At 38.0% G+C, this 144,179-nt stretch overlaps 1 protein-coding gene and 1 long non-coding RNA gene across 3 annotated transcripts; one reads left to right on the forward strand and one right to left on the reverse strand.

The window, feature by feature from the left end:
• Positions 1–27,841: 27,841 nt before the first annotated feature.
• Positions 27,842–62,155, reverse strand: CAND1 (cullin associated and neddylation dissociated 1). Of its 2 annotated transcripts, none has more exons than XM_061416564.1 (15): positions 61,726–62,155; positions 52,871–53,014; positions 45,467–45,621; positions 43,118–43,241; positions 41,889–42,145; positions 41,703–41,808; positions 40,462–40,607; positions 37,605–37,897; positions 35,881–36,022; positions 34,048–35,541; positions 33,058–33,153; positions 30,558–30,727; positions 30,317–30,481; positions 29,139–29,246; positions 27,842–28,404 (listed from the first exon to the last, which is right to left on the reverse strand). In XM_061416564.1, the coding sequence occupies exons 1-15, from the start codon at positions 61,791–61,793 to the stop codon at positions 28,180–28,182; spliced, it is 3,693 nt and encodes a 1,230-aa protein (XP_061272548.1). In that variant the 5' UTR covers positions 61,794–62,155; the 3' UTR covers positions 27,842–28,179. The 2 variants fall into 2 exon arrangements, with proteins under 2 accessions (XP_061272548.1, XP_061272549.1); XM_061416565.1 differs by lacking the exon at positions 61,726–62,155 and adding an exon at positions 61,435–61,596.
• Positions 62,156–62,235: 80 nt separating this feature from the next.
• LOC133247581 (uncharacterized) lies at positions 62,236–75,229 on the forward strand. Its single transcript, XR_009736436.1, has 2 exons — positions 62,236–62,399; positions 74,464–75,229. It is a non-coding gene; the product is annotated as an uncharacterized LOC133247581 (long non-coding RNA).
• Positions 75,230–144,179: the final 68,950 nt, after the last annotated feature.

Here is a 144,179-nt window from a genome sequence, read left to right on the forward strand (position 1 = left end):
ATTTAAGAAACATGAAACTACATTACAACAAAATCACATGAACCTGCAGCACGGATGGTGAGCAGCCAAAACTGTATATAGTCATCCCTTCGTCTGTGGGTAGATTGGTACCAGGAGCCCCGTGGATAAGAGTCCCTTACAGTAAGCCCTTGTATCAGGAGTTTCCACATCCTCAGATACAGAGGGCCAACTGTATGTTAATACGAGATGCCTAAGATATTCTAACTACTTTTTTCCTGTTTATCATATAAAGCTGCTTAATTCCTTACTATCTCAAACAGAAACCTCTGACATCTAATCTCTGTCCTTTCTTTAAAAAAAAATTTTTAATTGAGATATAGTTGATGTACAGTATTATATAGGTTTTAGGTATACAACATACTGGTTTCTCCTCTTTTTAGGCCTGGTTTTGACTGATTTTTATAGGGTGGTCTATATTTCCTATTTCCATTTTTGCTCTTACCACATTTACCATTTACACCCACATTTTAACTAAAATTATGCACCGTCTCTCCAAAGCCTTTAGAAATGTGGTTGTGAGGTGGAGTGGGGAACATTCTATAGTAATATGATTAGATCTCAGCCTTTTTGTGAGTCTGTATCTGCCTCTGGATTGTGAACCTCGCATGTGTTTCTCAGTTTTTTCTCAGGTGGGACAGGATGGATAGATTGGGCTGACCTTAGGCATCTCCCTTCTTCCATGTGGAAGGCTAGAGCCTGCTAGAATTGAGTATATCCCTTCCCCCAGCTCATTTAGGCTCTGATAAGAATACCCCAGCAGGTTAGGCTCTGGATAACTAGTTTCCCCTGAAGACAGGGCTTCTGAAGAACTGAGTGCTCTGGTGTATTTCAAAATGGCTCCATTCCCCTCGCCTTGCTGGAAGGTCTACAGAGATTCTTTCTTCTCCAACATCTATTGTGAGACCCTGGTGGAGCACTGCAAAAGTGGGAGCCACCTCTATGCCCAAGTCCTCTAGGCATTTTTAACTCTCAGGCTTGTCCACACTGAGTCTCTGTCAATTACAGGTCAGGCGTTTCTTCCCCACCCTTGGTTCCTGCAGTGATTTCCACTCCTCTCTGCTCCGGTAAGTCAGGACTCCCCATATCCACCTGTCTCTATAATCTTCGGGGCAGTGGCTTGCCCAGTGTCCTTGCCTCTCTTCCAGAAAAGTTATTGATTCTTCAGTCTGTTTAGTTTTTACTTCAGGGCCTTGTCGATTTTCACTGAGTCCATTAAATTGATCCTGTCTGGTTCCCCTTCCCCTCATTCCTCATCCTGTAATTTAGCTTTCTCTTTTATTCCTCTATATCCCTGCATATGCTATTTTCACTTTACATTACTTCCATTTTCCACATGAAAAATACTGTTGTTTAAATTAAGATTCTTTTGGATACAAGCAGGAGGAAAAAACCACTAAAGCCGACTTAAGTGTATGAAGAGAATGGAGCTGAATTTCCAGGGTAAGCTGGCTTCAGGAACAACTGGATTCATGGCCCAGAACTTGTCACTGAGACTTTGATTTCTTTCATCTCTCTGCTTACCCCTGCTTTTTAATATGCGTTGACCTAATTTTCAGTGTCATTGCCCTGCCAAAGTGGCTGTGGTAATTCCCACCTCATATTCTTGAGGTTTGAGTCCAGCTAGGATGAGAGAATATCTCCTCCTAGACATCTAAGCAGTTCTGATTGACTTAAGTCACATGGCCAGCCCTGACCCAATTGCTGTGCCCAGAGAAGCAGAAAGCATTTATTGGCTTAGATCTTGGTTACCTATATGCCTATCCCACTGTTCCCCCAGGACACAAGAACCAAGAATAGCAGAGAGACATCCCCTGATGAAAATACCAGGGACTATTACCCTAAGTAAGGCAAATAGCTACTGGATGACTGAAACACATTTATCCACTACATTATTTTTTTTTTTTAAGATAAAGTTTAAGCATCCCCATGAGACTGAGATCTCTGAGGTCAGGGACTATATCTATTTTATTTTTGTACCTTAATGCCTTAAATGTATTGAGCACTCAAAAAGCATGTGCTGAATGAAGAATACGCATATAGGAAAACAGTAAAGACAGCAACTAACTGCTAAGGGGAGTTGGGGAAAGTTTCCAAGAGGACGTGGCACCTCAAACAGGTGTGATGATGAACGTGAGTCCACCAGGAGCAGGGTAAATTGCAAGAAGGGCACCCAGAAGAAGTAATAGTCCATGAAAACACCTAGACCAGCATGGAACATTCAAGACTAAATCATCTAGATTTGGAGAAGTAGGAGATAGAACAGGACAAGGAGATGCAGGTAGCTTATTAAAGACAGAAAAAGAAAGAAAGAAAGAAAACCTAAAGATTTGTATTTATCTCTAGGCAGTGGAGAATCCATGGGCAAACTCCAGGAGATGGTGAGGGACCGAGAGGCCTGGTGTGCTGCAGTCCAGAGGGTCACAAAGAGTCAGACCTGATTTGGCAACTGAACAACAGCAACAAAAGTGGAGAATCACTGCATGCCTTTGAAAGAGGGATTAATATAATTGAGTATTCTTACTTTAGAAAGACAACATTGATTTCTTTCCTCTCCCAGTCTGTCCTGCCCACTGCTGTGAGAGTCAAGAAACCAATTAGAAGATTGATACCTAATCAGTCCAGGGTTTCCCAGGTGGCTCTGTGATAAAGAATTCACCTGCCAATGCAGGAGACACAGGAGACATGTGTTCGATCCCTGGGTCGGGAAGAACCCCTGGAGGGAGGGCATAGCAACCTACTCCAATACTGTTGCCTGGGAAAGCCCACGGACAGAGGAGCCTGGCGGACTACAGTCCATGGGGTTGCAAAGACTTGGAGGACATGACTGAGCGACTGAGCACACACACAGCTAATTAGTCCAGAGAATAAAAGGGAAATCAAGAAGTATTTCTAGGAATTAAAATTAAGAAGTGATAGTGATCACATATGCTTAGAGATGGACACATAAGAGAATGTAGGAGATTTCAGATCGTCTGACAAGGCAGATGGCAATACCAGTAAAAAGGATAAGGAACAGAGGAAAAGGAAGTCAAGCTGAAATATGCCTCTTTTTCCTACTTCTTGCTTTGCTCTCTATGCTTTGCTTTTTCAATCCAAGGAAACATTTAACCTGTACTATGTGTAACATGTTTGGGCTTCCTGGTGGCTCAGATGGTAAAGAAACTTCCTGCAGTGTGGGAGACTTGGGTTCGATTCCTGGGTTGGAAAGATCCCTTGGAGAAGGGACTGGCAACTCACTCCAGTATTCTTGCCTGGAAAACCCATGGACAGAGGGGCCTGGGAGGCTACAGTCCATGGGGTCACAAAGAGTCAGACACGACTGAGCAGCTAACACACACACACGTGTGCAACACGGTTATGTAAGATTGTTGACGAAGGCAGTGTGTGGGGTCCACTGCTCGCCACTCAAAAGCCAGTAAACAGACCAGGCTGGTGGAAAAGAAAGTTTGCTTTATTTCAGATGCCGGCAACTGGGGAGGGAGAGGGTGGCGGACATCTGTCCAAAGGCCAACTCCCCAACCCTGACAGACAAGGGGTGAGAGTTTTTACAGACAGAGTTGGGGTGGGGCGGCTACACGCAGAAACAACACAGTCATCTCCAACAGTCATCTTCAAATTGGTCATCAGCGGTCTGATCAGCATCATCTTCGTTGTTTTAGGTACAGTTAATCTTCAGTTCCAGGGTTATTTTTTCCCATTTCTTTGTGATCAGTTTTTTGCAATTGTGGCCGCTCATGTCCTGGGTACAGCCTGGTCATCATATAGTTAATTTCTCCACCTGCTGTTTTGGTATCTATAAGACAACTCACAAGATATGGCTCAGAATATTATCTATCTTGAGAAAGAACTAAAGGTCCTTGACTATGCTTAATGACTACATTATTATTGTTTAATCTCCTTTGACTGTTCCTTTGTTTCTGTATTTCTCATTTCTATGATTAAATTTATGCTTTGGCTAGAGTTTTCGACAGACAATATGCAGGCAGAGGACACGGTGGGGACGCAAGGACCACAGAGTCCTGCTCTATTTCAAGATCTCCTTCAAACTGATGACTCTCTTGCCAAGGCTCCAAGGATAAATATGGGATGAGTTTTCTAGAAATCTGTAAAGGGTTCTGTTATAAATTCACCAGCATAGAGGTATGATTTTCCCCAGGAGAGCATGATTAAAAATAGGAAGTTTGAGAAACCTAACCATAAGACCAAGTCATTGCAATGGAGGAGGTAAGGGAAGGCAGCCAGGATGGGTTCTAAACCTGAATTAGCTGACAATAACTACCTTTTGTTAGAGTGTTTTTTTGCAGGATTCTCATCCGATAGGGAAGCTGGGTGCTCTATTGATGGGAGGGACTTGATTTGATTTTTATTGAGGGATAGTTGATTTACAATGTATTTGTCCCAGATGTACAATGTGGTGAGTCAACATTTTTATATTATTTTCTATCTAAAATCATTATAAAATATTGATTATATTCCCTGTACAGTATATCTTTGCAGCTTACTTTATGCATAGTAGTTTGTACTTAATCCGTTGCTCCTATCCTCCCTTTCCCTCTTCCCACTGGCAACCACTAGTTTGTTCTCTGGCAACCACTAATTTTTGAGTCTGTTTCTGCTTTGTTATATTTATTTATTCATTCATTTTATCTTTTAGATTCCACATGTAAGTGATAACATGAAGTACTTGTCTTCCTCTGTCTTATTTCACTAAGTATTACACCCTCTCTGTTCATCCATATTGTTGCAAATGGCAAGATTTTGTTCTTTTTATTAATGACTGAGTAGTATTTCATTATATGTGTATGTGTATATATCTGTATGTGTTATATACACCACGTCTTTCTCCATTCTTCTGTTAATGGTCACTTAGGTTGCTTCCATATCTTGGCTGTTGTAAATAGTGCTGCTAAGAATGTTTGGGTGCATATATCTTTCCTAATTAGTGTTTTTGTTTTCTTCAAATATATATTCAGAGATGGAATTACTGGGTCAGATGGTAGTTCTATTTAGTGTTTTGAGGAACCTCTTTACTGTTTTCCACAATGGCTACACCAACTTACATCCTCACCAGCAGTGTACAAGGGTTCCCTTTTTTCTACATCCTCACCAACATTTGTCATTTTTTGGTCTTTTTAATGATAAGTATTCTGACAGATTGGAGAAGGAAATGGCAACCCACTCCAGTATTCTTGCCTGGAGAATCCCAGGGATGGGGGAACCTGGTGGGCTGCCATCTATGGGGTCTCAGAGTTAGACACGACTGAAGCGACTTAGCAGGAGCAGCAGCAGCAGCATTCTGACAGATGTGAGGTGATATCTCATTGTGGTTTTATTTACATTTCTCTGGCTAGTAATATTGAATATCTTTTCAAGTGCCTGATGGCTCTGTATGCCTTCTTTGGAAAAAAAAAATCTATTCAAGGGTTCTGCCCATTTTTTAATTGGGCTGGGCTTTTTTTTTTATATATATATTGAGTTGAGCTGTTTGATATTTTATGAGATGTTTGATATTGTATAAGCTGTTTATATATTTTGAATATTAACTCTTTATCAATTGTTTGCAATTATTTTCTCCCATTCAGTAGGTTCTTCTTGCTTTGTTGACAGATTCCTTTGTGCAAAAGCTTTTAAGTCTAATTAGACCCCATTTGTTTATAAAAGTAAAAACTTTTATTTCCTTTGCCTTAGGAGACTCCCAAAGATATTGCTGGGCTTCCCTGGTGGCTAGGCAATAAAGAATCTGCCTGCCAGTGCAGGAGACGCTGGTTTGATCCCTGCATTAGGAAGATCCCCTGGAGAAGGAAACGGCATCCACTCCAGTATTCTTGCCTGGAGAATTCCACGGACAGAGAAGGGGGTCACAGAGAGTTGGACACAACTTAGCGAGTCAACAACAACAACAAAGATATTGCTACAATTTGTATCCAAGGTGGTCTTTAGGCATGTTATCACCTTACCTGATGTGGGCGGGATCTGGTGAAAGCCACGGAGGCTGGTAGACATTTTGTTAAATGTCTGGAGGAGGAGTTGGTTGCTGTTTTGCTGTGAACGAGGACGCTAGTGGTGGCCTGTGTTCTCGCGCTCCAGGCCACAGGCCTGGCCCTGGCGGCAGGCCCATAGTGGAGAAGAGCCCGAGCCTTGTCTTCCTTCCCTGCCCCCACCAGCTCCCCTGGGAGAGGCAGAGCTGGGCAGGAGTGCAGACAGGCTCTTCGGGTGTCTGGATGGAGGTCATGGCTCAGTGTGGTTCCAGGGAAACAGCCCTTGTCTGCCGTATTGAGGAGTAAGGAGACAGAGTAAACCCCACTCGAAGGATGGCAGCGGCGTGGAAACTGTGTTCCACTGGTTTCTTCTAGGACTGTTATGGCTTTTAGTGTTACACTGGTCTTTAATCCATTTTGAGTTTAAATTTATAAATGGGATGAGAAAATGTTCTAGCCTCAATCTTTTACATCTAGATGTTCATGGCAACTTTTGATTAAAGTTGATCATTTTCAAATGCCATTTAAATGCTTTAATGAAATAAATAACACAGGATATTGTCCTCCTCCACACAGTTTCGTTTCAGTTAGATTTTTTTTTAGCCCTATACTTTGGTGACCTGATGCAAAGAGCTGACTCATTGGAAAAGACCCAGATGTTGGAAAAGATTGAGAACAGGCGGCAAAGGGGACGACAGAGGATGAGATGGTTGGATGGCATCACCGACTCGATGGACATGAGTTTGAGCAAGCTCCAGGAGTTGGTGATGATCAGGGAAGCCTGGGGTGCTGCAGTCCATGGGGTTGCAAAGAATTGGACACAACTGAGTGGCTGACTAATCTTGTGGAGTCGTGGAATTTTAAATATAAGCAACGTTGTGACTCGTTTTTTTTCTTATAAGTCATTTTTTATAGCCTAGTATCATTTGCCTGGAAAATTCCAAGGGCTACAATCCATGGGGTTGCAAAGAGTTGGACATGACTGAGTGACTTCACTTTCACTTTTGTATCATTTCCTTAAAGGAAAAATTAACCTCAGTAAGTCAAAACTGTATAGAGATCTATAAAAGAATTTTAAGAAGTCTACATTCTGAAACAGCCTTAAGATTCCTTAGATTTTGAAACATTATACCAATATCATAAGATTATCGTATTCTAGAATTCCTTTATGTAGAAAATACTTCATTTAACTTTTAAATATCACATATTAAATAATGTTCTTTCTCCATTTTCATTACTATGTTAACCATACTAATTCCAAGAGTTAATATCACATTAGTGACATAAACTATTTCCAACGTTTACTTCTAGAGAAAACTCCTTTCTATCGCCATTGATTACTTCATTTCCTTCATAATTAGAATTGTTTATTATTCTCATATTCCTATACCTAAAGCTGTTATTGCAGTCATGAAAATACAGTGCTGACACACCTGGCAGTTTTGCCACACCTAAATCAAAGTAGTCCATCAAAAACAAATTTGAGTCTTCAAAAATAATAATAGGCAACACAGGCACAGCTGACTTTTAACTGCATCCATTTACCCAATCCTGACTACAGGAGACTTTTATTTTCCTTAAGTCTCTGTTGTTTGGATTTTTGTTTTGCAATATCTGTCATTGCCATTGTAAAGTATATTTTAAGTCTGTTAAAACTGAGTTAACTGCCAAGGATGTCACAACTCTTCCCCAAAACCCAATTTTAAAGGTGTTTTCAAATCTTAACTATTAAGCAGGTTTATAGCTTAGAGAAACAAGGTATCTGTTAGAAATCTGAGGATTGCCTGTGCCATCCAGACTTGAGAATAATATGCTTGAGAATATTATGCTCCAGAGATCCAGTTCCCAACTTCTCACCCTCCGGGTGTAGGAGGGTCAGCAGTAGTATAATCATGACTCCTAGGACCTAGAGTCCATCATCATTATTTTCAGATCAAAAATAGAATGTTTCATTAAGCGGTGACTCATTAGTAAAAATGCACAATAATAAGTTTAAAAGATAATTAAGGTAATTTTCAAAAGAAATAAAGTTCAGGATAAAGAATGGGTACATAATTTTCTTTGAATGATGGATAACAGTGCAATAACCACCTGGTTACATAGCTCTCCTGAAATATGGTTCCCTGGTGAGGCAGAGCAGAGTGTTTAAGTGCTGGCAGGCAGATGGAGCATAGGAAGGAAAGAGTTCAAAAAAGAACAGGGAAACTTCAGAGACCATCTGACCTATACTGATCCTGATTCAAATCCTAGAGATGGTCACTGATGAGGAGTTAAGGCTGAATATCTTATACTTATCAGGGGACATTTTAAAGTGGTCAAAACAAACCAAAAAGGAAAGAAAAGAACATCTCGTTTAGAAGTAACTAAACAAATCAGACTTCCCTGGTGGCTCAGATGGTAAAGCATCTGTCTACAATGCGGGAGACCTGGGTTTGATCTCTGGGTCGGGAAGATTCCCTAGAGAAGGAAATGGCAACCCACTCCAGTACTCTTGCCTAGAAAATCCCATGGACGGAGGAGCCTGGTGCAGGCTACTGCCCATGGGGTCACAAAGAGTCGGACACGACTGAGCAACTTCTTTCACTTTCACACAAACCACAGTTAACCCATCTCTCCCACTCCTCAAACTCTGGCAACCATGAATCTGTTTTCTGTATCTATGTGCCTGGTTTATCTAACTTCAGATTTCACATGTGAGACTGTATACAGAACTTTTTTTTCTCAGTCTATTGCAGTTCTCATAATGCCCTCGAGGTCTGTCCATGTTGTTGCAAATGGCAAGATTTTATTCTTTCAGTAGGTGAATAATATTTCCATGTGTGTATTTCAAAATTTCTTTTACATTCACCCATCAACGGACAATTAAATTGTTTCCATATCTTGCCTGTTGTAAGTAATGCTGCATTCAACATGGAATTCAATATATTTTGCTTAGTGTTTTCATTTAATTCTGATAAATACCCAGAAATAATATTGCTGGATCATATGGTAGTTCAATTTTTAATTTTGTGAGAAAACTCCATATGGCTTTCCAGGGTGGCTGTAACAATTCACATTCCTACCAACGGTGCACAGGGATTCCCTTTTCTCTATATCCTTGCCAATACTTGCTATTTCTTAACTTTTTGATAATCGCCATTCTAACAGGTGAGATCTCATTGTAGTTTCGATATGCATTTCCCTGATGATTAGTGATGCTGAACATCTTTTCATTTGCCTATAGTCCATCTGTATATCTTCTATGAAGAAAATGTCTATTCACATCTTCTGCCTATTTTTTAATTGTTTGGCTTTTTTTTTACTATTGATTTACAATTCTTTATACATTTTGGATATTAACCCCTTGTCAGAAATAGGATTTACAAATATTTCCTCCCATTCTATTGGTTATCTTCTCATTTTGTTGATGGATTCTTGGCTGTGAAGGCTTTTCATTTGATGTGATGCCACTTGTTCAAATTTGTTTTTTCTTTTGTTGCCTTTCCTTTGCATATTTTAGGCTCAAAAAATCATCATGAAGACCTATATCAAAGAGCTTACCGCCTATGTTTTGTTTTAGAAGTTTTATAATTTCAGGTCTTAAAATCAAAACTTTAATCCATTTTGAGTTAATTTTGGATACAGTATAAAATAGTGGTCCAGTTTCATTCCTTTGCATCAGTTCAGTTCAGTCGCTCAGTCATGTCTGACTCTTTGCAACCCCATGAACTGCAGCACGCCAGGCCTCCCTGTCCCTCACCAATTCCCGGAGTCCACCCAAACCCATGTCCATTGAGTCTGTGATGCCATCCAACCATCTCATCCTCTATCATCCCCTTCTCCTCCTGCCCCCAATCCCTCTCAGCATCAGGGTCTTTTCCAATGAGTCAGCTCTTTGCATCAGGTGGCCAAAGTATTGGAGTTTCAGCCTCAGCATCAGTCCTTCCAATGAACACTAAGGACTGATCTCCTTCAGTTGGACTGGTTGAATCTCCTTGCAGTCCAAGGGACTCTCAAGAGTCTTCTCCAACACCACAGTTCAAAAGCATCAATTCTTCGGTGCTCAGCCTTCTTCACAGTCCAACTCTCACATCCATACATGACCACAGGAAAAACCATAGCCTTGACTAGACGAACCTTTGTTGGCAAAGTAACGTCTCTGCTTTTGAATATGCTATCTAGGTTGGTCATAACTTTCCTTCCAAGGAGTAAGTGTCTTTTAATTTCATGGCTGCAGTCACCATCTGTAGTGATTTTGGAGCCCAGAAAAATAAAGTCTGACACTGTTTCCACTGTTTCCCCATCTATTTCCCATGAAGTGATGGGACCGGATGCCATGATCTTCATTTTCTGAATGTTGAGCTTTAAGCCAACTTTTTCACTCTCCACTTTCACTTTCATCAAGAGGCTTTTGAGTTCCTCTTCACTTTCTGCCATAAGGGTGGTGTCATCTGCATATCTGAAGTTATTGATATTTCTCCCGGCAATTTTGATTCCAGCTTGTGTTTCTTCCAGTCCAGCGTTTCTCATGATGTACTCTGCATATAAGTTAAATAAGCAGGGTGATAATATACAGCCTTGACGTACTCCTTTTCCTATTTGGAACCAGTCTGTTGTTCCATGTCAAGTTTGAACTGTTGCTTCCTGACCTGCATACAGATTTCTCAAGAGGTAGATCAGGTGGTCTGGTATTCCCATCTCTTTCAGAATTTTCCACAGTTTATTGTGATCCACACAGTCAAAGGCTTTGGCATAGTCAATAAAGCAGAAATAGATGCCTTTCTGGAACTCTCTTGCTTTTTCCATGATCCAGCGGATGTTGGCAATTTGGTCTCTGGTTCCTCTGCCTTTTCTAAAACCAGCTTGAACATCAGGAAGTTCACGGTTCACATATTGCTGAAGCCTGGCTTGGAGAATTTTGAGCATTACTTTACTAGCGTGTGAGATGAGTGCAATTGTGCGGTAGTTTGAGCATTCTTTGGCATTGCCTTTCTTTGGGATTGGAATGAAAACTGACCTTTTCCAGTCCCGTGGCCACTGCTGAGTTTTCCAAATTTGCTGGCATATTGAGTGCAGCACTTTCACAGCATCATCTTTCAGGATTTGGAATAGCTCAACTGGAATTCCATCACCTCCACTAGCTTTGTTCGTAGTGATGCTTTCTTAGGCCCACTTGACTTCACATTCCAGGATGTCTGGCTCTAGGCCAGTGATCACACCATTGTGATTATCTGGGTCGTGACGATCTTTTTTGTACAGTTCTTCTTGGCCTATAATTTTCTTGTGGTATCCTTGTCTGGTTCTAAATTCAGGGTATTGCTGGCCTCATAAAATAAGTTTGGAAGAGTTCTTTTTTTTTTTTTTTGGAATGGTCTGAATGAATTTGTGTTAATTCTTTCAATGTTTGCTAGAATTTATGGAATTTACCAGGGAAGCTATCTGGTCCTGGACTTGTGTTTGTTGGTAGGTTTTTGATTACTGATTCAATCTCCTTACTCTCAGTTGGTTCACATTTCTTATTTCATTATAATTCAGTCATTAGACATTGTATGTTTCTAGGAATTTATCTGTCTCTCCTTGGTTGTCCAATTTATCAGGATATAATTGCTTAGTCTCCTATGATCCTTTGTATTTCTGTGTTCTCCATTATAAAATCTCTTTCCATTCTGATTTTGAGTTCTTTTTTTCTTGGCTAATCTAGCTAAAATTTGTCCATTTATTTTTCTATTTTTAAAGAAACAGCTCTTAGTTTCTTTGATCCTTTCTATTGTCTTTTTAGTCTCTATTTCATTTAATTCTGCTCTAATTTTTATTTCCTTCCTTCTAACTATGTGCTTCATTTGTTATTCTTTGTCTAGTATTTTGAGGTGTTAAGCTAGGTTGTTTGAGACTTGTTTCTTGAGGTAGATATTTATTGCTATGAACTTCTTTCTTAGAACTGCTTTTACTGTATCCCATTAGTTTTGGTATGTTTTAGTTCCAGTTTCATTTGCCTTAAGATATTTTTTAAAAATTTCTTATTTCTTCTTTGACCCATTGGTTATTCAGGAATGTTCAGTTTAACCCCTATTTATTTGTCAATTTTCTTTTCTTTGTATAACTTCTACTTTAATACTATTGTGGTTGAAAAAGACGTCTGATATTATTTCAATCTTCTTAAATTTATTTAGATTTTTTTGTGGCCTAAAGTGAAAGTGAAGTCGCTCAGTCATGTCCAACTCTTTACAACCCCATGGACTATAGCCTACCAGGCTCCTCTGTCCATGGGACTTTCCAGGCAAGAACACTGGAGTGGGTTGCCATTTCCTTCTCCAGGAGACCTTCCCAACCCAGGGACTGAACACGGGTCTACCACATTGTAGGCAGATGCTTTATAAAGTCTGAGCTACCAGGGACCTAACATGATCTACCTTGGAAAATGTTCCACATGTACTTGAGAAAAATGTCTATTGTGCTGCTTTGGGATAGGATGTTCTATGTATGTCAAGTTCATCTGGTCTAACATGTAATTTCAAGCTGATGTTTCTTTTGATGTATCTGGATGATATATCCATTGATATAAATGGAATATTAAGGTCCCCTACTATTACTGTATTGTCTTTTTATCTTTTTAGGCCTGTTAATATTTACTTCATATATTTAGGTGCTTCTAGGTTGGGCACATAAATATTCCAAATTTATATCCTCTTGTTGAATTGATGCTTTATCATATGTCATGCCCTTCTTTGTCTCTTGTTAGAGTCTCTGTTTTAAAGTCTATTTTGTCTGATATAAGCAACCCTAACCTCAGCTTTCTTTCCGTTTTCATTGGCATTGAACATCTTTTTCCAACCCTTCACTTTCAGTCTATGTCCTTATATCTGAAGTGAGTCTATTGGCAGCATGTAGACAGGTTTAAAAAATCCATTCAACTGCTTTATCTTTTAAAAAGATTTTTATTTATTTGGCTGCACTGAGGTTTAGTTGCAGCATGTGGGATCTAGTTCTCTGACCAGGGATCAAACCTAGGCCCCTTACATTGAGAGTGTGGAGTCTCAGTCACTGAACCACCTGGAAAGTTCCTGCTTTATCTTTTGATGGAAGAATTTAGTTCACTTATATTTAATTATTGGTGGCATGTGCTTATTCCCATTTTGTTAACTGTTTTCTGGGTGTTTTGTAATTTCTGTTCCTTTGTTCTTCCACTCTATTTTTTTGTATAATAGTTTGGTGACTTTCTTTAGTGGTAAACTTAAATTCCTTTCTTTCTCTTTTGTATATCTGCCATAGGTTTTGCTTTGTGATTACCATGAAGCTTATACATAACCTGTATTTTAAAGTCTTTGTCTTTTCTTTCTTAGATAAGAAAGTCTTACCTAAGTTGATAAGTTTGAATGCATTCTAAAGCTCAAAAATTTTGCTCCCCCTCCACATTTTGTTTTCAGTGTTATACTTTCCATCCTTTTATCTTGTGTATTCCGATTTTGATTTTACTACTTTTATCTGTCAAACTTTATACTAGCTCTATAAGTGATTCATCCACTAATTTTATATTTACTTTTATCAGTGAAATTTACTCTCATGTATTTTCCTGTCAGTAATTAGTAGTGCCCTTCTTTTCAGCATAAAGTCCCTTTTAACATTTATGATAAGGCTGGTTTAGTGGTGAGTTCCTTTGCTTTGTCTGAAAAACTCCACTTCTGAATTATAGCTTTGTGGGGTTGCCTATAAGGTTGTTTTTAAGCATTTTTAATATCATGTCAATCCCTTTTGGCCTGCAAATTTTCTGGTGAAAAATCTGCTGACTGTTGTGAAGGATTCCTTGTATGTAACAAATTGTTTTTCCTTTTAAGTTTAATATATTATCCTTGTCTTTAACTTTTGACATTTTAATTATAATGTGTCTTGATGTGGGTTTCTTTGGATTCTTATTTGGAACTTTCTGGGCTCCTTGGATCTAGATGTCTGTATCCTTCCCCCAAGTCAGGGAAGCTTTCAGTCATTATTTTTTCAAATAAGTCATCTGTCCTCTTCTCTCTCTTCTCATTCTGGGTCCCTGTATAATATAAGTCATTGGTCTGCTTGATGTTGTCCCATAACTTCCTTAAGCTATCTTCACTTTATTCTTTTTTTCCTTTTGCTACTCTGATTAGGTGAGCTCCATGCTGTGTTTTCAAGTTGACTAATCCCTTCTTCTGCTTCAGCTAGTCTGTATTGAATTCCTCTAACATATTTTTCAGTAGTTATTGTATCCTTCAGCTCTATTACTTGATACTTATCTTTTGTTGAATTTCTTACTGTGTTCATCCATTTTTCTCTCAAGTTCAGTGAGCATTCTCATGATCATTTCTTTGAACTGTTCAAGTAAATTACTTGTGTTTCATAAATTTTTCCCAAAGTTTTTGTTATTTAGAACATATTCTTTTATATCTTCATTTTTCTTGAGTCTGTGTTGGTTTCTATGTATTAGATGAAGCAGTTCTCTCTCCCAGTCCTGAAGGAGTGGTCAAGTGTATTAGATGAACTTATCATTCAATCTTGAGAGTCCCTTGGACTGCAAGGAGATCCAACCAGTCCATTCTGAAGGAGATCAGCCCTGGGATTTCTTTGGAAGGAATGATGCTAAAGCTGAAACTCCAGTACTTTGGCCACCTCATGCGAAGGGTTGACTCATTGGAAAAGACTCTGATGCTGGGAGGGATTGGGGGCAAGAGGAGAAGGGGACGACAGAGGATGAGATGGCTGGATGGCATCACTGACTCGATGGATTTGAGTCTCAGTGAACTCCAGGAGTTGGTGATGGACAGGGAGGCCTGGCGTGCTGTGATTCATGGGGTCGCAAAGAGTCGGACACAACTGAGTGACTGATCTGATCATTCAATCTTGCCTTAGCTCTTGGTTGTCTCTAGAACCTTTGTGAGTGTCCAAATAGTCTTATTTTATTTTTAATCACTCACACTTACTGTGGATGGGCTAAAAGGGTGGAGTTCTGGCTCAGCAACTACATGTACGCTAATTGGAGGCCAGACACTTGGGCTGCAGCTTTAAAGCATGCAAATAAATACAATCCTGTGGAACCATAAATGTAGCCCTCCTGGCCACAAGGCCAGGTGATTCAGAGGTGTGCCCTGGGCTACAGTCACATAATTTGGAGCCCCGGGTGAGTAGATAAGCTTCTCTCTGAGAGATACTGGTCAGCTGTAGCAAGGCAGAGGGAGAGTGCAAAGGTGGCATCCTTAAGTTCCCTGAGAGCATCTCTGTAGACCTCCTCGATGTGTGTCAAACCTGAAGCCTGTCTCTTAGGCCAAAACTCTAGGACGAGCAAACGGCCTCTTTCACAGAAACACTAGGGCTATGTTTCAGTCCGCCATCTGTGCAATGCTCGGCTGAGCACTCTGACTGAACAGTCCCAGGAGACCCAGGAATATAAGCCCCCCTGTCCACCAGATCCACGTGTTCAAAGTCTGGCTCCTGGGCATACAAACCAGGCACACCTGCCATAAAATCCAGGACATCAGACATGTGTAAGAGCTCCCTTCCCGGAGGTACTTCTGCTCTGGAGCTGGGCAGAGGGAGAATACAAAGATAGTGCTCACCTTCCCAGGTCTCCACAACGGTTTGCTTTCAGCCCTGTAATGTGCGTCCATCTAACTAGAAGCCTGCCCCTAAGGCTGCAATGATGATGCGCCTCCTGCAGACTAAGCTCCTGGATTCTTGGCCTCTTGGTAGCTTTTACAGAACTTTGTGTTGGTTACACTCCTATGAGACCTACAAGCATAAGCCCTGCTGGCCACCAGAACCTGGCCACATAGAAATGTCCCCTGGCAGCAGCTGCACAAAGCAGAGCACCAGATAAGGGCCTAAGCTGCTCTCTGGGAGCTGAAGCAAGGCCAAGAGCACAAAGATTGGGTCTACCAGCCTCTGTTCCCCAAGAGCACCTCCGTGGCCTCTGAGTGTTAGCCTAGAAGCCTGCTCCTTTGGCCTCTTTCTCAGAAAGGCAGGGTGTTCTTCAGTCTGAGTGTCTTGGGGATGGTAGTCTGCCAAGAACTGTCTCTGACTGTCACAGTCCCCTGGGAATCAGGAATACAAGCCCCACCCTGGCCTCTATAGTCAGGTGATCAGAGTGTCCTTTGAGTTCCAGCCACAGGAAACTGGGGCATCAGAGGTGTATAAAGGCTCCCTTCTGGGAGATACTGGTGTCACGGAGTGGGCTAGACAGAGGAGGTGAGGACGGCACCCACTGAGGAAAAAGAAAGAAAAGAATTGGCACCTGCCAGGGCCTTTGTCCCTATAAAGTGTCCCTGTAGGTCCCTGCCTCGCTGGTGGTTGCTGCAAGATTAGCTGGCAGTTCTCTGTCACATAAAGCCTGGGCACTCTCAAACTGCTTTTCCGCCGGGCCCTGGGGTGAGTGATTCTGTGCACAACAGCCCTTTGTGTCTCGTGCAGCCTCACTGGTTTTCACAACCAGGTATTTGGGAGGCTTGTAACAGGTCCAAGCCTTCAAAGTTGGGGTGCCTGATGTGGGCTGCCTCAGTGAGGAGCTCCAGGTTTGAGATTTCTCCAAGGATGGATTGATGGTGAAACCATGTCTCAGCCTTTCCTACCCCCCTTAGTGTGGCCCTTTTCTCATTTGCCATGTGAAGCTGTTCCACTAGCTTTCAGGTCTCTTTCAGAGGAAATGGTTCCATATGTAGCTGCAGACTTGGCAGGTCAGCGGGAAGAGCTGAGTCCAGGATCTTCCTGTGTTGGCCTCTTGGACTGTCCTCCTGTATCTAATTCATATCCTTATCTTTTTTCTTAATCTCCAAATATACAATAATGTTGGCAGTCCAGCACTGACTTTAAATCAAATTAGCTAATGTTTCACCATTTAGGATACTATTCATTGGTTTTTGCTAACCAGTCTTCCAGAGAAGGCAATGGCAACCCACTCCAGTACTCTTGCCTGGAAAATCCTATGAACAGAGGAGTCTGGTAGGCTGCAGTCCATGGGGTTGCTAAGTTGGACACGACTTAGTGACTTCACTTTCACTTTTCGTTTTCATACATTGGAGAAGGAGATGGCAACCCGTTCCAGTGTTCCTGCCTGGAGGATCCCAGGGACAGGGGAGCCTGGTGGGCTGCCGTCTATGGGGTCGCACAGAGTCGGACACGACTGAAGTGACTTAGCAACAACAACCAGTCTTCAGTTTAAGTTTAGGAAGCCCAGGTGGCACAGTGGTAAAGAATCTGCTGACAATCTGCTCTCCTGAGTGAACCCAGGAGACATGGGTTCACTCCCTCAGTCGGGAAGATCCCCTGGAGTAGGAAATGGCAACCCACTCCAGTATTCTTGCCTGGGAAATCCCATGGACAGAAGGGCCTGGTGGGCTACAGTCCTTGGGCTTACAAAGAATCAGACACAACCGAGCACACACAACAATAATGTGATAGTTTAGGGACTTGCCTGGTGGTTCGGTGGTTAAGAGTCTACCTTCCAATGCAGGAGTTCAGTTCAGTTTAGTTGCGTCCGAATCTCTGCAACACCATGGACTGCAGCACGCCAGGCCTCCCTGTCCATCACCAACTCCCGGAGTTTACTCAAACTCATGTCCATTGAGCTGGTGATGCCATCCAACCATCTCATCCTCTGTCGTCCCCTTTTCCTCCTGCCCCCAATCCCTCCCAGCATCAGGGTCTTTTTAAATGAGTCAGTTCTCCACATCAGGTGGCCAAAGTGCAGGAGACTTGGGTATTATCCCTGGTTGGGAACTGAGATTCCACATGCCACAGGGCAACTGAGCCCATGTGCTCTAGAGCTCACGCTCTGCACACTGCAACTAAAGAAGCCTGCCACGAGCAGCTCATTCACAACTAGAGAGACCCAGTGCAGCCAAAAAATAAAATTAGTTTATGCTGATAGTTTCTAATACTGAGGCATCCTAATATCTTCAAAAGTGGCTAAAAAGTTTCTCTCAATGTATATTTTATAACTTCCCTCTCCCTCTTTAGAAAAAGCCCAATCAATCATCAAAAATAGCATAAGAAAAATCAGAGTGGACTATTAAGCTCCTATAGTCAGTCATTCATGATTTAACATACTTATCCATATACATTTGAGTGCTTACTGTGTTTCATCTTCTTTATATATGTTAACCTTCTTAACAATTCTTTGTGGCTGGTACATATCCATTTTACAGATGGGAGAACAAATATATTAACAAGTTACCCAAAGTCCCACAACTAAGGGATGGGATGGTCAGATGTGAACCCAAGTTGAGAGCCTAAGCTCTTTAACATCTATTTTTAAATGTTTCTCATTAAAATATTAGAGAAGATAAAAAAAATAACAGAAGCTCCAAGATGGCAGACCAACTTAATGTGCTATTTATTGTCTCCAAATTCTACTGAAATGACAGTAAACATCTGTGAATGAAAATAAATCCAAAATAATATATAGAGAAGGGAAGGCCCACGTAGCTCAAAAATTCCGACAAATTCCTAGAAGACAAGAAGCAAGGAGGCATTAGAGAAGTTACAAACCAGAAAAGCAGGGATCCTTTCCATCCAGTCAAGCTCTAGAAAGGACTCAAACCTGTGAGACATTGGGTACAGAGAGGGACAAGGTTGTTGGCGGTACTGTTTTACATAAAGGGCTGTCTGTGAACAGTTAGCCCACTCAGCTCTTCCCACCCGTCCTCCCCCACTCAGCAATGTTTGCACAATGTTAAAAGAGAGATGCTTTCTAAAGAAACTGGGACTATATTACATGGAAAAAGGGGGAACAGGCTCTATAAAGTTGGGAGTTGGCCCCTTGATTATGTCCTTGTCAACTGGCATCATGGGAGGCTTCCGGAGTCCTTGACTCAGCCTACAGGATAGCAGTCGACTTCATAAAGGAAGGGCTTCCCTGGTGGCTCAGTGGTAAAGAATTAACCTGCTAATGCAGGAGACACAGGTTCAATCCCTGGTCTGGGAAGAATCCCTGGAGAAGGAAATGGCAACCCACTCCAGTATTCTTGCCTGGGAAATCCCACGGACAGAGAGGTCTGGCAGGCTACAGTCCATGGGATCACAGAGCTGGACACAACTTAGTGACTGACAACACACAAAATGAAAAGCAAGATATCCAGGCAAAAGGTATAGCTTGAGCAAAGGTATAAAGGTTAGGAGCAGCATGGTGGCTGAGAGAAATATTTCACCCTTGCCTGAGGATAAATGTCAATCTTAGGTGTGACAGATGCTGAGGCTAAAGGGGCTGACAGTAGCCAGATCTAGAACTTGTACCTGCCCTACAGGCAAAAAGGAGTCATTGAAGGATATAGCGCAAGACTATGAATGGTCAGGACCATGGTCTTGGCAGCTGAGCGGCCTTGGGAATGAATGCTCTCTGGGTATCCTAAGGCAGTGGGTCCCAAAGTGTGGTCTGAGAAGGCAATCAGGACTGCAAATGTAAAGGACAAAAAATAAAAAAGAAAATTATTGGGCCCCACTCCAACCTATGGAACCAGACTCTCTGGAGGGCCCAGCAATCCATTTTAACAAGTCCTCGTGGTTACTGTGATGCACACTCACTTGAAAACTCTTCCAAAGTAAAATACCTCTTATTTCAAGACATTCCATCTCTTCCAAGAACCCATCCTGCCCCATGTAGAATGGATCGCATCCTCCATTGTTACCCACTCTGTCCCCTGAATATAATTCTTATACAGTAGAATTCTGTGGTGTTTATCACGTCAGTTTTTTCCTGGTAACCAGCACTTCTTTACGTCAAATATGTTCTCTCCCCAGCCTTTACAGGCCTGGCAGGACCTAGCTAAGTACTTAAGAAATTAGTTTCCTGAGTGAACCAAAATACCAATTAAGAAACGTCTGCAGTCATCCAATCAACAGATGAGGAAATGAGGTCTTGAACACACAGTACTGGGGATGGACCTGAGAAATATTTAGCAAATCAAATTAGCAGAAGTTAGTAAGAGTTAACAATTATACAACACTAGGTACCAGTCAGTTTTAAGTACTTTACAAGTATTCCTATTTAAACCAATAAGGTAGCTACTTTTAGATGAAGAAATTGAGGCTAAGTAATTTACCAAAGTCAAATAGCTACCATTGAGCCAAGATTAAAAGCCAGATGTCTGGCAGCAGGCATCTTTATATTCCTTGTTATTTATCACTTTTTGCCTCCAAACTTGTGTTAAGATTTCCAGCTTGAGTGGTTGGATAAATGGGTTGCCAACAGCAAAGAGAGAAAGACAAGGAAACCAGGGGAAGGTGCAGAGTTCAGCTTTAGCTATCCTGTGTTTGACATACCTTTATGGGGTGTCCAATAAGTGATATAAGTCTGAAATACAGGACTAAGGTTTACAGATTTAGAAATCAACATGTAAACCATGAGAAATGGATGAGATGATCCAGGCAGGATTATATATAATGAGAAGACGTGAACTGAAGGGCCTAGTGAATAATATTTTAGCAAAACTAAGATACAGTGGCCTCGTAGGTATTAGGAAGCCTCCAGAAGAGAGTAACATCCTAGAAGCCAAGGCAACAGGTAGTCAGTCTCACGGAGGGAGTGATCAACAAGACTGGTATCAATTCGAGTTCAGGTAAGAAAAAGACTGAAGGCCATTCTGGCATTTAAGACTTCACTGTAATTGGTTTGTAATGATCACCTATAGAGGGATGAGAGCCAGATTAAAGTGAAAACACAAAAAATCAGGAAAACATATCTAGTTCTCTACAGAGATGGTATCTTGTAGAAGATACAATAAAAAAACATTTAAGTCTTTTTAAATGAGATTTCAGGGTATTTTTGAGGGTCCAGCAGATGGAACTAGTGTTCGTGGTACTGAAGATAAAGGAAGAGGAGGAGACTGATTTAACCAAAACCTGGGACAGGTTGGGGGCTTCCCTTGTGGCTCATCTGGCAAAAAACACGCCTGCAACGCAGGAGACCTGGGTTTCATCCCCAGGTTGGGAAGATCACCTGGAAAAAGAAAAGGCTACCCTCTCCAGTATTCTAGCCTGGAGAATTTCATGGACTGTATAGTCCATGGGGTCGCAAACAGTCAGACACAACTGAGTGACTTTCACTTACTTTCTTTCTTCTAGGACAGGCCGGAGGAAGGTAGGCTCTGGGAGAAACACTGGACTTGAGCAAAGGACAACCAACTCAACCTCTGAGATGAGGATGTAAAGATGGGAATGGATATGAGATTCTTAGGTTGGAAGGACTAGAAAATGGCCTTAATTTTATTGACAAAATGATGTTAATGGTAATCCACTGGGTATGGAGACAGGGTTACATGTAATAAAGATATAAGGAATGGGAGAGGGGGCATCCATAGATGCAATAGAAGGACAAGAATTTTATGAATAAATCATTTACAAAACCCAGGAGATCCTGAGTAGGTAAACAAAAGGCTAAAAGAAACAGAAAATGGTGGGAAATATAGATCACAGGCTTCTGAGGTCAAAAGTCAATTTAGAGCAAGTGAAGGTAGACCTTGATGAACAGGAGATTGCAGTTAGAGTTAGACCGAGTTTAAGTTCAAACAGCTCTGGATGAAAATATCTAAGCTTGTAGCCTTCAGAGTGGTAGCAGAGATAAAGGTTGATCAAAACCAAAAACAATATTGAATGGTACCTACATAATTTCAGAAAACATAAAAATTGCTGGCACTTTTAGGAGACTGCTGTTTTTGTATACAACTTGAAACGTGAAGATTAAAAAAAAAAATGCTTGAGGTAGATGATCCATTTCCTATGAGCCTGGGAGCCACAGCCGGTAACAAAAGTTGTCACTCTGGAAGGTGTGAAGATGGTTGTAGAAGATATGGAAAAGATGGAGAGGACCCAGTGAGTGGAGGAAGTGCTTAGAAGCAACTGAGTGGCGGGGTGATTGAAAAAAACTTGTAAGAACAGGTAGGAACGTCTAATTGTGAGTTGTTTACCATGACCTAACTCTTCTGCCCACATTTTGCCTGTCAAGAGGGCCCTCCACAGCTCAACAGAGCTGACTGTTCTCACCAATGCCTCATGAACAAGTATTTAGCCGCTAGATATGACCTTATGACTTCTGGCCCACAGGAAAGCATTAGGTGACAGAAATGACTCACTTCTCACTTTGCCTCTGCCACAGCAACTCACATTCCCAGTGGCAGCCTGGTTATCCAGGGTCCCCGTGAGGTGCTAACGCTGTGCTATCCACAATACTATGCAGAATAATAATGTATTCTAAACCACCTATTTTGGGGACTGTTTGTATTGCAGCATAATATAACTAACTGTGCTTATTCCCAGCAACCAATAAATTGTTGTCCTGTCAATTTTATTTCAAACACCCTGAGTGCCTCTCCAAATTTATACTGGTTCAGCACAACATTCTCTTTCATACAGTTTATTCTATTAATGTCTTAATTCATCAACAAATGTCTTACGTTCCTTCCAATCCATTCTCTAAAGTGCACCTAAGTATTTCTAGGTTTGCCATCAACTCACCCCTGAAATTAAATCCAAAATGTTTACAAAGCCCTCTATAAAATCTGCCCATCCTAGCTTCTAACTCATATTTCACACTACAGCCATATTCAGCTTCTAAAACCCCTTGTCTCTATGCTTTTGCTAATTCTGTTCTCACTACATGGAGTACATGACTTCCTTGGCTTGGGTTTGTCCTCAACCCCAGACCAGGAAGCTGTGCCACAAATCATACACATACATGTGTTTTCCCCGTGCTGTCTCCAGTGGCAAGCACATAGTACTAAAGAGTATTAGTACCAAGGCAAAGGAGGGGAAAAGGGCATGATAGGAAGTTTTACATAAATCTTGAACACTGTGAGCAGGGGCTATAGGAGTACAGACCAGCAGTGGGGCATCTCATCTGGGTACATACATGGTCCTCTGCGAATGCAACTGATGCTGAAACAAATTTCTATATCTTTTAAATGTAGGTTTTAAAGACTGAATTTTCAAGGTTCCAAAAAGAGCATTCTGAACTTACTAAATCTGTTGACCAATCAGCCTCATGAATACTTCAAAAAACATCATGTAAAAGGAAATTAACTTTTATTTTTGTTTATGCCAATTCTGCTAAGAGGGACTAAAATGGTTCAGAAATTTGACTCACTCAATGATCTTGTTTCAAAGAATAAGCATTCTGATTTGTGATAGTTTTTCTGCCACTTGCCTCCCACCAACCAGTCTTTATTCACAAGTATTTTATTGTCTGCAAACATCAACTAATCCTAGAAAAGTAACAAAAATGTGCTAGTCAGGTTTACTTTTAAAGTTCAAATACATAATTTTGAAATTATACTCCCCCAAAACCACTATTTGGCATGTCTTTAAATATTACAGCTAAGCAGGAAATAACCTGTACTGGAAAGCAAGTCTTTGTTCATTGTATTTACTTTCTTGAACTAAATTGTTCTCTTGAAGAGAATATAAATGAGTAATTTTGAAACTCCACCTTTTAAGAACCCAAGTAAAGTGTACTTCTTGCCCTTTGATATAGTACACCAACTGCAAAGCACTCACTGCCTCACATCACCTGGTACAGTAGAAGCCCCTTTTATACTCTTATTTCTTTCAGCTGAGGAAGCACTTTACAGCCAGGAAAAAAAAAAAAAAAGCCAGTATATTAAGTGGTTTAATAAAGACCATCCATTTAAATCAGAGGAGGTAGTAATATAGAATAGACACATTTTCACTAGATCATGATAGTTCTAATTAATTTGGTAGAAGAAAATAGATTAAAAACAGTACAGTGTACTTAAATTTAGTTAGGAAGATGAACTGATACCAAGAATGAAAACTTCTGCGTGTACAGAATCTCGGTTGGTTATAGCTCACAAGAAAAAGCTCTCTATAATAGTGGTTCTTAACTGGGGCAATTTTGCATTCTCCCCCTCTTTCCTTACTCCCCTGGGGACATTTGGCAATATCTGCAGACAATTTTGGTTGTCACAACTGAGGGTTGGTTGTTGATGGTACTACAGGTATCTAAGTGGGTAGAGCTCAGGGATGTTATTATTTTACAATGCACAGGGCAGCCCCCATGACACAGAATTATTCAGTCCAAAATGTCAGTGCTAGGCTGAGAAATCCTGATCTTAAAAGAACATGCATTTTTCTACTGAAGTCTAAACTGATTTCTAGAATAAGAAACTAGGAGTTTATTTCTAGACCTTTTAGGAATGCCTAGTTTAGTTCACGGATGGTAAGGATTCCAAGCAAAGTACACATTTGGTTTCTTAACAATAATGCATTAGGGTTATAGTAAGATACCATCACACACATTTAGCTGCCCTGACCTAAGTAAGCAGTTGGTTTTATATTAAAAGTGAAATGTCTATGAAACAAGTAAAAAAGCTTTTCACAGTAACAGGATTACTACAGGCTATTAAATCATGAGGTCATCATGGTATCATACATTAACCAGTTCCATAATATAATTCTTCAGAATTTCGCTGTGAGAGAGCATTCTAGAATAAAATCAATGTGCATCAACCACTAAGTTACTGATAATGGTTAAATACACTAATTCCAACACATCCTAATTTAGAAAGAAATTTCAGATGGCCTTTTCTCATCTAATACTTTAGTGAAACAATTCAATTTGCCAAAGTAATCACTAATAATCATTTAAGATCAGAACTAAAAAATACAAAGAGGTCAGGGTATCCACATTTCCTCCACTAAAAAGCATTCTGACACATTAACATTACAAAGTCTAACAAAGTAAAATTATCTGCAATACTCCCATTAGTTTTAATTGAAGTTGATTTTTGTGAAAAACAAATTCCATTTTCAATTAAGAGCTAACTTTGAAAGTTACAAACAGCAAAAACATATTGCTGATAACTCTTGCCTAAATTACAGGTGTTCACAAAATCTTATTTTTCTAGTATTAATAGGAAAATCAGAAACTTACTGTACTATAAAGGGAAAAGAAGTAATTTCAGTGTGCATATTTCTTAAGAAAATGACCACATATGGTCAACTTTTGCAAGCTTGCCACGTGATTATTTCCGATGTGTTCCATTTTGTAGCCAAAGGTATCAGGAGTTTTACTTAACTAGAAAAAAAAAAATCCATTAAAACCAGAATATCCTCTTCCCAAATAGTAAAATGGAACTGTTATTACCACTGTCCATTTTCCATTTCACAAAGGATTAGTTAAAATTTCAAAAACATGTGTGACTCTGGAGTAGCAGTAATTTAAAAATTAGGATTTAATTTAAGAGCTAGAATCAACATCTCCTGAAATTTTAAAGCTCTTTAATATAAAAATATTTACTAAGTATACTATATCTAGAGACTGGCAGTTAATTTTTACAACTTAAGTTTTTGGTAGAAGTTTTTACCTCGGCAGAAAATGTTACTTCAACTTTTAAAAAATTGTCACGCATTACTATATTACTTTGTCATGTGGTTAAATACACCTTAAAAGGATTATTAACTAGTTAACTGAATTTCCTGACTGAGGACCTTGTGTATTTCATTAAACTTCAATCATGCCTATCTATATAATCATATTCATGTATCTGAAATTGAGTTAGATATAAAAGGTATCAGAATATGCCTTTAAAACCGGTTAGATACGCCCATATTATTTATCATTTACCCAACAGAAGTGCAAAAACAAAAAAGTGGCCTGGTTATATAAAAATTATGTAAATATCAAACACTTGTTGAAGTCTCTATACTCCAAATTTGTGAGGAATTCCAAATGGTTAAGCAGCTTTAGATATCACTAATTAATATATGACCACATTTTAAAAATTATCATGCAGTGCTATTGACTTTAAATTTTTAGGTTAGGCTTTGCCATACCAAATTTCCTTTCTGCCTTAGTCTCATAACGTAACAAACAACTTAAAAACAACCCATATTGAGCTGTCTTTAAAAAGAACTTGGTTAAATCTAAACAATTTAAATGTCCTCATCAGTGAACAGCTGTTTTTTTCTCCTGAGGAACCATCATGTGCAGAACCGCTAAGCAGAACTTCCTAATAATTATTAGAAGACCAGTGAGCAGTGTGAGTGACAGACTGTGACTGAAGCTCACACCTTCCATCCCAGTACCAGGACGTCACCACCAGAAAGATGAACCTGATCAGTATGACTCCGCATTTAAAACTTGAGTATTCTTCTTTTACTAACTGTTATATATGTGAATATATACATTGTAATATATATATATATCATATATATAAACACAAATCATATCGACTACTAGAAAAGAGCAGAACCTCTTTAAAAGATAGAATTTCAGCTATATTAAAAAATTAGCCATTTTGCGAGACTCAAAAAACAAAAAACTACAAGCATTTTAGAAGTTAAAAAAACTGAAGGTGAAATCCAATATGTGAAAAGAGTTTGGATTTAACTTCAATTAACTAAGACATTCATACAACATGTCAGTCTCCTACTCGGTCCTAGAGCCTATAGTATTGTAATTTATTGTGAAACCGTGAAACCAAATACTTAAAATATATCCACAACATCTGTACCACGGTAATGCATAGTACATAATATACTAACAGCTTGAAATAAATTTCTATTACAGTTTTTTGCAAATTATAGTATGATTATCACCTGCCACACACTCTGAAACAGCACCAACTTCATGTAACGTTTCATGTCCACATACTAATCAAAATCCTTACTGGTAATGAAGTCTTATGCACGATCATCTGAATACCTAAAGTTAGGCTGTTCGTCTAATAACCACAGTATGTTATAATTAAAATCACCTCATATTTGCATGTTAAAGCAGGTAAGTCAAACAGCAGGAAAAATATTTCTAATTCACAGTTTCAAAAATAAAGGGTGCAGTTTTCAAATATGTGAATGCTTAAAACTCGTCACTCAATTTAACAACTGCCTCCTTCAATACATGTAAACTATGTTTGCACAGCATTAGGAGATGTCTTTTATTTCAGAAGTTAGTTCTTACTGTTACAGGAGCACCACAAATTTGAAGGAATAGGCTACAGTGTGAAAGGAGCTCACTGAAGGATATGTTAAATAAAATTTTAACTACAATATAAGGTACTGCAAAGCTTTGCTTCCCCCCAAGCACAGACCCTTTCATCAGGAGTAGTCAACACTTACCAAATACAATATGTAAATTAGCTCTAGAAGAAAGAGGGAAAAAAATCTAACTCAACTAAAAGAAAATACTATTATTAGCTAACAAACCTGGGATAGCCAGCTTCAGAAGTTTCCAAAAAATAAAATTCACAAGCACACAGTTATTAGAATCACTCGATATGGAATGTAGAGGTCCAAAGGAAATCAAAGAAAAATCTGACTAAGAATTTCTAGGGGGAAACACACGCACACAAATGGGTAACCGAGAAAAACTGAGTACTTAAATATTCAAATTTTAAATGTCTAAGAAAATTTATAATAGAAAAAGTGGCAAATTGTTATTTGGACTTGATTTGCTGAAAACACCTGCAAATTCACACTGGCATTAAGAAAACCAAAGTTTCAAAAATTTACTCCCCTCTCTCTCCAGATATGTGTTTTCTGTGCAAAAATAAATATCTGAAAATTGCACTAATACAATAATACTTATTTTAACTTTTGTATTATGAATAATCTGCACATGCTGCTTTACAGACAATACATATTTGCAAACTTGCTCATGCAAAATTAGTGTGCGCAACAGGGATATTGTTAATCCCCATACTTAAAAAATGATACCCTATTGTCTCTCTTAAACCGCCAACCCCTCTGAAATGTAACAAGTCTTACACAGATAATTCTTGTCTGCCAGCTAAAAATCAATTTATGTTGCTGAAACAAAGTTACACAAGAAAAAGAAACATGGTTTTTGTCTTGCAGAATTTTTGATTTTTAAATAAGAGAAAATTTATAAAAGAAAGAAATTCATGGTCACAAAATTTTAACATTTTAATCCTAAACATTACAGGGTAAATATACTGGACCCTATCTCCATCAATCCTAACGTTTAGTTGTCATTTTAAACGTTGCTCTAACCACTAAAACATCAGTGGTTTTACAACCTCTGGATTATGGAAATACATATTTCTGAAATAAATGCTACAAAAACAACAATGGAAGAAAGTCAAACTGTCTCCATGAAGGGGAAAAAAAGTGGAACATTTTGAAGCTTTTAAATACTTCTCTTTTCATGTCTTACGATTAACCTGTCAAATCAGTGCATCATATGGTCAATGTAATGGTCCCCAGGTTGAACAAATATCTAACTAGTGTCCATTGATTCCAAGTTAGTAGATGATGAATCTTTTTGGATACTTTCAAAGATGGCTGCCAGCTCAGGGTTAGAACTGATCTGTGACTGGAATTCACTCATCAGCGGACTCTTCTCTGCTTCTGGAATGGTTAGCAGTGCTGCCACTGCTCTCATGGCAGATCGCTTTAGTTCATCTTGCTTTTCAAACTCCTGCTTTACTGAGTTTGCTTTTACCTGGAACATTGAGTAAATTTATATTACATGCTATAAAAGGCAGCTCTTATACCAACAAAATCTAAGCACATAAAAATAAAGCAAAGCAACTCTTGCATAGATCCAAAAGGCACATTATTCTTCAAGCAGGGGTGTTTTGAAACTTTTTTAGCAATCACTGTCTCCTTTTAAGGGAGTATTTTATACAAAGCCCATTATAAAAACCAGAGTGGGATCTGCTTAGCAAGTCCTACTTTGTCCTCCATCAAACTACTGTTTGATGTTACCATATTTGTTCATTATTCTTCAAACATGTCATGTACTGAAATCTCTGTGCCTTAATTCATATAATCATTTTTGTATGAAAAGTCTTGCTTCACTTTCTGAACCTAAAAATAATCCTGATTTTTTTCAAGGTCCATTTTAAATACTGTCTTGTGCATATATGAAGCCTTCTATGACTCCCACACCCATTCGCCTCCTCCAACAGAATTCAACATTTCCTCCTCTTTTGTGGACCTATCACTTTAATCATATCAGTACTTTAAAAATGTGTCACACTGTTAGAACAAACTTTTAAGAATAGCATTTAACAGTGATAAGCTTTCTAAAACATCCACATTTAATACATTAATTTTTGAAGCCAACTGCTACCCAGGGTGCCAGCACAGTTAAATTTGGAAAACCACAGTACAGAATCAACTGAGAATCCTGAACATACCAAGTCTGGCCTAAATCAACATCATCAGTATTACCTTAGTTGTGCACGTGGCACGCAACGGCTCAACAAGTCGGTCCAACCTCTGCAGTACCGCGCTTGGACAAAGGGTAGAGAGTCTCACCAACATTAAAAATGTTAGCATCTATTATGAATAAAAAAGACAAAATTTAGATTCTGAATTTATTTTCTAAAGACAAATCCCAAATTCTGACAAAGTTTTTAAAAGAAAATGACTAGCCTGTGCCACAAAGTTTCATTTTTATGTAGTCTGCCATTTGGAATCACACAGAATTCAAATCTAAGAAATTTTAGCTGCAAGTTCTAAAGTTATCTATCATATGGTCCAAAAATACAGAACTAGAAAAGTGATTCTCAATCTTGACTGCACATGAGTTAGAGCTGGGGAGCTTTCCAATTTTTTTTTTACTTCACTCATTGGGATAGGGTCATAAACTAACTGTTTTTCAAAAAGTTCATGTGCACCAAATGGAAAAAAATCAGTGAATGAGAAAATAACTAGAAGAAAAGCTTTATAACAAGTTTCTACTATCTTAGATTTTTCTAAAGAACAAACAAAAAAAAACCCCCATAAGCCTGCTTATTCAGATTAATCCATTAAAGTCCAATAACCCATAGTCTTTTATCTTAAGACTATAAATTGTAGAAGGATCCTATTCTTTCAGGGCTCTTTTCATTGAATTCTGGGAGAATCAGGTTATTCCATATTACATTATGGAAACATCAAAGTAAGAGTTCTGATAGTATGGCTGAATTACTGCTCAACTACCACTTTTGCCCTGCTTGACCAAAGGCCCTGAGTAGACGATTTTTCAAATCATCGTTTTATAGTTCACATTTTAAATAGGAAGATAAAAAGCAGCTATGAGCAAAGTTCATGCTCTACGCCTAAGAGGCGGTATAATTTCTCTGTGGTTGCATCTACAGATAGCTTTGTGTATAACATCCTTTAACAACACTCTGAATCTGACTTGCTCCGCTAATGACAAGGTTTCTGGATGTTCCTATATGTCAACTGATGTTATTACACTGCACTGCTACTTTGTTTGCATATTAGAGAGTTTCTAACACACTAAAATCATGACAAGTAAACTAATCGTTCTCATTGAATAACAAGAGTAAATTACAAAGGTGAAAGTCACTAGCAAAAAGTATTCTTCTAAAACATTTTATCAACAGGCACAAACATCTCACCTTAATGTCATAATGGTCCTTCAAACCGTCTTCAACATGATTAAGAAATTCAAAGATATCAAGTCTGTCCAGACAACTATCTAGAAGCGTGTACATACACTCAAAAGCTGCCTTTCTAATATCCAGGCCGTCATCAACTGTATGCTTAAATGGACCCATTTCTACCTGTTGAAATACAAAGATATGTAAATATTCTACAAAGTAAAAGACAAGCTTAGGTAAACAATGTAATCTAACGTACCTCTCTTATAAGCTCCTTTCTAACTTTTGTTTCATTATAAAGATGTGGAAGAACAGTATCCAAAAGATCCCTTATTAATGATGGCTTATTATGTGCTGCTGAGTTGAATGTGACCAAAGCTACTCTTCTTACATTTAAATCTGGGTCTTCTAATGTTTTTAGGAAATCACCTGAAGAAATCAAAGAGAAGCAACATAGTTATATGGCAAGTTTAAAATTAAATATGCATTATACTGTTATTTTACTAGTGTTGGTATTATCGCCATTTCTTGAACGTGGATCATGAAATATGATGAAATACTAAGTGAACTACATAATTTCTTTTGGCAACAGTTATACCATCATGTCTGAATATGAGTGTATTTAACTGATAAACCTATTCTCAGCACCTTTAAACACAGGAGTGAGGGCCCCCAAAGCTCCCAATTACTTTTATAGATAGTTGATAAAAAGGTGGGTGGCAAAGAGAAGTGATGGAGTCAGCAACCACAAGAACTAGTAATGTGAATGACTCTCCTTAAAGTTCAAAATTAGTACTCACACTAAAAAAACCACCAACAGAAGTGGAAGTTTTTTCATTCAAAAAGTACTTGTTGAGCATTTATCGCATGAGGCATTGGGGATACAGCTGTGGGAAAGTCAAATTTATGCTCATATGAAGTTTACATTATATGTATGCTATAGTTTACATTCCAAAGGTGAAATCTTAAAACCTGAGTTCAAAAGATAAACAAGGGTGGGGACAGAGCCACAGCTAAAATATTGTTAACAAGTAAACAATTTATCAGATGACAGAGAAATGTGCCTCCAAAAACTTGTTTTTATCTTTAACAAGAAATGTATAAATTGACAAGAGGTCTAAGAGTAGAAAAGAAGGAAACTGAAGCCTAACATAAGACAAAAAGCTAGACAAAGTGCCCAGCCACTCTAAACACAGATATAAGTCTGACTGTTCTTGCACATGGGGGAAAGAATATCTTTGGAGTCACACAGATGGTGATCCAAACTGCTTCACTTGTCAACTCTAAGACTGACTTCTAGCAATTTATTATAGGCAAGAGCCTCAGTTTCCCAGTTAATAAAATGAGAATTATAAACTTTTAGGGCCACGGAACAGAATAAATAGCATGCACATTACTGAACACAGTGTCTGGTACATGTATTCATTCATAGCTATTCATCAATATGTAATCTCAACCCTATGATAAGTAATCTTTTAGAATACATGGTGGGGAAAAGGTGCCAGAAGACTTAAATGTATCACAACAGCAATCTGCTAAAATGGGAGATGAAAAAAATGCTTCAAACATCACAGATTGGTAACCTCAAGACTGACCACCCAGGAAAGTTCTGACTACAAAAAAGGTTAAGAGATAGCTTGTGTTCAAGAAGAATTTAAAGCTCCTCACCTCTGTCTGTCTAGAATTACTATGATGGTAAACTTGCTTTTAAGTAAAGCTCCTAAAGTACTGCTATCATTATGGACAAATGGTGACACAATCTAGGATCAGTGGTCCCCAACAACTTGGTCTAGGAATTTCAATTTTAAACAACCAGAATGATCATCATCTAACTGAGTAACCACTCCAGTGATGCACACTTGCTGACTGTTGTCAACCTAAAAAGATGTCTCTAGAGATCTGGCACAGGTCTCTTCCCTTGTTGTATCTTGTACAATGCCAAAAATGAGAGTAAACAAAGAAAAAAGAGGGGAGAACAAAGGCAAGAATCTTCTGACAGAGACTTCCTATGAATTATCTCTACGTCTCAGCATTGTCATCCATTTATCCTCTATGTCCCTCCTACTCTGAACTAGTAATCCCTTTGTGTAGTTCTTTTAGACTGTTTTTGCCCCTTCTGGCCCACTGCAGAATGGCATGAAGCTGTTAAGTTTCTATGCATACCCCTCTATCCTTTCTGCTGATATCCCCATTCTTTTGTCAAGAAAACCCCAAGAGTTTAGTTACTAAAGACTCTAGGGAAACTGATGATGAAAACAACTTAGGAAGTTATAAAATCATGAAAAATAATAAAGAGATGACCTTTTTCTTTCTTGTGTATCTCCTCTTAGGCTGACAGGGATAAATACCTCAAGAATTATCTTTTTTAATCTTAAATTTCCACCTTAAATTTAGAAGCCTCCACAGAGCCCCTTGGGAGCTAGAGGGATATAAATAACAGAAAATTCAGCCTTCACAACTCAAATGAGATTCATTTACAACTGGGAAGAACTTCAGACTGTCAGATCATATAATATTACCCTTTACCCATTAGTTTACTTTAGGTCATTCCCCAAACACTATTATCAAATGTGTAGTTGACTTTAAAGACATCCTAGCATACTTAGCTAATTTCAATTATTTGCAAAATTATGTTTTTAATGAAACAATTACCAGACCCTTAAAATAGTTCCTTGGAGATATATTTAGCTATTGAAATGATTCAGGTTTTGACAATTAACTACTATTTAGGCAGTATTTTTATCTTCATTTGCACTTACCTATGCAGTTCTTTAATAGTGGATCAATAGGTTGTGGATGATCAGAAATAGTAAACTTCACAGCTGTAACCACTGAGCTTCGGGCATATGATGAACCTAATTAAAAATAAATTCTAAGTCTACGGTATTTAAATCCGCTAAAATCCATGGACATCTTTATCATTTTCAAACCACTTCAAGTAACATCAGTGTCTGTAATTCCTTAAAATTCTCTTTGATCAAGAAGGGTATTTCTTCTTTCCCTCAGGATACCAATGGAGCAAAGTTTATTCATTTTGTGAAATATAATCTCGCTAGATCTCAAAACGAACAATTTCATCCAAGGAGGAGGCAGCCTGAGAAACCAGGAGTGAAGGATCTACCCCTCCTAAAAGGGAACTGGTTTAACCACATCAACAGATAAGATTATCAAATTTATTAAAAATGGAAGCAATTTCTAAGAATGAATGCCCATTTTTACCTTCTCCTTGGATAATAAGGGTTGACACTGGTAAATCTGAAAACTGTTCCCAGAATTTTTCATTTGAACTTAGTTCACCAATTTTAGTACTGTAAGCATGGTTCTCTGGCTTTATTAATTCAAGACCAAAGAGTAACATTAAAATATACTGAACACTAGAAATGACACCAGATTTATTTAATCATTATCTAACTACACTCTTAATTCTTTTAAACAACAAAATGTCATTTGAACATGGCTCCATATTATAAGTTCTACATGTAACAAGATATAGCATTAGCCATCTTTCCAGGCAACCAAATACTAATAACAATTTGGGGGGGGGAGGGGAGGGAGGCTCAACAGGGAGGGGAGGGAGGCTCAACAGGGAGGGGATATATATATATATATATATATGTGTGTGTGTGTATATATGACTAATTCATGTTGTTGTACAGCAGAAATCAACACAATACTGTAAACCCATTTTTCTCCAGTCAAAAAATTTTAAAAATAAAAATTTTCTTAAATAAGAAAATCTAGGTACCCACCTGATATTAAATACCCCTTAAGCCGTGGAAGGAGAGTTTCTGGATCAATTAGAGTGAGTTTGCCTAGACATTCAGCAACAACATTTCTGGTTCCTTCTTCTGCACACTCACAGTGCTTTAGCAATAAGGCCCAGATGTTTTCAACATACGGTTTAAGGCCCACCACTGATGCAGAGCTAATAATTTCCTTCAAGGAATGAAGCAGTAGATACTGCCTTTTGGGTTGACTGGTTATTTCTTGTAAGACAAACGGAAGGTATTCAGGAAGGTTGCCCACACTTATGCTGCCTAATGCATAGGATGCAGCTGATTTGACTTCTTCACTAGGAGATGAGAAAGCTTCTAATATGACAGACTTCAGTTCCAGCTGCCCACTTAAGTCAATATGATGCCCAACTTCTCCAAGAGACAGTAGAGCTAAGAGACGAATTGAATCTGTAGACCTTGAGTTCTTCACATCTTGAATAAACTGACCTACTACAGCTGGTCCTTCTTTAGGGCATGCTCGAGTAAGAGCAGCTACACATTTGGCAATGGAATAATAAGACTGCTTATGAGTAAGAGCTGTGCTCTGAGAATAAACTGGGCCAGTGAGCATGCGCAACAAATCCATATATCCTAGATTATTTGTTCCAGTAACAACCAGAGCTTGGAAAAAGTCTAGCATAGCACTAAGTGCTCCCCCTTGCAATAAAGGTGATCTAACAAGTCCAATAAGTTCATTGAGAATGGATCCACTTATCTTCGAAAGGGAGGAGGGATACACTTTTGCTAGTGTGGTTAGAAAACTGATAGCCATCTGTGAAACATGCATATCACTTTCGCTGATAAGAGGTGGGAGCTCATCTAGAACTGCATCAATCATGGCAGCAGTCAAGCTGTCACTATAGTTTTTAATTAGAATATCTAAAGCAGAAAGGGTACCCAGTTTCAAAGCTCTCTGGTTTTTCCTGAGAAACGAGGCAAGGATAGGAACCCCTTCTCCCAGGACAGGCCTCAAATCTATCTTCAAAGGGGACCCAGCAATCAGTGTCAAAGCCTTCACTGTAGTTAACCGTGTAATCTCATTCTTCAGTCTCTCCAAGAAAATCTGAAGTGTATTGGGCAAGTCAGAGCCCAAATTGTCTCCAAGGTTGCAAATAATTTGTCCCATACAGGAAATAGCCCTTTCCTTGACTTCCTGATCAATGTCAGCTGCTTTTAACCTCTTAATGGTACAGGTAAATAGATCTTTGATGTAAGGAGTCGCATCAAACGAGGAAGGCTGATCTAAAGGACGAATTACTTTGACAAGTTGTTGAGTAACAAGAAGAGCTTCAGATGTAATCTTGTAAAATGGGTCTCCAACACAAGCCACCACTGGGGGGACCAAAGCTTGAACGTGAGGATGGAAGACTTGAGGAGAGTGGTTACAGAGGATTACATATAGACAGGACAAAGCATCGATCTTCAAATTTGATGAGCTTGATTTATCATTCAGTGAGAAAATGATTCCTAAAAACCCAACCAAAAAAGAAAAATCCAATATTTTTATGCATGACAACTTTATGAAAGCAAAAATATAAAACTAATCCCTAAAAGACTGCTAAAGCTTCCACTTTATATTATCTCTAAAGTAATAGAAATTCCACAAGCTGTGATAAATATTAAAGTAAAATATTTTAGGGTTTGGTTTTAAACTTTTTACTTTTAACTTTAGATATTCAATGTTCCTATAAAGTTAGTTCCATGTACAAATTAAGTTGTCACAAGTCATTCTTTTCAAGGAAACAATTATTTAAGCTTATCTAAGTCTTAATAAATCCCAAAAGTGATTTACTATTTCTTGCATACCTGGTACAAGTACAGGAATGTGTTGTGTTAGGGCCCCGGGTAATACATTTACCAGTTCAGTTAACATGTTAAAACAACACTGTCGGGTCTTCACACTTTTCTCTTTCATCTGTTTGTGCAGAGCTTTAACAATGTTTGGAACCTGTAATTATCAAGTGCTCATTAGCTGGTTCAGTTATTGGTACTTCCTCAGTTCACTTAACACAAATTACAAGGGATGCGGACGAATGGAAGAATTTTTCTGGTCAAATTCCTAATTCTGCTAACTGCTAACAATTTGTTCGATACAAACTTTGTTGCCATCTACTATGCATGTTCTCTTGTAACTATATTTGCTTGATACTGATAAACAGAGAAAAGCTATCATTAGCTTTCTACAGAACAACAGAATAGTCTTCCTTGATTAATTTTACTTATGAAATGCACCAGACTAAATAGAAATCTAAATAATAATTTTCAACCAAAACTTTAGGAACATAATTTATAAACTTAAATAGCACATATAAGCAATTACAGGAAAAAAGACAAATTACAGAAAAGAAACCATTAAATGGGTCTTTGTCTTTGCTTTTCGTTGGCTCTTACAATGAAATCAACCTCACTTCAAATGTAGTTACAAGCAGCAGGAATAGGAGTCAAAGACATCACTTCTATACTTTCTAATGTTAGTGAAACCTAAATAGGGTATTTGCTAAAAAGTCTTCAGGAGAGCAGGATACAGACACATACCATATTGAACAATGATGTGAGAACTAGAGGCAAAAGAAAACACCTATCTAATTAATTCATCATAGCACCATCATAATTTTTTGTGATTTTTATCTGCTTTCCATATAGTCAATTACTTATGTCTTGGATACACTTTCTTTTTCTTCTACAATTAATCATCAGTGTTCACCTTTTAAGTTCACCACAATCTATTAAAATTTTTACTACTTAAAACAAGATAGCTATGACACGTACATCCCTTGTCCTAGTTTAGTTGTTTAGTTTCTCTCAAGATCTCTTCTGTAATCCATAAAAATGGACATATATGTACCCCATGGGGATGCTTTAGAGATTACATATAAGATAGGAAAATGCCTAGTGTGTACTAAATATTCAGTAAATGGGGACTATACAGACCTAATATTTAGATCCTAAAGAAGATGTCCTAAAGTGAAAAAATATGTATTTTATCAATAATAGGTGGCATATAAAATCAATAATAATATCAATAATAATACATGGCATATAAAGCCTGTGTGGCAGGCTTCACCGTGTGTTTAAACAGAGCATATCATTTCCATCTTGGGTAGACAGTTTTAAGTAAACCATTATTACAAATGAGAAAACTGAGACTTAATAAAATGTTTAAATAACTTGTCCAAGACCACATACACAAACACACACAGAGTCCTAATTTCTCTAAATTAGAAGAGAAAGCTATGAACACAATTAGTCCAATTCTACTGCCCTAAGATTTCTCCATTAATACATCAAAGATAAACGATATTTTATTGAATCTTAAAGCTAATACTGTTCAGCCAAGAAAAATCAAGAAAACTTCAATCAGAATAAATTATAAGTAAGTAATGTTATATGAGGATCCATAAACTATTATACAAACATATCCCAGAAATGTTTCTCTAAAGCTGTTCTGGAACTCCTATTTTCATACAAAAACACCATTTTAAAACATCACATTTACTAGCAGGACTTTCAAAACCACACTTTAAACTGACCTGACTCTGAAGCATTGTTAAAGGTGTTTCTCCCTGTTCCATTGCGTCAGGGTCACACAGCCAACTTTGCACAGGACGAGTTTGCTTCAAAAGAGAAAGGTATGCATGAAATACATCTGCTTTTACATTCTCTTCACGCTCTTTAAATCTGGATATCAGTGCAGGAGAGACGGTCTTGTAGAATTCTGGAAGCATTTCATGCCTTGTGCTAACTACAGCATCCAAGCACTTAGCAGCTGCACGTCTCACTTTCCAACTCATGTCATCATCGTCACTGTATTCATCATCACTCCCTAAAGAGAAGTTTTAATGTTAACAGACTATTAATCATAAGAAAAGTTTAATACAGAAAATAAATTGATACTCATAACTAAGATAATTTTCCAACTTTTAAGATACACAGCCAGAGACAGATTTAAAAAGAACTCGTTCATAAACCAGAAGCAGTTTACTTAAAAAATCTACAAATAAACCTCTAAAGAAAAATGATCTGATTGTGTTTTTAACTTAACATTTTCTCGTTGATGGATAATGAGCTGTTTATTAACTATCATTTATTAACACATTAAACATCTTCAGATTACAAATATGTATAAATGTCCCAGCCTTTTAAATAATATGAATAGAAGTTCAATTCAAAAGATTCACTTGACACTACAGGAAAACCAAACAACTGGGGAGTTCATAAGATAAACCATAAAAATAATGGTCACCAATGGCATATCACACTGTGAAACTAATTTTTCAGGGGTAAAAAAGAATCCTGACATTAGCTTTCTTTGTGGCTACATGGCTTTCCATTAAATTTGTTGATGGGCTATTAGGAACAAATATGCATATTCTCAACTTATTAAAATATTATCTTAATATAGCTTAAAGAACCTATACTTTCTCAGTTACAACAATAAAATTCTGTCCACAGAATAGAGCACTAGCTTCTCCAAATTCCTGCTAAACATTAAAACAATATTCTAAGCTTAAGTATTAACAACTCCATCTCACTTATACCAAATACTGCTAAATCAAGGCATTTGATTTGAAGAAAAATTACACGGCACTATCAAGTAGACTATTTAAAGCAAGTAAGTAAAAATTTTTAGAGAATGTAAACATTTCCAATGGCAACCCAACTATGGGAATAACTTTATAGAAATATACTTTATTGAAAAAGTTATAAAAATTAAATAGCCTAATAACTAAAATTATGGTTATATAAGTTACAGTAACACTATGATAAAAATATATTAGGTATCAGAAAATATTAGGTGTAATGAAGAAAGAATGCTAAAAAGGGAAATAGGAGTATGCGGTATGGGAAAGTCCTGAGATGGGAGACTGGATGAGGGAGGTATGTAAAAGAAGTAATCAGGTATAACCCCAAAGTTTTTGGCCTGAGAAACTAAGAATAGAGGTGCTATTCTGAGATGGAGAAGTCTAAAGAAGAAACAGGTTAATAACCAGTCAGTGGAGGAAGGCTGGGAAGAAGATATTCTGGACATCTAGGCAGTGTATCAATTAAGCAGTTTTGCATATATGAACCTAGAATTAACAGGAAAGATCTGGGATAAAGTTTGGGTTTTCAGCATACTGATATTAAAGCCAAAAGACTAGATGAGATCAACAAGATTATAAGAACATAACAGAGAAGTCAAGAACTAAGCCCAGAAATACTCCACAGTTTAGTGATCAGGGTGATGAAGAGGAATCAGCATAGGGAAAGAGAAGGAGTAATCACAAAGACAGGACTAAAACCAGGAGAATCTGATATCGTGGCAGTTAAATAAAGAAGTGCTGCTGAAAACTGAGGAACAAGCTAAGTCAAACATCTGAGGTCACTAGCAATCACTGCAAAACTGGATTCAAAACAAAAGGGGGAAAAAGGAGTTGGAGAGCATTTATTCTTTTGAGGAGTTCTGTTATAGTGCAGAGAAACTGAGCAGTATCTGTTGAAAGTCTAAAATGAGACTAAGAGAGAGTTTTTGTATCTTTTTTTTTTCAAATGGATGAAATTACAGACTTTAGAGCAAAGGCATTACCTAAAATCATTCAAAGAATCAAACTTAAAAAGTATAATTAACAGGAAATCCACCAACACATAAACCCAATAACTTATTTAAACATTGCTATTATGATTCTTTTAATAGAACAGAGACAACTACACATGAGCAACCCTGTGCCTTTGATGTGTTACTCCTTTCCACAGTAAATACCACAAATCTCAGCACAATGACATCAATCTCAGGAACCTCAGAAATACTTGGATTAATCATGAAAGTTAAGTAGAGCCTCAAATAATACTTAAAATTTCTCATTAAAAGTAACTATGCATCAGATCAGATCAGATCAGTCGCTCAGTTGTGTCCGGCTCTTTGCGACCCCATGAATCGCAGCACACCAGGCCTCCCTGTCCAACACCAACTCCCGGATGCATAAAACAAACCAAACTGCTAGGAATATGTTATAGATATCTATAGGTACAATTTATTCATTTCCCTCCTTACAAAAACACTGTGTAATCACTGATAAGTGCTTGCCAAGAGAAAAACACTAACATTTTTTTTAGCTTATTTAAAAAAATTAAATTGGGACAGAGTAATTTTGTTATCTACTTTTCATTCAACTTATTAACCGCTTTAACAAACGTTTACCTAGAACATGATTTTGAAAATGTTGCATACAGTTCAATAGCTGGACGCCCCGTAATTAAATCAACTTGCTCTTGTTGAATACTGTGGTTATTTCCACTTTCACTATTATAAGCAAGCAAACAAACAGTACATTCTGGGGCTAAGAATCATCTCCATCTATAATTAGTTCTTTCATGAAAATATAACAAATCCTACTTAATTTGAAATACCTTGGTCGTCATCATCACCACCGTCTGCATCCATGGCATTTTCATCTTCATCTTCATCATCATAATTATAATTAGGATCATAAGTAAGATACTTAAGACATATATTTATAATGGTAGAAACATGGGGATACACTTCCTTAGGACATCTGTAGAAAAAACAAAAGCTACCTTGAATAATTGTACTTATTTTCTTGATTCAGTATCTGTCAACTTTATTAGCAGATTGTCTTCCCTTTAACGTTTTAAAACATTTACTTTTCAAATTACTCTTTTTTAATCAATTTTAAGATGAACTCTTCCCTCCTACCACCACCACCACCACTTAACACCTTTGAAGTCAGGATGATTTTTACAATAAATGATATGACATGGTTAGTGTGGGGTCATACAAAGAGAGATCTGCACACAGTCTATCTTTTCAACATACAGCTATAACACAAAGGCCAAATAAATGCATTCTTCAGTAACTAGCATTACTGGTAAAAATGGCAGGGTACATTAATTTAGGTTTGGTCTTATAACTTTAATGTTCAGAAGACAGAACGTACAGTAAATGCCCAAGAATAAGTATTTCTCAATTAAAGGTATAGAAATGAACCCCACAATTTTTAGCAATTTTATATGACTATAAAGCTACTTATCGAAAACCATGAGTGAAAACTGCTTACTATTACTACAAACAGCCAACAGTCAAGTCACAAAACACTGTGTTACAATGCTGTCAATTCTAGCCAGGAGTGTGGGGGGCGGGGACGGGGGGGACAATCTCGCTACTTAGCCAGTATGATCTTCTCACACATAAATGCAGTTATTATTAGAACCAAGGTTTTCAAACTGAGAATCACTGCCCTAGCAAATATAACAGATCTCAAAAATTGTTAAAGAGATACAAAATTCACTAGTATATATTTCTGACCAGATCATTAATTTGTTCTGGTAAACCACATTAAGACAACTGGAAGACAATTATATATACTTTTCCCAAGTTCTTTAAGTTCTAACAGTAAGGAGGAAACATTTCAAAATAAATGTGATGACTGTATTTTAAAATAAAGATGATACTCACTTCAAATACTGTATTGTTATCACTTATTATTTAAAACTTAATTAAAACATCTGAAATCCAAAATTCAATCCAGCTGTGAGTAAAATAATCCATTTTTCCTCACCCACCAAATCTAGATCTTATTATTCTATTCTTAAGAAAAAATATTTGAAAAATAGATATCTTTAAAACTTGCCTTCTCACAAATGATTCAAAGGCTTGAATGCAGTACTCTCTTAATTCATCGTCATCTACATTACAAAATTTTACCACCAAAGGAATTATCTTCTCAAGGTATTCACCTAAGAAAAGCATATTGGTTCTTATAAATATTCATTAATATGTTTTAAAGAAAATTTTTAATTATATAAATATTTCTTACCTATTCTATGACCAGCTTGCCTACTAATAGCAGCAATACATTGTATGTAGGTTCTTGTTGTTGACATGGAATCATTTTTGGACAACTCTGACAACAGATGTTCAATAAGATCGACAAAAACTATATTTCCACAGCTCATAACCAGATGGCCAAGAGCAATAATGGTTCTTTTCCTCACTGCAAGTCTAGGGCTGGTCAACTGGGGGAGCAGACAGGTCAGAATTGAAGGATGGAAATTAACAAGAAGTCCTCCTTGCCTTAAAACAAAATGAGAAGAAAACAAATAAATTCAAAATGTCCAAGAACTATTACAATTTCTGCCTTCTGACCATCTCTCGATTACTTCTTCTCCCTATTGTCTTTTCTCTACAAATCTATACACTCAGTTTCAACCCACTTTGTTGGTTCAACTCCTCTCTCTCAAATCATTTCACATGTGCAGTTCAATGACTCAACAGCAGTCAAATATCTGTGTCCGGTGCAGTGCTAGTGATAAAGTCACACAGAGGACAAAAGGTCTAACTGAATTTTCACTACATATCAAATTAATAAGATTCCAATCAATCAGAATGATCTCCAACTACCTTCTATTCATTCTATATTCTGGAATACTAGAATATAATGTTTCCCAACTCAAGACTACTCATATATTCTGATATATTTTATCCTTAAGCACATATATCTGTGCTCTAACCACTTTGCAAAACTAAATCCAGATGTGGTTTCCATAACAAACTTTCATGGCTCCTTCCATTTTAAATGTCAAAATACACCATACTCTGCGTTAATATTTAGTCCAGCTCTGCCTTACATTACAGCCATTTGTCTTATCTCCTATAGTGAAGTATAAGCTTTTTGTGTGCTAGGATAGCTCTTCACTTTTACTGTGTATTTGTACCATATGAAGGCACTTGATTACTTTCAAGTTCAAGTGAATTAGCCACAAATGATAACTATATTCAAGAAAATAAAGGGTAAAACAAAATATAAAAACTGTGCTGAAATATTTAAATTACAAATTTTATTATTTTTCAAGCTACAAGAAATATGCTTGCTATGTAATATTACGTGAGTATAATTAGCTTTTTTCTTCCCTCACCCCTAACCACACATTTATAAAACAATTTAAATATGAATAATTTGACCAAGTTTTATTATATTTATCAGAAAGAGTTCTTAATAAATGCAAATATCTGTATATAAGTAATAGAAACCACAGTCACGTTTACCTGCTTAACATATCAGCCATAATATCCAAGGCTTCTAGCTGAACAGAGACATCTTCCTGCTTTGCTATTGCACTGGTAAGACGCCCAGTAATCTTTTTACATACATTAGCAGCTAATGCAGACCCTGTATGAAAAAGGAACCATAACTTCAAGGCGAGTATGTTGAATTCCACCTTAAATTCATTCTAGTTATTAAATATTCAGCAATTCTAAACTTGATTTAAAAACTGACTCAAGAGATCCATGTCAGAAAAATGTTTCAAAATAGGCTGTTTTTCAATAAAATAAGTTATTAGACATAAACAAGAATTAGAGATAACTGCAGAAGAGTGCATGAAACAGGGAAAACAATATTGATTCAGTAAACTCACACTGCACAACTATTTCTGTGCACCAGTGGGAATGCTGGCTATGGAGCTATTAGCAGCTATAATGTTTACAACTCTAAACTGGAAAGCACATAACATTTTTCTCTACTTGAGTCATCTTTAGTAGTAACCTAATGAGATCCTTTCCAATCTAAGTAGAAATGTTGTTCCAGGAGACTCATCAAAAAGGTTATTAATATTTTAAAGTAGATCTATATTGTTACTGACCAGAGAGAGGAAAAAAAGGAAAAAGAAACTGTGAAAGTAAAAATCTGCATGGTTAACAGAATTCCTGTTAGAGCCAGAAATCGGCTAAAAACAAACATGTTTTAATGAGGGGAAAAAATGAGGAAAATTATCAATATAGCTAATAAAAGGATGCTTGCTCCTTGGAAGAAGTTATGACTAACCTGGAAGAAGTTATGACTAACCTAGACAGCATATTAAAAAGCAGAGACATTACTTTGCCAACAAAGGTCCATCTAGTCAAATCTTTGGTTTTTCCAGTGATCATGTATGGATGTGAGAGTTGGTAGTATGAAGAAAGCTGACTGCCAAAGAAGTGATGCTTTTAAACTGTGGGGTTGGAGAAGACTCCAGAGTCCTTTGGACAGCAAGGAGATCCAACCAGTCAATCTTAAAGGAAATCAGTCCTGAATATTCACTAGAAGGACTGATGCTGAAGCTGAAACTCCAGTACTTTGGCCACCTGATGCAAAGAACTGACTCACTGGAAAGACCCTGATGCTGGGAAAGACTGAAGGCAGGAAGAGAAGGGGACGACAACAGAGGATGAGATGGTTGGATGGCACATCACCAAATCGATGGACATGAGTCAGCAAGCTTCAGGAGTTGGTGATGGACAGGAAGCCTGGCATGCTGCAGTCCATGAGATCACAAAGAGTCGGACTTGACTGAGCAACTGAACTGAATACAACTATAAATGACATACTCAAGAGTTGGTGAAATGTTTTTGAAGTAACTAATTCAGTAAGGGTAAAGTAACAATGACATGATACAGTGAGGAAAAAAAAGCCCATCAACTCTGGGTTAGAAAATAATGTGTATGAATCTTCTTCACCCAACAAGCTAATCAAAACTTTGGATGAACTGACCTAATCTCTCTGAATTTCAATTCTCTTATCAACAATCTACAGTATTAAGACCTCCCACAGGATTAACGTTTGGACAAAGTGAAATAGTATACATGCATCATCTAGCATGATAGTTAGCACAGTAATTAATAAATATTAAGTAAATGAATGAAAACTACATACTAAGACTACATTTTTACCAATACACATATTTCCATGAAAGAGTAATTGCACTCCATTTGCAGATGAGACAGTAACTTTAGACTGTTAATTTAAGCCAATAGCTTAGTAGTCAAGACCAATTCTAAAACTTACATAAAAATTTCTGTTGGAGATCAAAAGCTAATTACTTGACAAATTCATTAACTGTAACTGTTTTAAACTTTTTAAAATTGTAAGTAGTTATAAAAGGCTCAGCCTGAATTAAAGATACTAGTAAACTGAAATCTTTCATAGCTATCTTAATAGTGTTAAGTTTTACACCATAAATTCTAATGCAAAGCAAAATTAATACTGAAAATGGAAAGCTAATCAAAATAACTCATGGTTTTGGGTATCTTTTCTCCCATTGCATACACTGGTTTGACTCTTTTCTGCAAGTCACTGTACATGCAATGATATAAAATCAAGTTCCAACACCAAAAATTTTCAGAACTGGCATTCCAAAAATACTTAAATTCAATCAAAATAACTGAATTTATTTTTAAGCAAAAATAAGACTCTATAGACTTTTTTCCCCTCACTGTTCAAAGGGATATTTACAAAGATCTTTCAGGGGTAAATACATCTCTCTCTCTCTCTCTCTGTGACCAGGAGGAAAAAAAAATTAAAGGAGAAACACTTCCATTTATAAAAGGGAAACAGAAGGAAAAAACACTCTTGCTTACCACTGGAAGCTGGAGGAAGTTCTCCAATTACTGTTTTGAGGCCAATACTCGAAATATCTCGAAGTTGTTCTTTATCAGAAAGCATGTTAGTGCAGAGGGTATCTACAATTGTCTCTACTTGGTACTCTTTCACTTTACTCACTAAAGGGCCAAGACTGAAACACAAAAAGAAAAAAAAAAAAAAAAATTAACCTAGATTAAAAAAAAAAACACAGAAAGAGAGATAAGTAGTATACAAATAAGAGTATAAAAAATTCTTGGTTAATAAGCTTCTGGCAGTTTCTAATTTCTTCCCATTTATTTTCTTCATAGTATCATGAAACTCAAGATGCTTTCACCTGACCCCCACCCTTGGCAAACCCTTCAAATACACATCTTGTAATAAAAAAGCTAATTAGGAGTCTGTTCCTAACAAGAATCCCATGATTTACCAGCAATAGAAATTCTATCCAACATATCACATTTGCCAACTGTGATCCTTTCTTCCTACCATCTAACACCAACTTCATTCAATTCATAAGCCCAAGAATTTATATTTCTCTTATTTTCTTGTTTTAAGCATCAAGTAATCAGTTGCAGAAACCAAACAAGTCAGAACCTCTCCATGCTTCCAAAGCATCTTGAATATGCCTTTCATATTAGTATCTCATACTGCTATTATTTTAGCACTGCATGTAAGTCCACTGGTTGAGGATAAAGGCAAGCTCTCCTCCTATGTCCTTCCTACAGAATTTAGTACATAGATACCTGGGGCATGACTATCCATTGAAGAGCCACTGTACTCAAGACTGTACTGAATAACAAAAGTACGGCCCTGATCTTCAAAAATTTACCATCTGGTTGGTGAGGTAAGGAACTCACATAACTATTTTAGAAATTAACTGAAGGCATTCACTACTCTGCGCAACAGAAAGAAAAAAAAAGATAACTTTTAAATGCAATGTTAGTATTTATTTACAGACAGGAGACTGCACTTCAGAGACAAATTTTAGGTACTTGCATTTACGGGATATAGTTAGAAAAAAGAGCATTTCAAATGGAAGGATCAGATGCTAGAATGAATACAATACACACTAAAGAGATGAGAAGTCAAAAGAATTGCCTGACTTAGTCATTACTCATATTAGTTTTAAACTTTCAGGGTTACTTTTCAGGGACCCCAACTCAAACTTTCAGAATTGTTGCTATAAAATATTGCCCCCAAAAAGGTAAAAAACAAAACAGAACAAAACCAACAGGGACTTCTCTTTTGGTCCAATGGTTAAGTTAAGACTCTGCCTGCCAATGCAGGGGATGTGGGTTCAATCCCTGCTCCAAGAAGATTCCACATGCCATGGGGCAACTAAGCCCATGCGCCACAACTCCTGAGCCTGAGCTCTGCAACAAGAGAACCCACCCTCAATGAGAAACCTGTGTACCACAACTAGAGTAGCCCCTACTTATTAGCACAACTAGAGAAAGCCCTCTCACAGCAATGAAGGCCCAGAGCAGCCAAAAAATAAAAATGAATTTGCAAAACTAAGTAAAAACCAACAACAAAAGAAACAAATAGAAAAAAGGCAAAATGGCATACTGAAAGCATCCTACATCAATATTTACAATAAACAATGAACTAAAAAACAATACCATCAAAGGGAAGAAATTATGAAACTGAATAGGAAAAAAAGCAAGACTTAACCATCTGCTGTCTACAAGACACATAATTTAAAAATAAAAACAGATTAAAAGCTGAAAGTAAGAGAAAAAAGATGCACTATGCAAATACTAGTTAAAAAAAAAACTGGGGCAGCTATATTAACATAAGAAAAAATATATTCCAAGATACAGTATATTTAAAAAGAAATATTTTTACTCATAAAAACATCAAACATCAGGAAGACATAATTATAAATATGTATGCCTCTAATCATACAGCTTTAAAATACATGAAGCAAAAATTGCCATTATTAAAGAGAAAAACAGATAAACAGACAATGATAGTTGAAAATTTTAACACTCCTTCTCTCAGTATTTAATATCAAGGAAAAAAAATCACAAAGGATATATAAATCAGAACAACACTACCAGCTACCTTGACCTGACATTTATAATATATCACATCCAACTTCTGTAGAAAACACTTTCAAATATACACAGGGAGCATCCACCACAGTGAAAGCCACTCAGTCACGTCCAACTCTTTGCGACCTGATGGACTATACAGTTCATGGAATTCTCCAGGCCAGAATACTGGAGTGCGTAGCCTATCCCTTCTCCAGGGGATCTTCCAACCCAGGAATCGAACTAGGGTCTCCTGCTTTGCAAGCAGATTCTTAACCAACTGAGCTATCATATGCTGAATCATAAAACCAATCTCAGTGAGTAGACAGAACAATACAAACCAAAACAAACAAAATAAACCTCTCTGAAATCTTAAAGAGTATGATTCTCTGATCATATGCAATTAAGTCAGAAACCATTAAAAATAAACATCCAGAAAACCTCTAAATATTTGAAAATTGCTTCTAAATAACTGGTAAATCAAATAATCATCACAATGGAGATTAAAAATGCTTCAAACTGAATGATATAAAAAATTAATCACACACTACTTAGAGAAAATATACCTTTAAATGTTTAAGAATTAGGAAAGGAAAAAATGAGAGGAAAGAAAAATAGTTAAAAAAAAAAAAAAAGCAATCAGTAAAATAAGGCAACACACAATAGGGAAAATGAACAAACCTTAAAGTCAGTTCTTTGATAAGATTAGTAAATATGGTAAATCCTTGATTAAATGAATTGAGGGGAAAATAGAGAAAACAAATTACCAAAATTAGGATTAAAAGAGGTGGATATTCACTGATAACAATTGTTAAGGTAGAATATCCCAAGGAATGAACAGAAAGTACTGTAATAATTATGAGATACTGCAGTTAATGGTTAAAAGATCTAGTTATTATTGTAATTGTTGATCCTCTTCAAATATTTCTATAGCTTCAACACAATTTCAATCAAAATTTGAGCAAGCTTATTTTTAACACAGAACCTGAGAAACTGATTCTAAAATTTACATGAAATACAAAGAACTTAAAATACTCTTGAGAAAAGAAAAATGAGGCTAGAAAACTTACATGACCTTACTTCAGACTTCTACAGATCTGTACCAGCGTTTCTCAACCAAGGGAGATTTTTGCCCTTCAACAAAAATTTGGCATGTCTGGAGACATTTTTGGTTGCTCCTACTGAGGCATGAAGGAATACTACTGGCAAAAATAGTGGGTAAAAGCTGAGAGACTGCTAAATATCCAACAATACATGGAATGTACAAGATAGTTCCCCATAACAAAGAATTATCTGGTCCCAAAACTCAAGAGCACCAAGCCTGAAAAAGCCTGAGCTATGCTAATAAAACAATATGGCATTGACATTAGAATAGACAAATAGACCAGTGGAACATAACAGAGTCTGGAAATAGACCTAACACTTTTATAGTCAATTGACTTTTGATGGAGATGCCAAAACTGACAGTACAGAAAGGAAGATGCTTTCAATAAATGGCGCTTCAACAACTGGATATCCATATGCAAAAAAAGAAATAACCTCAATTTCTACTTCATAAAAATTAATTCAAGATAGATCACAGAACTAAAAAGCTGAAACTATAAAGCTTTTAGAAAACAAGGACAATCTTTGCAACATAATATAAACAGATTTCTAAGAACACAGAAAGCAATAACCATAAAAGCTGAAACTAATTTATAAATTAAGTCAAACTAAATTTTAAAGTAAATTAAAAATTTAAGGTCAAATTGGGAGAAAATACTTATAAAACATATATGTGCAAAAGGACATATACCCAGAATATATGAACTACAATTCAGTAATAAAAAGACAACCTCAATTTTAAAAACTGGGGAAAGTCCACAAAAAAGTAAATGGCAATAAACAAACAAAACAGCATTAAACATCAGTAGTCATTCAGAGAAATGGAAATTAAAACTACACCTATACACCAATTAGAAGAGATAAATTAAAAAGCAACATAACCAGGACTTCCTGGCAATCCAGCAGTTAGGACTCCATGTTTCCACTGCAGGGGGCACAGGTTTGATCCATGGTAGGGAAACCATCTGCAATGTTGAGAGTCGTAGCCAAAAAAAAAAAAGTAACACAACCAACCGTTGATGATAATGCGGAACAACTGTACTTTCATGTAAAATGGCACAAATACTTTGGAAAACAATTATCAGTTTCTTAAAAATCCAAATGTTCATGCATGCTAAGTCGCTTCAGTCATGTTCAACTCTTTGCAAGCCAACAGACTATAGCCTGTCAGGCACCACTATCCATGGGATTCTCCAGGCAAGAATACTGGAGTGGGCTGCCATTTCCTCCCAGGCAGGGATTGAACCTGAGTCTCCTATGTCTCCTGCATTGGCAGGCAGGTTCTTTACCACTAGTGCCACCAAATAGACAACAGCAATTTCATTCTTCCTAAGAAATAAAGAAAGACACATGTCCTAAGATTCTTACAAGAATGTTCATTCTACCTTTATGCACAATAGCCAAACCCTAAAAAGATATCAATGAACTACTAGTCAGCAGCAAAAAGTCACAAAACACTAATATATCCAAAATAAAACCAACTTAAGGTGAACAATGTTGACCTCTAGTAAGAAGTTGTGAGGTAAGGATACAATTTTATGTTTTCCAAATGGTAATCCAGTTTAAAAGAAAAAAAAGTTCAACTTTTCTCATGATGCCACCAACTGCATCACGTAGTTTCCATCCTATTTTCCACTACTGTTCTATTAATGCGTCACTACCTCACTGCTTTCATTAGATAAACATAACGCTATGTTTTCATATCAAGCAGGGTTAACCAATACATCTCCAAGTCCAGTGATTTTTCAGGGCTTTTGTGGTCTAACAAGCAAATATCCTGCCCCTCTTTGCAAAATGCCCTTTAGAATCAACCCCAGCTTGTGGGAAAAACTTGATTTTTCGAGTTAAGTTAGCATTAAAATAACCCAGAACTAACAACTCTGTTGAGTTATTCTATCCAGGGACCTGAGATGTCTTGCCATTTGTTCACAAGTACATTTTTGCTATTGGTCAAGAGTATTGTCAAGTTTTTCTCCTATAAAAGTTTTTTAACAAATAAAATTATATGCTTACTTTAAACCACACAATATCCTCACCCAAAGTCACCACTGTAACATCTGTTACATTTATTGCTAGGCATTTTGTCTTTCTGTTGCTGTAAGAAACGGACATTTGCTTCCATATCTTCTGTTTTATTTGCTTATATGAAGGCTGATTTTTGTTCATTAATTTTACAGCACACTCCTTCACTGAATTTTTTATTCTCTTTTCTTGATTGACTTGTTTTTGGCTATGACCTTTTAAAATTCTTTTATGTCTTAATTTCCTCCCCCTTGTCTTACAGTAGCTAATGCCTTCAAAAGAAATCTAATGAAGATAGAGAAACACTCGTGTTCCTGCCTTTAGTGTGAAAGTATCTGGTAATTTAGTGGCTTTTGGGTTGAGGTATAAATGTGTTTGTGCACTTTTTAAAAAAGGACCTATGGATTTTCTGTTATTAAATGCTTTACTTGAAACGAGTGATGAATTCACGTCAATGATATAAAGCATCTCTGACCTGTTCTTCACTCTGACATTAAATATGATGCCAGTTTTCAGAAAGTACTTCATTCCTCTAATTATATTAAGCAGTCTAGGTGTTGGATTTTATTTTTTTCTTTTAAACGAAGAACAAAAGTTGAATCTCATCAGTACCTTGACAACTAACCAGCTAGTTTTTTCCCCTCATCTATTAACATGATGAAATAAAAATATTAATAAAGCCCATAATATTAAATTGTCCTTATATTCAGGATGAAATCCACTTGGTCATGGTAAACTGCACTTAATATACTACCGATTTTATTTTGAACATTTAAATGAAACTGATGTGTAATCTTCTTTTAGTGTTATATTTAGTCAGAATTTGTTATCAGTATTTTGTTTAAAAGGTTTTAATACTTTATGTTGTAAATAATTCTAGAACTATCTATACTGGAATTATCTGTTGTTTGAAGTTTCAAAGAGTGTGTGAGAAGATTTTTGGGCAGGGGTTTCTTTTGGGTGATGAGTTCTTTGACAGATTTTTCAATTTCTTGATAAAGCTACTTAGTGATTTATCTATTAGGACTTTCCCTCCTCCTAGAATCAGTTCTTGAGTTTTATCTCCTAATATATTACCTTTGTTTCTATCTTCTTTCTTATATTATTAAATATATGTCATTTCCCTCCACCTGTTAAATTTTATGTATAAGAGATCATCAAAAGCTCAGGTTTCTAACAAGATTCATACTCCAGTGAATAAAGATCTGTGTACCTCTCAATCTGGGACAAAACCTACTTTTTATTATCATTTTTAAAGGCTAGTTAATTGCTCAGCACATATGTTAGACAAAATTTTGTTAATAAGCACATACCAAAATAAAAGATGAAAATAACTACTAAAGTAAAACTAGACTCATTGGCTCTATCCTGCAACTTATTTTTTTTTTTGAAGACCCATTTTATTTTAAACCTGCAAATGCCCCAAGTTAAAGAAAGTTGTATTACATGTCTAGAAAAATCTATGCTGACCAATGATTTCTCACACTTTGCCTGTTTTTACAGATGTGTAAATCCTTAGCCTTAAATAAATTTAAAGCCTTTATAAGAATATTCAAAAGTAATAATGAGAATGCTCTATTTAAATTAATACCACATATTATATGTCATACAAAATGAGATTAAATTCTATAATTTAACTTTATAGGAAGCCAAAGTTATTGTACTTACCAATAACTTACTATGTAAGTTTTTAAGGATCTCTAATATTTGATATGCATAAATTTAAAAGGTGCATTAATACAATTTACCAAGAACTCAAATTCTCTACCCAGTTGTCAATATCACACCTAAAAGATGCTCTCAATGCACCACTCTCCAAAGTAATGGGAATTCTTTTAACTGTTGTATCATCAGTGTTAAGTGAACTATAGTTTTAACTGCTGCTATCCTTTACTAAGTCTTATTATTTTTTACTTCCCTTATCATTGGTTCTTAAACTCCACACTGCCTTGGAATATACAGTAAGTAGGCCTTTTAACCCAGCTAAAAAATCTGGCCAAATAAGTAAGAGAACCAGTCTTTCTAAAGTTTCATAAGATATAAATACCATTGTTCTAGCCAATATAGAAACTACATATAAGGATGTGTCTACGTACCAAGTACAAATGCTAAGTCAAGATACCCACAAAGTCTAAAACACTCCACAAAGACTTAGAACAAAACTAAGAAAATTTACCAGTTACCATATTGAACTTTTTAAAAGCTGAGGTGGTAGGAATCAAGTAAAACACAACTTACCATTTGACAGCTAAATTCTGTACCTCTCCATTTTTATCTTCCAGTAACTTCAAAATCATTTTCACTACTTTTCTTTCACTATCATCATCCAACTTGATGGAATCTTTCTGCAGTTCTGTCATCAAATCATTTGTAGCCATAAACCTAATAAAAGATTAAAATTTGTCAGTAAGTAAAATTTTTAAGCATTAATAAAAATCACTGTTTTCAAATCTAATGCTATCACTCATATCTAAGTCCTGATGTACTCTTTTAAATAAGGTATCATTGGCTTTATTTTCCTCAGGTTAGCCTTGATTTCAAATTTACTGACAGGACCTTCAATGAATAATAAAGCTGACCCTTGAGCAACGTGGGCATTAAAGGTGCCAAGCCTCCCCATGCCCCACCCCCTCCTCCACATCTCATCAAAAATCCATGTATAACTTTACAGTCAACATCCACAACTGCACAGTTCTCCATCTGCAGATTCAACCAATCGCAGATCATGTAGTATATATGGTATGCATTTAATGAAAAATGTTCCCATGTTAAGTGGACCCGTGAAGTTCAAACCCATAGTTATGGGGTCAACTATAATTGCATCAAGGCTTTTAGGGGAAGAAAAGTGCCTCTCTACTTCTACTTTGCGTGTGATTTGAATTTTATCTAGGAAGTCTTTAACATTAAGAATACCTTCCTGTGCAATACTTTAGTGTCAGACTGGGCGGCTCATATTACAAACCACTGGGAAAATTACAAAATGCACTCTCACCTCCATCCCAACTCCCACCACCAGAATCAAGTGTATTTTCAAAAGGATGTTTTGAAGCAGAAAGCTGTTCCACCAGACTTCTAGCCCCCTTTCCTTAAGGACCACTGCCAAAGGACAAAGTTTTAAACTACACACCAGCATAATTCTTATCAAGTCTTGTTAAACTGCTTAAAAAGAAAAGCATATGGTCAAATTGGGATAACACAGGTAAATTAATCCTGTGCCTTTTAAAATTAACACTGTTCTCCTAATTGGAAGCCTCTTCCCATTGTACATGATGAAAAAAATGAATTTAAAATCATGTAACAGTCCGGAAAGTTAAAAAGAAAAAAACAACTGAATAGAACCATGCACGCACTTCTACACGCAAAGCACGAAAAGCATCTTCACCAATTATTTTACTTAGATAAAAGCCATTAGACAGGCATATCAGTTAGGAACCTCTAAGAATCTCTGAAATGTTAATCATACAGTTGAAGAGAAAACACAGTGATCATCAATTTAAATTTAAAAAAGCATATCATCCCAATAAAAAGTTATTTTATAGTTCTGAAGAAACTACAGGTACAAAGATCCCTTCCTTTATTTACCATTTATTTATTCACTGCCTGTTATGTTACAAAGGCTGGATTATGAGCAAAGGACCCTCAGAGAACTTATACTCTAATAAAGAAATTTATTGATTTCAAAAATCTATAATTAACAGTTAAACATTTTTAAAAGCTCAAGTGAGCATCAGCAAAATTAGCAATAGATAATATTTTTAAAAATCAGAAAACTAGATTGCGATAGTAAGAATTACGTTTTAATTGTGACCCTAAAACCAGAAAGTTCCCTCTGTTAATGTGTTAAAAAGTTTGCACTATAAATCTGAAAAAGAAGTAGTTTGACCAGTTTGAAAGCTGTCCATGGCAGACTGAGAAGCCAATTTGTAAAATGTCTCTTACGCATTTATTGCTTTAGCTATGGCACGAAGGGCTGAAATGATAAACTTAGATCCAGTCCCTTCCTTTGAACTTTTCATCTCACATGGCAGACAAACAGGTAACTTGGACAAATCTCACACAAACTTTTAAAAATACTCAAGGGTGTGAGGCAATGACCACACCAAAGAATTGACAGTTTGGATTTCAAAGGTTTAAGAGGGGTTTCCATGGAGAAAGCTGGTTTGGGATTTTTAAATCTGTGTGCATGGTGGTGGTGCTGGGGAGGAGCATAGCACCCCAGAGTGAGAAGCAATTCAGTGTGTCTGAGACACAGGGAAACCTAATGGGAAGATGGAAATCCAGGCTGAGGTGAAGATGGGACAGGCTGTACATACTCATTCACTATGTCCTGAGAACCTTCTGTCAGGTACTATGCTAGGTGCTATGGAGACAAGGGCTAGCAAAAGCAAACACAGGTGCTTCCTGCTACCTTGAAGTTAACGTAACAATCGAATGGAGGCATAATAATTTTTTTTAAACTACATATATGAGTACTTACATCATATGTAGTTATGAACTGAGATAAATGCTATGAAGGAAAGGAACATGATACAAAGACAATGGGCTAACAAAATAACATGAGCTAGACTGGAAAGAAAGTTGTGTATCAGAAAAGACTAAGGTCCTAAACACGAATAGGAACTGTGTATGGGGAGTGGGGAGGTTATAACCAAGTAAGCAAGGGCCAAAAGATCAGAGAAGTCTGAAGACCTTACCAAGATTTTAGTCTTTATTGTAAAAGTGATGGGAAGCTACTGAAAAGCATTTGAGGTAGAAATGAAGAGTAAGTGGAATGATCAGATTAACATTTTCCAAGTATTACTCTAGTTACACTGTGGAAAATAGTTTGAAGAGAATCAAACTTCATTTAGCAGACCGAATGGAGAACAGTAAGGAAAGCTACTGCAGCGGTCTAGGTGAGAAATGATGGTAACTAGAATTAGAGTTATGACAGTCAATGGAGATGGAAAAATGGACATACAGCCAATTCTCATTAGCAAAGTAAAATGTGTTGTAACCCCCAAATCAATTCTCCAATGCTTTCATGTCATTTGCAGACATGTGAAGAACCACGAAACATTTGAAGCACCCGAAGTACGCATCCGCACACACTCTCAGCTGACACTGTCCAAGGTAATGGTCTGCCTTACTTCGCCTCTCATATGTAAACAAGCATCCTCCTCTCAGTCTATCTGGTGCCATTTTTTTTTTTTTTTTTTTTTGCATGTCTGTGCTTTTTGTTGGTAATTTTGCTGTTTAGAATGACCCCTCCAGGTGCAGTGCTGAAGCGCTATCTACTGTCCCTGATAGCACACAAGAGGGTCATGATGTGTCTTTCAGAAGAAATACATATTAGACATGTAACTACTGTAGAACAACAAACAACCCTATTTGAGACTTACAAGATTAAAAATTAACAGGCTTTTGAAATGGATTAGATATGGGAGTAGTAAAGCATGAGTTAAGTACAAAGAAATAGGAGGGAAAACACAGGATTCTGGTGTTACAGTGGGTATGTATCCTGTCCAGTCTTAATGTTACTGAATAACCACTGTCACACATTAGATGGTTCAATCACTCATCTTACATCAGAGGGAGAGAGAATTAACAAGCCTAGTTCCACTACAGACTACACTCAATGGCCACTCCTCTGATCCTAATCAACAAAATCCCAGCAAAAGTATAGCCGTCACCATCATGAATTACTGCCCTGAAGACCAACTTCATCTGCTCTTGGCCAAAAAAATGAAGATTTGGGGGGAGGGGAGAGATGCTGAGAAAGGGGGCCCAGTAGCCTCTACAGTCCAGGAACTGTTCTGAGGTTCATACCTAAACTTCAATTACAATATCCAAATGAATAATCCAAACAGATCAACAGATCTTATCTTACAGTGAAAGGATATTGTTTTCCTATATATAATCACACAGAACATCCATTTCAGGTAAGTTCACTTAGCAACACAAAACACCAAACATCCTCCTAACTAAAAGAGTGACTGCAACTTCTGCTTTACAATAGCTGTTCCCTTGCTTTACCATGCCTCCTTATAACATTTATTAAGATGTCAAGTGATCGAATTGCCCCTTTCTGACAACATCCACTCTAAAGCAAACAAACCCCTGCCTCCTTAGACCTTCCCAAAATTATCCAAATAGGTACTAACAACCTCTTACTGAGACAAATGGTAACAAACCCAACCTGTGGGAGGGACACCTATACATATGAAAATTTCAAGAAGGAAAAAATGGTAAACAGTGTTTACATACAAAATAAAAGAGCAAAGAAACCACCCACTAAGTTACCTGGAGACTTAGCGATTTGAGGGAGAGTAATTTCAGTCAGCTTAGGTGGGCAACCTCTCATGAGTTTATCTCATCTATGGGAATTAGTGCTGAAGGCAATGATCAGCTGTGATATTTAGGAAGAAAATTCTAATGGAAGAACTACCAACATACTGCATTAAAGAGGCCTGAGATAAGGAGACTAATTTGAGAAATACTCATCAGGGAACTAAAGTAAAGAAGAAAGGGTGATATCAAGGGTTCCAACTGGGACATTTGGTGGATGGTAACATTAACAAGAAAAAATAAGTTTTAAGGTGGGAGAGGAGGAAGTTGTTAACAAGCAGACTTCTATGGGAGTCCCAGGTGGATTAACCTACAGGCAGTGGCATCTCATTTACTCAAATATTTTGGTGCTACCATCATTAGAAACTGTGCCAAGGCTCTGCACAAAAAGTTATAAGCTAGACAGTCAGAGACTGCAACTTAACACACTTGGCTTATTCTACTGAACTGAAAGTTCCCGGAGGAGTAAACTTATTCACCGTAAATAAATCCAATGCGGAGAGGCAGAAATAATGGTAGAAAGATACACTGTGAAAACCACAGTGAGTGGTTTTCACAACACTTCTAATACACAAACACAATTTTAAATTTTACCCTTGCTTCCAACAAAGATTTAAAGGCTATTGGCAAACTGCATTTCCCAATGAACAAATTACCTTTCAAAGATTTCATACACACCCCACCGCTATCTCACTTTTTCTCATTTCTTCTCTTAGTCATGAATCAACTTGGGACAGTCTTAGTATTGTTCATGTAAATAAAACTACTTTTTAGCCATCTTTCTTCTTCCCAGTGTCCTCAATGAGGTCCCTTTCTCCTCTTTTTCAGTGGTGAGACCTAACTATTGCTGATTATGAGTGTTAGCAGTACCTGCATCCACACCTCCCTCCAAATCACATTAAGTGAAATCACGTAAATCACTGCCATCAACAGGCAAAGTACTTAGAAAATGCTCAGAAGTCACCTTCTTAAATCTACAAATCTATTTCTTCTGATCAAATCTACTTTTCTTCAAACACAAGCAGAAGAGCCTCTCCTGTTATAACAGCTGTCATTCAGTTGCTCAGTTATGTTTGATCTTTGTGACATCATGGACTGCAGCACACCAGGCTTCCCTGTCCTTTACTATCTCCTGGAGTTTGCTCAAACTTATGTCCACTGAGTCAGTCATGCTATCCAACCATCTCATCCTTTGCTGCCCCGTTCTCCTCCTGCCCTCAATCTTCCCCTAACACATTACTGTAAATGCCCACACAGTACTTTCAGCTATTATAGGACCTGTAAGGTCCCTTTCAACTCTGAAAGCTGATGATTCCATAACAGGCCTAATATTTTTATTAGCATCTTAAACAGTTTTCAAGAGCAAATGTTTTCCAATAGTCAAAATATATAAATTAATTTGGTGACAAACCATTATCAAGCTGGGAAATTCTACAACGGAGTGAATAAGATCGCATCAAATAATTTGGGTAGATTTTGCAATGATTTCTTAAAGAAACTTTCCCAATCCTTATGTTTTTTTTTTTCTTAACTCTGGAAATCAACTAAAACAAGTTATCTATTGAGAACTCCCAGGACCAAGGCCCTAAATTAAGTGGAGGATTCAGTTCAATAAGAAAAGGTCCCTGCCATGTCTAACAAGATTATTTATACTCTCTCCCTGAGTGGTGCTTTGTAGAGAATGCTCTCACACCTGTACTCATATTCTCTAACTTCAAGACCTAACTCAGATCACACCTTGCACGTGAATCTCCTTGCTTTCATGTTCTCTGCCACTTAGGCCTGAAAACTACATACAGCCCTGGGTTAATTATCTTTTTACAAATGTCTTAACCATTCAACAAGCATGCAGACAATACTGAAGGCAAGCACTAATCTTCAACTTTTTGGAGTACCTCTTAGGGAATTTAAAGTGTCTTCTAGCACAAAATATTCCACAAGCCTAACTCAGAACTGAAATTTAAGGTCTTATTCGTAATGTCCTCTGGTAAAAACCTTGGTGAAGTAGAGTATGGTAGTTGAGAGTTTATGCCCTGAGGTTATCTGGAAATCCTAGATCTGCTGCTGTCAAACTGCCCTTGGGCAAGCACTTATTGTCAGACTGAAGTTTCCTCAACTGTAACAGAGACTGCTTGTGTCTACTTTATTAAAGTTGTAAGGATCAAGTGTATAAAGTCCACAGTAAGTATTAACTATTATGTACAGAGAGATAAAACAATGATAAAAAAATTCGTTTAGCTTTTGATTCCCTGGAATGCTTTAATTCAGTTGGTGGTGAAGTACATGAAAATAAAAGCAGAATACCATTAGTTACCTCAACCCACTGAATATTCAGGATTAGTATTTATAAACGAAGCATTTGCTTTATTTGTGCATATTAAAGTTCTCATTCTTTTATCTACAGAATCACCAAGCACCCACTCCAGTGTTCTTGGCTGGAGAACCCCAGGGACGGGGGAGCCTGGTGGGTGCCGTCTATGGGGTCACACAGAGTCGGACACGATTTTTTTTTCCTTTTGGATGTACTGTTTTCTCTTCCCCTTGCACAAGGTAAAGTAGTCTGCATACGTTAAGATTTTCTATAATGTTAATTAATCGTGTCCTCAAGATCCTTCTAGCATTAGGTATTTTAAAACATGTGACTACAACTGTGATATTTCCAGCAAAATAAACAAGTATATAAATTTCTAAAGAGAAATTAGAAAGCATCATTTTAAAATAGAACACATGTATTCAAATACAGAAAAATCTTGTACCTGACTGCAAATGCTGTTTTAATTAATCTCTTACATGTCAGTTACTTAACATACATAGTGCTTTGGTTTCAAAGTCTTGTCTATTACTAAAGGGTGTGAGCGTATTACAGGTCTTAAAAATACAGTTATTAAGAATATCTTTATGACAAATTACTGAAAGGCATTTACTGTTCCTAGGCATATCTTCTATAATATTCACCAACTATTAGAAATATATCATTTTTAGAAGATTAATCCTCCAAGCAATGTTTTGATTTATTCAAGCGCAAACTGGTAGATAACCCTTATCGAGTTCCACATTGAGTATTACTCTTCCATATAATTTGTAAAAAACCCTCAAGCATATATGTATTACTTTCTTTTAGAAAAAATGTAAGGAGGCTTCGGTCAATAATCACATATGCAGTATTATCACATGACTTGATTTCTGTATTTTCAGTGGCTTGCACTGAAAGCAAGCAAAGCTCCAAAGGGAAACAACATTCTAATCCTTTAAGGAACAAACAACTTTTATTTCCCCCAATAATTTTTATTTTCACCCTAAAACTCACAAACCTAAAAATACCCCAAATAATCGTCTCTTCCCAAAACACTAAAATATTTATTATGAGCAACTTTTAACTAATTTTAAAAGTTTTGAATGCAATACTTAAAAACTCCCTAGGTAGCAAAACTTTTTGAAAATCATTCTTGGCTTTGAAGCCACAATACCAAAATGTATTTCATTGGCTATCTTAATATACCAGCATATCAATTTAACTAGCAACACGATTATTACATTTTTCATGATTCTTTAACAAACGGAAAAATTTTCCCCCAGGACCTAAGGTTTGGGTGTGTTTTCAGGTTTTAAAATGTACTGTTCATACGGAAAAAAAAACAACCCTTGGACCAAAATTCAAATTGAAGACTATTTGTTCTTCCCTTTAAAATGCACAGAAAATACAACCACTAGAGAACAAAACAAGTATCAAAAAATATAAAAATCCGCTTCAGATCGGGAGCTTATTTAAATTTAATTCGTGATGGAATAGAAGGCGGGAAGCAAGGAATGTAGCAATTATTACTGTGCAAAAAAGAAAAGAGAAAAAAATCCAAGATAATCTGTGAAAATATAACAATTCTTCAATATGCATGTGACCAAGGTCTGGAACCAACAGCACAAGTCTCCAGGAACAGAACTTTATAACAAACCTTCATATTCACCGCCCCCATATTAGAAAACTCCTTTCAATAAGATCCATTTGTTCCCAGTACTTGTTTAAGGTTCAGCAATTCACCTTTCTGGCAGTAATTTTGAATAAAAGGAAACAGGACTGAAACCCTGAGTTCCTGCTTGGGTTTTTACCTGCCAAAGAAAAATGACAAGAGATGCTGGCGGGAAAACTCTAGGAGTCAAGTTTCCACCATCCTGGCACCCCCTCCACCTTCTTACCACCTTTACTAAAGGGATAATCCAAAGAAAAAGTTTATAACACAACCCCGAAGACTTGGGAGGAAAAGCAAATCGTTCAAGCAGAATGCACCTAGGCCTGCTCACATCTGCGGTAAAGGAGACGCAGCTGGGACCCCGCGTGGGCAGCAGCAGCAGCTCGGGCCCCACGAGCAGGGAGGCCTAGCGCCTCGGGCAGGCCGGCGAGTAGGCCTGGCCTCCACGTCTCCAAGCCTAGAGTGACTCCCTTGCCCACAGTGGTGCGTGATCTCGCCCCTTCACGCTACCTGGGACGAGAAGTCACGTCCTGGGAGGGCAGAGCATGCGGTGGGGGGACGCAGAAGGGGCCTATGACCGGAGGTGGGCAACGGCCTACAGGAAATAACGAGGGGAGGGGGTTAGAAGGTGGGCGAGAAAAGGGGCCTGCTGGGATCGGGGAGCGGAGGGTGGCCTGAAGGCGTCGGGAAAGCCGAGGAACCAGTTAAGGCCAAAGGGGTGGGGCAAGGCCTGTGTGAGGGCCGGGGCCGCGGATCGGGGACGCCCGCCGAGGCGGACTGAGGGTCGGATTTCGGCCTCACCTGAAGTCCTTGTCGCTGGATGTCATTTTTTCCAGCAAATTGGAGATGTGGTACGAGGCGCTCGCCATGTTGACGGCCTCAATCCCGCCCGCCGGCGTTGCTGGTGCTGCTGCCCGCCGCCGCTGGGGCTCCTCCTCTCGCTCGCGGCAGCTCCCGCTTCCAGGGTCGCAGCGCGACGCAGACGCTGACTAGGGAGGCGCCTCGACAGGCTGCCCCCTCCCCGGCAAGGCGTGGGCCTGTCCCGGGGGAAGCAGAGGCTAAGGAGCCGGCCTAACGACGGCGCTGCTCGCCGGAGAACGGGCTCATGAGCAGCGTGGAGTACAGCAGGGCCTCTCCGAAGAGTTGGACACTCCACTCCCTCCGCACTCGTTCCCTAGGGCAAGAGGCCAAAACCCGCCTCCTTCGCTCCGGGGGCGGGCACGGTAGACGCGGGACGCTACGGAAAGCTAAGGTCAGGGTTCACGGAGGTCTCCCCACGCACGCTGTGGAGACGCCAGATAAAGGGCAATCCTGTTGGCTGAGGCCCATGTCAATCTACACGTGACCCGCCCTTCAGAGGCCTGCCTACAACCAAAGGAGCTGATCTCGCGAGACTTAAAAGCGACGGTTAAAGGACCGGGTGGCTGGTGGGATGAGGATGTCTTCATCCGAAAAATCTTGTTTCCTGTATGACAGTAAGAAAAAAAGTTTACGATTTTTAAGGCGCACAAGGCCTGGGAATAAAACTAATTAACAGGTTAGCCTGGGGCACCAACAGAATAATTATTAGAAGGAGCTTTCGTCTGGAATCGGACGCGGGGCCTACATCGCCTTAAACACGATGGTGTAATGTTGCCACGTGAAAACCACAAACCCCAGAATTCAGTCGGCATGTTATACTGGGTTGGGGTATGATTGGCTGAAGAAATTTGTAGCTTCCTTATTGGCTCCCGTGTGAGGAGTGAATGCTGGGATTTGTAGTCTGGCAAGGCAGCCGTGCTGGCTAAAACCTTTGGAGCGCGGGGGGCGAGGTTGCTGCTGCAGATTCGAATTTTCTCGTACAGTTGTTTTTGGTGTTATGGGATGTATGCAGAGCTAGGCTGCTGCGGTCTGGGCAGGCGCATTGCGGCTGAGTTGATGTGCTTGGCAGAGGCCTAGTAGCGACTTCTAGCACTAATCCAGGAATGGGATAGTTGCCTCATTCTCAGAAAGCAACCAGTGCTTCTGCTGGGTCTCTGGACGTGCATTGAAGAACCAGACCCCTAAAGCTAGAAGGACGTAATAAAACCAACGACCGTGACCGATGACTGTATTCGGGGCTTACTCCTTTTGTTTAGAATTACTAAACAGTTACCCTCTGTGTGCAGCATTTGTGGAATTGACAATCCTGCAGCTATTTCATTGTTCCTTAAAACAGACAGCAATCGGGTATCAGATACCAAATCACTTGCGAAGGTGGCCAAGTTTTTATCGCCTTCATTCGAGTTGAAGCTAGCTAAAAGGCCTTCCTACAAAAAAGAGAGAGAAAGCCTAGTTAAGAGACGAGGAAAATTCAGTCTCAATCTGTTATTGCTCCTGTTGGGAGAAAAAAATGGCTTCTTCCAAGTGTTAAATCTCAACATTTCTCTACCGTTCTTTGCTATATCACCAAATGTTAATTTAGTGTCTTAGAAAAGACAGACATAGTTATAGGCAATAACAAAATAGATAAAACATTATCTGTTCTCATCATTCACATTTAAATGTTATCTCATTACTTGTTTACCAGTTTGTATTCTTTAATACTGTTTTCCTCCGCAGTAGTACCATATCTCTTCCCTTATTTTACCCAAGTCTGCTGGTCCATGAGTACTTAAGCCATAATTCCTTTCTGCTCTAAACAACCTTTTTAGAGTATTTAATATAAACTATACACACACCACACATCACACACAAGCTACTCATTTAACTTGTGTGAACCCCAAGGCCTAAAATCTCAATAATTTAGTGATAACCCCCCTTTTTTTAGCCCGAATCTAATAAGTCTAATAAATCTAATAAGTCATGTATCTGCCTTTTGTGTGTACAAATTCTTCCATTTACCAATTTACAACTGAACTATAATATTTGTAGTAAGACAGCTTAAATTTAAATTCTGTTTACTGCTACTTATTAACTGTCTTAGGCAATTCATTTTAAGCTCTCTGAGCCTCTGTTTCTTCAATGGTGACACAATGATGGACAGACTATTTCTCCATGAGGCTGGTTTAAGAGTCAAATGAGCCATTGTCTTAGTCTGCCAGAATTGCCATAACAAAATTGGGTGACTTAAACAAGAGAAATTTATTTTCGCAACAGTTGCAGAGGCTGTAAGTCCAAGGTCAGTGAGCCAATAAGGTTGGTTTCTCCTGAGGCTTTGACTTGTAGACAGCCACCTTTTCACTGTGGCCTCACCTAGCCTTTTCTCTATGCACCCACATCCTCCTATCTCTTTATCATATGGACACGAATCGTAGGGCCCCAACCTTAATTGTGTCATTTAACCTTAATTACCTCTTTAAATGCCCTGTCTCCAAATACTGTCATACTGGAGGTTAGGGCTTCAACATATGAATTTGAAGAGGAGGGGCAGAATTCAGTCCGTAGAAATATCCCATATAAAGTGTTCAGCACATTGTCTGAACATAATAATAGCTTTTTTTTTGCACTTGCAAAGGTCATGCAAAGAATCTTATAAAAGTTGACTATTATTATTACTATATTCTCTGTCTTGTCCCTATCCCAAACCATCCTACATAACCAGTTTAGGGTTTGCCAAAACTTTGTTTTTGTGTTGCTCCTCACCAATTTTCTAAGTTCCCTGGGTCTCTGCTACTGAATAAAGTCCAAATGTTTGCAATCAGTGACTTCCTTCATCTGTCCCTAATCCTTTCTGATCTTTCTCCTTCTATTATAATATAGGAATTGCTCAGGAATTCTGCTTTTTAAGTATGAGAGACACAGAGAGGTTAAGAAACTTGCCAGAGATAGCAGTGAAGAGCAATCAGGATTAAAACTCAGGCAGTGTTGCTTCAGAACCCATGCCTCCAAACGTCTATACTGGAATGCCTCTCACCTCCCCTGTCTCCCTTTCTAAGATCTTGAACCAATCATGTTTATATGCTAGCCTCCAACTACAGTGTAAGTTCCTTAGAGTTTATACCAAGTTTAAATCACTTCTGCTCCATTCAAGTTCTTACCCTGTGACAAATTCATAGTAGGCACTCAATAGTACTTAATTTTATTTTGTATTCTTGACCACTTAGAGGTTTGATTTGTATGTCATTGAGTATAGTTTGTCACTCAATAGTGGGAAAATGTTTTGCTTTAAGAATCTGTAAATGCTAAATTAATGATAAGTGCAAAAGAAAATAAGTCTAGATAAGGCTATCTTCTTAGAATTTTCTTCTTGGTTAGTGGTTATAATGCAAAACTGAGGCAAGAAATTTGATTTTTAAATAAATGGGGTCTTTCTAGCTGTTGGGAGGTTCTTCAAATATAAACCAGTAGTTTAGCTTGTTTCTCATTTATTGAGTGTCTACACTGTGCCAGACATACCCTCCTGTCTATATCAGGACCACCTTGGGAAGAGAGGATTCAAGGAGAAATGTGGTTATTAGTTTACAGAGTGATGGGTCTTTCCTCCTCTTCCCACTCAAAAATAAAAAAAGAAAAAGAAAAACCCAAACAAGAAAACAAACAAAAGAAACCCACTCAGAGAAAATGAGTCTCTCTGTATGAAGAGGACTTGGAAAGCTTTGAGGTTTGCCCAAGGTGTTATTCCAGGTGAAGGAAAATATTTGACAGAGTGCATCAGAAAGCAGTAATCGGAAAACAAAACAAGAAACAGTTCATATAGGTACCCCAAAGCTTCAGATTATTCATCCTTTGGTTGGCCACCTATTAATCTATACCTATTTGAGGAGGGCAGAAGAGAAATGGAAGCTAGAGAGGGATATTGCGTTATAGCAGCTGTATTCCCTCTTATTTTTAAAGATACCCATCAAGGGTGGGTGGCAGTCACCCCTTATAGGAAGTGACTTTGTTACCATTATCCTTCCAGTGCCCTCCATTTAGTGCGTCTAGGATGCGTGTGTCTCCAGTGGGCAAACTAAACAACTCCCTCCAAAGTATTGGTAAGTTGGCTTGAGTGCCCTCTCTCTGCCATATGAAGACACAGAAAGAAGGTAGTCACCTGCTAGCTAGAAAGAGAGCTCTATGGAATTTTGTTATGGTAGCCCTAGCTGACAAATAAAAGTCTGCAGCCACCTGATATATTCAAGCATAGAATTTCTTAAGGTCCTGCCTATTACCATCTCAAGGGAAAGAGTACCATGAAACATATTTTGGTAATCATTGTTCCATTGCTAATTATTTTTCTGAACTGAATGCTGAACTGGTGATATAGAAGAAGAGAGTCTTGGTAGAGAGTAAGTTTAGTTGATATTTATCTTAGTACAGCCTTATGCCAAGTAAATGTGAACTGTACTTACATCATACATTTGCTGTAAATTGAGTTCTGTACTTACTTCTTACATTTACTGTAAACTGAGTTAAAGGAACTAAGGAAAAAAGAGCTATTTTTTCAACTAGTTATTAATTTTTGAAATATAATTGTTGAATGTCAAAGCTGATATGTTAATAAGGGAGGTAAAGGGCAGTTCTGATTTGTGTTTCAGTATAGACAGCTTTGCACACAAATGAACAGGTACAAAATGCTTCCTATTAGAGATCATTTGTCAGTACTGAATTCAACTTAGATGCAAAAGGAAGTAAATGCTATACAACACTTAAGATTTATTTCCATTTGATTGAAAACACCCCAAAAACTAGAGTTTTTCCTATAATCTACTGTCTTCTATATAACTGATAGAAGTTCTTAATTTTTAGTGACACTGTAGATCAAATTTAATTGTCATTCTGTGAAGGAATTACTTTTTTAGAGATAGAAATATATTTGCATCATGTTAGATAAAATCACAAAGATTAAGTCACAAAGTTTCTTCACTTGGAATATCTTCCATTTCTTTTTCACTTTTGACTTTTATAGTAATATTGACTATCATCTGGCATTTTAAAATTATAACATTTTCTGATATGAACTGTCCAGGATTTTCAGACAACTAAAAATAGAACTTTATAAATGTAAAGCTGGTTATCAGTTTTGGCAGAAGGATACAGAAGAAAGGGCTAGAATTCAGCAAATGCTGCATTTTGCTATAAATACAGATATTTGCTGACGATGACTTGTCCTGTTACTTTAAAAGGTAATCTGCTTACTACCAAGTGAAAGTTGTAATTTGAGGAGGGGGAAAGGTGTGAAAGACTAAAGAGAAATCATGAGCCCACAGAATCAGGGATTGGAAAAAAATCAGAAAAAATAAAATTGAGGCAGGGGAAAATTACTAATTTTAGTGAAAACAAATTTAATGAAGTGGTACTGAGATTCTCTCAGCAATGAATATTTATACAATGAAATTAGTCCATTATTATTACTTATACTATTAGATAAAATGGTAAAAATATCACCTTCTAGAAAAACTGCCAATCATAAAATACATTTTTTGTTTTTTTCATTTTGGAAAATACAGACTTTTCTGTGTGACCAAGTAAACTCTCTTTGTACTTCATGGAGAAGGCAATAAAATTTTTCATCAATTTGTAAGTGTGAGAGCTTTGTTATAATGGATGTAGTTATTTAACATTTAAGATATGGTGCAACCTAGAAGTGGTTTAGAAGAAAATGTTTATTGATTGAGGCAAACTATTACTTTTAACAGTATAACCAAACTTAACACAGGAAAAAAATATTTGCAGAACATTTATTTGACAAAGGACTTGTATTTAGAACTCATATAACTCCATAATAAGACAGAAATCTATGCTTAAAAATAAGCGAAAGATTTGAAAGACACTTCACTGAAGAAGCTACAGGATGACAAATAAATGAAAAGGTGCTCAATATCATTAGTATCAGGGAAAGATAAAGCTACATGAGACATCATTACATATTTATCAGAATAGTTAAAATCAAAAAGAGTGATCTTACCAAGTGTTGGCGAGGATATGGCAGAACAGGAACTCATGCACTGCTGGTATAGAACAGTTTGTCAGTTTCTTAAAAGCTAAAATAATCTACATATAACTCAGGTATTCCATTCCGGCTGTCTACCCAAAAGAAATGAAAGCATATGTCTACACAAAGACAAGAACATGATTTTTTCTTACCAGATTTATTTGTCATGCCAGACTGGAAACAACCCAAATATTTGTCAACAAGAGAACAGATAAGCGCATTGTAATGTATCCATACAGTGAAATACGTCCTTGAGATAAAGATGAGCAAAATATTAATACATACTCATGGATGAGTCCCTGAATCATCATTCTGAGTGCAATAAGTCAGAGAAAAAAATATACATAATCTATGAGTCTATTTTTGTATAATTTTAGAAATTGAAAGCCAATCTGTAGAGCCACAGAGCAGATCAGTGGTTGCCTAGCAATGAGAGTGGAAACAGGGACAGATTATTAAGGGTTCCAGGACAGTCTTGGAATTGATGAAAATGTTTTTTAATTGCAGTAATGATTTCACATGTGTATACATATGTCAGAACTCATCAAAGCATGCACTTTAAATGTATGTTTATCAAATGTCAATTACATCTCAGTAAAGATGCAAAAATAATGATAAAGACAGAAACCAAGTTATTTAAAAACAAACATATATAGAATACAAGAGTCAAAGTAATTTTAGTCTTCTTTCATGAATGTTTTCAGAAGACAATGTTTGACTTGAGGCATCAGAAAAATAACAGTATTATCATGACGAAAAGCAAGAGATTTTTGCTCCAGGGGAGCAGCAAGGAATTGTATAAAAAGAGTATATATTTTATATATAAACTATAGATAGATACTACCTATAGTTTTATACATTTTATTTACTATATTTATGACAAAGATGTTTATGTGCTAATGCTTCACTTAAAATTACTTAGTATAGTCTCCCAAGGCAACAGAAGTAGAAACAAAAATAAACAAATGAAACCTAATCAAACTTACAAACTATTGTACAGCAAAGGAAACCATAAACAAAATGAAAAGGCACCCTATAGATTGGGAGAAAATATTTGCAAATGGTGCAACTGATAAGGGCTTAATTTCCAAAATATACAAACAGGTCATACCGTTCAACAATAACAAAAACTACCCAATGGAAAAATGGATAGGAGATCTACATAGACACTTTTCCAAAGAAGACCTACAGGTTGCCAATAGGCAAAAGAAAAGATGCTCAACACTGCTAATTATTAGAGAAATGCAAATCAAAATTACAATGAGGTATCACCTCAAAACAGTCAGAACAGGCATCATTAAAATGTCTACAGATAACAAATACTCCAGAGGGTGTGGAAAAAAGGGAACCCTCCTATACTGTTGGTAGGAATGTAAATTGGTGAAGCCACTATGGAAACATTATCAAAGTTCCTACCACAATATTGTAAAGTAATTAGCCTCCAATTAAAATTTAAAAAAATAAAAAAAACTATAGCGTTTCCGTGTGTGTGAAAGTTGCTCAGTTGTGTCTGACTCTTTGCAGCCCCTTGAACTATACAGTCCATGGAATTCTCCGGGCCAGAATACTGGAGTGGGTAGCCTTTCCCTTCTCCAGGGGATCTTCCTAACCTAGGGATCAAACCCAGGTCTCCCAAATTGTAGGAGGATTTTTTACCAGCTGAGCCACAAGGGAAGCCAGGAGAGTTGCCATATCATCCAGCAATCCCACTGCTGGGCATATATGTAGAAAAAACTATAACTCAAAAAGATACAGGCATTCCTGTGTTCATAGCAGCACTGTTAAGAATAGCCAAGACACAAGCAATAACCTAAATATCCATTGACAGATGAATGGATAAAGAAGATGTATATACAATGGAATATTACTCAGCCATAAAAAGAATGAAATAATGCCACGTGCAGCAACATGGACGGACCTAGGGAAATAAAGAAAAGACATACTAAGTAAAGACAAATACCACCTGATATCATTTAATTTGGAATCTAGAATATAATGCAAATGAACATCTACAAAACAGAAACAGACTCACAGACGTAGAGAACAAACATGGTTGTCAAGGGGGAGAGGTAGAGGGGGAGAGAGGTGGGGGAGGGATGGATTGGGAGATTGAGGTTAGCAGACGTAAGCTATTATATATAGAGGGAATAAACAACAACCTGCTGTATAGCACGGTGAAGTATATTCCGTGTGTGTGCTTAGTCGCTCAGCTGTGTATGACTCTTTGCAACCCCGTGGACTGTAGCCTACCAGTCTCCTCTGTCCATGGAATTTTTCAGGCAAGAATATTGGTGCGGGTTGCCATTTCCTACTCTAGGGGATCTTCCTGACCCAGGGATCAAATCCACATCTGCATTGGCAGGCAAATCCTTTACCACTAGTGCCACCTGGAAACCCAACTATATTCAATATCCTGTGACAAATCATAATGGAAAAGAATATGAAAAAATCTATATACATATACGTATAATTGAATTACTTTGCTGTACAGAAGAAATTAACACATTCTAAATCAACTATACTTCAATTAAATAGTTAAAAATAACAAATCTATTTATAAGCTATTAGTTTTCTAAACATATAATCAATTATTTTGTCTGTGTTCTACTCCCATATTTCCAATGGTTCTGGCACATTTCTGCTTAGATATTGCACAGTTACATTACATTCAATATGTTATACATATAGCCAGTTGATTCAGAGTGTAGGCTCTAACTCACAAAGACCTAGGCTCAAATCCTGAATATAGCACTGAATCCATCATCTGGACAACTCCTTTAAAATAGAATAATGCTAATAGTACCTAGGGTTGTATGAGATGAATGTAAAATGCTTGGCACAGCTACTTTATAAATAATACCTATTAGTAAAAGCCAAAGTGATTTTTCTCCAAAAAATGAGCCCTCTTGCCTACCACTGCATTTCTTCTCATAAGTCCTACAAATATTCCCAGCTCTTAGATGGAAAATCTTGGGAAAATATTTGAATTTTGTATTTTTCTATATTCATTATCTATATTCCCTTCAACACCAGTTCTTCATTAAAATATCACTTAGATTTCCCTTTCTAATAAATTCCCGATCCAATTAGTCTCTCCAGGCCCTCCTCAGTTTACTACTATATAGCATTCATTAAGCCCTTGCCACACTAGATGCTAGCTGGGTGATTTAGATAAGTTAGTTAACCTCACTAAATTTCAGCTTTCTCCACTGCAAATTGAGGATGACTGTAAAATGCACTTGAAGTGCCTGATAGAAGAGTAATTGCCTGAAAAATGGGAGTTACTTTTACTATTCCCTAGTTCTATTCAATATTTATAATTAATGGTCATTTTAGCTTTTTTGGTTGTCACATCTCGCCATTGCTTCATTGATTTTACAGTTCACAGAATCCTCTAAACATTTCCATACATGCACTGGACTGTGGTTATTCCACTTGTCACTCCCTCCTCATCTTTCACAGTTAGTGTATTCCAAATGATTCTCAGCTTTGACTGACTTAGAATCAACTGAAATGCCTCTTAAAAATACTCAGCCTGTACCCAAAACCAATTAAATAAAAATCCCTAACTCTAATGTGCAACTGGCTTTGAGAACCACAATTTTGTTTTGCTTGTTTGTTTTTGGTTTTATTGTTTATGTTTTGCTTTGTTTTGTTTGGCATTATAAGATTTGCTTTAGGTTCTGAAGATCTTGGAGAAGGGCATGGCAACCCACTCCAGTATTCTTGCCTGGAGAATCTCATGGACAGAGGACCCTGGTGGGCTACAGTCCATGGGGTTGCAAAGAGACACGACTGAAGCAACTTAGCACGCACACACTGAAGATCTTATTTGGATCTTGTCTTTACCATGAGACATTCTAGCTATTCCTTGCAGTTACTGAGTTTCTGCAAATTTAGGTGTCATGCAGCAATACCCTTGACCAAATCATTGGTAAAAAAAGAGAAAGAAATAAGATAATAATATAAATCCTGGAGAATTAATGAATGAATGCTGAATTAATGAGAAATTCATTAATTTCCTTAATTCATTAATCAGCACATCGGAGAATATCATTAATCAAGTACTTTAATTATAAATACACATAAGTGCACTAATGATACCTCTTAATAACTGCAAACATCATCCCTTCTAAATCTTCTACAAATGATATTTGGAGAGAACCTGTCAAAGGACTCTATATATTATGCTGCTGCTGCTGCTGCTGTTACTAAGTCGCTTCAGTCGTGTCCGACTCTGCGACCCCATAGATGGCAGACCCCCAGGCTCCCCCGTCCCTGGGATTCTCCAAGCAAGAACACTGGAGTGGGTTGCCATTTCCTTCTCCAAAGCATGAGAGTGAAAAGTAAAAGTGAAGTCGCTCAGTCGTGTCCGACTCTTAGCGACCCCATGGACTGCAACCTACCAGGCTCTTCTGTCCATGGGATTTTCCAGGCAAGAGTACTGGAATGGGGTGCCATTGCCTTCTCCCTATATATTATAATCCTATCTAAAACTGATATGAGGTTTATCTGGTGTGATTTTCTTAATAAATCTATTATCTTCGTAATCCCAGTTTTCCTTCCTCAGTTCTTAAAGGTTCAACAATTTATTCTAGAGTTTTACTGGGAGTCATAGCAAGCTCTTGATCCCATAGTTTTCAGTCTTTCTCTCTCTCTCTTTTTCTTTTTTAGATTTTTAATCTAACCCTATATTTTAAGCACTTTTTCAGTTCTCTCCAAACTCCAAAAGATTACCAATAACTTCCTGGTGGATTGAGATTATATCGTTTGGTATCTTGAGATATTGTTCACCCAAGCCTGGAAATAAACAGGAGCAGATGAGTATTTTTCACTATTTTACTGTGTTAATCTCCATTTCTTCTTATTACCACTAATTTTATTCTTTATAAGTGATGATAAATCTTCATAGAAAAGACAGAAACATAACCCCTTAAGTAGGGGTTAACAGTTAGAGAGTTAAGTAATTGACTTACCTTTCTCTATTCAGTAGCATTGTGCCATTCACCCCAGTGGCATTCTTACACACCATTCTTGTTTCCTTTACTTATAAGGGTCATTTTTCTTGCTGTTAATACTTTTCACAAGCTTCAGAATCTTCTGGGCTTTTAGCCTCACTGACATTTCCATATATTTCTTGCTGCTTCTCAAAATTATTCCTTCCTTCTTGTTCTGAATCTTTCCCTCATATTTCTTTTCATATTTTTTTCAAAAGTCTTTTAAATATAAATTCATGTACTCACTGGAGAATTCTCTGTGCATTCATATCTATAATTTTATATTCCTCCCCTTTTCCCTTTCATCACTGTCAGTCAGAGGTTGGCAAACTTTTTCTGTAAAGAGATAGACAGTAAATATTTTAGGTTTTCTGGGCCTGCAGTCTCTGTTGTATTTACTCAACTCTGTCATTGCCGCACAAAAGTGGCCATGGAAGATACATAAATAAATGAGTGATTATGATCCGATAGAACAATATTTATGGGCACCTATCTTGGGCTTTTATATACATTTCAGTTTAGCTCAGTTCAGTTCAGTCGCTCAGTCGTGTCTGACTCTTTGCGACCCCGTGAATAGCAGCATGCCAGGCCTCCCTATCCATCACCAACTCCCGGAGTTCACTCAGACCCACGTCCATCGAGTCAGTGATGCCATCCAGCCATCTCATCCTCTGTCGTCCCCTTCTCCTGCCCTCAATCCCTCCCGGCATCAGAGTCTTTTCCAATGGGTCAACTCTTTGCATGAGGTGGCCAAAGTACTGGAGTTTCAGCTTTAGCATCATTCCTTCCAAAGAACACCCAGGACTGATCTCCTTCAGAATGGACTGGTTGGATCTCCTTGCAGTCCAAGGGACTCTCAGGAGTCTTCTCCAACATCACAGTTCAAAAGCATCAATTCTTCGGCACTCAGCCTTCTTCACAGTCCGACTCTCACAACCATACATGACCACTGGAAAAACCATAGCCTTGACTAGACGGACCCTTTGTTGGCAAAGTAATGTCTCTGCTTTTGAATATGCTATCTAGGTTGGTCATAACTTTCCTTCCAAGGAGTAAGTGTCTTAATTTCATGGCTGCAATCGCCATCTGCAGTGATTAATCTTGTATAACCCTAAATCTCTTTTACTGGCTGCTCTCAAACTGGCTTTAACTTTGTTTTGAGCAGAATGTTTTCCACAATATGACAAACAGCTTAGATACCAGGAAAATTCTTTTCCACCATTGTACACAGCCTCTAGAAATATTGTTCTGAGAAAATGGGATATGTTTTTCAGATGTTGCCTCATCCTATTCCTAACAATTAAAGACATCCAGATAGTTGCTAATCAGGGGACTTGTAGATTTGAAAGAAAGTACATGTTAGCCTGTACTTGTCCTGTCCAGGCCAACAGTCCACTTATTGGGAACAGGGTGGGTGTGTGCCCTCTGGAGATTATTCAGAACAACCCATGGAGATACAGCCAGAAAGTAGGAGAAATTTGCTTTACATATTTGTATTTAAAAATTCTACTTGTAGAAGTTTTATTATGTGCATCATTTATTAGTATAACAACATGTATACAGTTTGTAAATGAATATATCACCTATGTTGGAGAGATGTGTTCGGGTGTGCAATTAAAAACACTGGCTGGAGGTTAATCATTACACCCCCTTCTTCCCATTTTCCAGATGCAGCATCAGTCCAAGAGAGCCTGGATTACATCATTCCGTGGGCTGTGGGCACCATGCCTGTGCTCCTGTCAGAAGCTGCTGTGGTCCTGAAACGCTGCACAAGGAGAATTTGTGCCTTTTAAATCTTTGGTTCTGGGTATTATGCCAGGGCTGGTTACACAGCAGGAAAAAGCCAGACCCATGATGTCATTCAACATATCTTCTCCCAGAGACTAGATACACTTGTGAGCTAGATTTGGACTTTTATACTTGCTTCATGGGCATAGGTGTTCTGTTTTGCTTTGTTTTGTTTTAAGCCTCAAATTACCCCATATCCCATGGCCCTGGTTTTAGTAAATGTCCTTGTACTGTTCTGATGTTTCAGCTTGAGGTTGTCGATAACAAACAATAGTAGCTTCATAAGTAACCAAAGTGCACTGCTGTTGTTTACTGACTCATTTTGCATCTCACAGAAAATGTAATGGATGATAGTGACAGGCTGCTTTTACCTGCCATAGCTCCAGAAGAGGAGGACTTTAATCTCAGCTGTAGAAACTGTTAAGTTAGCTCTTCCTGTGGAAGCTCCAGACCCCCACCATCACTGCCACCCCTCCCCCACCTTCCTCATCCACCCTTTAGCCCCCCCAAAATAGGTTGTTAATGAGAGAGCCTCTCAATTAGGGGAATGAAGGATGCTCTGGTTGATTTTTTTTTCTGGAATAAATTTGAGTTAATCTAAGAAAAATGCTTTTTAACCATTTATATTAAAAATGACTTCAATAAACCTGACCAAGGAGGTGAAAGATTTATATACTGAGAACTATAAAACATTAATAAAGGATATTGAAGGCGATTTAAAGAAATGGGAAAATATCCCATGTTGTTGAATTAGAGGAATTAAAATGTCAAAATGACCGTACTATACAAGGAAATCTACAGATTCAGTGCAATCCCTATCAAATTACCCATTACATTTTTCAGAGAACTAGAGCAAATAATTCAATTTATATGGAACCATAAAAGACCCAGAATTGTAAAACAATCCTGAGGAAAAAGAACAAAGCAGGAGGCATAACCCTCCCACACTTCAGACAATACTACCAAGCTACAGTAATCAAAACAGTGTGGTATTGGCATAAAAACATATAGATCAATGGAACAGAATAGGGAGACCAAAAGTAAACCCACACACTTATAGTCAATTAATCTTTAATAAATAAGGTAAGAATATACAATGGGGAAAAGACAGTCTCTTCAGCAAGTGGTGTTGGAAAAGCTGGACAGCCACATGTATATCATTAAGTTGGAACACACTCTCACACCATATATAAAAATAAACTCAAAATGCCTTAATGACTTAAATATAAGACTCGAGACCATAAAACTCCTAGAATAGAACATAGGCAAAACACACTCTGACATAAATCATACCAATGTTTTCTTAGGTCAGTTTCCCAAAGCAATAGAAATAAAAGCAAAAATAAGCAGATGGGACCTAATCAAACTTACCAGCCTTTGTGCAGCAAAGGAAACCACAAACAAAATGAAAGGACAACTTATAGCTTGGGAGAAAATACTTAAGAAATGATGCTACCAACAAGGGCTTAATCTCCAAAATATACAGCTCATTTAACTCCATAACATTCAAAAATAATCCAATCAATAGACGGAGAGAAGACCTAAATAGACATTTCCCCAAAGACAACATACCAAAATGCACGTGAAAGGATGCTCAACATCACCAATCATTCAGTTCAGTTCAGTTCAGTCGCTCAGTTGTGTCTGACTCTTTGCAACCCCATGAATTGCAGCATGCCAGGCCTCCCTGTCCATCACCAACTCCCAGAGTTTACCCAAACTCATGTCCATAGAGTCGGTGATGCCATCTACCCATCTCATCCTCAGTCGTCCCCTTCTCCTCCTGCCCCCAATCCCTCCCAGCATCAGGGTCTTTTCCAATGAGTCAACTCTTTGCATGAGGTGGCCAAAGTATTGGAGTTTCAGCTTCAATATCAGTCCTTCCAATGAATACCCAGGATTGATCTCCTTTAGGATGGACTGGTTGGATCTCCTTGCAGTCCAAGGGACTCTCAAAGAGTCTTCTCCAACACCACGTTTTAAAAGCATCAATTCTTCAGTGCTCAGCTTTCTTCACAGTCCAACTCTCACATCCGTACATGACCACTGGAAAAACCATAGTCTTGACTAGACGGACCTTTGTTGGCCAAGTAATGTCTCTGCTTTTCAATATGTTATCTAGGTTGCTCATAACTTTTCTTCCAAAGAGTAAGCGTCTTTTAATTTCATGTCTGCAGTCACCATCTGCAGTGATTTTGGAGCCCCCCAAAATAAAGTCTAATCATTAGAGGAATTCAAATCAAAACTACAAAACTACAATTCAAATCAAAACTACCACTACAGTGGTCAGAATGGCCATCATTTTAAAGTCTACAAATAACAAATACTAGAGAGGGTGTGGAGAAAAGGGAGCCCTCCTACACAGTGGGAATTTAAGTTGGTGAAACCACTGTGGAATACAACATCAAGTTTCCTCAAAAAAATGAGAGTCGCCATATGAACCAGCAATCCCACTTCTGGGTATATATCTGGACAAAACTACAATTCAAAAAGATACATGCACCCCTATGTTCATAGCATCACTACTCAGAATAGCCAAGACATGGCAACAAAGTAAATGTCCATTGATAGATGAATGGATAAAGAAGACATGATACATACATACAGTGGAATACTACTCAGCCCCCCCCCCCCCAAAGAAAGAATGAAATAGTGACATTTGCAGCAACATGGATGGACCTAGAGAGTATCATACTGAGCACAGTAGGTCAGAAAAAGAAAAATACTATATAATATCGCTTATATGTGGAATCTAAAACGTGACACAAATGAACCTATCTGTGAGACAGACACACAGACACAGAGAACAGACTTGCGGTTGCCAACAGCAGGGGGTGGGGAGGGGATGGAACTGGAGTTTGGGGTTAGCAGGCACAAACTATATTATACATAGAATGGATAAACACCAGGGTCCTACTGCATAGCACAGGGAACTATATGCACTATCCTGAGATAAACCATAATGTAAAAGAATATATATATAACTGAATTACTTTGCTGTATACCAGAATTAACACAACATTGTAAATCAACTATGCTGCTGCTGCTAAGTCACTTCAGTCGGTCCGACTCTCTGCGACCCCATAGACGGCAGCCCACCAGGCTCCCCCGTCCCTGGGATTCTCCAGGCAAGAACACTGGAGTGGGTTGCCATTTCCTTCTCCCATGTATGAAAGTGAAAAGTGAAAGTGAAGTTGCTCAGTCGTGTCCGACCCTCAGTGACCTCATGGACTGCAGACTTCCAGGCTCCTCCGTCCATGGGATTTTCCAGGCAAGAGTACTGGACTTCAATTTAAAAGATGACTTCAAGATATTATAGCATATTTCATTACAGTAAAGTTGACCAAGTCTCTCTCTCTCCTTTTTTTTTCCTGATAAAGTATTTTATAGGGATTCAGGGTTACCATTCTTTATACCAAGTTTCAATCTCTAAAGTATACCAGTAGGAGAATAAACAGCGTGTATTGACCTCAAGGAAACATTTGACATGTAGGGATTGCTTTCACAAGATACTTAAATTGACATCCTGTTCTCATCATCTACCCCTTTCTCTGAAAATATGTCACTGCCACACTGTCATGGTTATATTGGGGTGGGGGTCTATTATGTCTAGTTTTACTTTAACCATTCTTTTTTTGACCAGTATCTTAAAAAGCAAGTCTAAGGAGAATAATCATTTAATATTATGAAACATTTAACCTCTTTCTGATTCCATTTTCTGACTTTTCGTGTGAAAATTTAGCACTAAGGACTCTGAGAGTATTTTTCATAATTTTTTTTTCACCAGGAAGGGCAGAAATTCTCTAATACAAAAAATAGAGAAAGATTTTATAGCTACAAGCATATGGAATTTTTAGGCATACAGGTAACTTACTTTTCTTCTTGGTTTCCAATTTCTGCCTACACATGCTATCAAGTTTGTTTTATATATTGAATACATACATATATTGATATATATATATATCACCACTGAGTACACATAATCTCAGAGATGAAAGGGTTTATCATCTACAGTACAAGAAATAAGACATACAGTACTTACTTATCTTGGGTACTCAGTAGTGGTGAGCCTATACTTGCTTCCAGTTTTTTCAGAAAGAAGTATTTCACCTTAAAAGGTGAACCCAGAGGATACAATTTCTGTACTAGTTATGATACTGTTTGAGTGTTTTTGAACAACAATCTCTCCTAAAATTATTTCCTGAAGAGTAAGCAAAAATTCAGCCTTAAAAAAAAAATCATCTAATAATTTTTTTTCAAGAGTGGGCACTAGTATGATAAATTGTTAAAATATGAGGTGCTTAATAAAATTTTTGAGTAATAATGTAAAATGTTGCATCTGTTTGTACAGCTTATAAATAATAGCTATGTGGAAAAAATGGCCTTCCAACAAATACATAATTATATAAGGACAGTTTATGATTTTAAGATATAAATATCATTTTTCATTTGTTTTTTGAAATTTCTGAATTGTTATTTGGTAGAACAGAGCATCATGACAGATAGAAGTAAAATGCTCCCAAGCGGCAGCTTAAGGCAGTAATAAGACTTTGGAGTTGGACAGAAATGCATGAGTTAGGAGAAGGAAATGGCAACCCACTCCAGTACTCTTGCCTTGCAAATCCCATGGACGGAGGAGCTTGGTGCAGGCTGCTATCCATGGGGTCGCAAAGAGTTGGGCACGACTGAGCGACTTCACTTTCACTTTAAAACCATAAATGTAATTGGTTTTCCTACCTTTTCATGCCAATTTATTCCATTAAAAATATAGTGAAATATGCTTTAAAAAAAAAAGAAATGCATGAGTTAGAAAAGAAGATCTAGCTTAACTAGCCTATTTAATATAAGAATAACAGCTTCTAGTTCGTAGGTTTATTGTGAAAACAAAATGGAAACATGCAGATACAAAACCACTCACCACCTGGCAGGTGGGTAAGTGTTCTGCCAGAGGAGACATATGACAGTGATGCTGTGCTAACCTGTTGAAGGTCTTAAAACTGTCAAAGGACCATACCCTTTTCTGGAGACTGAAAGAAAGATTGTGAGAAATAAGCAGTAGTGTTTGTATTGGGGGGGAAAGAAAGGTTGCTCTCACCCGCTAAATATTTCCTCTCTTTTCATCTGCAGTGTTCAGCTCCATAGTTCAGAAACAGAGCAAACTGTTCTCAGAAGTTAAAACCCTTAATGAATGTCATTCCCATGGAAACTTCTGAGGAAGTCATGCTGATCAAGGGTAACTGATGATGTATAGAGTCAGACACAAAATTCAGCTCTCCCTGCTTTTCAATCTATGTCTGCTTCTTTTACATCCATCAAGGATTCAGCCTGGCCTTTGCTTGTGCTCATAAGAAATACAAAAGATACTTAGCTTATTATGTTCACAAGCAGAACTTAGTCTTTATTTCTGTTTATCTCTACCAAGTCACTTCACAAATCTTCTTCATAACATAGTCCTGTACTTCTGCACTGTGTAAAGCTTTGGGCCAAGAGACAAGCAGTTCTAACCACGGTGCAGTAACTGAATATAGTTTCGTCTTCATTTTTAACAGTCACGATAAAAGAAAATTCAGTTGTGTCAAATAGCTTAGAGAGTGGTTAGTCACATCAGAATTCCTTTATCATTAGCTTCTTGAAGAAAACAAAGGGCTGGTTGAGAAACATGAAGTTAAAATGTCAGGGGCTCCTAAGCAATGAAACAATGGAAAAATAATCAATTTACAAAACTTTTATTTACAGAGAGTTTGTCAGGGCAAATTTACCTCTGTATACGCCTGTATCTCTTTCAATTTGCTTTAATAATATTAAACACTTTTTTATAGATGCAATAACTTAGTATATAAATGATTCTGCTAAAAAGATAAATATTCAGAGTCAAGTTAACTTTAAAATCTCTTTCATATATGAAACGAAACCAACCCCTGGGGGATGTCAACTAAAAAAATGCACCTAAAAATTGAGAATTATGTCTTATTCAGCAGACTTTCTGAGGACTTCAAGCCCAAGAGAAAACCTCTCTGCTCAGAGACACTGCTCCCAAGAGGTAGGGGTGGAGTCAGGATATATAGAAATTTTGCATCAAAGGCCAGGTAGTCTGAAACTTCAAAAGATTACTGTTAAAGAAAACTAGACATCTGACGTTGATGAATTTAGCATTTTTTCTGTGAAGATGCAAGAGTCAGGGCTCATTGAAATCATTCCTTTGATATGCACCTTAGCTCTCTCTGGCCAGAATCCTCTCCTTTCCCATCCTGACTCCCCTCAGGCTGTAGTGGCTGATGGCTTGATGGCCACAGTATCCTTAGTTTGCTTATATGGCTGGCAACATTTTTCATTCACAGGAGCAATGAACCAAAAACATTAAAAGGGGTTCTTATAATTAAGGAGAAATATTTAGAAAACATGGCAAAGAAGTTTTTGCTTCCTCATCAGTCTTTTCGATCAACATCTAACTGAAAGTCAATGACCTGAGTGGTTCTGGAGTCTGGTGGTGTCAGAATCAGTTAGAGGATTAGTCTTCAGTATGCGTTGGCACAGATCTTGCTCTCAGCTGTACGTCACTTTGTTGCTTTCGGACCGCAATAAAATAACAGTTAAGAATAATTGTTCTTTGCTTGAGCTTAATGACATCACAGAATTTTCTAGTTTTGCTTCTGGGCCACTATCAACTTACTGATTCAAATGAATTAGGACATGTGCTATGACAGACTAATCAACCCCAATATTTCTTTTTTACAATCTGAACTCCACAGAAGTGAACACTTAGAACTATGGGCTTTTGACATGAATCTTATGCAATATAGAAGAAAAATATCACCCAAAGCAGGGATTTTCAAACATATTTTTTTTACCATGTCCCATGTTAAGAAAAGTACTGTATATCACAACTCAGTGCAAGCAAACTTGTAGATACAGTTGGCGCATATCCACAGATTTGCATCCTCAGACCAACCAATTGTGGATCAAAAGTTTGATATATACAGTATATTTGATATATTTTATAAATGTGACTGTATACACACATAGGCATGTGTTTAAAAAATTATACACAACATGAGAGTTACCAGTTAAGTTTTATTGGGGCCAAAATGAGGACTGCAGCCTGGGAGACAGCATTTCAGATAGCTCAGAGAAACTGCTCTGAGGAGGTGAGGGAAGGAGCTAGAGTACATAGGAGTTCTGCAACAAAGGACAGGTACTAAGGAACAACAAAATATTACTGTTAAAGAAACCAGATATCCCAAGTTCAGAAATGTAGTGCTTTTCTGTGTATGAAAGATTTAAGAGTCTGGGCTCACTGAAATCTTTACTTTGATATGCACCTCAGCTATCTGGGGACTTCCCTGGTGGCTCAGTCTGTAAAGAATTAGCCTTACCTGCAATGCAGGAGACCTGCTCTTGACCCCTGAGTCAGGAAGATCCCCTGGAGAAGAGAATGGCTACCCACTCCAATATTCTTGCCTGGAGAACCCATAGACAGAGGAGGCTGGTGGGCTACAATCGATGAGGTCACAAAGAATCTGACATGACTGAGCAACTAACGCCTTCACTGGCCGGTATCCTGTGTTTTCACATCCTAAGCTCCTCGGGGCTCATCATATGGAGTGCCTGCAGGGAGTGACTCTAGTCTGATGGCTACTAGGTGGCAGGTATTCTTTCCTTTCTCAGTTCCCTCAGGGCTCATCGGCTCATCATCCATGATTGGCTGCAATTGCTGGTAACTGTGACATCCTTGTTTATTAACACGCAAGAAATAAATCACTGCGGACAGTGACCACAGCCATGAAATTAAAAGACACATGCTCATTGGAAGGAAAGCTATAACAAACCTAGACATTGTAATAAAAAGCAGAGACATCACTTTGCTGACAAAGATCCCTATAGTCAAAGCTATGGTCTTTCCAGTAGTCGTGTACAGATATGAAAGTTGGACCATAAAGAAGGCTGAACCCCAGAGAATTGATGCTTTTGAATTGTGGTGCTGGAGAAGACTCTTGAGAGTCCCTTGGACTGCAAGGTGATCCAACCAGTCCATCCTAAAGGAAATAAGTCCTGAATATTCATTGGAAAGACTGATGCCGAATCTCCAATACTTTGGCTACCTGATGCGAAGAGCTGACTCATTGGAAAAGACTGATGCTAGGGAAGATTGAAGGCAGGATAAGAAGGGGACGACAGAGGATAAGATGGTTGGATGGCATCACTGACTCAGTGGACATGAGTTTGAGCACACTGTGGGAGATAGTGAAGGACAGAGAAGCCTGGTATGCTGCAGTTCAAGGGGTCACAAAGAGTCAGACACGACTTAGCGACTGAATGCCAACAATTCCATTTCTCATATGTGTGATACTATGATTTGTAAGTAAAAAATATATATGTGGTCTTCTCTTTCTGGTAGAGAGCTCCTAAAACTGTTGGAATTTCCTAAGTGCTGAGTGCAATCAATGTGTCTCTTGTCATGTTAATGAGCTGAGTCCTGGAAAGCACCTAAGAACGGGAGTTGGTTGCCTGTGCAGTCTATTGTCTGATTAGAGGACTGGAACTTTCAATCCCACCCCTCCCTTAACCTCCAGGAAAGAAGAGATTGGAGCTATGTGGGCAGTTAAGTGATCATAATCAGGGAGCACTTCTGTCTGTCATAGCAGAAATGTGGAGAGATGGATGTGACAGAGCTTAGACTCAGAAAACTGGGTTGTAGCTTCCGCTCCTTGTGTATTACACTGCCTTGAAAATAAAACATTTCACTTCTCTTAGCTTCAGACTAATGACAAACATTTAGGGTATTATCATGTGCCAGATATAGTGCTAGATTTTAAAAGACAAAGATGACTAAATAATAGTGCACACCGCTAACATAAAAATGATAAAACTAGAATAATGTTCTCATAGTATTATTATGAGAATTAAAAGGGAGCAAACAGGGAATATGTTGCACACATGTTAGGATTATTTTTGTTTCTCTCTTTTTGCATTTGAATCCACTTGTTTATGAAATAGCACAGAAACTTTGAAAAATGCAAAAACACGTCTGTTCCACTAAATGAATTATTAAAAAAGCAAACACTCATTTAACTGAAACCAAGATATAGAAGTAGAATATTGCTGTTTACCCCAGAAATCCCTCTTTGCTTTATCAAATCACAACCTCTCTCTCCCAGAAGGTAGCCATTTGCTTGACTTTTATAGTTGTCACTGTCTTGTTTTCTTCACATATGTGTGTGTGTGTGTGTGTGTGTTGGTGATGCCACCTAACCATCCCATTCACTATCACCCCCTTCTCCCACTGAGTCCAAAAGTCTGTTGTTTGTCTGTGTTTCCTTTGCTGTCCTGCATGTAGGATTAATGTACCATCTTTCTAGATTCCATATGTATGCATCAGTATACGATATTCGTCTTTCTCCTCCTGACTTACTTCACTGTGTGTAATAGACTCTAAGTTCACCCACCTCATTGGAACTGATTTGGCCATGTCATGTGGGTTGCAGGAATTTCATTCCCTGACCAGGGATTGAAGCTAAGCCTCAGCAGTAAAAGCACTGAGTTCTAACCATTGGACCATCAGGGAATTCCTTATACTTATCACATTTTAAAAATTATTTTAAAAACTACCTCATTGTAAATGTGAGTTGTAGTTAGTTCATTCTGTTGCTGTATAATATTCATTGGAATAAACATACCACATCTTCTACTTTGATCTACTTTATCATTTGAACATTTGCTTTGTTTTCACTCTTTGGCTGTTACACGAAGTGCAGTGGTTAAAATTCTTGTCCATGTCTAAGCCTGCATTTCTGTACAGTATATACTTAGGAGAAGAACTGCTGGGTCATACAACATATATATCTTTGTTCCTGCTACATAATGTCTGTTTCCCAAAGTATTTACATCAATTTACACTCTTGAACTTCCCTGACGGCTCAGATGGTGAAGAATCCACCTGGAATGCGGGAGACCTGGGTTCAATCCCTGGGTTGGGAAGATCCCCTGGAGGAGGTCATGGCAACCCTCTCCAGTATTCTTGCCTGGAGAATCCCCATGGACAGAGGAGTCTGGTAGGCTATGGTCCGTAGGGTCGCAAAGTGCTGGACACGACTGAGTGACTAAGTACAGAATACAGCACACTCTAACCAACAGTGGATAAGAGTTGCTTTTGTAGCACTTTCTCACCAACTCTTGGTTATTATCAGACTTCGGCTATTCCAGTGGGTGTAGATCTCATTATAGTTTAAATCTTGCATCCCTGATCACTAGTAAGATTGAACACCTATCAGCCATTTGAGCATTTCTTCTTATGTGAAATGCCTGGTTAAGATTTTGCCCCTACTTTTTTTTTTGAGTTGTCTTTCATCATGCTTTGTATATAATCTTTTTGTTAGTATCTATAATATAAATATTATGTAAATGACTTCTCCCACCCTGTACCTTGTCTTCAATAGCTTCCTAGCGTCTTTTGGTGAACAGAAGTTCATAATTTTAATATTAGCCCACTATATCAAATTTTTCCTTTAAGAGCTTTTCTTTGTCCTAATTATGCCTTTTGAAAAATCTTTTCCCTTATTATACTCCAGTGCTCCTTCCGTTATAAATCAAGGGCCCATATATGTGTAGTTCTGTGTGCAGTTTCTTTTTATGTTTCCATTGATCCATGTGTCTATCATTGTAATAATCCCACAAATCTTCTATATCCTCAGTGATTTTTATCTGCTTATTTAGTCAGCTACTGAAAACTATATGGTATGATTTCTCAATATGATTGTGGGTTTGTATATTTCACTTCATAACTATCAATTTCTACTTCCAACATTTTAAGTCTAAGTTATTAGATGCATACAATTTTTTATTTGCTATAAAATTTCTTACAAATTGAACTTGTCATTCTTTATTTCTAGTAATTGAAATAGAAACTTTTTTCATACCATCCATGTTTTTATTTTCTAAATCTGTTACTTATATAGCACCTAGTTTTAATTATCTCAAAGTTTTTGTCTTTTAATTAAATCATTTGATTTATTTACACTTAACACAATTATGGATTCATTGGCTTATACTATTATCAATCTATTGCCTCTCTGCTCCACATTCACCCTTTGCTGCCAAGTTTATGATACTGAGACATTTCTCCCTTGTCAGCTGGCACAGTGCTTAGCGTCATCACTGGAGGCCACTGGAGACACACAGGGGAGTGCAGACGTCAAAAGTATGTAGTATCCCCCATGGACAGCTTCCTCTGGCAGTTAGAGGAAGGCTTCCAGTGAGTTTTGTCATAGGGGAACCTCGCTGGGCTCTGTCATACTTTAACCAGTCCCTTCTCTATGCTATTTCTAGTGTTGAACTTTTCACAGTGCATTATGATTTGTCCAGGTGTCAGACTGTCCACTACTAGGACACAAGCCCTGTAAGAATAGGATCTGTGTGTCTGTGACCTCTGTTCTCCAGTGCTCGTCACTGTTCTAGGCAACAGCAGTAATAGCTAACCTATTGTTCATGTTGACCTAGACTATGTAACCTAATGTCTATGTTCGACGTCATCTGGTACGTTTGAATACAGTGGACATTTGTGCAATGTTTGTTGATAAAAGTGTAACTTATTATTCCCATTTTTCAGGAGAAGTAAGTAAGGATCATAAAGGGAAAATAACTTGCTGAAGGTCACATAACTGGGAAATGGCATGGTCAAAATTTAAACGTAGATATGTTTCTTTCCTCTCTTCTGTGCTCGTTAAGATACAAGAATGATAATGCCAAGAGGGACTGTTTTTATTTGTTGCTTTAGAGTAGAATCCTCTGTTGAATTTGAACTCATTAGTAGGGAATAGTGGAGAAGGCAATGGCACCCCACTCCAGTACTCTTGCCTGGAAAATCCCATGGATGGAGGAGCCTGGTAGGCTTCAGTCCACGGGGTCGCTGAGAGTTGGACATGACTCAGTGACTTCACTTTCACTTTTCACTTTCATGCATTGGAGAAGGAAATGGCAACCCACTCCAGTACTCTTGCCTGGAGAATCCCAGGGATGGCGGAGCCTGGTGGGCTGTCGTCTATGGGGTCGCACAGAGTCGGACACGACTGAAGCGACTTAGCAGCAGCAGCAGTAGGGAATAGGGAAGTGTCTTATGTCACTTTGATTATATGCAACCACTTTTCATATATGCACTGATAAGATGGGTGTTATTATCATCATGATACAGAGAAAGACACTGAAATCCAGAGAAGTTAAGCAGAACTTCTCAAGCCACACAGTTTCTAAATGGCAAAGACAGAATTCAAATCAAGTTGATCAGGGTCTTGAGTTTATACTTGACTGTCATGAGAAACTCTGGACTGGAAGAAACACAAGCTAGAATCAAGATTGCAGGGAGAAATATCAATAACATCAGATATGCAGATGACACCACCCTTATGGCAGAAAGTGAAGAGGAACTCAAAAGCCTCTTGACGAAAGTGAAAGGGGAGAGTGAAAAAGTTGGCTTAAAGCTCAACATTCAGAAAACGAAGATCATGGCATCCGGTCCCACCACTTCATGGGAAATAGATGGGAAAACAGTGGAAACAGTGCCAGACTTTATTTTGGGGGGCTCCAAAATCACTGCAGATGGTGACTGCAGCCATGAAATTAAAAGACACTTACTCCTTGGAAGGAAAGTTATGACCAATCTAGAGAGCATATTCAAAAGCAGAGACATTACTTTGCCAACAAAGGTTCGTCTAGTCAAGGCTATGGTTTTTCCAGTGGTCATGTATGGATGTGAGAGTTGGACTGTGAAGAAAGCTGAGCGCCGAAGAATTGATGCTTTTGAACTGTGGTGTTGGAGAAGACTCTTGAGAGTCCCTTGGACTGCAAGGAGATCCAACCAGTCCATTTTGAAGGAGATCAGCCCTGGGATTTCTTTGGAAGGAATGATGCTAAAGCTGAAACTCCAGTACTTTGGCCACCTCATGTGAAGAGTTGACTCATTGGAAAAGACTCTGATGCTGGGAAGGATTGGGGGCAGGAGGAGAAGGGGACGACAGAGGATGAGATGGCTGGATGGCATCACTGACTCGATGGACATGAGTCTGAGTGAACTCCGGGAGTTGGTGATGGACAGGGAGGCCTGGTGTGCTGTGATTCATGGGGTCGAAAAGAGTCAGACATGACTGAGCGACTGATCTGATTAATACACTGACTAACCAGGTACCAAAAAGGTAAGGAAAATAATATAATAAATACCTATATACCTATCATTCAACATGAGAAATAAAACATGACCCCATGTATGGATTACATTGTTTAGAATTTGGTGGCTATCATTCATATGCATGTCTTTAGGTTTTTCTATATATATAAAAATACTTTGCAATATACAGTATTATTTTCATGTAGTTATATAAATGACATTCCTCAGTAAATATTTGAATGCGTATTCTGTGCCAGCCACTCTTAAGTACAGAGAAAACAGTAGTGACAGAACAAAATCCCTGCTCTCATGAAATTTAATTCTGGACTGGGAAGACAGACAATAAAGCATAAAAAAAGCAATACATACTATATCTGGTGGTAGCAAGTAAAACAAAGTAATACATAATAAGGGATAAAGAGAGATAGGGCTGAAGAAAAAGGTGAAGTCCTCTTTTATCAAGGGATATTTGAGCAGATATCTGAAAGAAATGAGCAAGTGATGTCTCGCATTATAAAACAAAACAAAAAAACACTCTTACCAGTATGGAGAATAGATGGCGGTGAGCCAGGAATGGAAACAGGGAGAGCAGTTTCAAAAAGTCCAGTTGAGAAATGATGGTGGCTTGGATTGTTTAGTAGTCAGATTTTGCTTGTGTTTGGAAAGTAGCATTTATAAAATGGGATGGGGTGGAGTGGACATCTTTGACTACCATTTTGATTTTTAAAATACTTACTGCTTTCTTCTGATTCTCACTTTTTAATGTCAACATCTTACTTTTCTTTGAATTTTTCCATTTCATTAAACTTTTCTTTTTAAATTACTTTAATTGGAAGATAATTACTTACAATATTGTGATGGTTTTTGCCATATATCAACATGAATCGGCCATAAGTATACATGTGTCCCCGCCAATCCTGAAACCCCCTCCCACATCCCTCCCACCCTAACAAGTTGGCTAGTGTACACTTGTTTGTATTACCGTGTTTGCATTTTCACCCCTTTTTTCATTCTGTATTTTGTTTTCATTTTCTCTCTTTTCATGTATTAGTCTTGCATGACTATCTAATTAAACGTTTTGAAGAACAAGGTCTGCAGTTTTTTAAAGCTTCACAGTTTTTATCATTGTCATTTTTTATCCATTTCAAAGTGAGAAGATAAGTCATATTTCCTAACATTTTGTTTTTCTAGATGTTCCTTTATGATTCTCTCTACCCCAGCTTCTTCACTGAATGCTTAGCTTATTCTCATGATTCAAAAGCTCAAAGTACAAAACATTTTACAGTGGAAACCCAATCTCCTATTGTTATTGTTGGTCAGTCGCTCAGTCATGTCCAACACTTTGGGACCCCATGAACTGCAGCACTCCAGGCTTTCCTGTCCTTGACTATCTCCTGCAGTTTTCTCAAAGTCATGTCCATTGAGTCAGTGATGCCATCCAGCCATCTCATCCTCTGTCACCCCCTTCTCCTTTTGCCTTCAATCTTTCCTTCAATAAGAGTCTTTTCCAATGAGTCAGCTTTTCACATCAGGTGGCCAAAGTATTGGAGCTTCTGCACCAGTCCTTCCAATGAATATTCAGGGTTGATTTCCTTTTAGGATTGACTGGTTTGATCTCCTTGCAGTCCAAGGGACTCTCAAGAGTCTTCTCCAGCACCACAATTCAAAAGTATCAATTCTTTGGCACTCAGCCTTCTTTATGGTCTAACTTTCTCATCCGTTACTGGAAAAACCATAGCTTTGACTATATGAACTTTAGTCAGCAAAGCAACGTCTCTATTTCTTAATATGTTGCCTAGGTTTGTCAAAACTTTTCTTCCAAGGAGCAAGCATCTTTTAATTTTGTGGCTGCAACCTCCCATACTTGTACCCATATGCTCAGCTCTTACCATGGTATCTACAGGTGAATAATGTTCTTAGTTCCCCATGTATCATTATAGATTGTCTTCATGTGTACTAATAGATATGGTTTCATTTTCCTATTTTTTAACAAAAGGTTGCATATTACAAATACTCACCCTGACCCTTCTGATTCACTGAATCATATGTGTTATAGATTTTCCATAACACCACATAAGATACTTTCTAATTTTTTAGAGCTTCATAATATTAAATGCATTTTGTGCAGTCATTCTCCTATTGATAGCCTTTGGGTTGCTTCTCATTTTTTTGCTGTTATAAATGATGTTTGTAACAGACATCACTAGGATCTTTTCAGCCTCATCAGGGTCCTTTTTCACTATTTCCCCACCTTGTGCTCCTATGATGACCTATCTGGAATGAGCTATGGTTTACTCCAACTAGACAGTGCCTCGTCACTTGTCCAACACATGTGAATTTCCCTCCTGATATAGGGTCCCCCTGCTGCTCCTAAGGCATGAGATGTCTCAGGACAGGCTCAGCACACACGCATTCAAATCAGAATTGCAAGAAAGGGAATCTTAAAGAGAATCACAGAGAGCAAATCGTAGAACAAAGAGACATGGAAACCAGCAGAAAAATGATTAATCCTCACTCCTTCCATCTCACAGACTACCCTAAAATGCAGTAGTTTATAGACTCTTAGGATCCCACAAGATCAAGCAATGAGTTTATTTGAAACTAGATGGAAGGCTACTCAGTAATATACCTTGTGCTGCCTCCCCCTACCTCTTTCTCCCTTTCCTTTGCTCTTGATCTTGTATTTTTGAGTTAAGGTAGCAACATACAGGTGTTTGTCCTGGAGAACTTGGCTAAGATTGCTGGATCCAAGGACAATCCTTGAAAGCAGACCCTTCGGAACATGATTTTGGAGTTTTCTCTCCAGCCTTATGCCAATGGGCTTCCCAGGTGGCTCAGTGGTAAAGAATCCACCTACCAACCAGGAGACACGGGTTCAATTATTAAGTCAAGAAGATCCCCTGAAGGAGGAAATGACAACCCACTCTAGTGTTCTTGCCTGGGAAATCCCATGGACAGAGGAGCCTGGTGGGCTATAGTCCATGGGGTCGCAAAAGAGTCAGACAGTTGTTTAGTGACTAAACGACATCAATTTGATCAGTGACTAAATGACAGCAATTGTATTGCTGATAGTAAGTGGAGGTGGCATTAACTCCTGCTCGAAGTAGCATCAGAATCACTAAGACTTTCATCTAGAGTCAGGTTAGGATGAGGTGTGGTGCAAACTGAGACTCTAGCATGTGCTGAGGTTGTAGCACATTGCATGTCTCAGTAGTACAGGAACAGTCACAAGGGTGAGTCTTATGGAGGAGACTGGGTCCTGTTCACAGCCCTGGGCAACTCATATATGGCCACATTGAGCCAATCGCCAGGGTGATAGTCTGAGAGGTACCATGCTGATTATTTAGCTGTTGTTTCCCAGCTCCAATCCGCTTTTCTTTATAATGCTTTGTGATGCTCTATGAGCCATGTTTCTGTTTTAGCAGCTGGCTCCCTGTTAGGTTTTTCCAAAAGGGAACACTAGAGGGAGACTGAAAGCCTAGAGGAGAAACCACCAAGTCCTCGGTTTGCGTTTGTGCCTGTCAACATCACCCTCTCAAACATACTGGCTTCTAGCACCCCTCCTCAAAGGCCTCAGTTCTTGCTCTATGGAGGCTGCCCAAGGCTCTAAATTTTAATGAATCCAATCTCTTTCCTTTGTCTCCCCCTGTCCCTGGAATGCTGGCTTCTTTCCTTGTCATTATTTCTGTGTTATTGTTTTCCTTTTGCCTTTTCAGTCTCTTAAGTATCTGTTTAACCAATTCCTTATGATACATTGTTTCTTATATAACTGAATTAAGTCAAATAAATTGAATGAGGTACCCTTTCCAGAGATTGTGGAAGTAAAATGCATTACTTTGTACATACAGAAATGGTTCTAACAGTTTACTTGGTTGGTTGACAGAACTTGGGTTCAATGGAAGCGTGCATTCATTGAGATGAGGATGTAGAACTTTCCCCAGTAATGCAGAGGATGGAATTTAAAGGTTTCAGTGGGTGGGGGGTGCAGTGGATTTATCATCAGTGACCTGTACACTAACTCCCTGGACCCCTCCTCATTACGTCATCTTTGATACCTCGGGGGATGCTTCAAGGGCTAACCAAAATTCTTGACCACCAGCCACAGAAATGAAATTGGTAGACATTCTACTGAAATGTTACTTGATCATCATAACAGAAAAAAGTAATCCAGGTCTTGTGGCCAGAGAGTTGACATGAGTCATCACAATGGAGAGTCAAGACCTTCCATCTAACTTGCAAACCTAAGCCAGTTCAAAAACTCAAAGACCTTTGATTGAAAAGGAGGATGGGTCCCTTGGGAAATATCTGCAAGTATATACTGTCCCTGCAAGTATATACTGTCCACAAGTATATACTGTAAATCTTCCTCCAAGCTTTTCTCAGAGATAGAGCAGTCAATTACTATCATGACTGTGTGCTGAGGAAGAGGAAATACTCAGAATCAGCTTCTAGAATGGATTGAAAGAAAATGCTCAGCTCCTGCAGCCGCAAGGTAGACTGTGCTGAAAATCAGGCTCTGGATCTGATTTTAAGGGTGGAGATGATGCAAAGGATGTTATGCACACTTGACAGATTTCCACTGTAAATGAAAGAGCTTTGATACAAAAAGGATAAGGTCCTGAGATCTGGATTTTAGATAGGTGAGCTTGAGAGTCTGTGACGCCTAAATTCCTCTAAACTCTCTAAGCTGGCAAAAGCAGACACTTGCTAGGGCTTCCCAGGTGACACTAGTGGTAAAGAAGCTCCCTGCCAAAGCAGGAGACATAGAGATGAGAGTTGAATCCCTGGGTCAGGGAAGATCCCCTGGAGAGGGGCATGGCGACCCACTCCAGTGTTCTTGCCTGGAGAATCCCATGCACAGAGGAGCCTGGTGGGCTACAGTCCATAGGGTTGCAAAGAGTCAGACATGACTGAAGCGACTTAGCATGCACACATGCATCACTTGTTAGGAGAAAGGCCTTCTTGTACCTGGAGACCAAGCAATGATCTCAGCTATAGCAAGTATCTTATAAAATCTTGCTGATTATTAACACACACACCCCCACCCCATTACCCAGGCAGAAAACCAGGGTCATATTTCAGCACAGGTTGAATGAAGAAGTACTCTGCTCCAGGAAGAAATAGTTTATGTGTCAAGGGAATTGAATAATGTGGATCACATATACAGGCTTGAACTAGGGGAACATGTGAGGGACTAGGTTTTTAGGGCATTGGGGAGGCGTTTGAAATACAAGGCCAGATGGGGTAATTTACTGATATAGGGACACTCATCTATGACTTGGGATTCAGTGCTTTGGCAAAGACAACAGGACCTTGTCCTCCTAGTCTGCTTGCTGAGATGGCTCTTTGAAGTTTGGCTAGAGCAATAGCTTATAGTAAATGAAGAGGTATTGCTAGAATTTCCTTGGCATGAGACTGGGAAAGCATTCAGAGGGCTCAAGCTTATGAGAAGTTTTGAAGGACCCACCACCTAACAGTTAATGAGTGGTCCTAAAGGATGCTTCTTTTGTAAAGCAACAAGATGTACTTAAAGGAGTCATTAGTATCTTTGAGAAGTATGATGGTTTCTGTCCCACATGGGCTGGGTTGACAGTATAAGATGCTGCATGGCAACTGTAATCTTTGGAATTCAGGAGAATGAAAGGATTAAGAAATGGCAGAAGCCAGGTGGCAGCCCTGAATCTTTGGAGGCAAGATGGAACCAGTGACCAAAATGAGTAAGGCAACATACATCATAGTTTGGTCAGGACAATTTCGCTTGTTGTCCCAGTATTATTATTAATGATAGTCCCAACTTTCACTCCCAACATCCTGGTTTAGACAATAAGTCTTTGGTTATAGTAATGGACAGAAAGAGTGAAATGGCCATCAGGATGCCTTCATCCAAAGGAATCTAGGGTGAGAGCTAGGTGATGTTTCTAGGGTCAAAATACAAGGATCATGGAATGAAAATCTAGTTGATTTGTACAACAACAAAACAATTTTTAAAAGTGAGAGTTGGTGTGTAGTGAGCTGATGTCAGCTACTATAACAGAAAATTGCAATTTCTCATTCATTTTCTAGAGCTAAGACAATTCACAGACCCAGAGCCAACAGATTGAAATAGAGGGTGTATGCCCTTGAGGAAGTACCCTGTAATGTTATCACAAGCATGTCTTTTTCTAGTCATTGCTCCAAAACAATCTGTGATTTTTTTTCCAGGATAACTCCCCACTGGAGCATGTAGAATGTTCAGACTTTTCAAGGTAAAAAGTAAAATTTATGCAGGCTAGTTGGTAAATGGAGTCCTGGCCCATGTCCATCTCACAGTTTATCTCATGAATCCGCAGATCTATCTTGTGCTAATTTTCTCGGTCCTGAATATAAAATTGGAATAAATATTCTTGGCACAAACAGTAATTTTACATTTGACCATAAGATTTGCAAAGTAAGGACCGTGATGCTAGTAAAAGCCAAGTGAAAGTCCCTAAAATTGTCACTCCCCCACTTGGCAAAGATAGTAAGTCAGAAGCATTACCTTCCAAGAGACACTGAAGAGATAAGTAGCACTCTAAGACTGAAAGGATGTAGGAATGGTGCTCCCTATCATCTCAAGGTTTAATTCTTTCTCCTGTAAAAAAACATATGACTAATGGGGGATATTATTGGAATATTGTAAATATAAACAGGCGGTAGCCCCAGTTGCAAATTCCATGCCAAATACGGTAGGTTTATTGGAGCACATCAATGTAGCCAATGGTATTTGGTATCCAACTATTAATTTGCTTAATTTTCATCAGTAGAAAGGATCAAAAGCAGTTTGCTTTTATATAGTAAACTCATTGCCTTGACCCAGATCTATGTCAAGTTTCTTGTTCTCAGTCATGTGTCTGCATGCTGTATCAAGTCATCTTGATATTTCATGGAACATCATGGGTCTGCTATATTGATGACATTATACCAATTGAATCTGGTGAGCAAGAAGTGGCAAGAATCCTGAATAATGGCATAGCACTAGAAAGTGGAAGAAAAGCCCCAAGGAGAGTCAAAAGCTTGCTATATTGGTAGAATTCTCTGGAGTCACTGGACTGGGAAATACTGGGATACCTCCTTCCAAGATGAATATACTATTGCACCTCACACCTTGTGCCACAGGAAAATAAGAGCTGTGTTTTGTCAGCCTCTGGAGTTCGGAGGAAGTACGTACTGTAGTACAGAATATGGCTTTGATCCATTTATTGGATCATTTAGGAAGCTTCCATTTTCTAAGACATCCAGAACAAGGGAGGGCTTGGCCATAGGTCTGTGATAAGATGCCAGAAGTTTCTGTGCTACTCAGGCCATGTGATCCAGTCATTTACAGTATGTGTCTTTCACATCTTTTTACAGATTTATCCCTAAGTATTTCATATTTCTGATGCTATTTGAAATGTTTTTTTTTCTCAATTTCTGGTGGTAAAATAATGTATATAAAAATACAGTTTATTTTCATATATTATGCTCTGCAATCTTGCTAAACTCATGCATTAGTTGATTGGAAGCCAGATTTTGAAACTCTACCTCATTAAGTACATGTTTTTTATTCCTGTAAATATTTCTGAGAGTTGTTTTGGGATCCAGTGAATTTAGATACAAGGATAGGTTCTTGATGATTCTGAGCAGCTATCACAGTAACATGAGTATAAAACTCTTTTGGTATAAAACACAAACTTCTTTCTCTTTTAAGCCATTGTCACTTGGAAGTTTTCTGTATTTTCTTTACATCATTCTATCCTGTACATTAAGTTTGCCAAATTGCCCAAAACCTAAACAAACACCTAGAGACCAAACTTGCCACAAAATATTTTAAGGTTGGAGAAATTTATTTGTGATGATTAAAGCTCATCATTTGGTGTCTTTTTGCCACTTTTCAATCATCATATATGCTCAGTGCTTTCATACTATTTCCTTGTCATCAAAATTGCTTTCAAAGAAAAGATCCAAAACTCATTTACTAGGGTTATTTTCATATTAATAAGGATCAGTACTTTCATCTAAAGAAATTACATTCTAATTGTGGCTTTTGCAACAAGCAGGGTAACTGAAAAAAATTATCAGATTTGTGTGTGTGTGTGTGGGTGGGGGACACTCTTAAAATTCTATCTGTATAGGAGCCTGTACTCAAATGGGAAAGATGGCTTCACCTAACAAGTGGATTTTTAATGATATGCTTTAGAGAGTCAATATGCAAATACACAACTCATAAATGGGCCTGCAGCCTGAATTCAAAACCAGAGGGTAATATCTAGGGGAGATCCTATTACTCCAATTTTCCTCCAAGCTTTTCTCTGAAACTATATTGTATAATTTTGACATGTCTCATGATCATAGAGTTTCTCTTTCTCTCTAGTTTACTCTGGAAAGCTGATGTTTTATACAGAATAGACTCGAGGCTCAGTTGACATCCATGTCTAGTTAAAACATTGACATGTGACCAATCACAGCAGGTAGAGATAGATAGACAGGTGTTATCTGCTGACCTATATATTTTCATTTTGAATATAGTCCTCTGAGCTTTTGATGGAGGAAAAAAGATCTCTAAGACACAAATGTTAATTTTTTAATTTTTGGGTTTTGTTTTTAATTTTTTGGCTGTGCTGGGTCTTTCTTGCTGCTCAGGTTCTTCTGTAGTTGCAGCAAGTTGAGGCTGCTCTCTAGTTGCAGTGCCTGGGCTTCTCCTTGCAGAGGCTTTTCTTGCTGCAGAGCACAGGCTGTAGGCTCAGGGGCTTCTGTGGCTGCGGCACGGGTCCAGTAGTTGTGGCTTCCGGGCTCTAGGGCACAGGCTCAATAGTTGTGGCACAGGGGCTTAGCTGCTTTGCGGCATGTGGGATCTTCCCAGATCAGGGATCGAACCCATGTCTCCTGCACTGACAGGTAGACTCTTTACCACTGAGTTGCCAGGGAAGCTGTGAATGTTATTTTGATCAATTTTCTCCTCTGCTCTAGCAGCATTTGCTTACTTTACATCTACTCTATGTAGAGGGATGATAAGATAATCCCTTTCCACTCCTTGTGGGATTTATACAAGACTATAACTTTGTGGAGTTGGCAGAGACTCGCTGAGAATTTCTTAGCCCTTGGGATATATTTAATTCTTGGACCTAGTAAACAAACTCATTCATAACTCATATGTATACAATTTAATAGGGCTGCCAAGGACTGCTTGCCTGGTTATGAATTTATATGTACAAATGACAGGTGCATAACATGTTTTTTTAAAGAAGGAAAATGCACTTTGAAAATTTTATATTTTCACATGCCTGGCAATTGGGGGGAAGCATCTGAAAGGGAAATATCCAAAAAATAGTAATGTACATTGCGAACTAAATTATCATTGGAACACTATTAACCAACGGATACTATTAATTCATCTGTAATGCATGCATTTGTCAAGGACATTTGCTCTTGTCTCTGCTCAGAATACTCTTCTCCAAGCTCTCTGTATGGCTATTTCATTCTGATCCTTCAGTTGTTGGCTTAAAGTCCACCTACTTAGAAAGGCTTTCCCTGGCCACCCTGTCTAAGGTGTCTCCCCTGATTACTCTTTATCTCATTTGTTTTATCTCCATCATAAAATGTATCACAGTCTATAATGGTCTTGCTTATTTACATTTTTACTTATTTAATACCTGTCTTCCTGAGAAAAATTGAGCTTTATGAGGGTAGAGAATGTTTTTAATCTTCTTCCTCTCTTAATTTACAGTCTAGCATAGAGTCAAGTATCTGGAATGATCTCAGTTAAATACATATAGTTGGATAAGTTGTAGGAGTGAAACATAGAGTTAGCTCCTACTCTGTGCCAGGCTTTACTGAGCCAAGTGCCCTTGATATACTCAAAGTCTTACAAGGAAAGAAGGACTTGTAAATAGTAAATATCAGCAATATAATAATAGATGTATACATTCTCAAAACATCCTGCATGTGCCCAAACCTACTTCTAAGTTTGCTACCACATCATCTGTGAGTAAACATCATTATACTTCTTCCTTTCCAAACTGCACAACTTGATTTTTTCTTCCTCTTGTTTTATGGCTCTGGCTAAGAACTCCAGTGCAATGTTGATTACAAATGTGGAAATGAACATATTTACCTTGTTCCAACTACTGTCACAATGGTTCATAATAATAAAAACATGAACAATGATTTTATTTCAACATTTTATCGAGCCTTTTTACAATGTGCCCAGGGGCATTCTTCTGTGTACTTTTGTAATCAGTCCCCACAACAACTCCTTATGTGTCATGATCATTTCCATCTTACAAATAGAGAAATCAGGCTGCAGAGAGATGCACTCATTTGCTCAAGATTACGCAGTGAATAAGCGGGGGGTGGGGCGTGTGTGTTATAATTTGGATACCGAGGATTTGAGTTGACTCCAGAACTGGTTTTTACCTCTGCATTTCATAGCCATAGAGTAGCTGAACAGTAGAAGATAGAGCAAAGACCTTCGCAAGAGAAAAGTTGGGTTTGAATTCTGTCTCTCTATTAGTTTACTTCAGGTCCCTCACATTTAAAAAGGGCAATAATACTTACGTCACACAGAGCTTTTAGGAGAATTGAGTTTTACATAATAAAGTATGTAACACATCATTGGTGCTAAATTTCTTTTTTTTTTTTAACTCTTTTATCTATTTTAGGTTTAGTGGTATTTTTCTCTGGTAGAGTAAAAAATGCACAATATTTTTGATGTGTATCCTTGACTTACTCTCTTCTATCTTTTGGCGTCTTCTCCATCCCAAAATAACATTACTCAACGCAAACTTGAGCGGGCAGTGCACATGACAGAAAGGACTACTGTGAGAAGAACACAGTCATCAGTCTTGCTGTGACCATCAGAGCTGCTAATAGTTCAGGTGCTTTGTGGCGATTCTGTACAAGACACTTATAAGTACATTTTCGTTATCTTGATAAAGGGTCTTCCCAGTACTTTATAATAATAGTTTTAGGAATGCTAGGTATAGTGGAGAGAAGAGAGGCCAAATGTCCAAAAGTAAAAGGGGTGGGCTCTGAAAGCTGAAGGTCTGTGTTCAAGCCCTTCCCTGGCCTCGTTTGTTCGCGATGGAACTTTGAACAAGCTACTCAATCTGTCTATAGTTTGTTTCCTCCTCAACTAGTGGGGATGTTAGCAGCTCTTAACCCTTTGGATTTTTATGAGAATTAATTGTAGTATATAATAAGTGCTCATTAAGAGTTGATTTTGAGACCTAAATAGACATTTCTCCAACGAAGATATAGAGATGGCCACTAGGCACGTGAAAAGATGCTCAACATTGTTAATTATTAGAGAAATGTAAATCAAAACTACAATGAGGTATCTCCTCACACCGGTCAGATTGGCCATCATTAAAAAGTCTACAAAGAACAAATGCTGGAAAAGGCATGGAGAAAAGGGAACCCTCATACACTGTTGATGGGAATGTTAAGTTGGTACAGCCAGTGGGGAAGACAGAGTGGGGATCCCTCAAAAAACTAAAAATAGACTTGTCATATAATCTAGCAATCCCATTGCTGCATTACCAGACAAAACTATATTTCAAAAAGATATGTGCACTCCTGTGTTCATAGCAGCACTGTTCACAATAGCCCATATGTACCAATAACCTAAATATCCACTGACCAATAAATGGATAAAGAAGATGTGGTACACATATACAATGGAATATTACTCAACCTTAAAAAGAATGAAATATTGCCATTTGCAGCAACACAGATGGACCTAGAGATTATAATATTAAGTGAAGGAAGTTAGAGAAAGACAAATACCATATTACTTATATGTGGGATCTAAAATATGATACAAATGAACATATCTGTGAAACATAATCAGACTCACAGACATAAAGAACAAATCTGTGTTTGCCAACGGGTAGTGGGAGGGAGGAGAAGGCAATGGCACCCCACTCCAGTACTCTTGCCTGGAAAATCCCATGGACGGAGGAGCCTGGTAGGCTGCAGACCATGGGGTCACGAAGAGTCAGACACGACTGAGTGACTTCACTTTCACTTTTCCCTTTCATGCATTGGAGAAGGAAATGGCAACCCACTCCAGTGTTCTTGCCTGGAGAATCCCAGGGATGGGGGAGCCTGGTGGGCTGCCATTTATGGGGTCGCACAGAGTCGGACACGACTGAAGCGACTTAGCAGCAGCAGCAGCAGCAGGTGGAGGGAAGGATTGGGAGTTGTGGATTAGTAGATGCAAACTAGTATATATAGGTTGGATAAACATGGTCCTACTGTATAGCACAGAGCTCTATATTCAGTATCCTGTGATAAACCAAAATGGAAAAAATATGAAAAGAATATGTATATTATAACCAAATCATGCTGTTATACCAAAAACTAACACAACATTTTATTAATAAATCAACTATACTTCAATAAAATAATTTTTTTAATTTTATTTTATTTTTAAACTTTACATAATTGTATTAGTTTTGCCAAATATCAAAATGAATCCGCCACAGGTATACATGTAAAATAATTTTTTTTAAAAAAGATAAAAGTTAACATTTGTCACTTTTTAAAACTCATAGAACTCATTTTGAAATTTGAAATGTATGTTGATGTTTTAAAAGTTGTCTTGTTATTTAGTGTTGTTGTTTAGCCACTAAATCATGTCTGACCCTGCAACCCCATGGACTGTAGACCACCAGGTCCCTCCCTGTCCATGGGATTTCCCAGGCAAGAATACGGGAGTAGGTTGCCATTTTCTTCTCCAGGGGATCTTTCTGACCTAGGGATTGACCCAGCATTGGCAAGTGGATTCTTTGCCACTGAACCACCAGGGAAGCATCACAATATTTCTACTTACACAATAGTATTACTCCCAATGCTAATAGAGTGTTCTCTGCTTGTTTTTTTCCAAGCATTTCTTAGTTTTGCTTGAGTTAATTCTATAATTTTGTCCAGGACTTTTTAACCTTCAGGTTATGAAGCAGCTGGGAAATTTGCCTATAGTTTAGAAGTAAGGGTAATACAAGGCTAATACAAAGCTGATCTTGTCTATAAGTCTACACATTGTAAAAAAAAAAAAAAATGGGTATTTGGGTTGACTAAAGATTTAGGTCAGCAACGGAAAGAGAGAATTCATGTTGACTTCATAAAGTTACAAATCAAGGAATTTCTGTTGACTTATTCTTCCCTTAAATCAAGTTCACTGACTGGTATGGTAGAAGTAGCAGAGTAAACATTCTACATTCCTCTTTCTAAGCCCCCAAAGTGTTGCCATCCTTGAAAAAAAGTCTTTCTTCCTTCAATTTTTCCTTCCCTAATTCCTTCTATGCATGTCTCTGTAAATCCTAAACGTTTGTTGGTCCAAGTACTATGTTTCTCAGCAATTTGATTTTATCTATTAATTTGGGACAAAGAAGCAAATACCTTTCAGTTCTGCAATGGCATATAAAACTATTTTTAGGAAACAATTTAAAAATCCAAAAAGAAAGAGGGGTGACAGCAGTATTTCCAAGACTCAAAAAACTCTAGATTAGAGGAATGCAGAAAGCTGTTTTCACTGTATCAGTGCCCACCTGGATGTGCTTGATAAATAATTCACAGCTAATTTGCTTGTTTGAAAGATTAAAAATGGATTTGAAGGGCTGTTTTCACTCAATCTGCCTGGTGTTGATCTAAGCAGTAAAGACAATAATGAAAAATCTCTCAAGAGATTACACTCCAAAGGAGGCATTTTGGGAGCCGGCATGAAGCCAGTTTTTGTCCAGGACTATAAAAAGCATTTCTGAAACTAAATGCTAAGAGTCTTTGCAACCATCCCCAATTTCTCTCTTGATGTGTTTGGTATAACATTGATCTCTGTATTTTCAGCCAAAAGATGTGTCCATCTGCCTCTCAAAGATTAAACCATGGCTGTTGACAAGAAATAGGCATTGGGGAAACGTATTTGTTGTTAAAAAGGCATGTTTTCTTTACACGAAGTGTTAAGGGAATGACAATAAATTAGCGCTCTCCTGCTTTGTATTACACTATAGAGTAAATTTTTTGCTGTACAACATTAATCTCAGGAGACAGGATGTCTTGATTAATACAGAAGGGTATAACCATTGGCATCAGCATGAATGGACCTAGAGATTATCATGTTAAGTGAAGGAATCCAGACAGAGAAAGACAAATGCCTTATGATAGCACGTGAACATGGAATCTAAAATACGCCACAAATGAACCCGTCTACAAAACAGAAACAGACTCACAGACATGGAAAACAGACCTGTGGTTGTCAAGGGGAGGAGGGCGGGGAAGGATGGTTTGGGAGTGTGGAATTAGCAGATACTACTATATAGAGAATGGATAAACAACACAGTCCTACTGTATATACAGGAAACCATATTCAATATCACCTGAGAAACTATAAAGGAAAAGAATATGAAAAAAGTATGTATAACTGGATCACTTTGTTGTAAGTAAAAAGCAACACTTTGTAAATCAACTACACTTCAATAAAATAATTTTTAAAAAATATCAGAGGGCATAAGACCAAGAGAAAATCAAGAGAAAGTCCAGTAACCTACCTATAACTATAGTAGTCATAAAACAATATTTAATCCAAAATCATATACTGACTGCAAACAATTATAGACCTCTTATTATAGACACATTCCTCAAGGAATATATATATATATATTTTTTCTTTCTTTCCAATCCCAGCTAGAATTCCTATGTCATCTAAATCAAAAAAGACAAAAAAACACAAAAATTAACATTTCAATTAATAATTCTTTGTACATCAGGTATGGTTTTTAAATTATTCAAATGATGTAAATAGTTTGGTTTATCTTGACTTTGGGTTTCCTTCTATTTGTAATTATATGTCACCTTGATTTTTTTATTCATTTTAACTACAGGGGAAAAGATAAATAGTAAGAGAACTATCTTGAATATTTTATTTAGTTTTCAAGCATAAGAATTGAGATATAATTTGTTAATTATATATAAGCATTACAGTGGTGCTAGTGGTAAAGAATCTGCCCGCCAATGCAGGAGATGTAAGAGACACAAGTTCCATCCCTAGGTTGGGTAGATCCCTGGAGAAGGAAATGGCAACTCACTCCAGTATTCTTGACTGGAAAATTCCATGGACAGAGGAGCTTGGTGGGTTACAGTCCATGGAGTCACAAAGATTCGGATACAACTGAGCAATTGACTATATTAATAAACAAAATTTAAAATTTCAGCAAAATCATGATTAAAGGTCCTCCTACTGAGGGGAGGAAACAAAAACAAGACTAAAGGGCAAGAGATACTTACATATAAAAATAGAGCTACTTTTCAATAGATGCACTGAAATACTATCTAGATACTTGTATTTCAGAATTATGCAGAGAATATTCCTAAAATTTATAACACATAATTCAATGAAATAATAGAGAACCAGGAATGCAAATTCTTAAGAGAACATGATCAAAGTGTGAAGGGTTTCTCAGGTAATACCTTTTTTGTTTGATTTAATTGAAAAATATAGGCATTGTCTTATATATTTTCACTATCATCATTAAAAATTGTGTTATTGTTCCTGTTTTTGTTGTTTAGTCACTCAGTCATGTCCAACTCTTTTGCAAACCTATAGACTGCAGTCCACCAGGCTGCTCTGTTCATGGGATTTTTTAGGCAAGAGTACTGGAGTGGTTGTCACTTCCTTCACCAGTTATTAGTTTTAAAATGCTTTTAACAACTGAATACCAAAGATCTAACCAATTAAATCACACAATTACATTTGGGATCATAGGGTGGATAGTTTGGAGAATACATCGGGATCATATTCTTTTTGTTGTTTGGGGGAATTATTCCTTTTACTAGTAGTAGTATCTTTTCTTTAACCCTTTCAATGTTGTTCACTAAGCTATTCTATTTTTATCATTTGGACATTGCTATGTCAGTTTCTTGATGTTGATATTTGTCAAAATATTTTTTTTATCCAATTTATCTATTTCTGAGTAATTCTGGGGACAGAACACTGACGGATTTACTAATTCTGAGAGTTTCTATCTTTTAGAAGATAAGTTTGATGCTCATTGTATGATTGCTAATATGTTTGTTCTTGTGTCTGCCATTCTATTTTGTGTTTTTAATCTATCATCCCTTTCTTTTGCTTGTTTTTTCTTATTTCTTTTTCCTGTTTCGTCAACTGATTAGTTCTCCCTTTCCCATCCACATATTTGCATATTATTTATTCCTTCCCTTCCTACAATTTTTCTTCCTTTCTTTTTCTTTTACTGTTGACCATTAAAATTTTTAACATTCGTACATATATTTATATTTTCTTAAAGTTCAAAGTTAATTGGCATCTCTCTCCCCTTCTGAAGAAGACAATAATCTTAGCATATTTCACTTTTCTTCAAGCTTTTCTCCAACTGCTATATACTTTCTACTTAAAATATTTACTAAAAATAAAAATATTTTTTTTGTTTACAAACAGAATTCATTTTAATTTTTCATTATGGTTTTCTGATTCTTTGCCCATTTTTAATTCTTGTACATCCCTATATATTTAGTTAGTTGAAAAATAGACCTTCAAAGTTTTCCTAATGATGGTCATTGTCTTAGAGGTATAAGTTTGCTTTAAAATATATTCATATATTATAGGCTGGTTATAGAACTATGGTATGGTTACTTTAGGTTTTTTCAGAAAGCTTGCATATAATCTATTTTCTTAGGCATCTTTTCTTTTTAAATTTTGGTCACACCTTGAGGCGTGCAGGATCTTAGTTCCCTGACCAAGGATGGAACCCATGCCCTTTTCAGTGGAAGCACAGTCATAACCTCCGGACCACCAGGGCAGTCTATATAGGCATCCATTTTTACTAAGAAAAAGATATAGAATTAATCTGATTTTTATTTTTCTTTTGCAGGATTTTCTCTTTATCTTACTTAATATTCTGCAATCTTTCTATCATATGTCTAGAAGTTAATTTTTAAAGTATATTTACCAGTTTGACACATGGTGGAATCCATCAGTCCAAGGACCCTAATCTTTTTTTTCTTTCTTCTTCTATTTCTATTGAGATATAATTTACATACAGTACTGTGTAAGTTTAAGGTGTACTTTATAATAACTTGATAAATATACATCATGAAATGATTTAATAAACATCAATCATCTCATATAGATATAACTCCTTGTCCTTCATTCTGAGAAATTCTCGGCATTCTCTCTTGCCATGTTGCTTTGGGCCCATTTTCTCTGTCCCTCCTCTTGTAGCTCCTGTTAGATTATGCCAGTCTCTCACCTTCAGTTGCCTGAACCAAACATGTTTCTGTTTGATTTTGTTTTGTTTTGCCATTTTTATGGTAATATCTTGGTTTCTGGACCACATATTTCCCCTCCTTGTTTTTAGGTGTGTCCATGAGATCAAATTGCCAACATCCACTGGATCATCGAAAAAGCAAGAGAATTCCAGAAAAACATCTATTTCTGCTTTATTGACTATGCAAAAGCCTTTGACTGTGTGGATCACAATCAATTGTGGAAAATTCTGAAAGAGATGGGAATACCAGACCACCTGACCTGCCTGCTGAGAAATCTGTATGCAGGTCAGGAAGCAACAGTTAGAATTGGACATGGAACAACAGAATGGCTCCAAATAGGAAAAGGAGTACGTCAAGGCTGTATATTGTCACCTTGCTTATTTAACTTATATGCAGAGTACATCATGAGAAACGCTGGGCTGGAAGAAGCACAAGCTGGAATCAAGACTGCCGGGAGAAATATCAATAACCTCAGAGATGCAGATGACACCACTCTTATGGCAGAAAGTGAAGAGGAACTAAAAAGCCTCTTGATGAAAGTGAAAGAGGAGAGTGAAAAAGTTGGCTTAAAGCTCAACATTCAGAAAATGAAGATCATGGCATCCGGTCCCATCACTTCATGGGAAATAGATGGGGAAACAGTGGAAACAGTGGCTGACTTTATTTTTGGGGCTCCAAAATCACTGCAGATGGTGATTGCATCTATGAAATTAAAAGACGCTTACTCCTTGGAAGGAAAGTTATGACCAATCTAGATAGCATATTCAAAAGCAGAGACATTACTTTGCCAACAAAGGTCCATCTAGTCAAGACTATGGTTTTTCCAGTGGTCATGTATGGATGTGAGAGTTGGACTGTGAAGAAAGCTGAGCACTGAAAAATTGATGCTTTTGAACTGTGGTGTTGGAGAAGACTCTTGAGAGTCCCTTGGACTGCAAGGAGATCCAACCAGTCCATCCTAAAGGAGATCAGCCCTGGGATTTCTTTGGAAGGGATGATGCTAAAGCTGAAACTCCAGTACTTTGGCCACCTCATGCGAAGAGTTGACTCATTGGAAAAGACTCTGATGCTGGGAGGGATTGGGGGCAGGAGGAGAAGGGGACACCAGAGGATGAGATGGCTGGATGGCATCACCGACTCGATGGACATGAGTATGAGTGAACTCCAGGAGTTGGTGATGGACAGGGAGGCCTGGCATGCTGCGATTCATGGGGTTGCAAAGAGTGGACATGACTGAGCGACTGAACTAAACTGAACTGATGTGCTTTTCAATTTCTAAAATCTAGTTTATCAAGCTGTCCTATTTTTAGCTGAAAATGGGAGTTTTAGCATTGGTTTCATTCACCATCCTGACCTGGAAGTCACCAGAACTTATTAAAAAGAGACAAAATAAATAACATACCATGGGTACATGAAAATACAGTATGCTAAACTTATGCATCCACTTACTTAACCCGAATCAATATTGCTTTCTCTTCCATAAAATAAGAAGACTAAATTTTAGCTGAGTCACTCTAGCAGTTATGACTGAGTTACAAGAGCATAATTTCATAGCCTCCATTATCTACTCTTAACTGAAGAAAAAGACAACTTCTTCCTTCTAATTCTCTAAGCAAATAGTTGCCATGACTCAAACCCTATTTCCCCTGCAGTTCATATTCCTTCTAGATCTTCAAGGAAGAAGACCATTATCCCAGGTAACTGGCTAATGCAGCCATGCAGTTCTGCAGAAAACAAACGCAGAGCAAGAAATGGCCTCTGATACAGCAGAAAGTGAAAAACGGGAGAAGTATATAGAACAGAGGAAGAAAATATTTGCCATTTTATAAGTCATAGTCAGGAGAAAGACTTTTGAATTATTACATTTGGATCCTTCCAGGTAGGCTGGTAATAGCGGTAGCTGTTCCCATGACAACCTACAGATGATGTTAAAATTCTCCAAATCATGAGGCACTTATATTGTCAATAACAAAGCCTAAAGGAAGCAACTTTCAGTTTTTTGCTTACTTTTAAATATTTAGCATTATTCTGACATTGTGCCATGAGCACATGCTCCCAAATGATTATGCTCCACAGTTTTCTAAAGTAAGCTTAAATAAATGAATAACTCCCCCATAGAAACAAAGATGTTCAGATACAAAGATCAGAGATTACCAGCCTGAATTCCAGAGAAGTGTCAGTGAAAGACCTCATATGTATGAATGTATTGACTCTATGGCTTATAACATAGCACTTAAATCTTCTTCATCCTCAGACCCCAAGATAGCAGTTCTGATACACATACACACACATACCCATGATCCCTGAAGTCAGTAAAGCCAAATCTCTAAATACCATCTTTCTTGGCAGAAGAAAATGCATCATTTGTTATCTGATTTTTTTCTTCAGATCATCTTCCAAGTGATAATTAAATTAATGTCCCAGACTGCACTGAATGAGCTACACATATAAAATTCTAGGAAAATTTCAGAAAGATAATTCTTGTTAGGGTTGGGGAAGCCATGGAAAGAAATATAAAATGCAAGAAGCTATTTTAGTCTAATGTCTACACAGATGAGACATTAAATATCAGAGAGTTTAAACAATTTATTTAAGGTCACACAATTTGTGGGCAGAGTCAAGAAGAGAAAACTTGCTTTCTTAACTTCCAGAGCAGGGCTTTTTCTATTGTATCACACTGACTATGATTATTTCCTCCCTTAACACAACTGACAGAGTCTGACAGATTACTAGGCAGGTGGGAGTCAGTAATTTGCCGTGGTAGTCATCCTTTGCCTGTTATTTTCATAGGTGGAACAGAAAATCTAACTTTTGTCGTGCTAAAAGTAGCATGCGTGTGTGCATGCTAAGTCACTTCAGTCGTGTCTGACTCTTTGCTATCCTATGGACTGTAGCCCACCAGACTCCTATGTCCATGGGATTCTCCAGGCAAGAATACTGGAGTGGGTTGCCATGCCCTATAAATGAACTTTCAATTTACATTCTACCAAGCCTGATTTCTCTGTGGCAAGTAACTGTATATCTTAAAATTCAGACTGTTAGGGAAATAGAGAATCAGATATTACAGTGAATTTGAACACTGTTTCTGACAGTACAAAGAGAAAACTCATGGTCACTACTAAAATTACTACCTTTGAGTGACCTTCCACAGTAGCAGAGCAATCAGCCCACTTGGGAGGTGCTTGTTTGGCTGCAGTAGCTCAGCCGTGCCATAGTCCAAGCCTTTGGTCTGGCTCAGTTCCTAGCGATGTTTCCTGATAGTAAATATTCTATCTTTTGAAGACTATCCATGGTTAAAAGACACATAGCCCATCAGAGGCATTTACCACCTCAGCCACAATTGTTTTTTCCACTGCTCATTTTTAATAAACATTTTAAAGAAACAGACTTAACTTTAACCTTCCACTGGGATCACCTGATGAGTCATGGCACATTGAGAAAGGAAAGATGTCAAGAATGTTTAATCAGCAGTGATTTAAACAAGGGACATATTTGAGGAAATTAACAAAATCAGTATGCACATGGCTCCAGGGTGATTTTTCTTGCTGGTAAGACTAAATGAAAATCAGAACCCAAAGCAGTAGAAGGCTTTCAGGTCCAATTCATGCTGCCAAAGTTAAAAGACTGCCAGGATTGAAGACTGAATCACTCCCTATGCCAATTACAGCTGTGTTTTTCATATTTATAATGAATTTCTTGATTTCAACGTTAAAAAAATTCACTCATCCTCCAAAATTTTATTCTTATCTCACACCCTCCATCCCTTCCCTTTCCCCCATGCCCACTCCATTCCTGGGAATTGATTGCAGAGCAGTTAAAGGCATTTAGTATAATAACATCAGTTCAGAATGTCCTGATTTAGCTTGATGTAAACATCCTGAGGTAGAATATTCAGAAGGAGGGCTAAATCGATGACTGGTGATTCTTCTTCTTAGTGAAGCCATCAAAGACAAGTGGGCCAGAGAAAGTGCTTAAAACTAGTAAGACAGAATATATTTGGGAAAAACCATAAACTGTAAGTTAAAAAAAAATCAATGGTAAAAGTGCAGAATGTGCAACTGATTTAACAACCATCCATGGAAGAGAAGCTGTGAGATTTTATTGACTGAAAGTTCAGTAGGAGCCAGAGAAGTAGTGTGGCAGACGTTTGTTGCATTCTGAGAAGCATGGTGTCCAAGACTAGCCTGGGAAAGATTTAATTCCACCTTGCAGTAGTTCTATGCTACCTGAATCATCGTCTAGAGTTCTGGCAGCCAGATTTTCAAGGAATGTTTCTGGCTGATGTTTTTGGACCCTTTCATAATTTTCATAATGTGTGCCTGTGCTCTGAACCCATCTACTGAGAATTAGTAGCTCTTCATACTTAGGGGGGAAATGTCAGATAACATATGAAGAAGAATCAAGTGACAAAGAGTGGGCCTATGAATACCCAATCGCAAATTCAGTTCCGTTCAGTTCAGTTCAGTCGCTCAGTCGTGTCCGACTCTTTGCGACCCCATGAATCGCAGCACGCCAGGCCTCCCTGTCCATCACCATCTCCCGGAGTTCACTCAGACTCACATCCATCGAGTCAGTGATGCCATCCAGCCATCTCATCCTCTGTTGTCCCCTTCTCCTCCTGCCCTCAATTCCTCCCAGCATCAGAGTCTTTTCCAATGAGTCAGCTCTTCGCATGAGGTGGCCAAAGTACTGGAGTTTCAGCTTCAGCATCATTCCCTCCAAAGAAATCCCAGGGCTGATCTCCTTTAGGATGGACTGGTTGGATCTCCTTGCAGTCCAAGGGACTCTCAAGAGTCTTCTCCAACACCACAGTTCAAAAGCATCAATTCAAAAAAAAAAAAAAATTCAAAAAAAAAAAAAAAAACAAAAGCATCAATTCTTCAGCGCTCAGCTTTCTTCACAGTCCAACTCTCACATCCATACATAACCACAGGAAAAACCATAGCCTTGACTAGATGGACCTTTGTTGGCAAAGTAGAGATGGAGTACTGCCTCACAATCAAATGCTTTCTTCAAGTAACATTAAGATTCCGATGAAGATGAAATTAATCTTTACTGTTCTGCTTAGGACTTCAGATCTCATGGATGCAAAATAAGCAATATGTTTGCTTAATAATGGAAACCAAATGGGATATCAAAGCACTATATCACAGATGCAGAGCCTATTAACTAGAAACCTGATCTCTTTCAGTATGTGTGGGAATTACGACCATGTTTGTATTGTGCTAAATAAATTGTCATATCCAGATGTTTTATCCAAACCACTGTACTTGTTCTATTAAAAGGTGATAAGCTTGGTTAATTATTGCTAGACCTGAATGTTTAGCTTGGGAGCAAGGGTAACATATCCATGTCAGTGGTTAAGAGTTATTTTCTTCACATATGTCTATTGCTTGCTTTGTATGATCCAGGTCCTTCGGAAAGAAAACAGAGGACAAGCTAAGGTGACTTGGCAGCATCAGGAAAGTGATTCAGGTTTATAGCACCATCTTTTGAGCAGGTGTAGAAAGACAAGCTGACCTGGTCACTACCAGTGGCAGTACAGACAACTCACACGGACCATAGCAAACAAAGGAGCAGTTGTTAAATGGTGCACAATTATCCCTCTAAGGCTCAGCAAAAAGGAAGCAGGCAAATTCACCAGTCTCCCAGTCTCTCATAGAAAGCAGTCCATCTGTACACTTGGAAAGCAGCTGCCTGAGGCTTAGACTTGTACTCTAGCCTAACATCTACAGGCTGCCTGCAGTCCTCCCTGGAGACCTGGGAAATGTGGAGGAGGGCAGGAGGGCATTATGCTAAGTGAAATGAATCAGATAGAGAAAGACAAATACTGAATGGTATCACTTCTATGCAGTATCTAAAAAAAGGGAACTGAAAGAAACAGAGAACAAAAAAGTGGTTGCCAAGATCTGGGGGCAGGGGTGGAGGAAATAGAGAGAGACTGGTAAAAGGTACAAACTCAGTTAGAAGGTGAATAAGGACTGAGGATCTAACATATAATATGGTGACGATAGTTGATACTACTGTTATTGTACAACTGAAATTTACTGAGAGAGTAGAATTGAAATGTTCTCACCCAAAAGAGGGGTAAATATATGATGTAGTGGGTGTGGTGATTAACTTGATGCAGGCAATGCTTTCCCAATGTATACATATATATAATTATCACATTACCTCAATCAAGCTGAAAAAGAAAATAAATAGATTATATCTGGATCCAGAACCAGTGATCTAAATAAACTCAGTAAATAGCTTTCTACAGAGAAGACTTCTACCGTAGTTAACATGATTAAATCACAAGGAAACTTACTGACCCTCTTCTCTTAAAACTGACCTTTTCTAAGGTGAAGTGCTCAATTTAGGAAGGGGAGAAGTTGCTTTGAAACTGCGTATTTTTTTCTTCTTCCAGTTTTATTGAGATATAATTGACACAGTACACTGTGTAAGTTTAAGGTATACTGTATAATGATATGATTTATATGCATCATGAAGTATTATATTAAGTTTAGAGAACACCTTATCATCTCATATAAATACCACCTTAAAGAAATAGAGAAAACTTGCCTTGTGATGAGAACTCTGGATTTACTCTCTTAACAGCTTTCATATATAATATACAGCAGTGTCACATTTATCATGTTGTATGTTACATCCCTTCCATCATTCTTTTTTGAAAGTTAATTTATTGTGCTGGGCTAGGTCTTGGTTGCGGCATTCAGGATCTCCGATCATTAGTTGTGGCATGCAGACCCTTACTTGTGGCGTCCATCCTTCTTAAATGCCACTCTGTATAACTTAATTAAAGGTGGGGAGAGTGGACTCACAGGCTGCAGATATGAGCGAATGTCACATTTGGAAAATTTCAAATGGTTTGGAATGGTGGTGATGAGAAAGTAAGTGACAAGGGATGAGGCTAAACAGAAAAGGGGCTGCCATAAAGAGCTTGCTGGCCTCACTGAGGAAAATGAATTTCTGAGGGTTAGGAAGATTAATTCGTGTGGTTCAGCAGCTGTGTCTTAAATCAGATATACAATTTAGAAAGACCACTTTCACTACAATACAGAGAATGGGGCACTGCTGGGCAAGCCAGCATCTTGGAGGAGACCAGAAGAGATTAGAAAGTTATTCCAATAATTCAGCAAGAATCTGGTGGATGTTGACCAAGTTGGTAGTAGGCATGACACAAAGAAGTGAAGAGAATCAAAGAGATCTTTGAGAGGCAGAACTCATAGGAACTGGAGTCTAGTTTGATTTTGGGACGAGAGAGATAGGGTTAAGGATGACTCCCTGTCTTGGGCAGTGATGTAGATGGAGGAGTCTTCTTGGAGAGGAGACTATAGGAAGAGAGATCAAGTCTTGGGAGAGAAAGACAAAGATATTAGGTTTCATTTTGGAGATGCTGAGTTGAAGTGCCTGTGGGACATGTAAGTGGAGATGTCTGGTAGCACTTAAATGCATGTCCCTGGAGGTCTGAAGGGAGAATGTGCTGGAGCTCCGGACTTGGGAGTTATTGGTATATATGAATGTTAGTTGGAGTCAATGGAGCAAATAAAGTAATATTGGATGCATCTGTAGAATGAAGTGAGAAGCAAGTTGATCCCTGAAGAACATCAACTTCAAAAATGTTGTCAGAAAAAAGGAACCCATGAAGGAATACGAGCAGATGCAGCTTGAGATTGGAGAACTAGCTGAGTACAGGATCACAGAAACCAAGGAGATTTCAAAAAGGAAGATGTGGTAACTGCTGATATTCACATCTGAGAGGTCAAGTAAGATAAGGCCTAAAAGAACACACTGTATTTAGCAATGATTAAAATAGCAATGAGCTGGCCCTCAAGTTTCTTACAATTTACATGGGATTGGCAGGGAACTGGCATAGCAAATACATGGGAAGACAACAATAAAAGCATAAGAACATGCAAATTATGCTATAAGTATATATAAACATAAGAACTTAAAAGGTCTGAATCACATTCCATATAATTAATATAGAAAGGCTTAAAAACAGAATTTAAATGAAGTTTTACAAGAGAGAGAAATTTGGCATCATAAGGAACTTCCCATAGGAGAAACAGAAAATTGATTGCGTTTCTATAAACTTTTGTTGGAGTGCTCTGAATTCTCTTCTCATGTTTCATGTGTTCCAGGTAACTTTCCAAACTGACTATTTTACAGTAGCGATATATCACATTTGTGACACTTGGATTCATTGACACATAGTATGTAAAAGTTTTCTCCCTATGGTCACTGTTGGTTTCATTTCATATATTGTTTTCAAGCCTAAGTTTTTCCCTTTTTTTCCCACAGGAAAGAATAAAGAAAAAAGATTTACTGAGCTAGAGGGCTAAATCTCGGCATGGCAAGTGAAGAAGTTGAGCCTTAGAGGGATTCAGTAACTTGCTTACAATGAAGCTGAATTTTTTCTAACATATGTTATTCTGCTGCCTCTTCTCTTTGTCATTCTTCATATTTTGCAAAGCTGTCACTAAAATAATGGCAAGATTCCCATTCTTTCCTCCTAATAGGTTTCTGATAATATTTCTTCATTCAAATGCTGTCTTATATGCCTAAATTAAAAATCTTTGCAGGTACATACTGCTCTGAAAGAAAATGAAATGCAGAGCTCTTTGCCTGATGACACTCTAAGCAATTAGGATAATTATAATTGTTACCGCCAGCATCATCACTGTTACTATCTCACTGGCAGTTTATTCAGACACCAATAAAACATTTAAAAAGACCTTACAAGGTGGTTCAAAAATCAAAAGTGATTTAAGGTACATTCAGTTAATGAGCTATAATCTCAGTGGTCCAAGAAGGCATGTTTATTTGTCAGATATCATCCCCGCGCCCACATGTATATTCGCTGATGTTTAAATTTCTATGAACTTTCATGTTTAAGATTCTATTAACAGGGAGTAAAGACTTTCATTTCACTAGAGAGATGAGACTTAAGGACATGTCTTTTGGAAAAGGGAAACTGGATGAATAGAATGGACTTCGAGATGTAAATTACTATTTTAATTAGATCTGAATGGTAGAGAATAAAGAATAGAAGCCACTTCATGACTCAAGTGTCAGAAGTTAGAGGATGCCCTGAAAGGGAAGAGGGGAACACAGGCTGAGAGGACCAAAATTCGCAGCATCATGTTTTTGCTTACAAGCATCTTTTAGAAGGCTAACATGCTTTTAACTCATTCTCTTCATATTTTGCAAAAAAAAAAAAAAATTTGCAAAATGTTTCTTTTAAATTTTAAATAGATATTGCTTTCTTTAGAAGCTTGTCTCTGCCTTCCACCTCTAGATTTATTACGCAGCCCCTTTCTTGTTGACATGTGCTTTGGAGTGTTTATCCTTATTGATGATTTTAAATTATAAATGCCTTGAGTCCAGGATCTAACTACCTTGCTTACCATAGCAGAATACTATTGGTACATATCTGCTAAACACATAGCAAATATCACTTGGTTTAGTATGTGAAAATCAGGAGCATTTGTCCTCTGATTACTTCCCGTAGATGCTTCAAAGTTTGGGAATGGATTGCTACTGTTCTAGGCTCTTGCCAAAAAGGCATCATCTAAACTTAAGAAAAGAGAAACAAGAGAGTGAAGAGGTCAAGGAAGAGCCCAGATAGTTGAAACAAGTGTTGTTGTGACCCAAATTGCTTCTGAGTAGGTGATATAAATTTTAAAAAAAATTATTTAATCTCTTGAATTGACAAAGATATGGACTTTGTCTATTTAAAATTTTTTTAATTTCTTGAATCCTTGATGTTTGCACTTTTGTATATTGCCTTCTGAGTAGTGACTAGTGAACACTTTTATTTATCCTTTGGACATTCCCTTTCTCAGCAATTAATTCAAAATTTTCATTTGAAATGCCTCTGAATGGAAGTCACCCGAATGTTGCAAGGAATGATTTTTGATCAGAGCATATCAGAAAGTGTTTTTATGTTTTTTAAAACCTACAAATACCTTAATAGAACATTTTTATGTTTCTGACAAAGTACTTGGACTATCTCCATGTGTCTTTTCAGATGAACTCAACTACCAGGGTTGATCAGCCATAGAAAGTGAGAGATTTATTTGAAAGAGCAATAAAGCAAGATGCTGCCTTGTTAGGGACTTTTTTTATGCTCTTAATTGGTCCAAGCACATTTTTTGGTAAAGATCCCAAAAAGGACTGCCAAAGAAATTTCACATAGAACACATAGAATATAATGAAGACCACACGGTGGCCCTGTTTCAAAACACATGGGCAGTCTCCCAGTTCTGCTTTTTGTTCCTCACCATCTTTTCATGCCTCCCATTTTCCTTTCCTATATCTTCACTCAAGTTGGTACAAGAGATTGGTATTGAATGGTCAGAAGGAACCACATTCTCATTCTCTTGATGGAGAATGAGATGAGTGAGCAGTTTAAGGCTGTGTGAGAGGTGAGAGAAGGTCTTCAAACCCTCAAGGATTTCAACTCAATCCAATGTTGTTTGGTACATCCTAGAGAGAAAGGAGTCTCTACCAAGATTCCAGTGGCCAATTCATTGTCAATAAGACCAGCTTAAGTCAGTAGAATATTGAATGATGGTTTGAAAATGTCTCCTTGGGGATTTAGATTAAACATAATGCCTGATTATTTTCTTTCTGTTTTTAGCCTTATTTTTAAATCAGAAATCACCTTATTGAACATTTCATGAACTCAGATTATAACTTAACCTATAAAACATCTAAGTTAAGAATCAGAGATCATATTTTAATACAATCCCAATTAACCTCACAGAATTTAAAGTATCCTGCAAGACAGTATGGTACTGGCACAAAGACAGAAATATAGATCAATGGAACAAAATAGAAAGCCCAGAGATAAACCCACGTACATATGGACACCTTATCTTTGACAAAGGAGGCAAGAATATACAATGGATTAAAGACAATCTCTTTAACAAGTGGTGCTGGGAAATCTGGTCAACCATTTGTAAAAGAATGAAACTAGAACACTTTCTAACACCATACACAAAAATAAACTCAAAATGGATTAAAGATCTAAACGTAAGGCCAGAAACTATAAAACTCCTAGAGGAAAACATAGGCAAAACACTCTCCGACATACATCACAGCAGGATCCTCTATGACCCACCTCCCAGAATATTGGAAATAAAAGCAAAAATAAACAAATGGGACCTAATTAACCTTAAAAGCTTCTGCACAACAAAGGAAACTATTAGCAAGGTGAAAAGACAGCCTTCAGAATGGGAGAAAATAATAGCAAATGAAGCAACTGACAAACAACTAATCTCAAAAATATACAAGCAACTCCTACAGCTCAACTCCAGAAAAATAAATGACCCAATCAAAAAATGGGCCAAAGAACTAAATAGACATTTCTCCAAAGAAGACATACAGAGGGCTAACAAACACATGAAAAGATGCTCAACATCACTTATTATCAGAGAAATGCAAATCAAAACCACTATGATGTACCATTTCACACCAGTCAGAATGGCTGCGATCCAAAAGTCTACCAATAATAAATGCTGGAGAGGGTGTGGAGAAAAGGGAACCCTCTTACACTGTTGGTGGGAATGCAAACTAGTACAGCCACTATGGAGAACAGTGTGGAGATTCCTTAAAAAACTGGAAATAGAACTGCCTTATGATCCAGCAATCCTACTGCTGGGCATACACACTGAGGAAACCAAAGGGAAAGAGACACGTGTACCCCAGTGTTCATCACAGCACTGTTTACAATAGCCAGGACATGGAAGCAACAGATGTCCATCAGCAGATGAATGGATAAGAAAGCAGTGGTACATATACACAATGGAGTATTACTCAGCCATTAAAAAGAAAACATTTGCATCAGTTCTAATGAGGTGGATGAAACTGGAGCCTATTATACAGAGTGAAGTAAGCCAGAAGGAAAAACACCAATACAGTATACTAACGCATATATATGGAATTTAGAAAGATGGTAACAATAACCCTGTGTACGAGACAGCAAAAGAGACACTGATGTATAGAACAGTCTTATGGACTCTATGGGAGAGGGAGAGGGTGGGAAGATTTGGGAGAATGGCATTGAAACATGTAAAATATCATGTATGAAACGAGATGCCAGTCCAGGTTCGATGCATGATACTGGATGCTTGGGGATAGTGCACTGGGACGGCCCAGAGGGATGGTATGGGGAGGGAGGAGGGAGGAGGGTTCAGGATGGGGAACACAGGTATACCTGTGGCAGATTCATTTTGATATTTGGCAAAACTAATACAATTATGTAAAGTTTAAAAATAAAATAAAATTTAAAAAAATAATAAAGTATCCTGCAGCAAGTACAATCTTTGGGACAGAGGAGGGTGAAATAAAATGGTGATTTGAACATGGGCACAGAGCTCACAGGAATACAAACTGACCTGACCAGAAGTATAATGAACGGAGGCTAACAAGTGTTTTCAATCAAGAATGAGCCCAAAACTAAGAGAGATGAGAGAGAAGATAAAACACAGAAGGTCATTTGGGTCATCAAAAGAATAAAATTCTTTTTGAGGAAAACATTCTATTAAGACACTGCAAAATAAATTCATGAATTGAACAGCTGTGCTTTACTTCTGAAAGATTCCATGGAGAATTTATTAGTATGCATCACATCTAAAAGACTGAAGTTTAATTATACAAAATTATTAAAAAGAGAAAACTTGTGTTTCTCTTTCTTTCAATGATAGAGAAAAATAAGTGCTCAACTGGATACCTTCAGGCTTTTTCACAAATTGAATTGGAAACATCTTTTCTTTTATAGTCTTGGGCTCTGCTCATATCAGTCTCTACATTTGAGGAGAGAAAATGCATGCTGGCAAGAGACAATAGTGTATAAGGATAGCATACAATCCAACACCACTCCATTCCATAATTAATACAGTATGATTCCATGTTGCTAAAGCTTTAAGTGGATATGAAAGGTTGATGAGATTTATTTCCTATTCTCCCATCTCAAAAAAAGGAAAGAGTCTAAAATATTAAGACCATGACATTAAAGTTTCACAGTTCAATCCAAGTCAAAGTCAATGAATGAGATGGCTCCATGTTTCTGAAAGCTGACAAGAAGAGAAGTCCCCCAGTAAATAAAGATTAGTAGATCTGTCCAGGGTCCTGACCCCATTCAGCAACATTTCTGGCCCCCTGTCTCCTCTGTCTCTATGTTTTCAACACTAATCATCCTAACCCTCAGTGTTCTTTTCAGAAATGCTGACAACTCTTGCCTATTACTCCAGATCACTTCAATACCTTCTTGTGCAACCCAACTGTAGAAAATCTTAGTAGATGTGGCTTTCTTGCCCCTCAACCTGTGGACATCAAGGATAGGGAGCCTGGTTGTTGTTGTTGTTCAGTCGCCCAGTCATGTCCGATTCTTTGTGACCCCATGGATTGCAGCACATCAGGCTTCCCTGTCCTTTGTCATCTCCCGGAGCTTGCTCAAACTCATGTCCATTGAGTTAGTGATACCATCCGACCATCTCATCCTCCTTTGTCCCCTTCTCTTCCTGCCTTTGATCTTTCCCAGCATCAGGGTCTTTTCTAATGAGATGGCTTTTTGCATCAGGTGGCCAAAATACTGGAGCTTCAGCTTTAGCATCAGTCCTTCTAATGAATATCCATGATTAATTTCTTTTAGGATTGACTGGCTTGATCTCCTTGCAGTCCAAGGACTCTCAAGAGTCTTCTCCAAACCACAAATATGGTCCACTGGAGAAGGGAATGGCAAACCACTTCAGCATTCTTGCCTTGAGAACCCCATGAACAGTTTGAAAAGGGAGCCTAGAACTCTCTGGATTAAGTGCATGCTTTGATGACCCTGGAAAGACTAAGACCACTCATTTTTTCCTAAGGACAAAGTAATTTATTTACATTTCAAATTTATTTCCTAAGTTGAACTTCTAGATTTTAAAAACATCCATGATTTGATATTCTTGTCCCCAGTGCCTACCAGTGTAATTAGTTATTAAAAGATAAAGTATGACAACATATTCATGGTCATGGAATCAAGGTCAAGATTAAATGGCCAATATAGCCATGGTCACCATTCATCACACACATGTTCCTACACTACAGCAAACACTGCTAACAGGGGAAAACAGCCAGATATTATTACATAACACAGTCTAGTTACCAGGAGGTATTACTGCCACATTTTCTGTCTAAAGAAAGAATAGGAGAGACCAAAGAAAGTGTTCTGAAACTTCATTAGGTAAGAATATTCAATTGTCTACTGTAATTTAATATCTATCCTTTATAAATTTATCTTAAGTCTTTCTCTTGAAGCCATAAATGTTTGAAACCCCTCATGTTCATGTAATTGATATGATGGTTTGTGGTTGGATGCTATTTTCCTCTACTCTGGAGATCTAGATCATTATTGAAAATAATATAAATCCACATGGCTAATTTTCCAAAAGCTTATTTTAAAATCCAGTAAATTTATTCTTAAATAATGCAACTTCTGACCTGCTTAGCATTCAAAACCAAAAACTGAAATTTTGCCACACTCTTTGCAGTCTATTGATTTGAGAACTACAGCTGCTGAAATTAAACTTTATTGTTAGCATAGAGCTTTCAGCTGAGGAAGCAATTTCAAATTGGTTTCTTTTCTAGCCCAGCCTAATATTAAGTAAATATGTGCCTATAAGTATCTCTAGCAGTTTATTACCTAAAGTGGTACAAGCAACTTTGCAGGTGCAGCTCTGAGAAACTAAAATCTACTTTGGTGGTGAGTCTTACTACCCAATGGATAAACGTTAATATTGAAACTCGATACACAGTTACCCTCAGAGCTCTAAGAGTGATTGCAAGTTAGACATTTCTTCATTTAACATACTTTTAAATTTAGTACTCTAAGATACGTGCATACAGCAAGGAAATGGCCACAGTCCCTGTCTTTGGGGAGTGCCCCATCTAGAAAGAAGACAGAAACAGAAATAAATATAATGTAGCATGTCAATAAAGAGAGATTTGTACTTTATATGATGGGAAAGGCTTCTCACTTATTTAGGGGGTAGTTTTAGGGAATGGAAAAGACTCCTGAGAGAAAATCAAGTAAAGATTGATGAGAAAGATGTCTTTGCTTTATTTCTCTAAAATAGCAAGATCAATTTCCTGTTTCAAGAAATAGCTCTTATTCTCTAAAAATAATAAAATAATGTTTCCCCTGCTGGCATAAACACTAACTGAAGTAGCAGAAATAATAACCCATCATTTTATAGACATTCTGAAAGACAACAGGGAAAATGATGAATAGAAGAATAAGATGAAGAGCTGTGAATTTTAAATAACGAGATCAGTAAAGATACCGCCTATTTTGATCTCAAATCTATAGGCAGCAAAAGTTTGGGAACTAGAGGAAAGAAACACAATGCTTTTTGTGAATGCCCTATTTTTTAAAAGAATACCCTGCTTTTTCAAAGTTATGCTTTGAAATATGATGAACAAAAATCTCTCAAAAACTTGTCTTGGAAATCAATAAAACTTGACTTAGTTTGATATTGTACCAATTTAAACTTACATCTGAATTCTATCAGACTTCCCTTCTTAGTAGAGAAAGCCATGGTTACTAGTCTAAGCAAAGATAAATCTCTACCTCAAAAATTCTCATGCCAATTTACCTGCTGTGATACATTTTTTATGCCATAAAAAGACGAGGCTGAGAGTATTGAGTGAAACTATTTGTAAAACCCACTTTTATCAATTGACTAAAAAACAAGGAAAAATGGTACAAGCTGTACCCTGTGTCTTTATAACACAAAGATGAGTGACAGCTTGTCACCTTTCTACATGATATGAACAAAAGAAAAAATTAATCTGGGTAATTCAATCCAAGTGTATTTGAGTACAAGACTCAGGAATGAAGAATAAGAATGGAAAACCAGTATATGTGGTCCACAAATCAAAGAGACAAAGCTATAAATGGCAATGAAGTCCAGGGACAACCTTGTCTCCCAGTAAGAGTACATGGGCCAAGCCATACACACATTCTTATTTATATGCAGTGTAACCATCACTACCCCCAGCATACCAACTAATGTGTACTCAGCATTTATGCATTTTGTGCCAGGCACTATTCTGAATGACACATCTTTATTAGTTTATTACATCTCTGCAATAACAACATGAAAGTTGTATTTCCACATTCATAGAATCTAAGATATCACTGACAGTGAGATAATGCCACTGTTTTACATGCGTACTGTTAAGAGAATGTAAACAAACTATGATTTGCTTTCCATTTAAGCCACATTTAGATTTTTAAATACAAAATAATGTGCACTTGGGAATCAATGAAATTCAATACTCTGCTCTTTATTTTACAAAAAAGCAAACGAAAGCCAGGAAGATTAAGATAAGTTTCCCAAGGTCATATTCAAGCAAAGAAAGAAAGTGGAGGAGCCAGAGTATTAGCCTGGAAATTAGGGGCCTCGACCAGGAACACTGTCTATTTCTGTGATCCTGAATGATCAACACCTCTTTGTGCCTCAGCCTCTTCTGAAGCAGGATTTTTAGTCTTGAACTAGATTATTTCTAATATCCCATTCAACTCTTACATCTTGGATTTTTATCTTTACAAACAATCAGTGGTTTGAAATTTAATGAGAGAGAGAGAAAAAAAAAAAGGATCACGCACAGCATAATTTCATGACCATGGAAATGAGAGTGGGTCCTTGGAAAGAAATCAGACTTTGGGGCAACGAATCAGTCGAAGCAGCAGTGGCTTTTGATCCAGAAAAAACTGACTTCCAGCCCAAAGACCAGTTCTCCTTTAGCTATGTGACACAGAGATGCTTAGTCTTTTTGAGCTGAAGTTTCTTCATCTAAAATGTAAGAATATGCCTACTTCAAGGGCTATTGTAAAGATGAACTATTACAGTGAAAGTGAATCCCTTGACAAGGGACATTTGCTCCAAAAAGGTCAGCTCCCCATAGTCTAGGCACAGCATTTTGTGGCTATGTGTATTCTCTTCTTATAAATGTCATATGACAATGGTACCAGAAAGTTGAAAAGTATGGGGGAAATCGTGTATGTATTATTGGTAGATAGACATTTTGGAAAGTAACAGTTGAAGACATTTGTTATTCCCTGCTCCACCCGCAGTGTCCACGTCTCCTTCTCCTGGTGATAGTACCACGGCCACCACTCTTATCCATTCTCAATCCACGTGTTTGAATGTAGTTGGCTGAAACTTCAGGGAGGGGCATGAGACTCAGGCTTGGAAAATGAAATATCTCATCAGATCTGAAGAGCTACAACATGGAAAGTTTTGCCACAACTATTTAGAGGACGTGTGTGCTCTTTCCCTTGGACTTGAAACTTGAATTTAATGATGGCCATCTTACTGGCATGGGAGTGTAAGAAATAACGGTGCAGGTGAGAATAGAGTTGAGAGATAGAGACACACAGTATCTTGATGGCATCACTAGTGGCCACACTGACCCCATGTATGCCTCGTTCAGGCTGTTATATAAAATATAACAGTGTATAATAAATATTATAACACTGCCTTAGTTCAGGCTGTTATATAAAAAGTACAATAGACTGAGTAAATTTGTTTCTTCCAGCACTGGAGGCTGGAAGTTTGAGATCAGAGTGACAGCATGGTAAGGCTCTGTTATCCTCTCTGTATAACAGACTTCTCATTGTACCCTCAAACAGCAGGAAGAGGGTGAGGGAACTCTCTGGGGTCTCTTTTTTGAGGCACTAATTCCGTCATGGGGGCTCCACTTTCATGGTACTGATTACCTTCCAAAGGCCCTACCTCCTAATGCCATCACACTGGGGGTTAGATTTCAACATATGAATTTTGGGAGGGACTCATTTAGTTCATTGCAACCCCTGTGAACTAATAAGTTCACTTCTAGCTTAAGCCTTTTTGGGTTAGGTTGTCTGAAATGGCAACCCACTCCAGTGTTCTTGCCTGGAGAATCCCAGGGATCGGGGAGCCTGGTGGGCGGCCGTCTATGGGGTCGCACAGAGTCGGACACGACTGAAGCGACAGCAGCAGCAGCAGCCTGTTACTTATTGCTTGAAGGAATCTGTCTACTGGAAAGAGGAACTGCTACTACTAATTCCCTTACCTAATTCTCTTACTAGGACTGGACCGAATCAGGACTACCAGTATCATTTTGCAAAATTCACTTGCAAGCATCGATGACAGGAAGTCTGGTGGGATTCTGAAGAAGAGCCATGGCACCTCCCTGGTTCCAGTGTGTGGACTACACGGCTTCTAGCATCATCCTCCTTTATCTTCTTAGATACAATCATGACATAATCAAAGGCCATATTCTAGAGATTGCTTTCAGGTTTTTGGGGGTTTTTTCCCTAAACCTTTTAGTTAAACAGGCAAAACTCAACTTCTGTAAAATGGATTGGAGTCCGTTCCATTTTCTCTTACTTGGTACAAGCACTGAGAAGAGGGCCAGTACATATGACAAGCAGCCTGCAAGAGAAAGAGGAGGAGCCGTGGGGCCTGCGCCAGCTCAGAATGGGTCACATGAAACACTGTTCACACAGACTTGGAGTTGCTCCTTTTATTTTTTTAAAGTTGAAGTAGAGTTGATTTACAGTGTGTGTTAGTTGTAGGCATACAGTAAAGTAATTCAGTTCTACATATAAATATATATATGTATATTCAGGTTATTTTCCATTATAGCTTATTACAAGATACTGAATACAGCTCCCTGTGTTACACAGTAAATCCTGTTGCTTATCTATTTTATGTAGAGTAATGTGTATCTGTTAATCCCATACTCCTAATTTGTCCCTCCCTCCCCCTTTTCCCTCTGGTAGCCATAAGTTTGTTTTCTCTGCCTGCCACTCTGTTTCTGTTTTGTATATAGATTCATTTGTATTATTTTTTAGATTCTACATATACATGATCATATAATGTTTTTCTTTCTCTCACTTACTTCACCGACTATGATAGCCTCTAAGTCTGTCCATGTCGCTGCAAATGGCAATATTTGACTTTTTTTTTTATGGCGAAGTAATATTACACTGTATATATATTTGCTACGTTTTCTTAACCTAATTGTCTGTCAACGGGCACTTGGGTTGCTTCCATATCTCGGCTGTTGTAAATAGTGGTGCTACGAACATTGCAATGCAAGTATCTTTACGAATAAGAGTTTTCATTTTTTCTGGACATACACCCACCCAGGAGTAGGACTGCTGGATCATATGGTAACTCTATTTTCAGTTGTTTAAAGGAATCGCCATACTGTTTTCCATAGTAGCTGCACCAATACACATTCCCTTCCCAGAGTCACTCCTTTTAAATCAGAACTTTCATTAAGTGGTGCTCTAAATCCTATATGTAATTTAGATAAAATCCAAAGGTATATCTAATCCACATTCCTTAGTCAGCTTTTAAGACACTCTGCTCTGACCCTAGACTAGTTGTTGAGTCTCACTTTTCCCTCCGTTTCCATATTAACCAGCTATCTTAGCCAGACCCATCCACTCCCATCTCTTGAATCCATTTAGCGGTCTCCTATTGCTATGACTTTTATCTTTCCACCCAAAGAAACTTCTCATTTCATTTTAGCTCTCCTTTCACAAAGATCAAATCAATTTCCTCTTGTCTCATGAAGCTTTCCCTGACCTCCTCAACCAAAAGAGATTTTTCTTTTCTCTCAACACTTAGAAGATTCATCTTCCCTCATTTGACTTGCACTTATATGCTGCCAGGCACCATGGGTTGTCATTGAATGTCTATCTATTTCATTTCGATTGCTTACTTTCTGAGTCCAATCAAGTCAATCATGATTGTATTTTATGTTTCATAATAAGCTCAGTAGTGCCTGGCACAGTGATTTGTATACAGGAAATGTTCAAAAAATAAATTACAGAGGTGTAATGTACAAGCACTACTTCATAATATTTTATAATAACTTTGTATGGAGTATTGTCTATTAAAAAATCAAATTACTATCTTGTACTCCTGAAATTAGTGCAATATTGTAAGTCAACTATATTTCAATTTTTTTTAAATATTAAAAATAAACATTTTAGAAAATAAAAAAACAAGTGTAATAATAGGGCATAATCTGAGTTGCTGTGTCAAAAAAAGCCAAAAGAGTGACTCAAACTAAGTAGAAACTTATTTCTGTCTCATATAATGGATGAGAAACCATCCAAGGCATGTGGATAGTTATGATCCAAGAGGGTGTTAAGGATTTGTCTCCTTTTATTTGATTGTTCCACTATTTTTCAGGGTGCTCCCCTTGTCCTTATGGACAAAGCTATCTTATTATCACCGTATCTGTATTTAAGTCTATAGGGAGTGGGAAAGAGAGAAGTGGGAATTCCCAATAAGAATGTGATTTGGAAGTTGCAATTACAGCTGCTATCCATTTTCCAATGGTCTAAACATAGTCATATAACAATAATTTGCTGCAAGTGAGGTTAGGAATACAGTCCTTTGCTAATTCAGGCCATTATCCCATCTGAAATTCATGATGAAGTTCTCTTAAAAAAGAGAGAGGGAGAGAATGATGTATACTAGGGAGCATCTAATAGTCTCTTCCAAAATACTCAGACAAATTAATAACCCATGGACTAGAAATTTTGAAGAAGTAAGAAGACATAAAATCATCAGGAGGAAAGTAAGGAATCTTATGGGTGGCGTGAAGCTTCAACTCAGCATTAGGATTGTAATACAAATTAGGACTATTGCTAGGCTATTTGTAAATCAGAGAAATGCCAAGTGGCGATCTGAACAGGTAGTGTCTTGTTTTTCCAGTTTGTGGGGGGAAAAAAAAAAAACAATACTGTTATTTAAGTAACTGTATAATCCCTGCCTGTAATAAAGATGCCTTAATGTTTAACATTAAAAATAATAATTAATGATAATAATTGTAGAGTGAGAGTTGAGGTTGAATAAAATGCTTCCCTGTACATGTTTTTGCTCACAATCTCTTTCAATAAGGGAGTTGGTGATTGAGTGTCGGATTTGAAAGAGGCAGAAATGTGGCTGTTTGGGAGGGAATGATGAAAGGATAAATGTTAAATGGAAAGGAATGAAGGGAAAGACAGGGTCAGCTGAAATGAAATACATATGACAGCAGACATGGGGTCTGTGTAGGCACTTCATACTCAAGACCCACAAACTGCACTTAACACAACCTCAAGTGCAGCCGAATTAACCTATATATACACAGGGAATTGTTCAGTCCAAGTTCCCCGTCTTCTTACGGATGCTGAAGCATCTCTTTGCAGACAGAAAGTGATCAATCCTGAGAGAGCATAACAGTTCACTAAGTACACGAGAAAGATCAGCCTTAGGGAAACCAAGCCTAGAATTTTAGGCACATGCACTACAGAGGGTGGACAGAGCTCAGGACCTGGTCGTGAGCTTAGCACTTTGGAGATCTGTTTCCCTCGGCTGTAAGATGTAAGATTACTCTGAAAGAGACCACTACCAGCTTAGCCAATGTGCATTCTCCTCCCTCTTCTTAGTAGTAGGAACTCTGTATTGTTGGGGAGCAGAATATGATCAGCTAAAAGTATATTTCCCATCCTTCCTTGCAGACAGGGGTGAGATCATGGTTCAAAAATCACTGCATGGGGCTTTTTGGAAATCTCTTTAAAGAGAACGTGGAACTTGAAATCTTTAAAGAGAGTTAGGGGGTGTTCCCTCCTAGCTTCCCAGCTTTCTTTCTTCTTCTTCCCACGGGGAACATAAGATGTGATGGTCAGAGCTATAGTGGCCGTCTTTGCAACCACGAAGCAGTCATGAGACTAGAAGCCATTCACTAAGTCTAATGAACAGGGAAATGAAAGAAGCCAAGCCTGGGCCTCTGGAGTTGGACTGGGACTGATTATCTTTAGAGGTTTTTAATGTGAGAAAAAAATAATTCCTTCTCTTGTTTCAGTCAGTTTCCTATCTCTTTTACCAGTGGTAGTGGGTTTGTTGCTAAGTTGTGTTCAACTCTTGTGACCCCACGGACTGTAGCCCACCAGGCTCCTCTGTCCGTGGGATTCTCCAGGCAAGAATACTGGAGTGGTTTGCCATTTCCTTCTCCAGGGGATCTTCCCAACCCAGGAATCAAACCAAGGTCTCCTGCATTGCAGGCAGATTCTTTACCAACTGAGCTACAAGGGAAGCCCCCCTTTACCAGTAACCAAATGCAATTCCTACTTCACAAAACTGATATATAAATTAAATGATACCATATATGTAAAGAATCCATATATGTGCTATTGTTTTTTTCTTTATATCATGCATAAAAGACTTAATTTTGGAATAAATAATGTTGGTACATGAACTTTAATTAAAACAGTCATTTAAGGGTGGTTTTTTTTGGTCTACATGTCAGGTTGATGAATATTTTAAAATATTATTACTTCACATACACATAATAATTGCAAACTCTCCACTTCTACTTATCAACTGGTCAACTGCCCTTCTGGGTGTTTTTTTTTTTTTTTTGGCATTTGTAGATAGGTTCATAGGATCACAGTATTTAATTATATTTATTGCCGTCTCTGTTCTAATCAGGCTGTGGACTCACTTTTTCTCTACCCTGTCCATTTTCCCCTGTTGCTTCTCACACACAGAAAGTCCCTGTCCAACTGCCTACTCAATGACCATTCATTCTTCAAGCTCATCTGGTTCCCAGCTCATGGTAACCATGCTCCATCAATGCTGCGCACAGATCCTTTAACACCTGAAATCCACTATCAGTTAACTACAGCAAACTATTCACACTGAATAAGGTCCTTCTTACCTTGCCTTTTAGTTGTTTAAAATGTGGAATCCTTATCTTCTGCAGTAAACTGTTACACTCTTGAGAGAGGAAACCACAATCTTTAAGGAGTGTCCAAAGGAGATTAATGCACAGGAGACACACAAGTATATCATTTTTGTTGCTTCAGACTCCACACAACTTGGATTGTTCCTCCCATCCCCCAGTCTCACATAGTCTCCAGCACAGAACTTGGCACAGAGATGATGCTTGGTAAATACATGCTTAATGAAACTGAAAACTCTTTGCTGTGTTTAGGTCATGATGCCAGAGTGAAAAACATTCAAATTATGTTTTATCAAGAACTTTCATCTAAAAATTCAAAGTGCCTGCCCAATGAACTGGATGTACTAGGACAAATAAGTGCAATTGAAAAGAACACTTAGTTAGCCAGAGACGGACGGAAAAATACCAGGCTGGTCAAGAACCATTTCCAAGTTCTCTGGAACTTGGAAAAAAAAATTATTTAATCCAATCAAAAAAGTACTTCAATTGAATGCCAGTGAGTTTCTTCCTACCTGGGAGAGACAAAGACTGAGTTTCTCATTTTAGGAGTAACCTACATGGGCATATTTAAAATTTTCTCTTAGAATGGTTGGCACAGAACAATTATCATTTCCACCTATCTCTTGTTTGGAGGAGGTATTTTTATGCTAAGTCAGAGATTAAGCATAACATTTAATTTTCACTTTTTCATTTCATTTACAGCTTTGAAACAGAAATTACTTTTATTAAAAGTATGAATTGAAAAGTCAAAACAAAATGTGGTGGTAGAGTTTGAAATTCAAGTGTATGAAAAAAGAGTCAAAAGGTAAGGACTTCATTTCCATGTCCGAGAATTAAAGCAAGTTGCATGTAAACTAAAATGTGATTAGTAAAAACTCAATGAATATTTTTAAGGGGCTCTAGCAACTGTTGCGGAGAAGGCAATGGCAACCCACTCCAGTGCTCTTGCCTGGAAAATCCCATGGACAGAGGAGCCTGGTAGGCTGCAGTCCATGGGGTCGCTAAGAGTCAGAAACGACTGAGTGACTTCACTTTCACCTTTCACTTCCATGCATTGGAGAAGGAAATGGCAACCCACTCCAGTGTTCTTGCCTGGAGAATCCCAGGGATGGGGGAGCCTGGGGGGCTGCCGTCTATGGGGTCGCACAGAGTCGGACACAACTGAAGCGACTTAGCAGCAGCAGCAGCAGCAACTGTTGGGTTTCCCTGGTAGCTCAGCTGGTAAAGAATCCACCTGCAATACAGAGACCCCAATTCAATTCCTGGGTCAGAAAGATCCCCTGGAAAGGGATAGGCTGCCCACTCCAGTATTCTTGGGCTTCCCTGGTGGCTCAGACGGTAAAGAATCTGCCTACAGTGTGGGAGATGTGAGTTCAACCCCTGGATTGGGAAGACCCCCTGGAGGAGGGCATGGGAACCTACTCTTGCCTGGAGAATCCCCATGGACAGAGGAGCATGGTGGGCTACAGTCTATAGGGTCGCAAAGAGTCAGACATGACTGAGTGACTAAGCACAGCTCAGCAACTCTTAGCTAATACAGTAGAACATGCAGAGAAATTTATTTATATTATACAGTGAATATGTAGTCATTAGGGGATTAGAAAATGTGGATGGAGGGAAAAAAAAGACAAAATGTTTACAAATCATCCAAGAGCCTACCAGCATAGAAGGGAAGAGCAATGGTAGAAGTCTAGGGGCAGACCCATTAAGAATATGTGTCCTGTTAACAAGGTGATGAGATAGATTCTTCCTGTTCTCACACATTTGAGAATAATGTCATTTGAGGATGAGCAGCAATCAGTACTTTACACTCCAGCCTCATGGGCCAGCCTTCCTCCTGCATCCTTGCTGGGAAGTACCAGTAGCGTACCTAATACTACCCACACATTTTACAGATGATGAAGAGGAAAGTCAGCAGGATCCTTCATCCTCCACCTCCTGGAGATGAGGAGGCAGTTTTCTCCTCCTGAAGGCCAGTGAGGGGAACTCCAAAAGAATCACCCCTAAATATCAGAGGTGCTTATAATGTGGGCACCAGCACCTCACTCTTTGGCTGGATGCTAGCTCAGGGTCAGGCCCTTGTGTGTGCATCCTGTCTGGAAGCAGAAGACGGTGAGGGGGTTCTTGGGAAGGCATTTGGGGCTCAGAACCTAAGAATATGGTAGTGTGATTTTAGCAGATCTTTCCGTCCATGAGGAAAGAGGTTTGCTTGCCATATGTCCCTTGAGGTTTGGAGATACACTTGGTTTGGAGAGCTCTGGAAGTAGGAGACCCTCTTTGGAAGGCCCTATTAGTAGTGCTTGAGTGTAAAGTACTTAGAAAGGAGAGTGGCCCAACACCTTATTTTCCTAGGTGACTTAGAGGACACACAGACCCTGGTAATGATCCTGTGTGTGTGTGTGTGTGTGTGTGTGTGTTAGTCCCTCAGTCGTGTCCAACTCTTTGCAACCCCATCGACTGTAGCCTGCCAGGTTCCTCTGTCCATGGAATTCTCCAGGAAAGAATACTGGGGTGGTTTGCCATTTCCTTTTCCAGGTAATGATCCTAACTGCACATAAAGAAGTACGGGAATTTTAAGACAATAACCGTGAGGCTGCCCAGATGTGTATCTGGCAAGTCAAGTAGTGAGGTATTCAATGTTGAGACGGTATTCAGTTCAGTTCAGTTCAGTCGCTCAGTCATGTCCGACTCTTTGCGACCCCATGAATCGCAGCACACCAGGCCTCTCTGTCCATCGCCAACTCCCAGAGTTCACTCAGACTCACATCCATTGAGTCGGTGATGCCATCCAGCCATCTCATCCTCTGTCGTCCCCTTCTCCTCCTGCCCCCAATCCCTCCCAGCATCAGAGTCTTTTCCAATGAGTCAACTCTTCGCATGAGGTGGCCAAAGTACTGGAGTTTCAGCTTTAGCATCATTCCTTCCAAAGAATTAGGAATACATATAGCAGGTGGGCAAAGAGGAGACACTCCTGGTCTCTAAAGGAAGCTCTTGAGCAATGGAAAGTGTCCAGGTGCAGGCAATCTTCACCCTAAGAACATCATACTCCAAGCCTGTGAGGAACTCGCCACAACAGCTGAGATCACCAGTATCAGATCAAACCAAACTGAGCCAGAGCAAAAATAGGGGCTTGTTAACACATATGTGAGGAGGGTTCTGCACACTCTTTTGTCTGGATCACCAACACTGGAAGAATTAGTGCCTGGAAAAGGAAGGGAAGGGAGATGGCTTAGACTCTAACCATGTTTCCAACACTTCCACTCCCTACCGGAAGCAAGCAGGGAGAAGGGGAGAGGCCACGCTTTGACTCAAGAATTAAGCACAACATCTTAAACTCAGAAATAAGATTTTTCTAGAAACTGAAAGTGACTGAAAAGGTATAGAATCTAGCCTAGACTTCACAAGCAACCACACACTCATTTATGTCCTATTTGGTGTGTGTGTGTATGCACAAGTGCTGTGATAATATGTAGCACTCTGTTGAACTCTCCTGTTGAAAACAACTAAAAATGATAGATAAGGTTTTAAAAATAAACCTCTTTAATAAACCTGAAGAGCATGGAAAAGACATGAATTATTACTAAATTAAAACTTAAGTATAAGAAACAACTCAGAATGGTAAGTCAAGGACAAAGGCCCTTTTTGTCTTGAGGACATTTGCCTAAGCAGAAGAAAATGAGCTGTAGCTTGCATGGCCTGGATGGCACAGGGAAGGAGGTAACAGCCAAGAACTTATCCATAGCTTGTAAAACTTGGATCCCAAATAGCAACACACTCAGTGTTGAGATAAATCATAAGAGACTATCAAACAACTGTGTCTACCCCATTTAAAGAAATGAAAATTAAACTTGAAAATATCTGTAAGAAATAGATAATTGTGAAAAGTGATCTAGATTTTTTTTTACTGGTTTTAAAACTTTATTTAATTAATGTATTTATTTTTGGCTACGCTGGATCTTTGTTGCTGTGCACAGACTTTCTCTAGTTGGAGTGCACGGGTGTCTCAATTGTGGTGGCTTCTCTTGTTGCGGAGCTCAGTTAAGAATCTGCTTACCAGTGCCAGGGACATGGGTTTGACCCCTGATCCAGGAAGATTCCACATGCTGCAAGGCAGCTAAGCCTGTGTGCCACAACTACGGAAGCCCGTGTACCCTAGAGTCCTGTGCTCTGCAATAAAAGTGGGTATTTTTAACAGCAAATCAGACACTGAGGACAGAATTGGTGAACAGAAAGATGGGTCAGAAGGAGTTATCCAACAGACTGAACAGAGAGAGCAAAAGATAAAAAATATGGAAGAGAGATTAAAAGTCATGAAAAATAAATGGAGAAGTTTAATGTATATTTAGTTGGAGTTCTAGAGGAGAGAGTGAGACAGGGACGTATCTCGATAGATTATGGGCAGAAATCTTTCTAGAGGTGGAAGTCACCAACCAATCCCTTCTAGAAGTCCAGTCATTCCTGAGTAGGATAAGAAGAAATTCACATTTGAACACACTAGAGTAAAATTGCAAAAAACCAAGCAAAGTAAATCTTAAAACAGACCAAAAGAATTCTAAGTGGAATTACCCTCATACCAGCAAAACAGCATCAGTTATATTGACAGACTTCTCAAGAAATACTGGAACCTGGAAAAGAGGAAAATGATCTACTGAATGTATTGGGAAAAAGAACGTCAACAGATTTTACACACAGCAAAATGCTCTTTTAAGAATAAAGGAAAAATAAAGAAATTTTCAGTTTCAAATTTCAACAAACACTAAAAGAGTGTGTGACCATTTGACCCTCTCCAAAGAAAATTCTCAAGGAATACTTCAGGCAGGCAGGAAATAATTCCAGAGAAAAGTTTTGAGGGGTAAGAATTGAAGAACAAAGAACGTGTTAAATAGGGCGTAAAACTAAGTGTCCCTTAAACGTTATAATAATGTGCTTAATGATGGCATTAAAATACATTTAAAAAAATCAGATGGGGTTAAACAGAGTTTAAGTATTTAAGTCAATAACAACAGTAATTTATTGGCTTTACATATTTATAAGTTAAAGTGTGCATGTTGCAAATCTAAAGTATCAACTAAACGAATAGAAATAAAGTAAACAATATCACAACTTATGGGCGGGAAAGCAAGTCCAAATAAGGCAATACAGAAAGAAAAATCAATACACAGAACAAAATTTTAAAATAACAAAATATATAAAAAAACTGAACTAGATAAAATTATTAGTAAATGCTCAAAATAAAGGACAAAGATGGTCCTGAAAAAATACCTTGTATTTTGTCCATATATATAGGGATATGTTTGAAATACAATGATAAAGAAAGGTTAAAAATAAAATGATTTAAAATATATACCATATATAAACTACATACATACATACAAACTATAGTATATGCCATATAAAACTACAATTCCTTCCCTCCCACAAAATCTGGTGTTACAATATTACAAAGAATGGATTTCAAAACAAGAAAACATTACCAGAGAATCAGATAACAATATACCAGAAATACTGTTTTTTCAAATTTGTATGAAATATATAATGTGGTAAAATTCATGAATCAAAAATTTATATACCTATAAGAGAAAATTAATGAATTCATGATTATAGTAGGAGCTTTAAGACACACTTCTTTTAGTTAACTGTTCAACATAGAGGCAAGAGTTTATTATAAAAACAGAAAAAAGATCAGTATAATTAACGCATTTGACCTAGTGGGCATATATCAAAAGCAGCACCAACATCTGCTGAATATATATTCTTTTGAAGGGCACAGGAAAGTTTATGAAATAAATTACTGACCCATCAAAATTTAAGTAATTGAAATCTTTTGACCACATTGCAATTTAGCTAGAAATGAAAGTGAAAAAGAGAACGAGAAAATCCCCATATGTTTGGAAATTTTTTAAATACATTTCTAAAATAACCATATTATGTCAAGAAAATCATAATGGCAATTAGAAAATAGTTAACTAAATGATAATAAACATACCATATATCAAAAATTGTGGGATATAGCCAAAGCAAGAAGAAAATTTATATTCTTATATGCAAATATTGGGCTTCACTGGTGGCTCAGATGGTAAAGAATCTGCCTACAATGCAGGAGACTAGGGCTGGATCCCTGGGTCAGGAAGATCCCCTGGAGAAGGAAATGGCTACCTGCTTCAGTATTCTTGCCTGGAGAATTTCATGGACAGAGGAGTCTGGTGGCCTACAGTCCATGGGGTCACAAAGAGTCAGACACGACTGAGTGACTAACACTTTCAAATCACTTTTCAACTATGCAAGTATTAGGAAACAGGCTGATAATGAGCTAAGCACACATCTAAAGAGGTTTTGCTGCTGCTGCTAAGTCGCTTCAGTCGTGTCCGACTCTGTGCGACCCCATAGACAGCAGCCCACCAGGCTCCCCCATCCCTGGGATTCTCCAGGCAAGAACATTGGAGTGGGTTGCCATTTCCTTCTCCAATGCATGAAAGTGAAAAGTGAAAGGGAAGTCGCTCAGTCGTGTCCGACTCTTCTCGACCCCATGGATTGCCGCCTACCAGGCTCCTCCGTCCATGGGATTTTCCAGGCAAGAGTACTAGAGTGGGTTGCCATTGTCTTCTCTGAAAGAGGTTTTTAAAAAGACCAAAATAAACCCAAAGGAAAAAGAAAACAGAAGTAGAATAAAGAGCAAAAATTTATGATAATGAAAATAAACATACAGGAGAAAGAATCAACAGAGCCAAAATTGATTTTCTGAAAAAAATATTATTGCGTTACAAATTGTGGTGAAAATGATCAAGAATTTAAGACAGTAGATCTTAAGTGAGTCACAGAGATGCTCATTATCACTGCTTCTATCCCATGTGCTAATGAAGGTCTTTACTATGGAGGCCCCAGACTTGAAGTATAAAACCTAAGGCCATATAATCTTACCAGAGAATCAACTTAGAATTGGAACCGTACTGGCAATCATCTCATCTGTTATTTAGAGAACTAATAAAGTGACTTGTTTATGGTCAGTTACATTGGATATTAAGTAACTTTAGCAAAGAACTCATCTATCTGTTAATTCATCCATTTGTCTATATGTCCATCCCATTCATTTATCCTCCCATCTCTTCTATTCATTATCTACCTGTTTGAAAATGCAATTTGAATCCATTTCCTGAAAGGACTCAATATTATTAAGATTTCAAACCTCCCTTAATTGATTTATAGATTCGATGTAATTCTAGTAAAATCTCAATAGATGTCTTGGGGGGGGCTGTATTAATATAAGCTATTATTATATTTATATGAAAATACAAAGAGCTAAAAGTATCATGACCTCTTGAAAAAGAAAAATTAAGTAGGAGGACTTACTCTATCAGATAGCAATACTTAATGTAAAAGGGTGGGAAAGATATTTAGACCAGTAGGACAAATAGAGCCCAAAAAAAGCTGTAAGTATAAAAATAGCTGCAAATATATAAAAGACGATAAGGATTATATATAGGATGGATAAACAAGGTCCTGCTATATAGCACCAGGAACTATATCTAATATCCTATAATAAAATATAATAGAAAAGAATATGAAAAATAATATGTATAACTAAGTCACTTTGCTGTACAGCAGAAATTATCACATTGTAAATACACTATAATGAAAATTTTTAAAATAGCTGCTAGTATATATGTATGCTTGATATATATATATATGTATATGTATATATATATATATATATACACACACACACAGTAAGAAGCACTGCCAATCACTGAGAATATTGCAATATTCAATCATGAAGCTAAACAATTGCTAAGAAAATTAATCCTTTACTTCACATCATATGCAAAATTAAAGACCTATAGTTGAAGGAGAAACCCAATAATGCTTTAAAATGTCAACATGTTGCTGCTGCTCGGTTGCTTCAGTTGTGTCCAACTCTACAACCCCATGGTCTGTAGGCCGCCAGGCTCCTATGTCTGTGGGATTCTTCAGGCAAGGATATTGGAGTGGGTTGCCATGCCCTCCTCCAGGGGATCTTCCTGACCCAGAGATTGAACACATGTCTCCTATGTCTCCTGCATTGCAGGAGGATTCTTTACCCAGTGAGCCACCAGGAAAACTCCAAAACATTAACAAAGAATATCTTCATAGCTTTGAAAGAGGGAAGGAATCATCTAACTATACACAATTATTAATACTCCTAAAGGAAAATAATTAAATCCAACACTGTTGACCCTTGAACAGCTAAGGGTTTAGGGATACCAACTCCCCATGCAGTAAAAAATCCACATATAATTTTACAATCAGCTATCTATACCCAGATTTCCTCCATCTAAGGAGGAAGCATTCAAGCAAACAGAGATCATGTAGTACTGCAGTAGATTTTTTCCTTTTTGGCCATGCCACGTGGCATGTAGGATCTTACATGCAGGGATAGAAACTGCATCCCCTGCAGTGAAAGTACAAAGTCTTAACCACTGGATTGTCAAGGAAGACCCATAGTACATATTTATTGAAAAACATTTCTGTGTAAGTGGACCCATGCTGTTCAAACCCATGTTGTCCAAGAGTTAACTACATACTAAAATTAAGAACTTCTATTAACCAAAACCATCATAGAAACAGTGAAAAGATGTGCACAGAGTAGGAAAAAAATTACAACACACATAACTGATAAAAGTATGTATAAAAATGTCATATATCTAACATATATGATAGTTTAAACTTTTGAATAAATTTTTTATATGAATACTACATTTCTATATATCTCACATACCAGTAAAGTAATGCTCAAAATTCTCCAAGCCAGGCTTTAGCAATACATGAACCGTGAAATTTCAGATGTTCAAGCTGGTTTTAGAAAAGGCAGACGAACCAGAGATCAAATTGAAAACATCCGCTGGATCATAGAAAAAGCAAGAGAGTTCCAGAAAAACATCTATTTCTGCTTTATTGACTATGCCAAAGCCTTTGACTGTGTGGATCACAATAAACTGTGGAAAATTCTGAAAGAGTTGGGAATACCAGACCACCTGACCTGCCTCTTGAGAAACCTACATGCAGGTCAGAAAGCAACAGTTAGAACTGGACATGGAACAACAGACTGGTTCCAAATAGGAAAAGGAGTACATCAAGGCTGTATATTGTCACCCTGCTTCTTTAACTTATATGTGGAGTACATTATGAGAAACCCTGGGCTGGAAGAAGCACAAGCTGGAATCAAGATTGCCGGGAGAAATCTCAATAACCTCAGATATGCAGATGACACCACCCTTCTTGCAGAAAAGTGAAGAGGAACTAAAAAGCCTCTTGATGAAAGTGAGAGTGGAGAGTGAAAAAGTTGGCTTAAAGCTCAACATGATCATGGCATCTGGTCCCATCACTTCATGGCAAATAGATGGGGAAACAGTGGCTGACTTTATTTTTGGGGCTCCAAAATCACTGCAGATGGTGATTGCAGCCATGAAATTAAAAGACGCTTACTCCTTGGAAGAAAAGTTATGACCAACCTAGATAGCATATTCAAAAGCAGAGACATTACTTTGCCAACAAAGGTCCGTCTAGTCAAGGCTATGGTTTTTCCAGTGGTCATGTATGGATGTGAGGGTTGGACTATGAAGAAGGCTGAGCGCCGAAGAATTGATGCTTTTGAACTGTGGTGTTGGAGAAGACTCTTGAGAGTCCCTTGGACTACAAGGAGGTCCAACCAGTCCGTTCTAAAGGAGATCAGCCCTGGGTGTTCTTTGGAAGGAATGATGCTGAAGCTGAAACTCCAGTACTTTGGCCACCTCATGCAAAGAGCTGACTCATTGGAAAAGATTCTGATGCTGGGAAGGATTGGGGGCAGGAAGAAAAGGGGACGACAGAGGATGAGATGGCTGGATGGCATCACTGACTCGATGGACGTGAGTTTGAGTGAACTCCGGGAGTTGGTGATGGACAGGGAGGCCTGGTGTGCTGCGATTCATGGGGTTGCAGAGAGTCAGATACGACTGAGCGACTGAACTGAACTGAACATATACAAGGCACTGGTCTAGGCAATGGTAATATATTCCAGTAGGGACAGAGAAAATAAAGTAGGTAAATAGATAAAATATATGTAGTATGTTAAACAGTGATTACTGCCAATGAGAAAAACAGCAAAAGTCATCATTTTTTGTTGTCAATAAATATACAAGTACATTGTAACTCATTCACAGGTGCCTGTTCTGAGTCTGGGGTAAGTTGGGCCAACCCCAAGACATACATAGGCTTAGGGAAGTCATCCATCGGCACCTATTTCCCCTCCACACACTTCCCTGTGCATAGACACACCTACCTCACTCTTCTGCTTGTGGGTATATGCAATGCCATAAAAAGAAACAAAGCTTTTACTTTTAAAATGCAAAGATGTTTTATAAATATTTAAGTTCATTTGTATTATTTCTTTTCAGATTTTACCTATAAAGGATGTCATATGATATTTCTTTCTCTGTCTGACTTACTTTACTCAGTGTGACAATCTCTAGGCCCATCACGTTGCTGCTAATGGCATTGATTCTTCTTAATGGCTGGATGATATTCCATTGTAAGAAGAAACAGATCACAGGCTTAGAGAATGAACTTATGGTTACCAGCCAGGAGGGAAGGATAGAGAAAAGGGATAGTTAGGAAGTTTGTGATTGGCATGTATACACTGCTATATTTTAAATGCATAACCAACAAGGGCCTGCTGTATAACACAGGGAACTCTGCTTAATGTCACATGGCAGCCTGGATGGGAGGGGAGTTTTGGGAAGAATGAATACATGCATGTGAATGGCTGCACCACTTTCCTGTGCGCCTGAAACGATCACAACATTGTTACTTGGCTATTCTCCAATATAAAATAGTTTTTTAAAAATGCAAAGATGTGTTAGAGAGGTAACTCTGTATTGAATTTACGTTTAATTTCAAATTGCCCATTATAGACTATTTACCATGAGAATACATGGAGAGAGACAAGGAAGAACTGATTTCTGGTGTTGCCATCAGCAGTGGAGGGGGGCTGAATAGGTGGGCTGTAGAAAACAATGATCATGCAATGTACCTTACAGTTCCTGGAGACTCAGCAAACAAGTGTTTATCCCATTGTTGGGAATGTGTGATGTACATGATGGGACTGGGGCTGAACTGGATGCTGAAACAGGGCATCCGAGTATAATTTAAGATAATTTGAAATGAGGGTGTCAAAAGGAGCTGCAGGGGAAAAAATGTCAGGGTGGAAGGAGTTACCTGCAGTAACAGAGCCTTTGTGCCCATTAATGCATAATAAGTAGGAGAATACTTGACTGTCACCTTCTATCATGCACTCCCATATCCTAGGTGTGATTATCTGGGGGAAGATCCCCTGGAGAAGGGAACAGCTACCCACTCCAGTATTCTGGCCTGGAGAATTCCATAGACTGTATAGTCTATGGGTTGCAAAGAGTCGGACATGACTTAGTGACTTTCACTTCACTTCACTTCAAGGTGATCATAATCTCAATAATAAAGTAGTTGTAATCTGGAGCAGACTCAGCTGTGTTGGCACTGCTGAATCTCTGACATAAGTTGGGAATAACTCAATTTTCATCCCTTTTATTTAATGTTTTCAGCAAAATAAAATATCCATAAAACAGACATTTACATATGCGTGTCTTTCCAAGTTCCTAGCAAACCAAAACATGAGTTTGACAAGAAAATGGAGGTGAGGTCCAAAGAATTAGCACAAATACTCATGAAGCCTGAAAGGAGGGATCAAATATTATCAAGGCAAGAAAATGTCCAGTAGAGAAATTATAGGGGCTTGAAATAAACCCTCGCTTATTACATTGTTTTCCTATGTCCTGGCAATGTTCTCCATTTTTCTAGCCTAGTCACTCTTTCCCTTCCCCAATGCTCTCTAAACAGCTTTAGCTGATGACTTCAAAATGGAGGTAAATGTGTGGGGTGAGCCACATGGAAAGCTGAAATAATTGGGAGCATCCTGTGTCTCCTCCTGTTGCTGCCAAATGCCTGTGTCGTTTGATTCCATTCAAGCACAGAATCAAAATCTTTGAAATACATGCTGGCATCATTTGGGCTGAATATCTTGGATTTGGATAATTTCTCATAATAGCTCCATTATTCCCCTAAAGCAAGAAAAAGTGAGATTTTTCAGTCATGGCTATGATAACTTTGATTGCTGTTTAGTTCTGAAAAATCAAAAAGCTTTGAAAGTCTGGCATTCCTCTTCCATTAATTGTGAATACACCAAGGTCACTGAAAGCCAACCACAGCATGCCAACATCTATTCCTTGGTACCACTGAGTTGATTTTGATTTGTTTTCATCAGTCTGTGAGACCATTACTATCCTGCTGTATAATTGAATTGTTCTATATTAGCATCAAGTTTTCTCAAAATGCATTTACCAACAGGGAGTGGGACATTCAGTAGCAACGATTATCTGGGTGTATTTCTCCCTAGCAACTTTTCTTATGGAATGTTCAACTTATGTTGGAGAGTACAGTCTTTTATTGATAGCTTTTTACTAAATCCTCCTTTTCAATTCCCTCCCATCTCTCTATCATAGATACCAAAAATAAAAACCCAATTTTTGGAATGGATGAGTTAGCATATGGCAATTATTCTGTGTATGATTGTCTCAAATCTTTGATCTCTGTAGTCCTTTCATTTGGGGTTTTTATATAAAATTGCCATTGACCTTGCAAGTACCAGCTGTCCTCTTGAAATATGAGGCCGGTAATGATGATACACAGTATTGATAATAACAAATGGTAGTTCATATTTCAGCTGAGTTGGACTTTTATGCTCTGCTATTAAACCCAAAGTATTCAATATGAATAGAAAATATTAAAATGTAATTCAACTGGATGATATCTTCTTTTTGCTACTGAGCAAGACATCTGGAATTGAAACCTACATTGAGACTGCTCACGAATCAGGTCAGATCTGGCATTGGGGTTAGGTGACTCTCTTAAATGGAAGATTTGAAGTTCTTATTTGGGGAGATTGGATTTTTATCTAAGATGGAGACCATTTTAACATGACTCTCAGCTCTGTCATAGATTGCAGGACAAATTTACAAAACCCTGGACTCTTTCATAGTTTAGAATGAAAATTAAGCCAAAGCAAGGCCTTAGGAATAGCAAACTAGCAAATAAACAAAATAAAAGAAATCTGGATTCAAATTAAATTATTTTGACTAGAAAAGAGAATGTTTCTCTACCCTGTCTTGAAATACTGATCTCTGGAAAAGTTTTGCCTTTTTAAGCACATCCTTATATGGATCTTTCTTCTGGTCATGAAGAGATATTCATACTACCTTGATAAAAAAATTTTTTTATGGCATGGATATAAAGAAAAAGGATTTACAAATGTTTAGTTTTTCTTTTTTTAACTAAGAAAAGACCTTTGATATGTGAAATTTAATTTAAATAAATGATACAATGAACTTATTTACAAAACAGAAACAGACTTACAGATATAGAAAACAAACTTATGTTTTTACCAAAAGGGAACTGTGGGAAGGAGGGCTATGAGCTTGGAATTAACATACACACACTACTATATATAAAATAGATAACCAATGGAAAAGATTTAGAATAGGAGGAGAAAGGGACAACAGAGGATGAGATGGTTGGATGGCATCACCGACTCGATGGACATGAGTTTGAACAGCTCCGGAAGTTGGTGATGGACAGGGAAGCCTGGCGTGCTGCAGTCCATTGGATCACAAAGAGTCAGACACGACTGAGTGACTGAACTGAACTGAACCAACAAGGACTTACTGTATAGCACAGAGAACTCTACTCAATATTCTGTAATAACCTATATGAAAAAAGAATCTGAAAAAGAATGACTATATGTATAACTCAATCACTTTGCTGTACACCTGAAATGAACACAATGTTAGAAATCAACTATACTCAAAAAAAAAGAAAAAAAAGACCTTTGAGAAAGAGAAGTTCCTAAGGACATAGCATTTAACTGTTAACCATTGTGATGGAACTGGGCTACGCCTTAGATCTCCCTCCAAGACAGGACTTGTGTCTCCTGCAGCTGGAAGTGCTATGAGTTGAGAGCCTTCAGCTGTCAGCTCCTTCAGGAATTGCCCAGCGACAGAGAACTACCTCACTCAAGGTCACAACCTTTGTGAGACAGTCTACTTCGAAGGGTGGATAAAGGCAGGAGTTCAATGATTTGGTCCTTTTGTCTCAATGCCAGGACCCTTTGACCAGCCATTTTAGATCCAGAGTTTCCCCTGCAGCACAAGGCAAGGCTGTCAGGTTACAAAGAAGCTTGTCTTCACTTCTGAGTCAAATCCCACCTCTCTCCTTCCTTGTCACAAGTATGGAACCCAGAAGGACACACCTAATAAACATTCTGCACACAGTGTCAGTTTCAATATCCAACCTGCAACAAGGATAAAACAGAAAATAGAGAGGAGTGAGAGGCAGATGATACTGTCTCTGAACATTTCTGATGAGAGTTTCTTGGACTGGGAAAGAGAGGAAAGCATGATGTGTGCTTGGGTGTGTTGGGGTGGGAGGAATAATGGTCTTAAAGAACCTTAGAGGAGGTAAAATTACAAAGACTCTGTACTAGATGACCAGATGGGAAAGAGATATTAAGTTCTGATATCAATCGAGCATGTGTAGGGTGGAAATGGGGGTCTCCCACATGACACCAAGCAATTTTCACACACCAACTGAGTGTCTCAGAACTCATTTCAGTTCTAACACCATCTACTGGGAGAGAACATCGGATTCCACAGGTCAAGTGTTCAGTCTTACAAGACTGGCCCTCACCCCCACGTCACATGCCAGTTGTTACCTGTGCTTCTGATCTAGCCTTCACAGCATCTGCTACCGAATAAATATTTAATAATGCCTCAGAGAAGTCTAGTCACTTTATGAAATATACCGGCAGTCTTCGTTTAGCAGCCTGCTGGTTGTTTCCATTCAACTCAACAAGCAATTATTCGTACCTGCGATGTAAAGGTGCTAAGAACAGGAAAAAGACCTGGGAGCTTTGATCCTCTGCCAAGAGACCTGCAGTCAGCTGTAAAAAGAAAAAGCATAAACACATGGAATGGCAGTGAATGATCCAAGAAGGGTATCATTAAACGGTACAGGGCTCTAGGACTTCTGATAAAGGAGAGACCAATAAAAATTGGATCCAGGAGGGAAGACTGAGGTGAAGAGACTCGATCAGTACCAGGGATAGATAAGGGAGAAGAGGTACCTGAATACTCCAGAAGATAAAACCAATGTTTTATGGTTTGAGCACAGAATTTGCCCTTTCTGCCAAGATGAAAAAAATCTTTATTGGGAATTCTAACTCTTCACAACACAGGACATCAGATAACTTAAAACAACAATTGATGTATTAATTATTGATCTTTCAAAACTATATAGTACACAGTGCCCCCCCCATTTAAGAAAAAATATATAAATCCAGATTAACCTTTTATGTTAGAATAATTCACTGATATTAGAATTAGTGAAGATATTGAAATAAAATTGTTAAAAGTTATTTTTTTTATTTCTGGGATTTTATAAGGGGTTGAAAAGATCTAGAATCATAGGTACTTAGTAGCTCCCTTCTTTGGGCCTCCACAGCATTTTGTACTTAAATCTTTTTCACACTATATCTTGTAAAATAGAAGCTTAAAAAAAAAAAGAACTGACTTCCATTTAACCAGGTTAAACGGTCATGATGCTCTCTATTCTGTCTGTGAAACATGCTGACTGATGCTTATGACACTTAATGCTTAAAAGATTCTACTCTTCAATTTGCCTTCACAATATTCACATCAGTTGAGCTATTTGCTTACCAAGTCAGTTGGGTTAATTCCCAAAGCCCCTTAATCTGTGAAAATTAATAAAAGGAAACTTCATGGAGTTGGGAGGCTGGAAGGGGGGACCACTCAACATTAATACAGATCCCAACAGGAGGAGACATACTTTGCATGTTCTGGAGGACCAAGCTGGAGGAAGAAAAAAAATTTTTCCTTGCCTGGCAACAGCTCAGCCAATGAGACACTATCACAACTCAGCCAATGAAAAGCCATTATACTTCAAACTTCCAGTTTCCTGCAATGGACCTTTTATTTATCATAGCCCCTCCCAACTTATTCTTCTCCTTTATAAAAGATTTTCCTCTTTAGTGGTTTTACCTAGACTTGCTTGTGGTTCACCATAGTTGCATTGCAATTCTGAAACTACTGTTTTTTAATAAACCTGTTTTGCTGGTAAAAAAGCTTGCTGGTTTTTTGCTTGTTTGTTTGTTTTAGGCTAGGGAGTCCAACTATACTTGTTATCTCAATAATATATTTTAACTATTGGGTATGTTAATAAAATATAGGCACAAAAGGGTCATTTCTAAGGGGGAAAAATGGAT

The sequence above is a fragment of the Bos javanicus genome, chromosome 5, assembly GCF_032452875.1.
Source record: "Bos javanicus breed banteng chromosome 5, ARS-OSU_banteng_1.0, whole genome shotgun sequence".
Taxonomy (NCBI): domain Eukaryota; kingdom Metazoa; phylum Chordata; class Mammalia; order Artiodactyla; family Bovidae; genus Bos; species Bos javanicus.

What these genes read in the sequence shown, in the direction of transcription:
- CAND1 (XM_061416564.1), bottom strand. Translation starts at nt 61,793, where the DNA reads ATGGCGAGCGCCTCGTACCACATCTCCAATTTGCTGGAAAAAATGACA. An exon ending in TGGTGATGATGACGACCAAG is followed by an intron (nt 37,898 to 40,461) that starts GTATTTCAAATT and finishes ACTTCTCTTTAG; the next exon opens with GGAGTGATGATGAATACAGT. An exon ending in CATTCCTGTACTTGTACCAG is followed by an intron (nt 35,542 to 35,880) that starts GTATGCAAGAAA and finishes TTGGGTTTTTAG; the next exon opens with GAATCATTTTCTCACTGAAT.